Genomic DNA, 144,179 nt, shown 5'->3' on the forward strand with positions numbered 1-144,179 from the left:
TTGGAAATCAAAATTTCCAGTGCACTTTTTCAGAGTTAAAAGTGATCGGAGGGCTTCTACCCCACCCTATTTTTTCCCCAAATACATCCGATCTAAATTTTGAGACGGCCATTTTATTTAAAACATTTCAAAGATTAAATAACTCTACCAGAGTCAAATAACTATTGTTCATAACCCTCAGCCTCTGGTGCAAAGGCTGTAAGTTATACAAGTTGCCTATTGTTAAGCTTTTTTATCAAGAAAAGAGAGGCATGTTTGATCCTATAAATAAAAAAAGCATGCAGCATTAAGGTCAAACCTTAGGAAAATGTCAAGAAGAATGCCGAACACAATCAAAAAGAATGTATTCCTTTATTGGCTGTGAAAAGGAAATACCAGGAACATATACAATGGCTGATGGTATCAGCCGTCACATAGTTTGGAAAATATTTAGGAGCATCTTCAACTAAATCAAGAGGTACAATGTGCATCCAGTTTTAAAAGACGTTGTATCTGCAATTTGTCGAAAACAGCTAAGGCTATAAACCTGAGGATATGAAGTTAAAACTTTCAGGGCAAGTCGAAGGAATGTTAAAAAAAAAGGCTGGAGTGCAACCAGTCCCCCTCCCATATCCTTTTTAGTTGCAATCTCCTCAAGGACATCTGATCAAAATTTGTTATCTAGATTTACAAAGGTCAAATATTTTCAACACATATGTTTATTACTTAACATCCAAAAGTTCTGATTCATTTGAAAAAAAGAGTAATAAATTAGCTTTAATGGTTTGTTACATCGGATCTTCTTTTTCTTTTGCAAAAATAAAACAAAGCTTTTTCGTGAATACTTTCGACAGGCGTTTATATCATGAATTTAAGAAACAAACAATTTCAACAAGGTTGAACCTGTAAAATTCTAACTTGTGTTTTACCCAATGATATTGCCAAATATTTTTAGAGAAGTGAAAATATGAGTTCAGTGGTTCAGTTGCACGATGGTTCAGTTACACGAGGGTTCAGATGCACGGTGGTTCAGTTACACGGGGGTTTAGTTACATGGGGGTTCAGTTAAATGGGGTTGAGTTGCACGAGGGTTTAGTTAAATGGGGTTCAGTTGCACGGTGGTTCAGTTGCTTGGGGTTCAGTTACACGCACACCGAATAAAAATAAAACTCTTGGAGTGCTGAAAACATTTAATCCGTTTAATGTAACAATTCCTGATAAAGTTAGCTCAACAATTTATTCTGCTTGGGTTAGCCAAGTGATTTTCAGATTGTTACTGTAGCTTGTATATTTTACATTATATGAGAGGAGATACATTATATGAGAGGAGATGCCCCCTCCTCAATACCTCGCTCTTCGCGCTATTTTTTTGGTACTTAAAAAAACTTCTTATTTTAATTTAATGGCCCTTGTGTTTTAAGAGTCTTTATTACAGGATTGGGACAAATTGTCAAACTTTAGTGTAAAGAGTGAGATATTGAGGAGGGGGCATCCCACTAATATACGGAGGAATTGTACTAATATACAATTTTCAGTTTAAATGTTACTCCTAACTTTCAGTTAATTTTTTTTTGTTTAATATCTAATCGATTTACAAATAATGTCTGGACATCCCCCCAGTTCCACCGAAAATTCTCCCTTTGAGATTTTCTCCATCGGAAAATTCCCCATGAAGAATTTATCCATCGGAAAATTCCCCATGGAGAGTTTCTCCCACGGAAAATCCCCACGAACACGAAAACATCCCCCAGACATTTCCAAATCCTTCGCAAATTTCCCCGGAACATCTCCACATGCAAAAATTGAGTCCTCAAAGAGAAAGTAAAGAAAATAAAAATAATTTCATATAGGAATTCTGGTAAATTCCCTCGCGTGAAGTTAAAAAATTCATCCTCGGAAACCTCCCTCCTCACAGAAACTCTCCTTGTGGAAAATCATTCCCTCTCATGGCAAATTCCCTTTTCCCAAAAAATTTCTGCATACTTCCCTATTGGGAAAATAGGGAATATTACATATAAATACTGTATGTAAACAATGGGGAATTTCATAATTTACAGCCGTTTCCCCAGGGGCTGAGGATTGGTGGCTAGTTGCCCTCGAATCTTTTGGGTCACTTAAGAAGAGTACTAGAACTTTTAATTTCCGTTGGAATGGCTTCCCTGCCATTCTTCTAGGACCATTAGTTCAATAAGATCACCCCTAAGTAAAAAAAAAAAAAAAAAAAAAAAAAAAAAAAAAAAAAAAAAAATAGAGACATCCGTAATCTTTCCTCTATTAAAAAAAAATCTACATTTTTGCAGATGGGAGCTTGAAACCCCTTCAGTACGGTTCTCTGATACGATAAATATGACGGCGTGACTTTCATTAAGATTCTTTGCCTATTTTGGGATGTTCTTCTCCTTTTCTAAAATCAGGCTAATTTTTCAGCTTTCGATAGCTAACATTAAACTTAATTGAACATTAATTCCGTTTTTTATTGTTTCGGTTACTATTCAACCGAGTCACTCTTTACTTATACTTCGTTACGACGAACTGTTTAAAAAGAACTTTGAATTCTAAATTTGTAGAAATAGCTCTCTATCGACGATTACCTAGTTCAACTTACACTATTACTAGTCCACAGGGAGCCAGGTGATACGAGAAGCTTTTATTTTGGTCGACATGAGCTCTAAGACCTATGAACATTAGTGATAGAGGCTGTTCAATGTAAGTGCATTTAGAAATTAATGGTGCAGAACAAGCCGTTTGCTTCGATGAGTAACCAAGCGTTTAAAAAAGAAAAACATTGGATCAATCTCCGGCTATGTAGTCTTAGATCTGGAGACACTAAAATAGTTTTGCTATGATCACGGTCAGTTTCACCAATCTCCTCTTACATACTATGTGAATTAATATACCAATAGAGGTGCGACCAGATGACGGAGATCCATTTGGTTGAATCGTTTTTATTTTCTAGATCATTTCCAAAGGAATCTGGTAGGAATGAGAAAAAATAACGGATTTATTTATACAACTTGGCTTCAAAGTATTTTTTTTTTTAACTAAAAATAAGAACAGCAAACAATTTGGTAGAAAATCCCTTCCAAATTACTCTAAAGCAATCCCCCGCCCCCCAGGAAAATTAAAAAATATTGATTTTGAAAATACCCACCTTAGATTTGATGGCCCCTCCTAAATAAAACTGATATCCCCCCGCCGTGAACTTCTTTTTCCATGGTGTGTGATTGATATTTAATCAGCATTCCAAATGAAAATTATCAGACTGGTTTGACTGGGAGCCATGATGTTTATCATTTTGTTCAAAAAACGGTTTTTTAAGAATTTCAGTTTGGAAAATTCTTAAGACTTTGAATATTTCCTACTTGTTTTATACCCTCTATTGTTTGACTCATGGCCGATGTAGGAAATGTTCCAACCACCTCCTCCGTCAAATTTTGGCTGTGGCCATTAACAGTTGCAATAAGCAAAGACAACACTGCCTTTCCACAACAAAATATAATACAACAAGAAATTATTTTAAGACAGTGAAATTTAGACGAAACTAAATGAATTATTTGGTTTTATGTCTATCCCAAAAAAAAATAAATAAATATAAAATTAAATTTACAACAGAGTATGTGAAAATAAAAACTAAAACCAACAACAAAACTCTGAACATCATTACTTAAAGCAAGTTCAGCCAGGACTGAGAAAAGCAAAAATCAGGAGCTTGCATTCTTAATGCAAGTCTTGCTTTTTTGGCAGCTAACCTTATGGGTCTTTTTGATGTAGGTTTATTGGAATTAATTATTGGTTTTGGGATATAATATGTTAGATCCTTTTTAATTAAACTTGTTGAGTGATCTTTTAAACAACTGTTTAAAGAATTATTATTATTTAACTCAAGTTAAATAAAATTGTTTCTATAAATAAAAATTTTATCTGAATGAATTGCCTTGTTTCTTGTTTTTAGTTTTAATTTTCAGGTGTTTTGTAAGTTTAATTTTACATTTATTTATTTATTTTGCTGAAGATGGCTCTTAGATACGGAGCCAAAATATTCATTTACTTTCGTCTAGATTTCACTGTCTTAAAATAATTCCTCGTTGCTTGTCCTTTTGTTGTTTATATAATAATTACAATGATCTGGATACAAGCTCAGGGAGAAATAACCAGGTTTATCTTTCTCCAAATTGGCAGGCACTAAGATGATCTAAACGGTGTCAAGACCGAAAGACGCCCCTTCACACGATTTATAATAGAAATAAATAGGAAAGAACAAATAATGAAATTTGATTATTGAATATAAACAGATTTCCAGGTTAATACACTTCTAAGCTGAAGAACTACAATCTAAGTGTGGAAACAACGTCTAAGTCACCCGACAAATAAAAGAAAAAAATAGTATAAGTAGACCAACATAAACAATAAACATACATAAATAATGACTAAATTGTATCCGTTTGAATTAAAACACTTATGCTTACGATTTCACACAAAATAATTAAGCTTTTGAGCAAAATACGGTATCTAAGTGCTAAAATTTACAGTGGCGTATAAATGTTATCGTGAAAGACCGAAATTAGAGAATGTCGACTTTCACTGGTGAATATCCAAAATTGATTTTTCTCCTTGGATTTAGTCAGCTTAGCCAGTCTGGTTTTTCAGTTTTATGCAAGGTTTGATGATGAAAGGTTAGGCTTTTAACCCATGTCTGAGATTTATAACCTAATTTAACCTAACCTATCTTTTACCATCAAACCTTGCATTAGACTGACAAAGCTGACTGAACCCAAGCAGAGAAAAAGGAATTTCAGACCTTCACCGGTGAATGTCGACATTTACCAGATTTTTGTCTTTCACCGTAACATATTCACAAAAAGGATTCTCCAAAATCAAGTGGGGAGGGGCAAATTTTTGATTTTTTATCTCGACACTAAAAATACCACACAAAGGCCATTTTCAGTGAAAATAGCCCCCCCCCCCAAAAAAAGCTTCAAAATTTAGGTAGAGGTGGGACATGCGCTCCCCCCCCCCATTTGGTGCGACTGAAAAATTATAATAACAAAAGATATTTATGCGTGTTTTAACAGAGAACGCGGATCATAGCTGGGAAGTTTCTATTGGTGTATAACGCAGAGGAGGTGATGGGGATTTTCAAAAGGACATCAGACACTTGCTTTAAAGCGGAATTTATTGCGTTCATTGCTCAAAACCTTCATAAATAATGATTGAACTACCTCCGTTTGAATTAAAAAACTTGTGCTTACGATGTCACAAAAGAATTACGGCATATGAACAAAGTACGGTATTTCAGTCCTAAAAATTACAATGAAATAAATTCAGAGGGGGGAGGGGAGGGGCAAAACGTATCCTCCAAAATGAAGGAGGGAGGTACATTTTTTTTTCAATTTTGACACTGAAAATACCAAAAAGGCCTTTTTCAGTGAAAATAACCCATAAAAGAAGAGCTTTTTAAAACTTATGTAGAGGGGGGCATAACCTCATTTATGAGGTTATGAAAATGACTGAAAAGTTATAAGAACAGGATACATTTATGCGGGTATTGACAAAGAGCGATGATCATTGCTGGGAAGTTTCTAGTGGTGGATTTTTCAGAGGAGGCTAGGGGAATTTACAAATGGACATAAAACCCTTGCTTTATAGTGGAACAGCCCAGCTTTTTAGAACTGATGCATTTGTTAAAACCTTTTCGTTCTGGCTGAAAAAATTGAACAGTAAGAGGTTCTTAATAAATTATAAATGTTTTAGAAATTACTCTATCAACTTCATAGAAGACATTTCTATAAGCCCAAAATGCGTCAATGATGCAGAAAAAAAATACTTGCATGATAACGCTGCTGTGCGACCCAAGAGCATGGCATTTTTCATTAGACACTACAATAATTATACAAATTAGTTTACTTTATTTGAATATTAAACAGAGTTGGTAAATTAAAAAGAATTAAAATTTGACTATTTAAATTAACTTACTTTACTGTTAAGAATTTCATAAGAATATTAGATTGTGTAAAAAAAAAAAAATATATATATAGATTTATATACATATACAAGGGAAACTGATCAACTGTTTTTATTTTTTATTCCACTTTCTGTTGAACTTGTTTTGTTCCCATTTTTTTTCGCGGAAAAGGAGGTTAAGGTACAAAACCATATTAAAAAAAAGAGCGCAGGATGCGAAATCGCTGATAATAGGTCAAAGATGGCCTATTCCACAAATCCTCCTTTTTGAAAGTATTTTTACTTTTTTTTGAAAAGCCTAATTATACAAGAACAAAAATCGAATATTACAGAGAAACTTAAAAAAGACACTGAGTTATTTTTGTAATTAAAAAATTGCTCTCTCTGAAGAAGTTTGGTAAAAAAAAAAAAAAAAAAAAAAAAAAAAAAAAAAAAAAAAAAAAAAAAAAGTACCATTTAAGTCAATTTTCCAGTTTTTGTACTAAATTTCCAAAAAAGTTTTTAGTATTTTCTGTTTCTTCCTGACGGTCACCATTAATTCAATTATATATTAAAATTTGCGTAAACATTTATCATAAGACGTAGGACTGTAATAAGCTGCAGTTACAGAAAGGCCTGAGGAGTGTCATTTTTTTCAGTTGTCATGCAAAGAATTATAACCAATAAAACAGACAAAAAACATTTAGAAGCGCCTTTAAGAGGGACTTCATTTTTTTTATACTGTGGGTTGATTTCGATATGATAATTGTTGTAATTAAAAGTATATAAACTTTCATTGACGCGGCAAATCTGTTTACAGAAAAATAATAACAAGACTTCGAATACAACATACCTCGGTTGAAAAAAAAGATATGAATTTAAAAACTGAAAGTGTTTTCTCAGGGCTCCAGCAATTGCTGTAGTGGGAGCTCTACTTAAGTCGAGAGTAGAAAAACGAATCTTGAAAAATACTGAAAAGAAGGCTATTTGTAGACCGACTAAAAATTCTGAAGGCAATGATAAAAAACAAAACCAAAGGACAACGTTAAGGCAAATCTGTTTTTAACCTTAACCTCATAGAAGTTCGATAGTCTACCAATGGTGGTTCTGGCCACTCTTGCGCCCAGGGCAAGATCTTGATTAGCACCCATTCCTATCTCCCCAAAATTTTCCAAATTAAAAAAAATTACATTTGTCAAACGATTTTTTAATCTATTTAAATCTCACCGTTCTTACTTTATATGAGAAAAGATATGAGAAAAATAAAAATTGAGGATTGATTTTGCTTATACTCACTGCCAACTGCGCCCTTTACTTTATTTTAATAAAATTAAAAAAACTCAAGATGATTATAAATGTTAGGTTATTTATTCGAAATTTGGCAACTCTAAAATTTCTTCATCCTGAGCAATGCCCCCCCCCCCCCAAAAAAAAATCCTCTGCCGTCTACCCATTCAGCAGAAAATACAAGTTTTGTTTTTCATACTTTAACCTAAGAAAAACCAGTTAAAATTTTCAAACAGCTAATTACCATTTTCATTAACGATTGTTGGCAACGCACCAGTTGCTGGCCACAAGAAAACATTTTCTGGCCACAAGGCCACAAGAAAAAAAAATGATGGTTGCCAATCATAAAGAAAGGCTGAAAAACATATCAACAATTTGCAGATCGACTAGATTTCCTAAGACAATGATTTCACGAGAGAAAACTGCTTTTCAAGGTAAAATCTGTTTTAGAATCTAATGGAAGTTCGAAAGATCACCCATTTACCAAAACAACATAAGTCTTGATTTTGTCATTTTAACCCAAGATCAACCAGTTAAATCATCATACAACTATTTACCATTTTCGCCAACGATTATTAATGATTATTAATTAATTTAACGACTATTAATTAATTAATAAAATGATTATTAATTAATTAAAAGAACCAGTTGGTGGTCACAAAACACAATTATTGATAAACAATTACCAACAAAAGCAAACTGATGATAAACATCACCACGAAGAAAGACTCCAAGGAAAACATCCCATGAAAGAATCGGACTTGACAAGCATTTTATCGACATTAACACGTTTTCTTCTTACTTTCTTGACCTAATTTATTTCGTTACATAAATTGCTCTTGTTTAGCATTTGATTCTGATGAACAAGCATTCTCATGGAAAAGTGAGTTCTAATTGATACAATTTCGTCAATATTTTAAAATTACAAATGCTTTACCTTCATTAAAACATGATCCTTGCCCTTTATCACTTTATAGGCATATCATAAAAAATTAATACAAGGTAAATTTTAATTTGGCACTATATATTTCCTAGAGTTCCAAACTTTTTTTCGAAAAGAAAAATAAAATAAATAAATAACGAAGTGACAACAAAAAAACTAATAATTGCTAAAAAAAAGAGAAAATGAAAGTAATAAATAATTGGATTTAGACAGTTTACACTGAACACTTAGAACATTCTACCTACGTGGATACAATAAAGGTTTGTGGACTTTCCTTCTGCTTTTCATAGAAGTACCCTTCAATATGGTAAAAGTAAAGGATACAACACTTGACTTAATAGTCCGTACCGGGTGCTGATCTCCGTTTCATGGCCTTTCAGCCAGGAAGTGCAATGGGGGGCTGGGGGCTAGCCACCAGTGATTTCACACACCCTTCCTGTTTACCTTCTCAAATTTCTTCGGATACTCATTTAACAGCTGGATCAACTCTGGCCGAGCTTATAGAGACACAATATTGACCCCCATTCCAAACCAAATAACCAGCTACGCCAGGACTCGAACCCATGCCCTCACAGACAAAAGGATTTCTTGTTAATTAAGAAGATGAGAGAACTCTGATAGATGAATTAGACTGTACCAACGGTTGTAAATTGACGTTTTGTACCATCTTAAGAAATGACTGAGCCACGCTATTTCCTTATATATATTATTAATCACTTCATTTATTTCTTTTCCTTCTTATTTGTTTGATTATGAGTGTGAATATAAGTCGTTTTTTTGGAGAGGGTGAGCAGCATCATAAAGTTCGACTTCAGGCGGTTGATTGCTTATTCCAATGAAAACTCTAATTATTATTAAACAAAAAGCTCCACTGATTATTTCCGGAAAGAAGCATTTGTTAATCTAATACTTAGTGGGACCCTGCTCTCAAGAGACTACTTTCCAGGTCGACCCGTGGATTTGTCACCCAAGTAAACACGGATAAAATAAAGGAAGTTGAAGTGGTTTCAAAGATGGAGCACTCAAGATAACTACCATGATGAAAGAAAATTTCATATTCCGAATTTCCATATTTCAGAAATTACACATTCTGAATTATTAGTTAAATTTGACTATGTTTCGCTGGAGCAAAGAAGGCTGAATCTGAATCTGAATTTTGAAAACAATTTCCTAGATACCAATAAACACCGTGACATCTTTCTCTCAGATTTTATTCCCAAGCGATCTCCAAGGATGACGCGGGGCCAGTCCCAGAGCTGACAGAGATATACGCGAAACATACGGAATGAAAGACCTTCTGTCCTGAGTTTCGAGCACGAGTGCCTTTAATAAATTTTTAATAACAGTTTATTATATTAATAAATTTATTTTATTAATTTAATAAATTGTTATTTTATTACATTAAACAATTTATTAAATTAACAAAATTCAATAAATTGTTAGTATCTTTGCTTTCTTCTTTACCTATCTATTATATTGACTAATGATATGTTTTTATGACGCAAATTGTAATTTGACAATAGCCTTGGAAGTGGTTTTATTGAAATAAAATGACTTGATTTGAAAGAAAAAAAAAGAAAAAAGAAAAAGAAGATAGGTCAACATGGTTTGGAATTACTGAAAGTAATCCGTTTTTCACATAAAATTATAAATGTTCTGTGGTCCTCGCTTCTCCAGCTATGGACAACAAGACGCAAAAGAAGTAATTGACGGCTATATTGATTAGGTTTGATCTAAATAAAGTTTAATAAATTCGGATGGTCAGAGACCGAATTAGATTAAACAAAGCAGGTAGAAAAAGGTGAATGCATTTTCTTTGTAATCTTAATTTTCTAAAGTTATAATTAAATGTTGAAATAACAAATTTTTTTTTTTTTTTTTAAGCAGTAAAAAAAATTCTCACGCAATATTTTCACGTGAAATTGAACAGAAACCTTGTTATTAGTTTTGACCGTTGTATCGCCCAAATACTTACATAATTATTTACATTAATGCCTTGCGGATTCTGCTCATAAAATTTTATGACTAGATTCTCTTTTGTTTCCCGACAGCAATATACTGTTTTTTTTTGTTTTTTTTTTCATACAAAAGGCTCCATAAGCCGATTCTAAACCATAAGCCTAAGACAAACTATTCTAGAGTTTAGCAACAATGCACAGCAAAACTATGTATATATATATATATATATATATATATATATATATATATATATATATATATATATATATATATAAATGTTTAATGTTCCAGTGATTTCATAAACAAAACCTGTAAAAACTACAGATGAGCACAAGCAATTGAATACTTACGCATATAGTTAAGGACAAAATTGCTAGTTCTGCAATCTCTACTAGCTAAATGGAATTTGCTCATCCTATTTGTTTTGTGTCATATGTGTTTTAGCTAGTACAAATGAAATACTTTTAAATGTCTACAGCGTGTTATAAATAGAATGCAAATATTTATAATTACAATTGGATACTTTTCCCTTGTGTTATTTAAGTGAGACAGCCAATAATTTCCAAAAACAGCCTATTTACACTTAGATATACATCACTATTAGTTCACTAGTAAGCACAAATAGTGAACTATTCACACAGTGAACATAGTTCAAATTCATTTCATAGTTCTTAAGTTATTCGTAAAATCTCTAGGTCTATTATTGCAACATATAAGCCAAAGATTTGGTACACTGGAATGCACAGCCTATTTTATTTTCATTCTTCAGGATGCTCTGGGCAACTACGATTGACTTCAAACCATTTGTCGATACACCTAAAAAATAAATATACAGACGCCTTCTTTGTATATATATATATATATATATATATATATATATATATATATATATATATATATATATATATATATATATATATATATATATATATATGAGAGAGAGAGAGAGAAGTTTTAATTTGCACCAACAATGATTGCTCAATGGCTAATTTTATGTGGTACAGTAACACGCATCATTATACACTATTATACATTGCTTTTTAAAAGTGCACGAAAGAGTTCTGGTAGCAATTTGTTCGAGCACACACAACCGCAAGTCTTAGCTTCTGTCTCGTAAGACTCTTTGTCTGGGCTTCTAGGGGTAAAACGTTATGGTTAGCAAGGGTTAGACGGTAGCAATTGCCAAACCTCAGGGTAAGGATACCTAACCGAAGTACTAGACTTTGGAGTTCAGGGGCTGCAAAGGCATCGTGGTGAGAAATGTCTTTACTACTCAGGACGATCCTGGTTGCCTGTCGTTGGACTGACTCAGTTTCAGCATTAAATCAGCGGTCTTAATACTGATGGGCCCAAGACAGGACATGGGTATTCAAGGACGGGGCATTCACATCACAGGTATGCCTGAAGAAGACTATGGACGTTGCACCCGAAGGGCCACATTTTTGAAAGAGTTTGCAAAAATGCGGTAGCTTTAAGAGTCGCATTATAAATAAGACAGTATAATGCAATTAGAAATTAAAGGTAAGAGAAGCAACGTACAAAGAAAGACATCTCTGCTCTAGAAAAATATTTTAATGATATAATCCGCAAACACCTAGAAGTATTGAAAGATTGTAGAGAGGTAAAAACAGACCCAGAGCAAATTAACAGTTTCTCTAAATCAATAAATCCGACTGCTCCACTCCCACTACAGCGCAATTTACCTTTTTTTCCCAAATGCATCCGATAAAAATTTTGAGATAGCCATTTTGTTAAAAATAGTTCAACGATTACCTAACAAAATCTCCGGTGTCGACACAATCCCCACAGGCCCGGGGGCAGGCGTTGTAAGTTATGTCCTGGGGACATATATGAATCTTATCGAAGAAATGATCGTATAGAACTCAGAGACGGCTCATTTGGTTTGAAATTGAAAGTTCTAGTTAACTTTTTAAGATTCGAAAGATATCAGAGGGTAACCAGCCCCCCCACGCCCTGTTTTTCCCACATGCATCCGATAAAAATTTTGAGATAGCCATTTTGTTGAAAATAGTTCAAAGATAATATAAAAAAAACTACGGTATCGACCCCCCCCAGGGCCCGGAGGCAGGCGTTGTAAGTTATGCCCTGGGGGCGTATATGGTTCTTATGGAAGGGATACTAGTATAAACTTCAAAGAGGGCTCATTTGATTGGAAATTGAAATTTCTAGTTCACTTTTTAAGAGTCAAAAGAGATCGGAGGGCACCTAGCCCCTCCCCTCCACGCATTTTTTTCCTCAAACCCATCCGATAAGAACTTTGAAATAGCCATTTTTCAAGAAAATAGTTCAAAGACCATATAACGAAAATTCCAGGGTCGACACAGCCCCCCCCCCCGGGCCCAAGAAAAGGCGTTGTGAGTTATTCTCTGGGGGAATATATGTTTCTTATGGAAGGGCTGCTCTTAAAACCTTCAGAGAGGGCTCTTTTGATTGGAAATTGAAAGTTCTAGTTCAATTTTTGAGGATCAAAAGAGATTGGAGGACAACTAGCCCCCACGCCCCTTTTCCTCCAAATGCATCCGGTAAAAGTTTTGAGATTGCCATTTTGTTAAAAAATTGTTCAAACGCCAGATAACAAAAGTTCAGGTGTCGACACAACCCCCCAGGGCCCGGGGGCAGGCGTTGCAAGTTATGCCCTGGGGCATATATGTTTCTTATGAAAGGGATGTTAGTATACACTTCAGAGAGGGCTCATTTGTTTGAAAATTCAAAGTTCGAGTTAAATTTTTAAGAGTCAAAAGAGATCGGAAGGGCAACTAGCCCCACCACCACGCCCTTCTTTCCGCAAACCCGTGTGATAGAAGTTCTGAGATAGCCATTTTTTTTTTAAATAGTTCAACAAAAACTCCGGTGTCGACACAACCCCCCAGGGCCCGGGGGGTAGGCATTGTAAGTTATGTCCTGGGGCCGTATATGGTTCTTATGAAAGGAATGCTCGAATAAACGTCAGATAGGGCTCATTTGAATACAAATTTAAAGTTCTAGTTCAATGTTTGAGAGTTAAAAGATATCGGAGGGCAACTAGCCCCACCCCACGCCCTTTTTCCAAAACCCATCCGCTACAAATTTTGAGATATGCATTTTTTTAAAAACTGTTCAAGAATTAGATAACAAAACTCCGGTGTCGACATAACCCCCCAGGGCCCGGGAAGTAGGCATTGTAAGTTATGCCCTGGGTGCATATATAGTTCTTATAGAAGGGATACTAGTATAAACTTCAGAGAAGGCTCATTTGATTGAAAATGGGAAGTTTTAGTTCACTTTTAAAAAGTTAAAAGAGATCGAAGGGCAATAACCCCCCCCCCCACGCCCTTTTCCCACCAAACATCGGATAAAAATTTTGAGATAGCCATTTTGTTAAAAAGAGTTCAAACATCAGACAATAAAAACTTCGAGGTGGACACGAACCCATGATTTTACTTTGACATCGTTACTTTGATATTAGTTTTGATACTTTGATGAACATTTGATTTTGAAAAAGAAAGTTTGATCTTGAAATAAAATATTTTATAAGATTGGAAACTTTTTGCAATCAAGAACGAACAAAAATTAATTAAAAAAAAAATTTCCTAAAAAGATGTTTTTCAAAGAAACGTAAATATCCTTTTAAACTTAACATCAACAGATACAAATACATGTTAAAATTCAAACTAAACACGACCGGAAATTACTATTAAAGAATAAATGAAAACCAAAACGAACAGAAATTTAATAAACAATCATAGCAAAAAAAAATAATACAACAAATAATAATATAAATGAATAAATAAATCTTAAAGCAAGTAATGATTAAATTGAATGTGCAAATCAAGCTTAAAACGGAAAAATATTTTGCTATTGAAACATAAATGAAATACAAGACGATTAGAAATAAATAAAGAATCAATGCAAACAAACATGCAATCGGTACAAATGTATGTGAATAAATAAAACTTAAAATGAGTTAAACTTAAATTAAATAATCATATCAAGCTTAAAATAAACAAAAATCCCTAAAAGCAAGAGTTTGGTTATTGCCTCCTTCTCTCACTGTAAAAGTCTAAAACCTACTGCGTCATGGCGCTTTAGTGTCTTGAACAGTCTTGGAAAGTATAAACAAAATTAAATTGAATATTCGATATATAATGATATTATTTTTTTAAAGATCCATCTGTTCAAGATCTTATTTCACTATTATTTTATTTTCATTTTCAATGCTTTAAGAACTGAAAAAAAAAATATTTGTCATGTAATTCGTTTTCAGTGAAGCGCTAATGACGCAGTACGCTTTAGGTTTTTACAGTTAAGGAACGGGACAATTTTAGGGATCTTTAACAATTTTAGAAAGAACTAATAAATTAAATTCAATTTAAGTTTTACTCGTTTTAATATTTATTTATTCATTTACATTAGTATCTAGTCTTTAATTTCTGTTCGTTTTGGGTTTCATTTATACTTCAATAGCAAAATATTTTTTTTTTCGTTTTAAGCTTGATTTGCATGTTCTATTTCAGCATTGCTCGCTTTAAGATCTATTTATTCATTTATATTATTACTTGTTGTATGTTTTTTTGCTATGATTGTTTATCAAATTTCTGTCCGTTTTGGTTTTCATTTATTCTTTATTAGTAATTTCTGGTCGTTTTGAGTTTGAATTTTAACAGGTATTTTTATCTGCTGATCATAATTTTAAATTGACCTTTACTTTTCTGTGAAAAAACTCTTTTTCGAAAAGTTTTTTTTTTAATTAATCCCACAATAAATTCAACTGAATGATCCAGTGGTGTCCGTCTCCATACTGGTATCCGAGATTGTGTTAGGCCCCTAACCTTGGGAGTCATAAATAACAAATAAAAACTTTGTGCATTTCCTAGGTCAACGAACGTTTAGTAATCAAAATCCCCAAAATCACGCGGAAATTTAGTCAGAATTCAGAAACGAATTCCACGTTAGACTTTAAGACTTCAAAGAGAATGTTATACGATTCAGTTTGTTTTCTTTCCCTTCCTCTTTAAACGTAGACGAGGTCCCAGAGGATCTGCAAATGGAGGGCATTGATTTGTAATACACGACAGACCTAAAGAAGTTTTACAGTGTCTGCTACAATTCTGTCACAACTACTTTCCCAAAGATAGATACTCAGGCAGTCAAAAATATGCACTTCGTTTTGCAGCACTTCTCGGTAGCACTTACATATGTGAACAAGTATTTTCCAGGATAAAACATGTGAAGTGCGCTATGAGAAAGCAAATCAGATACAGTCACCTCCAGAGTTCGCTTCGAGTTGCTGCAACATCAATCAAAGCAGATATCGGACCCCTTGTTCGTGAGAAGCGTTGCCAAGTGTCCCATTGACAGGTGAAAAACCAATTATTACAACACAACAATTTTATTTATATTTTAAACAAAAATTTATATTAAACATAAAAGGGTTAACAATACTTTTATATTGTTCAATTTAGATTTTAGAACTAGATTATGCATGAAAAAACATAAATTTCTTTAATTTAATTTTTAAAATAACATGCCAAATGCATGATCAATAGGCCTATTCTAACAAAAACAACATAATTGAATTATCTTTAGATCCTATTTAATAAATGCAAAACTAGAATCATGTGGCCCGAAAATAATGAGAATGGCCCTTTTTCCCAAAAACGGTTGCCCACATTTGTGTTAGAGGGTGTGAGTAAATTGAGTACCATTGGGTATGGTATATGGCGGGTAATATTTTAGACGTTATGCATCATTATTTTTCGAAAAATGCAACCAATGTAAAAGGAATTATTATAAGACAAACGAAACTGTTGAAACATTTTTCAAATATCCAAAATTCCTACGAAAAAGCACAGAAGAAGGAAAAGTATACAATCTAGGAAGGTATACAAGAAAATACTATATTATGAAGCAATTTTTGTTTTCTTCAAACATCAAATTTTTCTCAGAGAGCAAAAGCGTAAGAACTTTTTTTTTTTTTTCAAGAATTCCTTGGCAAAAAGTGTAAGAAGAAACACCTCATATAATCTAGCAGGCTAGATAAGACAATATAACTCTAGGGAGTTTTTTCTACCCCAAAGCTAAAAATTTTTCCTTTGTACAGGATAGTAAGATAATGCTTTCAAATATGAATTCAACTTGCAAAATAAATGCTCTACGATTGCAATCTTCATTAATGATACAAGCGTTATCTATAGTAAACATCAAATTCCCAGGAAACAAATGACTTTATTTTTTCTCTGTTAGCTTTGTGAGCTCTACTGCCAATCCTCAACAACGCACATATTTGGTATTGATTGAGAACAACGTAGATGGGATAAATACTCAAGCTTTAGTATATACAAATAGAGAAAGGCGTTATTCAAGCAAATTTCCTTAAAAAGAGCTATTATTTTTGAAGAAAATAGAATTCCCATAAGGTCTGCTCAATATTATAGAAATACATGATATTACTTGAAGCGAAAATGTTTTTTTCTATACGTTTGGTTCCAAGAAATAGATTTATAGTAATGTTCTAGAAATAATCCTACAATTCATATTAATACTATTAATTTAAGCGCAGCTACTATAAATGGGACTAGCGAGGTAAAATACTTGGGTATTATTGTGGATAAAAAATTGCATACTTAAAACCTATTGGCGTAACGTATCTTCAAAAACATATAAGAATTTCGGCAAGGTTCCAAGAGTGTATCTATTCTTATACTTAAGATACTTCATTCTTCTTTTATTCATTCTTATCTATCTTAGAACATCTTTATTTGGGTATCTTGCTTCCCAACTTTTTATAAACCTTTATAAAAAAATGAGAAATTTTAAAGTTATTTTTCAGGTATCTTCATCCTCACTCCTAAATCAATTCATAAATTGCTCTAGTGTCAAAGCTTCACAACACAGTGAAATCTAGGTGAATTTTAAACATGTGGGTAGCCCTCCAATTGCTATTAATAAAACCTCTGGATGAATACGAACCATGCAGATCGAAGAGTACGGAATAGCCCTCCAACTATTATTAAGAAAGTTCAAACATCTGGATGAATACAAACCATGCAGGCCGAAGAGTTCGGAGTAACCCTCCAATTGCTATAAAGAAAGTTTACACAGGTGAATTAATACAAACCATGCAGATCGAGGAGTACGCAGTAGCCCTCCAATTGCTATTAAGAAAGTTCAAACATAGGGATGAATACAACCCATGCAGATCGAAGAGTACGGAATAACCCTCCAACTGCTATTAAGAAAGTTTAAACATCTGAATGAATACAAACCATGCAGATCGAAGAGTACAGAATAGCCATCCAACTGCTATTAAGAAAGTTCAAACATCTGGATGAATACAAACCAGGCAGATCGAACCCTCCAATTGCTATTACGAAAATTCAAACAAGCGAATTATTACAAAACATGCAGATCGAAGAGCATGGAATAGCCCTCCAATTGCTATTAAGAAAGTTCAAACATCTGGATGAATACAAACCAGGCAGATCGAACCCTCCAATTGCTATTACGAAATTTCAAACAAGCGAATGATTACAAAACATGCAGATCGAAGAGTATGGAATAGCCCTCCAATTGCTATTAAGAAAGTTCAAACATCTGGATGAATACAAACCATGTAGATCGAAGAGTACGGAGTATCCCTCAAATTGCTATTTAGAACTTCAGAAATATGGATGAATACAAAACATAGAGATCGATGAGCATAGAGTAGCCCTCCAATTGCTATTAAGAAAGTTCAAACATCTGGATGAATACAAGTCATGCAGATCGAAGAGTACAGTATAGCCCTCCAACTGTTATTAAGAAAGTTCAAACATCTTGATGAATACGAAACAGGCAGATCGAACCCTCCAATTGCTATTAAGAAAGTTCAGACAAGCGGATGAGTACAAAAAATAAAGATCGAAGAGTACAGAACATCCCTCCAATTGCTATTAAGAAAGTTCAAACATCTGGATGAATACAAGCCATGCCGATCGAAGATTGCGGAATAGCTCTCCAACTGCAATTAAGAAAGTTCAAACATCTGAATGAATACAAACCATGCAGATCGAAGAGTACGGAGTAACCCTCCAATTGCTATTAAGAAAGTTCAGACAAGCGGATGAGTACAAAAAATGCAGATCGAAGAGTACAGAATATCCCTCCAATTGCTATTAAGAAAGTTCAAACATCTGGATGAATACAAGCCATGCAGATCGAAGATTGCGGAATAGCTCTCCAACTGCAATTAAGAAAGTTCAAACATCTGAATGAATACAAACCATGCAGATCGAAGAGTACGGAGTAACCCTCTAATTGCTATTAAGAAAGTTCAGACAAGCGGATGAGTACAAAAAATGCAGATCGAAGAGTACAGAATATCCCTCCAATTGCTATTAAGAAAGTTCAAACATCTGGATGAATACAAGTCATGCAGATCGAAGAGTACAGTATAGCCCTCCAACTGTTATTAAGAAAGTTCAAACATCTTGATGAATACGAAACAGGCAGATCGAACCCTCCAATTGCTATTAAGAAAGTTCAGACAAGCGGATGAGTACAAAAAATGCAGATCGAAGAGTACGGAATAACCCTCCAACTGCTATTAAGAAAGTTTAAACATCTGAATGAATACAAACCATGCAGATCGAAGAGTACGGAATAGCACTCCAACTGCTATTAAGAAAGTTCAAACATCTGGATGAATACAAACCAGGCAGATCGAACCCTCCAATTGCTATTACGAAAGTTCAAACAAGCGAATGATTACAAAACATGCAGATCGAAGAGTATGGAATAGCCCTCCAATTGCTATTAAGAAAGTTCAAACATCTGGATGAATACAAACCATGTAGATCCAAGAGTACGGAGTATCCCTCAAATCTGCTATTTAGAACTTCAGAAATATGGATGAATACAAAACATAGAGATCGATGAGCATAGAGTAGCCCTCCAATTGCTATTAAGAAAGTTCAAACATCTGGATGAATACAAGTCATGCAGATCGAAGAGTAGAGTATAGCCCTCCAGCTGTTATTAAGAAAGTTCAAACATCTTGATGAATACGAACCAGGAAGATCGAACCCTCCAATTGCTATTAAGAAAGTTCAGACAAGCGGATGAGTACAAAAAATGCAGATCGAAGAGTACAGAATATCCCTCCAATTGCTATTAAGAAAGTTCAAACTTCTGGATGAATACAAGCCATGCAGATCGAAGATTGCGGAATAGCTCTCCAACTGCAATTAAGAAAGTTCAAACATCTGAATGAATACAAACCATGCAGATCGAAGAGTACGGAGTAACCCTCCAATTGCTATTAAGAAAGTTCAGACAAGCGGATGAGTACAAAAAATGCAGATCGAAGAGTACAGAATATCCCTCCAATTGCTATTAAGAAAGTTCAAACATCTGGATGAATACAAGCCATGCAGATCGAAGATTGCGATATAGCTCTCCAACTGCAATTAAGAAAGTTCAAACACCTGAATGAATACAAACCATGCAGATCGAAGAGTACGGAGTAACCCTCCAATTGCTATTAAGAAAGTTCAGACAAGCGGATGAGTACAAAAAAATGCAGATCGTAGAGTACAGAATATCCCTCCAAGTGCTATTAAGAAAGTTCAAACATCTGGATGAATACAAGCCATGCAGATCGAAGATTGCGGAATAGCTCTCCAACTGCAATTAAGAAAGTTCAAACATCTGAATGAATACAAACCATGCAGATCGAAGAGTACGGAGTAACCCTCTAATTGCTATTAAGAAAGTTCAGACAAGCGGATGAGTACAAAAAATGCAGGTCGAAGAGTACAGAATATCCCTCCAATTGCTATTAAGAAAGTTCAAACATCTGGATGAATACAAGTCATGCAGATCGAAGAGTACAGTATAGCCCTCCAACTGTTATTAAGAAAGTTCAAACATCTTGATGAATACGAACCAGGCAGATCGAACCCTCCAATTGCTATTAACAAAGTTCAGACAAGCGGATGAGTACAAAAAATGCAGATCGAAGAGTACAGAATATCCCTCCAATTGCTATTAAGAAAGTTCAAACATCTGGATGAATACAAGCCATGCAGATCGAAGATTTCAGAATAGCTCTCCAACTGCAATTAAGAAAGTTCAATCATCTGAATGAATACAAACCATGCAGATCGAAGAGTACGGAGTAACCCTCCAATTGCTATTAAGAAAGTTCAGACAAGCGGATGAGTACAAAAAATGCAGATCGAAGAGTACAGAATATCCATCCAATTGCTATTAAGAAAGTTCAAACATCTGGATGAATACAAGCCATGCAGATCGAAGATTGCGGAATAGCTCTCCAACTGCAATTAAGAAAGTTCAAACATCTGAATGAATACAAACTATGCAGATCGAAGAGTACGGAGTAACCCTCTAATTGTTATTAAGAAAGTTCAGACAAGCGGATGAGTACAAAAAATGCAGATCGAAGAGTACAGCATATCCCTCCAATTGCTATTAAGAAAGTTCAAACATCTGGATGAATACAAACCATGCAGATCGAAGAGTACGGAGTATCCCTCAAATTGCTATTAAGAACTTCAGAAATATGGATGAATACAAAACATAGAGATCGATGAGCATAGAGTAGCCCTCCAATTGCTATTAAGAAAGTTCAAACATCTGGATGAATACAAGTCATGCAGAACGAAGAGTACAGTATAGCCCTCCAACTGTTATTAAGAAAGTTCAAACATCTTGATGAATACGAACCATTCAGATCGAAGAGTACGGAGTATCCCTCAAATTGCTATTAAGAACTTCAGAAATATGGATGAATACAAAACATGGAGATCGATGAGCATAGAGTAGCCCTCCAATTGCTATTAAGAAAGTTCAAACATCTGGATGAATACAAGTCATGCAGATCGAAGAGTACAGTATAGCCCTCCAACTGTTATTAAGAAAGTTCAAACATCTTGATGAATACGAACCAGGAAGATCGAACCCTCCAATTGCTATTAAGAAAGTTCAGACAAGCGGATGAGTACAAAAAATGCAGATCGAAGAGTACAGAATATCCCTCCAATTGCTATTAAGAAAGTTCAAACATCTGGATGAATACAAGCCATGCAGATCGGAGATTGCGGAATAGCTCTCCAACTGCAATTAAGAAAGTTCAAACATCTGAATGAATACAAACCATGCAGATCGAAGAGTACGGAGTAACCCTCCAATTGCTATTAAGAAAGTTCAGACAAGCGGATGAGCACAAAAAATGCAGATCGAAGAGTACAGAATATCCCTCCAATTGCTATTAAGAAAGTTCAAACATCTGGATGAATACAAACCATGCAGATCGGAGATTGCGGAATAGCTCTCCAACTGCAATTAAGAAAGTTCAAACATCTGAATGAATACAAACCATGCAGATCGAAGAGTATGGAGTAACCCTCCAATTGCTATTAAGAAAGTTCAAACATCTGGATGAATACAAGCCATGCAGATCGAAGATTGCGGAATAGCTCTCCAACTGCAATTAAGAAAGTTCAAACATCTGAATGAATACAAACCATGCAGATCGAAGAGTACGGAGTAACCCTCCAATTACTATTAAGAAAGTTCAGACAAGCGGATGAGTACAAGCCATGCAGATAGAAAAGTACGGAATAACCCTCCAACTGCTATTAATAAAGTTCAAACATCTGAATGAATACAAACCAGGCAGATCGAAGAGTGCGCAGTAGGCCTCCAATTGCTATGAAGAAAGTTCAAACATCTGGATGAATACAAAACATACAGATCGGAGATTGCGGAATAGCTCTCCAACTGCAATTAAGAAAGTTCAAACATCTGAATGAATACAAACCATGCAGATCGAAGAGTACGGAGTAACCGTCCAATTACTATTAAGAAAGTTCAGACAAGCGGATGAGTACAAGCCATGCAGATCGAAAAGTACGGAATAACCCTCCAACTGCTATTAATAAAGTTCAAACATCTGAATGAATACAAACCAGGCAGATCGAAGAGTACGCAGTAGGCCTCCAATTGCTATGAAGAAAGTTCAAACATCTGGATGAATACAAAACATACAGATCGAAGAGTACGAAATAGCCCTTCAATTATTATTCAGAAAGTTCAAACATCTGGATGAAATCAAACCATGCAGATCGAAGAGTACGGAATAGCCCTCCAATCAGAAATGAGGATGAATACAAAACAAGTAGATCGAAGAGCACGTGGTATTCCTCCAATTGCTACTATGAAAGTTCAAACATGTGGATGAACACAAAAAATGTGGGTTCAGAAATATAGAATAACCCTCCAATTGCATTTGAGAAAGTTCAAACTTGTGGATGCATGTCCTTCATCTGGTATTATCAATAATATCAGATTTCTGACAAAGCGTAAGTTTAATCGTGAATTAACAACTCACAAGATGATACTTATTTAAAGAGCGTTGATAGTTTCGTGATAGTCCAGCGAAATTGTGAAAATTTTCGGCACCAATTGAGATTTTTATCAAACATGGTTGCATTATTATAAAAATGAATTTAAAGATACGAATCCTGCGAAAGAAAAGTTTTTAGAAGAAAAACTCGATGTCAAAATACAAAAAAAACTACCGATAAGTGTGAATTTCGGTTCTGCAAAACTGGTCTGCAAAGGCTGGTCCTAGAGTATCTCAGAATTTAACTCTGGTGTTCCAAATGGTTTCATCCTATATTATCCATCAAAATCAATTTTATCCAGGGCAAATTATCCCCGTTTTAAAAAGTGAAAAAAAAATCCTTATTCGTCTTCATCATAATGCTCGAATACCGTTTCTTTTTCAACTTATAAGTTATTTGAATCACTTATTATTCAAGTAATAAGAAAAAAGTATTTGTTCCGGATCCCGAGTTTGGGTAACAGCAAAGTTGAAGTAGAAAAAAAAAATCCATTTTTTTGCCCTTAAGAATGTCCTATAAGATGTTGAAAAATGAGGTAGCTTTCTAATACAGTACCATCTAGATGTAGGCCGTATTTATGACTCCTCTATTATTGGGACCACTATTTTCCACTATTCTATCAAAGGCAAGTTTAAGAGGTACTAATCCAAAATATTAGATGTTTTCCATATATGTATCATAAAAAACAACAACTGGTAAAACAAGAGGGAATTTATCTAAGACAGTAAAATTTTTTTAAACCTTAAATGAACATTTCGGTTCTATATCCAAGAGCCGTCGTCAGCAAAGCACATATATGAATAAAATAAGACTTACAATTTTAATTTTATTCTTATATAGACTTTTTTCAGGACCGCTCTTCAATATAGAGCCGAAATATTCATTTAAGGTTTAAATAAATGAATATTTAGATATATGTATCGTTATCTTAGAGCAAAATGGAAAACGGTAATCTATTTATTCAATACTTACAGGTTTTAAACTAGGTGCGCTGACCTCACCAGTCTTTCTGAACAATTTAGTGATTAATGCACAGTCTACTCGTCTTTTCAAGGGACTTGACCTGTCTTTATTTACCTTTACTGATGACACACTGAATTTAACTTGCTCGCTTTCGTCAACTGAAGTTACTTTTAGCGACAGGATAAGCAGTAAAATGAGATAGTGCTGATGTTTATAAAACGATTATGATAGGCTTTAATTATCGAGGTGAATGCAATAGTGTGTTCCTGTGAAATGACGATATTGAACTTCCTGAATGTCTTATTTAGCTAAGGTTGCCTATTGGTAGAAATATTATGTTTAACATTTTGATGTTTTTATTGGGCAATGAAAGTAATTATTATTATTATTATCAATGAAACAGCTCAGTATCGAGCACTGTACTAAAAAGATCCGCGAAGCTTATGCATCTCTGGCCACTACAACAGTCGAGCTGAATACGACTCATCGAGCCAAGCTTTTCAAAGTATTTGCTAGTTCCCAAATAATTGGCCTCTCTTCTCTGTGGCACGTTTTGTCAGGTCAAAAAAGCTGCAAATTCGTAGAGTTTTCTTTAAGTTCGCGAAGCATCTACAGTGTTCACCTCCTCGAACCCGGAACATATTTCTTTATAGAAATTATAGTACAGCAGATGCCAGAGTTGTCATTGACAAGCGTGTTGCAGCATGAAACTGCGGATTCGCTCCTCCATGGGCGTCTATAATTCAGTATTGGATATTTTATGTATTGCTTGTTATTGTCAGTGTCTTCTTGTTCCTTTTTTTCATATTTGTATACTAAATCAAGGGTTTCGGTCCTGCTTGTTTTGATGGGTGATAAGAAAAATTAATTGATTTAAAAATTCTTTCAACAAATTCTTTTCTGCTAGCTTCCGTCACTGTAGTTTCAGAGAGTCTTTTCTAATTCAACATAAATGTAAAGTTTAAATCCCCCCCCCCAAAAAAAAAAAATCATTAGGAAATTTGGACCGTAAAATCCTTGCGAGAGCACAACGTCTTAAGAAAAAAAAACATGTTAAATGAGCAAATAAATAAGAAGGCCTTACGTTTTATGATAAATGCAAAGGCATGGAAGACGCGCAATAGTCTCACCCTCTTCCATTTCCTCAAAGCATATGATACACTCATCCTTCTTCTCAGTCAAAACGTCCTCTGCAAAGAGAATTCCAATAATTAAAACAAATGTAATAGTAAATAAATATAGAGGCAAACATTCCTCTCTCCGGATTTCTTGGACTAGTTTTGATCTAGATTTGTGAAAATAATGATACTCATCACGATTTATGCTAGAATAAGGTCCAAAGAAAGTATTTTAATTTCTTTAACATTAATGATAAGGTACAGAACAACTAGGTGATTTTGTCGCGAATTATCTACTGATGATAATTGACAGTATATATTTATAAGAGCGTATAATACGATACAATGTTTTGTAAGACTTGAAAACCAAATAAAACAGGGTTTCAAATTAAGAAAAGAAACTCCAGCTGTTTTCCTTGATATGATAGCTGCCTTTGATAGATTAGATATTCCTAGTCTGATGGTAAAATTAAAAACTTAAATTCCCAAGTGCTGGAATGGATTGAATATTTCCTTACACAAAGAGAAATAGAAATAGGTTTATGAATAGCCACCTCTGTTTTTTTTTGTAGCCCAATAAAGAACAGACCTCCTCCAAGGAGGGGTCCTAAGCCCTTTATTATTTTTATTATACAGTAGTATATAAGATAAATGATCTGGAGATTATAATGGGATATAAGTAATACGCACAAGCTGATGTTATAGCAGTTGCAGCCTCCTCTCGTGATTAAATAAAATAAACAAGTTTTTTTTAACTGAAAGTAAGGAACGACGTTAAAACTTAAAACGAACAGAAAGTATCCCGTGTATGAAAGGGGCTGTCCCCCCCCCCTCAACGCTTCGCTCTTTACGCTAAAGTTTTTTATTGTTTAAAAAAATAAGAGTCGTGAGAAAGTCAAACTTTAGCGTAAAGAGCGAGGCGTTGAGGAGGGGACAGCCCCTTTCATATACGGAATAATTTCTGTTCGTTTTAAGTTTTAACGTCGTTCCTTACTTTCAGTTAAAAAAACTTGTTTTTTTTATTTAATTTTTGAACGTTTTTGAATTGATGAACCTTTTGATTTTGGCTCATCGTTCATGAATAATTAAAACAAAATTTGCATATTAATTTTACTTTTATTTGGTTAAATGGCTTTCTCGAAATTTGTTTAATTTTGTTTACGAACGTTTTTATTAGTAATATATATATGTAACTTACGAATTAACTTACCTAACGAACTTCTATATTCATATATTTTTAATACGTATATTAGGGGGCTCGTCTATTGTTCAATACCTCGCTCTTTAAGCTTAAGTTCGAATTTTGTTCCAATTCTTTAAAAATGACCCCTTAATCACAAAGGCCGTCATTTAGAACAAATAGTTCTTATGCAAGTACTAAAAAATCTTTGGCTTAAAGAGCGAGGTACTGACTAGGGGGTGAACCCAATCATACAAGTAATATTTTCTGTTCGTTTTAAGTTTTGATATTACTCCTTATTTTCAGTTGGAAAACTTGTTTTTTTCATATTTAATTTCTGATCTTTTTTTAAAATAATGCTGGGAAATCCGGCGCCACCTTCATAGCAATGTCCCTTCCCCCATGAAAATTCCTTCATGGAAAGATCCTCCAACATAACCTCCAACCCACCCACCTCCCTACTACCAGAAAAAATCTCCCTGAAAACGTCTGTATACTTCCTAATAACCAATACTATATGTTAACATTGGGCTAAGTTCATAACTTTCAGCCATCCCCCTGGGGACTTCGGGGGATTTAGTTATCCTAAAGGACATATTTATCATATTTTTAACCATGCTGAACAAAATGGCTATCTCAAAAGTTGGATCAGATTATTTTTGGGAAAAATGACTGTAGGAGGGGGCTTAGTTGACCTGCATTTTTTTGGTCGCCTCTAAAGAACCCTAGAGATTCTAATTCCTAATCCAGAGGGCCTTCCTACAATATTTTCGGACAGCTGAATTATTGTGTCCACTTCTGGGAATAACACAACCTAAAACTTCAACCCTCCAACACCTAAAAACGCATCCGGGATATTTATTATGGAAAAAAAAATGCAAAATTCCACATTTTTGTAGGTAGGAGCTTGAAACCTCTACATTAGGGTTCTCTGATACGCTGAATATGATGGTGTGATTTTCATCAAGGTTCTATAGCTTTTAGGGGGTCTTTCCCCCTTTTTCTGAAAATCAGCCAAATTGTCTCAGGCGCATAACATTTGACGGGTTGGACTAAACTTGATGAAAGTTATATATTTGAAATCAGCATTTAAATCTGATTCTTTTGATGTAGCTATTGGTATCAAAACCCGTTTTCTAGAGTTTCGGTTACCATTGAGCCGGGTCGCTCCTTACTTACAGTTCGTTACCACGAACTGTTTGATGGGGATGCCTTTAGGCAATAATCCAAAAAGCTTTGGATTACTTACAAAATTGGACATTAGAAAATTATATGTCATTCTCAACGGAGAAGCCAGTAAGTGTTCCATTCTCAAGGATAAATAGATTGAAAGGTCGACACGTGCCATTATGTCACTGGCAATATTGGGTATTAAGCAGGAAGAAAACTTCTGTTATCTATGCGTTTTACTGGATTCAAACATGCTATGAACAGACCACATTGATTACCTCGTTGGTAACCTGAAGAGTAAGGCTATTTACATCAATGGAATCTCCCTTTCTAAAGAGGAGTGTTATATTTTTGTGCATCATAACTGATTGGAGAAGCAATCACCAGCAAACTGGACTGTGTTATCATTTTTCTCACAGAGAAACAAGTAAACTAAACATATAGAAACTCAGCACAGCTTCTTCTTTTTTCAAATTCTCCAACGAGCCCTGGGCTGGTTAAAAACAACCCCCATCCCAGCTATTTATTGTCATCTTCACTACATCTCAAAGCCCGATACTTTCATAAAAATTTTGATCAGCTAACGACATCACATACAAAGAATGGATTGATACACGGAACTAAGAACTTTATTCGAATTCAGCCCTTCGCAGCTAGCGATTGAAATTTTTGAAATAGATATCTTATCTCTAGTTTAGACAGCGGTTTGCACTTACAGTTTATTAATATTCTCGTCTGGTGATTGACGCTGGCCTACCACGCCAAGTCCTGACCCTAAATAGAGATAAATCATTTCAAATTTTAACCGAGTCAGTACATTAAATTAATTTTAGAAGACAGGAATGATGAAGAAGGAGCGGTAAATCTAAAAATAGAGTGATATAGACAGACTACAGAATGGACTGAATTTACCCACATATACACTCCCGGATCAAAGTCAGAAATTCGTACAGACTGCGCTTTTGTTGCCCTTTTAACTCATATATCACATGGTTTTAAACTGACTGGCAATCTTGATATTTTTCAGAGGATATGATTGCTATTTATCAAACGTTTTTGTATATTATGTTGAACAGTAGAATGTGCATATCTTTATTATGTTATGACTCTCTGTCAATGATAAACTATTTGGCTGTGAGACAAAAAGTTGCCAAAGAAATTGCAGTAAAGATTGAAAAGATAGTAGACGGGTTGCTACAAGGTAGATTTAAACTTCAGTTGACTTGGGAATCGGGGCACACCGGTATACCTGGAAATGAGGCAGCTGACGAAATGGCAAAATGGGTAAGCAGTAGAGGTGAAGTGTTAAATGGAAAATTATCTATGAATCAATATATTTAGGGTTATGAGGCTCATTCTTTAAAAGAACAGAAAGACGATCTTACAAGAGGCTTTATAAATACAATCCTGGATCTGTATGATCCATTTAAGCCTCCCTCATTGGACTTGATTCACAATGCAACAACAATATTTCGAATCAGGTCTGCCCATGCAAAAGTCAATGCTTTACTTTTTGAGTAGAATATGGCTGATCCCCAAATTGTAGTAAATGAAATGTATATGAAGATGTCGGCCATGATGTAACGTCATAAAAAAAAACATGATGCCCAGCGTGAAACGATCGGCTCCACATGGGCTCGCAAGATATCTGTGTCCACAATAGGAATCTTCACTAGAATTAAAAACTATATGATGTGTTGCAATAATTTTGTCTAAGTTGTAATGATTGTAACTGTTTCAGTAATGAATATGTGATCTGATATAAGAAATTAAACTAGTGGAGAAAACAGTTGACAGCCAAGATTTTAGATAAGAACCCTTGAAGCAAAACCTATAAAGCAGAAAGTAGACGTCGTCTATGAAAGCTACCTTTTTAACATCAAACAAGCCATTTGGCTGAATCGTACAGTATCTTAATTTGTGATAAATATCCACTGTTTGTGGATAAGATTGATACGCCCGCAACGGAGCTAGTTTATACTCCAAAAACGTCAAAATCGACGACAACAACTACAAGACAGTCTAAGGCGTCTCAACGTATTAGATGTAAATGGTGACGCTAAGTAAAAGCGTAGATATAAAATAGCTTAAAAACTCTAAAAATCTAGAATATATTCAAAATGAAGGACTACAACTCAAAATTTCCTTTAAGATGTTATATTCGGAATTTAAATGCCATAGAGCAATACCTATACACAAAGTGCACTTGGACGCTTCTATACATTTACCATAATTCCAAAAAAGAATACCTATACCAATAGCAGATCCAGGATTTTTGTTCGGGGGGGGGGGGGGGGGTACTAATTTTCGACTCGGTTTTCGACTAATTTTTTCTAAGGTTTTACTAATTTTCGACTCGGTCAAAAAATTTCGGGGGGGGGGGTCAAACCGGTTAACCCCCCCAGGATTTGGAATTGACCTATACAAACAAGAGTACATGAAAGAGGCAGCTACGAGCACCCCTTCATCATAATGTATTTGAAGGATTAATAACAAAAAGTCAGAAAGAAATAGTATAAGAATGTATTTTCGGCCATCAGACACTCCCACCTCCCTTTCAACTTATTGTCAAAACAATTGCAACAGCATATAGACCCAATCCTTGGGATGCTTGAGCAAACCGTCGAAATTTATATACTTATAGTGTATATACGTGTTGTGTGGTACACTACAAAAATGTGCAAAAGTTAATAATATGAAAAATAAGAAGTACCTTTAGATGCAATGTCAAATATTATATGTCGAAAAAGCACAAATTAAGTCTGACATTTTAAGATGTTTTAGCTTTATTTGTCTGCTTCTTAAGACAAATTATTTTTTAGTGTAACCAGATTTTAATTATTATAACCAGAGCTGTACCCATGACTAGGATTGGAGAGGGGAGTATACTATGGAAATGGCCTTTCAATACATTTTGAAAATCTTTAAATGAAAAAAACTGAACGTTTTTATACGATTTTTTAAACCTTGGAAATAATACCCAGAATACGCACCCCCCCATTACAACCTTAACCACTAAAAACGATGGAAAAGATTTACTGGAAAACCAAATAAATATATAACCGTTTTTAAATTACAAGTGAAAACCAAATTTGCTGCAAAATCCCTCAAAATCTCCTCCCGTTTTTAAATTACAAGTGAAAACCAAATTTTCTGCAAAACCCCTCTTGTACTATTCAGCATTTTTGCAAGGAGAAACCACTTAATGTCAATCAAATTAAGTTGGTGTCATCAAACTCATATATATATATATATATATATATATATATATATATATATATATATATATATATATATATATATATATATATATATATATATATATATATATATATATATATATATATATATATATATATATATATATATATATATATATATATATATATATATATATATATATATATATATATATATATATATATATATATATATATATATATATATATCCCATTTCAACTGCTTCAACAAGGTTCGCCTGTTCCCGATAATGAGAAGCAGATACTCCTGAACAATTACTGTGCAGAAATTACACATGCCCTACGCTGTGCCGAAAAGGCTACAATTCCGACACGAAAAGTTCGAATCGGAAGTGAAAATCCAAAGTGGTCTCAGAATGTACAGTTGTCCGAGTCTTGTAGTCGATCTAAATTCTGGTATACACTATGGAACGATTGCGGGCGCCCTCGTCAAGGTGTCTTGAATGATATCAGGCTATATACTAAGCGAAAGTTCGCCAAGACCCTTGCTAAACACCGAACCGACTTAATGGACCAGAATTGCAAAGTGCTTGAAGGTGACCCAAATGCAGTCTGGAAGTATATTAAAAAGAAAAGGGGTCCGAAATCTCGCAAAGAAGAAATTTTGCCAAGGGAAAGTGATTGGAATAAATATTTCACCGCCGAATTCTCACCGCCGAACAAGGCTCTCGAGAAAGAGTTCGAAAAAGAGCTCGACTCCCTCCTAGCGTCAAATGAACGAAGTGTCGGGTTCGTTGTTACTGTCTCTAGTATCCGTCATATGCTATCTAAACTGAAAAAGAAGTATTCTCGAGGTGATGATAATATTTGTGGAATGCATCTGGCTATTGGGGGTGATAATGTGTTAAATGATCTTTAACTGTGGTCTTGTCCCCGATGTTTTCTGTGTTGGCGTCGTTACACCAGTTCCCAAAAAAGGGAATGATCCCAGGAACTGTTCATCATACCGCCCGATAACTGTTGCGCCGGTATTCTGCAAACTCATGGAAATGCTTGTTTTTGGTGACCTAAGTGAAGCATGTTATACTCCCGATTCGCAATTCGGGTTTAAGAGTGGTACTAGTCGCGAGCATGTTCATTCGTTGATAGCTAATCTTTTGCTCAGGGCTCACGATAATAATGATACACTTGTTCAAGAAAGCCACGATGTGCGTAGAGCATTCGACTCCGGTATCCACGCACATATACTTAGTTCTGCTTGTAAACGCGGAGTTGACCGTTCGGTTGTCGTTGTATGGAGGAGCATGTATAGGAGACTGAGAATGAAGATTAAAGTCCCCACTCATCGCGGTATGATGGTATCCACCGTAGTTATACCTGTCCATAAAGGTATCCGGCAAGGCTCCATTACTTCCCCTCCTCTATACAACAACAGTATTATCGTCCCTCAAGAATCTGCCAAAACGTGCTGCATATATCTAGGTATAGACGTGTCGCTCATCAATTACGCTGATGATATACTTAACGTAAGTAGGTCTGTTTCAAGGGTTGAGGATAACTACAATATATTGAGTGATGAATATGCTAAGATGGGGCTAGCTTTTAATGCTGCCAAAATTGAAGTAGTTGTTTTTCGTCGCAATGCGAAAGATTCGACCTCGATTAGCGTGCTCCAAGGCGATACTGCGGTGAGCTCAAAGCCATCTCTCACTTAACTTGTACTGCCGATCACTTCAGATCTGCGGTTTACTCGTGAAGCACTGGTTGAGCATTTTTAAGAAAAGGCACGCAAAACATACGGACTACTTCTACCCTGCAAACGTATGTATAACCGCCGTATACTCGGAAGGCTCTATTCCGTGTTCGTTATCCCGCATGTTCTGTCACTCTCGCCGTTTTGGTCTCTTTTCACCGAAACAGATAAGCGCTCAGTCCGTCGGGTTTACTATAAGTATGCAAAGTATCTTTTAAGTGTTCCGCCATGGGAGAGAAACTCAAAAGTTTCGAAAAATTACAGCGTTGTGGACCCGACTACTGCAGCTACTGAGCGAATCGTTCGATTTCGGCGTTCGCTCAATCCTGATCATGATATGTACCGAGCTATCGTAGGCTAGTGTGAATAAGAGTTTAGTATGCTGTATATAGATTGTTATTGAAGTCTTGTTGTTTCTCTTATTGCGTTTTCTTTTTTCTCTTTTTTTCTTTTTTTTTCAATACTCCGTTGTGTAACCTTGTGTTATTTATGATGGGAAATAAAAACCATTTATTCATTCATTCATTCATTCATTCATTCATATATATATATATATATATATATATATATATATATATATATATATATATATATATATATATATATATATATATATATATATAACCAAAAAACAGGGTTTTTCCACAAGAAAAAAATAACGAGTTTAAAACCTAAAACGAACAAAAAATTAGGGGGTAAACGCCAGCCACCTGAAAACTTATCATTATCATACTTTCATTTGAAAAAGACTTTAATCTCTAATCGGTTTCTCGATCACTCCGGAAATGCCCCCTTCCGTAATTTTTTTTCCGGAAATCCAAACACGCGGAAAAAGAGCCCCGGATTATTCCTTCTGAATATCTCCAGATACAAAATTGAGTTGACAAAGATAATGTAAGGCAATTAACAAGAATTTCGTATAGGATTTCTGTCAATCCCCCCAGAGTTAAATTTCCCTAAAACTTCCCCCCACCCCACGGAAATTTCCCTCTCCAAGAAAGATTCTCCCAATGGAAATCAACACCAAGAACAAAATACCCCCCCCCCCCCAATAAATATCTCTATACTTCCCAATAACAAATACTATAAGTAAACAATGGGCAAATCATAGGTTATAGGCCTCTCCCCACGGACTGTGGGAGGTTATTTTATCCCTAAATGCTGATCAGATAGCTTTGGGAAATAAATGGGCGAGGGAGGGGGGCCAGTTGTCATCCAATTTTTTTTTGTCACCTAAAAAGGGCACTAGAACTTTTAATTTGCGTTCGAATGCGCCCTCCCCCGATCTTCTAGGATCATTATTTCAATACGATAACCCTGGGGAAAAAATAATAAAATAAAGTAAACACGCATCCCTGATCTGTCTTCTGGCAAAAATAGCAAAATTCCACATTTTTGTATATAGAAGATTGGAACTTCTAAAGTAAGGTTCTCGAGTACGCAAGAGAGTAACAAGATCGTATCAGGGGGGAGGGTTAGGAGGTTTGACCCCCCCCTGAAATATTTGTCCGACTCGTAAAAACACAACAAAAATGAATATAAACCGATTTTTGATACGTTTTTTGAAGTTTTTTTTTGTAAACCCCGCCCCCGAAAAAATCCTAAATACATTCTTGAGTAGTAGTAGTGTTTAGGTTTCGTTTCTTCACTCACAGTAATTACTGTTAATTCTCTACTTTATTGGCATATTTTTTTTTACATGTTAATAGCAGCTAATATTCATTCATAGTATAAACGTGGTAAGAATAGTCGTGATAGGAATAATCCTGGTCAGAAAAGTCCTGGTAGAAAGATTCGTATTGAGAAAAGTCGGGAATGGCACAGTAATGAAAACAAGTTTTCGTGATACGAGAATTCGCGAATGGTAGCCGTGCTAAGAGCGGTTGCGGTGAGAGGTACCTTACCAAAAAGTCAGGGTAGGAACAGCCTACAAAGGAAAAGGAAGTAGTGCTGGTCGGAGTAGTAGAAGAAGGAGCAGTAGTACCAGGTTAGCCAGGCTGGGAGTAGCCGAGGTTGAAGTGTCATATTAGGAGTAGTAGTAGGGCTGGATGCTTTCTTTAAGGCTAAATTTTCTTAAATCTAAAACTCTATTTTAACTTATACAATTAATCTAATTAATTCAATTTATATCGCGTGACTAACTTTTAGTCATGTAAGACAATTCCCTAATGAGTCTCTGAATTATAATGTAAAAATTTTTATCATTATAATTTATAAATTAAAATTATAATTATATTTATAAAATATATATAATTTAATTATATATATATATATATATATATATATATATATATATATATATATATATATATATATATATATTTACTATAATTATATTTATAAAATATAATTATTATATATTATAAATTATAATGTCAGGATTCAGAGGAAGAGGGAGAAGCTAAGAGTGGCTCGAACCTCAAAGTCGCTATTTGGAACCTCCAATCATCCACAAGAAAATCATTTATAATTGTGGCTTAAACAAGGGGTAACGTGATCACCTCTATACTAAATTGTTCCCAAGTCTCAATAGACTATTTTCATAACTTAGAGCCCTTGCCCTCAAAGCTGCACGCAAAATTTCTTTTCTGGACATGTTTTTTTCTACTCCTTGGTTAGAATTACCATCTTGAAGTATGGAGCTACTTGGGCCACAATAGGACCAGAAAGAATGCAGAATGGATAGTTAGATGTCTTCTGATCCAGTTCACCACATAAAAAGGGGACTAGATCTTGGAATTTGCAACCTCATAGACCTTCTCCTACGGGAACTTTAATTTTATTTACTATTTGATCTTTCCTAACTTTCGACAAGCTATCAGAAACAAACTGAAATTCAATATATACATAAAAAGTTTTGAAATGAAAGTTGAAGCTTCTTGTAGTTCTTTAATTATTTGGATAAACAAATTCATGATCGCCATGCAATTCCAGGTCCCACAGCGACTGAAAAGAGTCCTGGATTGTGTATTGCCAAGTAGAGATCAGCCCTACTCTGATACCACAGGGTTAACATTAAAACTGAACAAAAATAGAGCATATTTCCATTTATGCAAGGGTTGCCGCCAATTTAAACCCCCCCACTCTTTACGCTAAAATATGACTTTTTTATTTCAACATTTGAAGAATTCAAGTTCTAACACAAGAGCAACATGATGAACTGCTTATCTTTTTTATTTTTTGATCACAGTTCTTCCGGAATAAAAATGTTCATCTACAAGCAGTTGTTTAAAACAATAAAATTAGGGATAATTTGGTCCCAGCTATGCTTATCTTAGACAATAACGTTTTCACTAAACATTAGGTCCCTCCTCAACACCTCGCTCTTTACACTAAACTTTGAATTTAGTACGAATTCTTTAAAAACGACTCCTGAAACACAAGGTTCGTTTAATTTGAACAATAAGAACCTTTTTATAAAGTCCTAAAAAACTGTAGCATAAAGAGCGAGGTGTTAAGGAGAAGGTGACTCCCCCCCCCTCATATTTATAATAATTTATGTTCGTTTTAATGTTGTGTCTTACTTTCATTTGAAAAACTTGTCTTTTTAATTGATCTTGTAGAACACGAGATCGAATTTCGAAATGACCATTTTATTAAGTTGATTAGTTTTTTTTTTTTTTTTTTTTTTTATATATATACAACGAAGCATACAAGTAGAGTAAAAAAATGGACAAAGACCCAAATCAGAGTGGCTGAAAAAAATTGTATCCAAGTGGCGACGGGCCACTCTGGAGACGACTAACGGCGCTGACGTCTGGTTCCCTCTACGCTGGCGATGCTGCCAAGCAAGAGCTTTAAGTCAAAGTAAGTCAATTAAGTCAAGTGGTATTTATACATCATATAGGTTTCTAGGTATAATCCATTCATTATGAAGCTACACTCAGATCGGTCGTGTTCTACCATTGGCAAGATATGACTTTCAACAGTTCCCTGTTGTGTTGCCCGAAAATGGACACAAAAGAGTTTTTGAGTGCAAAGACAGTGGTAAAATTTTTTCAGGTCTAAACCTTCTTCACACGTTTTTCACCACCTCCTAAAGAAAACTTACTCGTTTTTTTTAATATTTCAAGATAAATACTACGACAATATTTGCCACATTGTCTCAATCAGAAAGAGAGAAACAATTCAAAATCAACGTACTCGGTCGAGGTCTTCGGCCCCACGTTTGCCACTCAATTACTTTTACTATCTCTCTTGGCTTTTTCTACAAATAGCCATGACTTGATACCTACTACAAAATACTTGATTTCAATTCAAAATCAATGGACTCACTTTCTTCCGGATCTGAATTATCAATTTTCACTTATCATTTGCCGTCAACTCTTTGTGAAGTTGTAGCTGCTACTGTGGCTATGATAACAAAAAGTTACAAATTATCAGTCTTAAATTTGTTTCTATCTATTTTTTCTAAAAAAAAAAAAAGTGTGAGAAGGGGACTGGCTGCCCTCCCCCCTCTTTTGACTCTTAAAAAGGGCACCATGACTTTCAACTTCTAATCGAATGAGCCCCCTCCGAAGTTTATACGACCACCCTTTCCATTGAAGTAGCTTTGGAAAGAAATACTCATACAACGAGAGTAACACTAGAGATTGTCTTAAAATTTTTTTAAATGTGGCCAATCACAACTGTTGCTTCTTTGTTTATGTTAACGAGGACCCTTTCAAAGAAAGGGCACAATTCACCCTTAGATATGTTAATTAAACCATATTTTATATATATATATATATATATATATATATATATATATATATATATATATATATATATATATATATATATATATATATATATATATATATATATATATATATACTGCCAAATTTTGTCGTTTGGTTTCTGATTCTATTGACAAGGGTCGCTTTTCCTTGCTGCTTGTTACCACGAACGATTTGTTAAACAATTTTTTCCGCTTTCGACAGTATTCGACACATCATCGATCTTAAAAGTTTTTAATTTTTCCTATCTCTTTCGAATTCACACATTTTAGGGACTACCTATTCATATAACCCTGTCGAGTTTGGCGGATCTCTTTAAAATACCACTTTTGCAGTCATATATTTGAAAAATAAAGTATCGCTTAAAGTTACCAAGTCAGATAGATTTTAAAGCAAGAGGTATTCAGGAAATAATATTTCACTCTCCATATAGGGAACTTTGGGAATATTCCGCTAGACCAACTTGAAGTATCATTAATATTCACGAGGAAGGGAACTCCCATCAGTATGTTGCGCAATAAGGGAAGTTTCATTTTTCTTAAAATGAGTTTTTTGCCGTTTCTGATTATGATAATTAAGCTGATATTACATCTTGGAAAATAAATTATGTTGAAGAGATGATCTTAAATCTAATATTCAGCTAATTTGACTGTTAATAATGGCTGTTAATAATTTTCTATTTCTCGTCCTCCCCCTTCTCTCACTTTCTTTTTCTTCCTCCATTTTTGCTTTCAAGACACGGCAGAAACAACTTTGTCAGCTTCATCTCTTTTAATTCAGGACATGGACTTTTCATGCACATTGACACAAGTATATTTTACAAGTATCTTCAGTCGAGAAAGGAAAGTGTAACGCATTAAAAAAAGAAACCAAAGAGTATGAATATTTTATGGAATTGGAAGCTGGCGCTAGTGTCGACAAAAAAGCTATCAACGCCATCTAGAGCTTGGTGACACTTAGTATTCATTTCCGTGTAAAAATAAGAACATTTAATTTAATTATTGCAATTGGTAAAATTAGGGTACCAATAAGTATCTGATCTGTTTTCCTCACAGAAAATGATTACAGAGCTTGAAGAAATGCCGAGTGTCGCCGCATGCTAGATGGCGTCGATAGTTTTTCTGTCAACACTAAAACCAGTTCCCACTCTTGTAAGTTACCCATATTCTTTGAAAGAGACGAAAACCATTGAATATCTGAAAAAATAAGTTGCCGGATATGGAGTGCATTAAATGATCTATATCGATCAGTTTAAGATTTTTAGGCAAAAAAAAAAAAAAAAAAAAAAAAAAAAAAAAAAAAACAGAACTTGCTATTCGTTCGTAAAAAAAAACGAAATGTCACAAATCTTTCTAAATCCCACAGCCAGATTTTTAAAAATACCGTTGTCCTTATTCCGAAGTCCTTCATGAGAGATATGTGCTTTGAATTAACAACACAACATAAAGAAATCAAACATGGCAAATTATATTCCAATTTACATTTTATTTTGAAATAATATCGGTAAGTACCTTGCGTTAGAGAAGTGGAAGCAACCGTGCCTCTCAAACGTAGGTCTTGAGGTTGAATCCCGCGCGGTGCAAGAAATAATGTAATGAGTTCCAATAATTACTTTTTTAATATATAATGATATATAATTAATAGATAAAAGACTGATTTTTTGCCCTTTGATTAAAAGGGTACTCATTATAAACAAACAAGCAAAAATTGGGGTTGGTCACGTTTTTTAATTTTTTGACTTTTGTCCCCCTTAACTTTTCCTTACTTTTGAGGCGACGCTCTAGCGTTGCTTACAGTAGATGCATAGGCCACAACGTATGATTTTTTTTTTCACAGCCGCTACAAATGGGAAGGGGGATCATATAAACATCAGAGGGAGTTTATTGGAAAATTTGATATGAAAATTGAAAATACTACTGCCCTTTTTTAGAGTCAAAGGGGATCGGAGGGCAACCAGCCGCCCTCCCACAATCATTTTAGAAAGAAATAGAAAGCATAGAAAGAAAAAATTTGAGACTGACACTATTTAACTTTATTTTTTATCATAGCCATAGCAGCAGCTAAAACATCGTAAAGGATAGACGACATATGATAAGTGAAAATGGAGAATTCATATTCGAGAAAGCGTAAAGTTGTCTCTGTGTTTCTGATTGAGATAATGTAGCAAATGTTGCCGTTTATTTTGAGATATTTTAAAAAGGAAACAAATTTATTGGTTTTTAGGAGGGGGTGAAAAAGTCTGAAAAAGGGTTCGATCAGAAAACATTTTGCCACTTTCTTTATATTCAAAAACCCTTTTGTGTTGGTTTTCAAACGCCATAACAGGGAGCAGTTGAAAGCCGTATTTTGCCAAGGGTAGAATTCGACTGCCCTGAGTGTAGCATCATAACGAAGAGATTATGTAGAATGTGTGATTTCTGAATACCGCTCTAGGACAAATTTAGTTTCTTTCTTCAGCATTCTAATTTGGGTACTTGTAACCTCTTCTCTTTTTACTCTGATTGTATGCTTGGTTCCATAAAAAACAATTTAACAAACTTAATAAAATGTTCATCCGAAATTCGATCTGGTGTTCTACACGGTCTTTTGGTGAATGGCGATATCACCGAGGCATTTTTTCAGAAATAAATAAAGCTGGTGAATCAAGTATTTTATTGTTAGATAAAATAAATAGAAACTTTTATATAGGTATATAATTAAATTGGCGTTTTTTAAATATAAGTAAAAAACATTGTTAAAATTATAACACGCAGGAGTAATCAAATATGTATGAAGGACTACTTTACTCCTCGATTCCGCTCTTTCGGCAAAAGTGAGCACAATTCCAAATGCTTTAATGTTAATCATTTGTGAATCATAGTGCTAGGTTTAGTTAAATTTGCTTTTAACAATTTTATCTTTAAAATGTTTTGAATAGGACTTCGTAAATAATATATTTGCTCAACAACTGGTTATGTTTGTTGCGCTCGAAAATGCTTTCAGGAAAGTATTAGTTCATCATTAGAATTTATGTTAACGCTGAACGTTGTGCTACCGAGCTAACCTTGAACTAAAAACGCTATTGTCTAATATAAACACAACTGCAACCAAATTATCCCTAATATTATTGTTTAAAACAAATGCATGTGGGTGAGCTCTTTTATTCTAGAAGCACTGTGATAAAAAAAAAGAAAAAAAGAAAAAAGCTGAACATTTCATCGTGTTGCACTTGTGTTAGTTCATAAATTCTTCAATTGTTGAGATAAGAAAAAAGGCCAACTTCAGAGTGAAGAGTGAGAAAGTAAAAGGGGGTGACGGCCGTTGCATATATATTATCTTTTATCTGTCTTGAAGTTCACCCTACAGTAGCAGAGAGGGGTTGATCTCTGCGCTTAGCTTTCATTTCAAAATACCGGCTATAATTGGGACAAAAAATCTTCTTTTGGGTATTGCTCGAGTCCTGATGAAGCTATCTAAACGCTCTAAAGACCAACCGATAGCCTAAACATTCTAGTTTCTCCAGAAATTTTAACCAATTTTTAGCGCTGTTGATTTTTTTGAAACTTGCAAAAGTCGAAAGTCAGTCAATTTGTCCCAGTTATTGCGATACCCTCCATAACTGGGACATAATTATGGGTAAACTGGGACATAATGTTATCTCAAGGGTAGGCGCATATTTTCTTACTTTTTCACTGAACTTTCGAATATAAGCATATAAAAGTAAGCAATATTCAAAAACGTCATAAAACTACGGCGATATTCAGTTAGATATTTCTTAAAAGACGTCGCTGAAAGACTCTTTTGGTGGAGTTCACTCAAATCTCCCTGAAAAGAGAATTGCTTGGCACCTCTGTCTGTTCCTCCTAATGCAACTAAGATCTCAGCTTAAGAACTTCGCAGCTTTTCTGTCCTACAGATGTCTCTTCAGTCCAGACAAATTTTCGCCCTCCATTAAGTTTTTTCATGTCCTACATGGTAATTTCTTCCCGTACTTCTTCGGTTACTTATTCTACAATGTAACACAATCTGGTTTTGGATCGGAGCTTGACTAGCACAAAATCACAAATACTAATTGACAAGTCTTCATCTTCTTTGTTGCTTCCAACATGGAGCAATTCATCAGAACTGTCACCGTGTTCAACAGACGACACCTCACTAGGTTCTGAGTCTTGCCCGAGATCCAGTGTCTTTTAACTTTTTTCCCCTTTTTCTTGATTTCTTGTATCTTCACTTTCTTTGAATCCCCATTGTTTTTTTTTGTATTTACTTTCCTTTTTTTTCATCTTGCTCCCTAGCTGCTCCTTTGATTATCTCTTTCACGGGCGTGCTTGTGAGGATTGAGCTGCTGCCTCTTTTCTTTCCTTTGTTTGTTGTTTTTCTAAGACCTGCCTTACGAAGAGGCTCATCTTTTTCTGGAGGAAGGACTGCTATCTTCGAATAATCAGAAACATCACAAGTGGTCTCGTCTTCCTTCTCTTCAAAATCCGTGATTTCTGGTGCCGACCGGTCAGTTAATATAAATATATATATATATATATATATATATATATATATATATATATATATATATTATATATATATATATATATATATATATATATATATAGATATAGGGGCGTAAATATACATCTTGTCATAACTGGGACACAATGAGACTGTGCTAGACATGATGTCCCAGTTATCACTAAATCAGTTGTCCCAGTACTCCCTGGTGACAAAGTTTTTGGATTTATTTCCTTTTCTCGAAGATAGCGCTAGTAAACTTACAAACTCTTAGCACCTTCTAAGCCTTGATGAATACACTATCACCTCAAAACAGTATGGATTTTCTATCTTCAGGAGTTCAGGAATGGCCAAGCATTGAACATTTTGAAAAAAATTGCCAAGTAACCATAAAAACTTACTTTTTCAAACTTGTTGAAAAAAACTTTCAGTCATCTTTACCAAACTTCAATCACATGAGGGCTAATACATGACAGTTCTCCAGTTGCATTTTCAGATTTTTTACGGAACATTAAGACACTTAAAAGTTGAACGTCCCAAGTATAGCCAGTCGCTAGGGAATCAGTCTAACCGTTCACGGCTTTAGGCATCCGTGAATAAGTTCTAAGGCGAGAGAGGAAGTTAGGAAAATTTTTGGAGGCGCCTACCTCACCTGCCCAGAGTCTCAGGCAGGTGACCCAAAACTTGAAAAAGTGGAAATTTGCTCAGATTGCTGAACTGAGCTGAGGCAATGAATATATACTATTGGGAAAGTGATAGGAGACGCTGGGCATCCGTGAGCAAGTGGTAAATTGAGAGAGAAAGTTGGGACAATATTTGGGGGTACCCACCCGTCCAGAGTCTCGGGAAGTGACTCAAAATTTTGAAAAATTTGTGAAAAATTGAAATTTTTTCAGAACGTGGGGCTGAGCTTAGGCAACGAATAGGTACTGTTTGGAAGATAAAGATGGGTTTAAACGATTCTTTAACTTTTGCGTTTTTGCCAAATGACTGTTGGTATTGCTTTTAAAGGTAGACTACTTCTTATTTCCCATATTATTCTGTTTCGTACATTTTTATAGGGTACCACAATACCTCTTTGATTCAAAATGGGTTTTAAAGGAACAGTCCAATAAACTATTTTCCCAATTGACATCTATTTCGAAATAGTATTGTTTTTTTTTAACCTAAACAAAATAGTAATTTGTAGTTCCAATTTCTCTTGAAATTTTGAAACAGTTTTGGTAATCATCTCAGATATGTGAAAAATATCACACACGATTCATAGATGTGGCAACGACTAAATGGTACTGGCAACTTCTTTAACAGATTAATAGCTACTGAGGGGGGGGGGGACTAAATATGTTAATTGTAATATAAGCTTGCTTTCTGCGGATCGTGAGCCGATTCCAGTTAAACAATCGTCAAAATCCGATTCGTTAATCATGACACCGACAAAATTGAGTAGGCGTAGTCCGCCTTCAGCGTCGAAAAAAAAAATATGAAAAAAAACCTCAAAGGAAAAAGAAAATAATAAAATCAAGTTGAACAGAATCAAGTTTAAAACAAAGAACGAATAAAAGAAAGAAAAAATGGGTATTTTTCTTTTTTGGCTTTCCAGGGGGTGAGTCAATTATATCTGGTTTTAGTCGGGAAGTAACTGTTTGCAGTAATTGTATGTTTTATTTGTTTTAGTCTATTTTCTCTTTGTTATTACTTCTTCGTTTTCCCTTTTTTGATTTGTTTTAGTTTAAAAAATTATTAACGAGGTATGTTGGATGTTACTTTTAAGGATCCCTAGTCTTTGGTTTTCTATGATCAGGGGGGGGGTGTAATGGTCCAAAATTCAAAACTAAATGAACATAGCTAATGTATTTCACGTAGGTCACATAAATACAACAATTAAATTCAGAACACATCTTGGCATCCACTAAATATTGCCATTGACTCCCTTCCCTCAATAACCCATAATACATAGGAATCAATCTATATAAACGGTCCCAAAATAAGCATAAACGTATTCGGTAAAATTTTTACTCAAATAGACAAGTAAGATGAAAAAGTGAAGAGTGACCGATGGTGACCGTTCTATTCTAGTGACCGTTCTATTTCTAGTTGTGAGAAAAAAGAACTCTCAGAGGCATTGCGTCAGATTAACAAGATCAATGTCTTTTCGTGTGTTATGGGAGGGGAAATGTACTTGTGAGAAAACTAGTTTCTTCTTTTTTTTGAAGATTTCAAATACATAACTAGTAAAGTATCAGTAAAATCTTAACGGGGATCTATTCATAGCAAAAACCCTACCCAACAGAACAGGGTTCCTAACAACTGCACCCCTCCCGAAACAGCGTCCCTTGCTGGAGGGTGCAATATAATTCAGTTTAGGGTTAAAGCATTTCTCCTTCGTCAAATATAGGGATTGGGTATCTTTAAAGGCAAAAATATTCGTGATGGTATTGTGTTTGAACATTTCGTCTTAATTTACGCCATTATTCGTCCCCTTTGCGAGTCTTTGGTGTTCAGATTCTTTTTAGACGGAAACAGAGATAGAAACGTAAGAAGGAAAACAAAGTTTCGAAAGTATATATGTTGTAGAGCAACATATCAGGGGGGGGGGGGCTGGAAATTGCAAAGAGCTGTATTGTAAAGTTTATTTAAAAAATTACACATATTTTTTTTTAAATTGAGCCCACTGACGCTCTCAACAGTTTGATAAATTTCGTTCATTGAAATATAGTCTTTGAGGAACTGATTACAACTTTACTAGTCAATTACACGACTTCATTGTTTAATGTAAAAACGAAATGCTGCAATTACCTGCAAACTCATTTTCAATTATTTAGACCGTTGAGGGAGGGTTTAAGGAAGCTCATCAATGTTTTGTGCATCATGTAAAATCTTTATTTAAATAGATACACTTCTCGAGTACCAATTCATTTTATATATACACTAGCTCACCCGCCGTGCCTTGCTGCAATTTCAGAAAAGAAATTCAAGGAAAACCCCCCTGGACAATTCACCCCTCCCCAGAAAACTCCCATGGCTGTCATTCGCTGCTGCGATAAAAAGACAATAAATTCAAAAATCTGAAAATGCGTTTTTACATTGCTTAAAATATCATTGACTGAAAAGTATTGAATTTTTTTCTTGGTTAGTAGTTAAGCTTTACAATTTAAACAAAGAAAACAAAGAACAAAGAAACAAAGAAAAGAAAGAAAAGAAAGAAGCAAATAATGGTGAAATTGACAAATTTATTTAAAAAAAATTAGGTGTTTTGAAAAAGAGAAACAAATGTGCTCCAATTAGAAAAATGAATTTAGCTCATTGGACTGGTAATCAGATTTCTCTAATACCCATTTTAAGATTCAAAGTGATCGGAGGGGCGGGTACCCCCCCCCCCCCCCAAACACACACCTATTATTTTCCTGAAATGCATCGGCTATAAATTTTGAGATGGTCATTTCTTATCGTAGAAATTTGAGACGGCCAATTGAAAGGACCTTTTTTAACAGTCAAAAGTGATTGGAGGGCAAACCCCCCCCCCTCCCACACATCCATCTATTCTCAAAACACATTTTATCAAAATTTTGAGATACCCATTTTGTTCAGCGTAGTTGAAAGGTCTGGAAATCATGTCTTTAAGAATGACACCCCCCCCCCGACAGCCCTCGCCGCAAGGGATGTAAGGTATGTCTCGACGGCATATAAGGTTTTCTATGGAAAGGGTGGTCATATAAACTCCAGAGAAGGCTCATTGGATTCGATATCAGATGTTCTAGTTCCTTTTTAAGAGTCAAAGTGATCGGGACCAGCCCCCTCTCCCCTATGGTGTATTTTCCTTAAATGCATCCGATAAAAATTTTGAGATAGCCATTTGCTCCAAAATCGTCCAAAGATCATATAAACAGAAACTACAATAAATAGCCGAGTCGAACTCAAACCGAGCAAAAATTAACATTAGTACGGCTAATAACCCCCATGCCCTCTGAAGACCAGAACACAATTTACGCTTTACTGAAAACAAAACATGTTTTAAATGTTTTCGCTTTTTTACTCTTAAAATAAAAATTATCAAAACTTTAAGTGATAAATATCAGTATATGTCAATTAAACTGACAATCCACGGTCATTCGTTTTTTTTCTTTCAGTAAAACGCAAATTATGTTCTGGTCTTGAGAAGGCATGGGGGTTATCAGCCGTACTAATGTTAATTTTTGCTTGTTTTGAGTTCGACTTGGCTATTTGATACAATTTCTGTTCAATTTTAGGCTATTATAATTATTGAGGGATATTTGTGTTAGTTTTACGTTTAGATTGTCTCGCGATTTTATTTCCGCATATTCTTGGCTAAGCAGGGCTGTTCAATTAATTTTGAAAAACTTGCTCTGTGGTGAAAGTTTTTTTTAAAGAAATAAACTAAAATAAACAAAACATACAATTACTGCAAACACTTTCCTTTCGACTAAAACCAGATACAACTGACTCACCCCCTTGGAAGCAAAAAATCGAAATTAATCATTTTTTTCTTTCAGTTAATCGTTCTTTGTTTCTGTTTAACTTGATTTTATTTATCGTTTTTTTTATTTTAGTTTTACTTTTTTTTCTCCTTTTTCTTCTCTCGGAGCTGAAGACGGACTACGGCTACTCAATATCTATTCAAAGTATGTTAAATTTTTCTTGCTGCACTTTCACTAATTCTGTCATTGTCAGGATTAACAAATTAGATCTTGACGATCATCCAAACTCTTTGTTAAACCAATATCAGCTTGTTGGAACCCTTGGTCCCAGTTTTGTCAGATAAATGTCCCTCCCAGATTCATTTCTTTGGGCCACTTAATTATTTTCCTTCTTTAAGTAATAAATATTAATTTTCCTATTATTTTCTTTGACGCCATTTTGGGTCCTTTTAACTGCGTACGTGCTTAAAAGACCACGAGAGAAAAATTGCGCAGTTAGGGAGATTGGCCAGTAAATTAGTAGTCCTGGGATTGGCTGGAGAGAGTCTTTACCACCCCTAATACCCCCACCACATGCTGCGGCTAGCGGGCTGAGAAGAAAAAGTCCATTTTTTAGTTAGTTCTTTTTGTAACGCGTGACTGTGAATATAGTAAACCTTTTCTATGTCCTCTTTTTGACTTTTCACCTTAGGTCGAAAATAAAGGATTAATTAGAAAATCTAATCAGTAGACTTTGGGTTTAAATGTGGCCATAGACCATCCGATCACTTTAGTATAAAAGAACCGTTGGAGTAACCACGAAAATCCCACTAATTTGGGGCCCAAGAGGGATCGTCCCCCTCCAGTAAGTGGCATAGCAACTCTTTGCGCCATTTTTGCCTTTAAAAGTGGTGACCCCGCACAATAAACCTCTAATACAGCTCATGATCGGTAGATACACAACTTACATTATTATCTTTCACCTATTTTGCTAGTATAAGAAAGAAATTCGTACGAGCTCCATTTCATATTTTTATTAAAACATAATTTCCAATGCTTTCAATTTATTTGGATTGCCTCCCTCCCTTATCTGTAGCGGGTGCCATATAGTCGTTGTTACATGTAAGAATCATATCTGGTATATTTCACACATCTGAAATACTTACCAAAACCGTTTCAAAATTTCAAAAAAGATAGGAATTACGCATTACTACAAAAAGAATCTAAGATTTTAGAACAGACTTAAAATAGATTTATAATAGAATACGGTATTTGTTGAGTATGAAAAGAGATACCACTTCCATATAGACACCAATTAACAACTGTTTTTCATGTGACAGTTCCTTTAAAAAGCCGTAGTTGAATTTTTCGGTTAATACGGATCGTTGTTTGGTTTTACCTAGAAAAGCAGCTACTTTATTCAAAATCGATTTTGCAGTGCGTTTTGACTTCAAAAATTTACGATATATGCAGTGACCGATGATGACTAGATACAATACAACCTCAAAATTAGCTCTTTTGCATTGTGTTAGAAATAAAACGGACATTATGGATAGGACCATGAATGCTCAATTTTTAGTTTTGAAAATAGACTATTAATCAGACTTCACGTTTCAGATACAACTGCAATACTTAGAAGAACTTCATAACCTTTGACGTACTGCAAAATTACTGAACAGTCAAGTAGTGTAGGTATATGCAGTCCGAGAGGAAAGTCCCTCCTGGATCCCTGTATGCACTACTAGGGGTCAGTACCCCATATGCTAGTATGCAGTCCGAGAGTTCAGTGCCCCCTGGATTCTAGTATGTAGAGGAAGCGAACAGTACTCCCACAAAAATTATCGTTACAAGCGCACACATATCCTAACATTCCGAGCGCACACATCTGGTCTTATCTTAACTTCCACTATCATAAGGAGAATTCTTGGAATTGCCTTTATTTTACGGTGAAAGGGGCCTTTGAATACAAGCGGCCAGGCGCAGAGTCCCCATTACGTGATCATTGATATAAAAGTTTAATGGTGTGTTACCTAATATCTCAGTTCTACATAGACACTTGATTAGTTTATATTATTTCAAGTTGGAAAAAACATTAAAATATTTTAAAAATGAGTTGTTTTGTACTATTACAGCTTGAAAGAGTTGACAGTGATGCTATGAAGACAAGATCTCCCAACGTAGCAGTTGAAATTAAAAAGGATTGCCGACTAATATTTAAGTGGAATGAGATGTTTGGTACATATGTTATATCATTGAGTAAATTTAAGTCGGAAGAACAATTAGGTTACGCCGGAAAAGTGAATATAATACATATATCAAGATTAAAACATGGGTTGAATGTAATCATGAAGCACATTGAGGAAAATGGACTGACTCACCTCATTAGAAAAGAGTGAAAATGAACTCTTTTTATTACATTTCTGACAATAAAAATATTTTATAATGATTTTTTTTTGGTTAGATATTTTAGTTGATTGTTTACACCTCTCTCTATAGAACCAATAGGCGTTGAGAGGGTACACAAAGTAGAAACTTGCAAATGTTAGTTTAGTCTATAATCGGCAGTGGGAGCGTCAAGAACAAAAATGATGGGTTTGAGAAACCGAAAATCTTACGGAATCTTGTAACATTGGAAAAGTGTTTGAATCTAAATGATCAATTTCAGATTTTAACTGTTTAAAAGAAAATATTCTCTGAAAAAATGCCTGAAATTATCATGGAAAATAATTCTTCATCTTTGGACTCTTGTATGAGGCTTTTATTTTGTGCTCAAAATGCATTTACTCAGTTTATTGATGCATTAATTGAAACAAAACAAAATGACTTTGTTGTTTTGCTTTTAACCACTACCCAGAAATTCGTTTATGACGACCATTTTATTAGACAACAAGAAATAAGTCGAATAAGTTTGGTGACGTCACTCGATTACTCCTCCTCCTCCTAGAAGATATTCCTTTTATTGATCGCGAGCCAGTTTCTTTCTGGCAGTGATACAGTCAACATTGCAAAAATGTTTTACACATGTTCACTATGTTTATATACATTGGTGTTGCTGGCCGTCGTGTGAGAACTGCACAACTGTTGATGACTATAATGAAAAGTATAGATTATGGAATCCTTGTCAATTGCACAGAGGATATACTGTACAAATTAGGGATTGTAATTCCCGTCTTGAAGAGGTTTGTGACTCTCAACATAAAGGATATCTATGTTCCAATTGTCACTACGATAAGTGTGATCAATGGGAAAATACATACCCTGGTAAGTTTGGAAAAAAACCCAAGCGTGATTTAAGTTTATTTTTAAGGGATTGGTATCGTCGTGGATTTAAATTGTTTTGGGAATAAGAATTTTGAGCAGGTTTCAATTGTAAAAACATCAAGAGTGTATGGTTTCTACGTCATCGTTGCGAGGACAATGGCATCTATGATTATAAACCTCCTGATTTTTATTTGGCTGTTAGAGATAGTATTCTTCCTATGAGAACATCGTGTCCAACATTATTTCAAATAGTCAGATGGAAACATGTGAATTTTACAATATGAATCATAATAGCATCATTGACTTCACAAAGAGATTTAATAAAAATGAAGTTACATTATATTGTGGAAAATGTGACCCTAACTTTGCACGCCAGGATCAGTAAAAGATGAATCCCATCAGTACAAAAGACTGTTTTACAGTACATATATATATTTTATTAATAAACTGAAAGAAATCTTTTGAGGTGAAAAGTAACAAAACAGCACACTGAAAAAAAAACTTTTAAGGTGAAACGTAGCAAAACAGAAGACACTTTGGAAAAAAACTTCTAAGGTGAAACATAATAAAACAAAATACACTGAAAAAAAACTTCTAAGGTGAAGCATAACCAACAGAAGGCACGTTAGAAAAAAACTTCTAAGGTGAAACATAACAAAACAGAACAAACTTTGCAAAAAAAAATTTTGAGCTGAAAAGTAATAAAACAGAAGAGACTGAAAAAAAAATTTTTAATGTAAAACGTGACAAAACAGAGGACACTGAAAAAAAACTTCTAAGGTGAAACATAACAAAACAGAAGACATATTGGAAAAAAAATTAAGGTGAAACTTAACAAAACAAAAAAAAAATCGAAAAAAAACTTTTACGGTGGAACGTAACAAAACAGAAGAGACTGAAAAAAAAACAAAAACTTTCAAAGTGAAACGTAACAAAACAGAAGAAAAACCTTGCCCAGTGTTTTTAAATCTTGTGTGGTATATTCAAATCTTGTCTGAAATTATCAAACACCTTACATTGCAGCATTAATGTCTTACATGATATTACAGAATCTTGCTAGGTATTACAAAATCTTGTCTTGCATTATCAAAGTCTTGCAAGATATTACAAGTATCCTCTCTGATATTACCTAAGTCTTACAAGTTATTAACAAACTAATGCAAGGTATTATCAACATGTTCTCAAGTGTTTCCAAATCTTGTGGGGTATAATCAAAATCTTGTCTGAAAGTATCAAACACCTTACATACAGTATTAATAAAATACATGATATTACCAAATCTTGCTAGGTATTAGAAAATCTTGTCTTGCATTATTAGAGTCTTTTGCAAGATATTATTAGTATCCTCTCTGATATTACCTGAGTCTTGCAAGTTATTGACAATATCGTGTATGGTATTATCAAAATCATGCCAAGTGTTTCCAAATCTTGTGTGGCATAATCAAAATCTCGTCAGAGATTATCAAACACATAACATTGCAGTATTAATGTCTTTAATGATTTTACCCAAGCTTGCTAGGTGTTAAAAAAATCTTGTCTTGCATTATCAAAGTCTTGCATGACATTATGAATACCTTCTGTGATACTACCTAATTCATGCAAGTTATTAACAAAATCATGCATGATATCATCAAAATATAGCCAAGTGTTTCCAAATCTTGTACGGTATAATCAAAATCTTGTCTGAAATTATCAAACATCTTACATTGCAGTATTAATGTCTTACATGATATTACCAAATTTTGCTAGGTATTACAAAATCTTGTCTTTGCATTATCAAAGTCTTGCAAGATATTTTGAGTATCCTCTATAGTATTACCTAAGTTTTGCAAGTTACTAACCAAATTATACATGGTATTATCAGAACATTCTCAAGTGCTTCCAAATCTTGTGCGGTATAATCAAAATCTTGTCTGAAATTAACAAACACCTTACATTGCAGTATTTATGTCTTACATGATATTACCAAATCTTGCTAGGTACTACAAAATCTTGCCTTGCATTATCAAATTCTTGCAAGATATTATGGGTTTCCTCTTTGCTATTAGTTATGTCAGGGCAGTTATTAACAAAATCATGCATGGACAAAAATTTGATAATACAAAGACTCGATTTTGTAATATCTAGCAAGATTTAGATGTCAGACATTAATATTGCAATGTAAGCTGTTTGATAATTTCAGACAATATTTTGATTATATCGCACAAGATTTGGAAACACTTGGCCAGATTTTGTTAATATCATGCATGATTTTATTAATAACTTGCAAGACTTAGGTAATACCAGAGAGGATACTCATAATTTCTTGCTAGGCTTTGATAATATAAGACAAAATTTTTTATACCTAGCAAGCTGTGGTAATATCATAAAAGACATTAATAAAGCAATGTAAGGTGTTTGATAATTTCAGACAAAACATCGATTATACCACACAAGACTTCGAACAACTTGGCAAGATTTTGATAATACCATGCATGATTTGGTTAATAACTTGCATGACTTAGGTAATATCAGAGAGGATATTCATAATATATTGCAAGACTTTGATAATACAAGACAAGATTTTGTAATACTTAGTCAGATTGGGTAAAATCATCTAAGACATTAATACTGTAAGGTGTTTGATAATTTCAGACAAGATTTTGATAATATCATGCATGATTTTGTTAATAATTTTCAAGATTTAGGTAATATCAGAGAGGATACTCATAGTATCTTGCAGCAAGACTCTGATATCCCTAGCAAGATTTGGTAATATCATGTAAAATATTAATACTGCAATGTAAGGTGTTTGATAACTTCAGACAAGATTTTGATTATACGACAAAAGATTTGGAAACACTTGCCGAGATTTGTCTTCTGTTTTATTATGTTTCACCTTAGAAGTTTTTTTCAGTGTCTTCTGTTTTGTTACGTTTAAAATCAAAAGATTTTTTCAGTGTCTTCTGTTTTGCTACGTTTAACCTTAAAAGTTTTTTTTTGTTTTTTTTTTCAGTGTTTTCTGTTTTGTTATATTTCACCTTAAAAGATTTTTATTTCAATGTGTCTTCTGTTTTGTTTTGTTTCACCTTAGAATTTTTTTTTAGTGTCTTCTGTTTTGTTACGTTTCACCTTAAACAGATTTTTTTTTAAAGTTTCTTCTGTTCTGTTACGTTTCACCTTACAAGTTTTTTTTTCCAGTTTCTTCTGTTTTGTAAGGTTTCACCTCTAAAGTTTTTTTCAGTGCCTTCTGTTTTGTTACGTTTCACCTTAGAATTTTTTTTTAGTGTCTTCTATTTTGTTACGTTTCATCTTAAAAGATTTTTTTTCGAAGTATTCTGTTTTGTTACGTTTCACCTTACAAGTTTTTTTTATTTTCGAAGTGTCTTGTGTTTTGTTATGTTTCACCTTATTTTTTTTTCAGTGTCTTCAGTTTTGTTACGTTTCAACCCAAAAGATTTTTTATCAGTTTATTAATAAAATATATATCTGTACCGTAAAAAAGTCTTTTTGTCTTCATCGTTTAGATTTCTTCTTCTTCTTCTTCGTCATTTAGGTCGTCGTCGACAACAATTAGTGGTGGCAAATCATTGGGATTCAACTTGTACTGATCCTGACCGTGAAAGTTAGGGTTACATTGTCCACAATATAATGTAACTTCATTTTTATTAAATATCTTTGTGAAGTCCATACTATTACGATTCATATACTATTACACTATTATGATTCATTTGTAAAATTCACCTGTTTCTAACTGACTATTTGAAGTAATGTCGCACACGATATTCTCATATGAAAAATCACTTTCTGTAACAGCCAAATAAAAATCATTAGGTTTATAATCATAACTACCATTGTCCTTACACGATGACGCAGAAACCATACTCTCTTGCTTTTTTACAATTGAAACGTGCTCCAAATTCTTCTTCCCAGTCCCTTAGAAATAAACTGAAGTGGCGTTTGAGGTTTTTTCTAATCATAACAGACCAGGGAAGTATTTTCTCATTGATAACACTTATCACAGTGACAATTGAAACATGAATACTCTTTATGGTGAGAGTCAAAAACCTCTTCCAAAACAGTAATTACAATCCTTAATTTGTAAAGCATATCCTCTATGCAATTTACATGGATTTCATAATCTACACTTTTCATTACAGTCATCGACTGTAGTGCAATTATCACATTACAACCAGCTGCCCAATCTAAATAAACATAGTGAACACATGTAGAACATTTTTGAAATGTTGACTGTCTCACTGCCAGAAAGAAACTGACTCATGATCAATAAAAGGAATGTTTTCTAGGAGGAAGAGGAGTAATCGAGTGACGTCACAAAACTTATTTGACTTATTTCTTTTTGTCTTACAAAATGGCCGTCTTAAACGAATTTCTAGGACGAGGTTAAGAGCAAAACCCCAATATCATTTTGTTTTGTTTCAATTGATGCATCAATAACCAGAGTAATGCATTTGGACCACAACGTAAAAGCCTCATACAATAGTCCAAAGATGGAGAATCATTTTCCATTATTAATTTCAAGCATTTTTTCAGAGAATATTTTCTTTTGTACAGTTAAGATCTGAAACCGATCATTTAGATTCAAACACTTTTTAAATGTTAAAAGATTCCGCAAGATTTTCTGTTTCTCAAACCCATCCATTTTCGTTCTTGACGCTCCCACTACCGATTATAGACTAAACTAACATTTGCAAGTTTCTACTTTGTGTACACTCTCATTACCTATTGGTCCCACTAGAGAGGTGTAAACAATCAGCTAAAATATCTAACCAAAAAAAAATCATTATAAAATATTTTTATTGTCAGAAATGTAATAAAAAGAAAACATTTTCACTCTTTTCTAATGAGGTGAGTCAGTCCATTTTCCTCAATGTGCTTCATGATTGCATTCAAATAATGTTGTAGTCTCTATATATGCACTATATTCACGTTTGCGGCAAAACATAATTGTTCTTCCGACTTAAATTTACTCAATGATATAACATATCTACCAAACATCTCATCCCAATCAAATGTTAGTTGACAATCCTTTCCAATTTCAACTGGTGCATTGGGAACTCTTGTATTCATAACATCACTGTCAACTCCTTCAAGCTGCAATAGTGTAAAACCACTCATTTTTAAAATATTTGAGTCTTTTTTCCAACTTCAAACAATGTAAACTAATCAAGTGTCCATGTAGAACTGAGATATTAAATAACACACCCTCAAACTTTTATATCAATGTTCTCGTGATGGGTACTCTGCGCCTGGCCACTTGTATTCAAAGACCCTTTTCACCAAAAAATAAAGCAATTCCAAGAATTCTCCTTATCATAGCGGTAGTTGAGATAAGACCAGATGTGTGCACTCGGAATGTTAGGATATGTGTGCGCCTGTAATGATAGGTTTTTGTGGGAATACTGACCACTTCTCCTGCATAGATGGATCCAGGAGGTACAGTCCTCTTGGACTGCATAATAGCAGAGGGCGTACTGGCCTCTTGTAGTGCATACTGGGATCCAAGGAGGACTGGTCTCTCGGATAGCATACACCTATACTACTCAGTCAGTTGAAAACATCGGGTGTACACAACATGATAAAGCTGAACAGGGTCCGGAAGCAAACAAAAATATTAAAAAACTATGCTAGAGCTATTACTAACAGCTAATTGTAGCACCAAGCCACCTTGCATATTTATAATATTTACAACTTAAAGGACAAATATGCATAGAATTAAATGTGTATAGCGTTGAAGTGTTTGCCTATTTGGCTTGAGGCAAATGAAAGGTAAGCCGTCCTCAAATAGGGGTGTGAAATCGTTATAACAAAGGTTTTAAAGAAAGTGGGAACTTCATGTGAGAGACAAGGAGTGAAGCTCTGAATAGAGGAAGGACGAAGGAGGAGCTTGAACGGCTGCCTTGGCTTCATGAGACTTTTACACTGTGATCAGTTGTTAGTAGAAATGTAGCAATATTGTGACAGACTGAGTTTGAAGAAAATTTTCACTAATTAAAAAAAAAAAAATCACAATTTTCTTTGGCAGCATTGGTTTATTTCAAGGTAGGTAGCTATAGTAGTGGTAAAAATGTAATAATAGAATCAAAAATTTAAAAAGAATTATTTCCTCACCATTATATATGAGCCTAGGCTTCGTCAGACATATCACAAGATGGCATTCTAAATCATCTGGAGGCACAGACCGTGAGCAAACAGGACATTTTAAACCTGTAAAATCAAATAGTAAAATCAAAATAGTAACATCAAATAGTGAAATTTAACGTAGATAATTTCGGAGCCTACACTTCCTTTCCATGATAATAAGTAAAAGTTCAAATAAGAATAAAATCCTTTTAATAGACAGTGTTTCACAAAGAGTGATAGAAATTCCCAAAAATACCAGATACTTATGCGGCGGCCGTCATCAGTAGTAAAACTAAACTAGAATAACTTTAAACAATAGTTTATGTACAAAATCAAATAAAACTACATATTGTTTAATCCTCTAATTCTTTTCAAAGCAAAGGCGGAAGCTAGCCTTTTTTACCTTCTTGAATTCGATTCATTAGCGTTCAGTGATATAACACTCTGATAGAGATCAACTACATTGGGTGAATTGAACTTTACTCTGTCAGATTTTAATAAATTATCGTATTTTAATAAGAATTCGGCTTTAAATTAGAATCTTCGGCTTTAAAGCAAGATTCTAAGTCTGAAGATTTTATTAGTTAAATAAAGAAATTTTAGATAGTCAAAACAAATAAGGAAACTTTAGATGGGAAACCCTTCAGATGTACGCCTTGTGGACGCGTTCTCGATTGTAAAGGGTGAACTGGTATCATGCACTAAAGTAGTCGACAGGGCGTCATGTATAGGGGCGTTTGTGGGAGGAGACACTCCTCCCACAAACTTTTCAGCCAGCCGAATACAAATTTTTAGTTGATAAAATAGGGATTTTACTGACTCAATTTTCTTTATTATTGGGGCAAATGGGTTGATCGAGATATATGTCGTAAACCAAAGAATAAAAGATCATTCTCAGCCGATAAGAACGAAAAACGAGGTAATTTTAGTAGCAATAGCACGCAAATTAGTCGAAAATCCATTACTCAGCCCCCGATCCCGATATTTTGGCCAGAGATAACTGCTGGTCGGTACCAGACCAAGTCCTGGGGAATTGAATGCTCGTATTTTTTAGTCCCGTAAGTCTTAACCCCCTAAATACACGAAAAGAGAATTAAAATAAATAAAAAAATGTAAAAATGAAATGTAAAAAGGTTTTGGAAAATAGGCAGAATATTCTAAAATTCCTTCTTTTCTTCGTTATTTTTATTTGTCATACTTTCTCTTCGGCTGCTCAATTTTGTATTAGGGGAAAATTCTCGATAGATACACCATACATTCAGCCTAGGTTTTGGAATATAGGCAGAATATTCTATAATTTCTTCTTTTCTTCGTTATTTTTATTTGTCATACTTTCTCTTTGGCTGCTCAATTTTGCAATCGGGGAAAATTCTCTACGAGAGGGGGGATTTTTTGGGATGATTTTCCCAGGGGTGAGTATTTTTCGAGGAGGAATTTTTCACGGGTATTTTAGGAGAATACGCCTAGCACCATTTACATACAGCATCCAAAAGGTTGCTATGGCTTAACTGCAAAACTATCATAGGCTACGCAACGATTAGAGCTTCAAGCCATTAATACATCACGGGGGGCAAGAATGTAATAACAGAGGAAAATAAGGAGGTACCGTAGGTACGAATGGGAGGGGAAGGGTACTACTGGAGGTGCTTTAGGGAGGAATAAAGTTGTACACTTGCGACAGACAATAAACCGCACAATGGTGCCCTTTATCGCCTAGCTGTCAGTCTATGTATCTACAATGTTGAACAAAAACGAACCATGTAATAATCTTCGAACTCGCAAGCTTCGAATCCTCTCAAGATCCGGAACAAATAACGGCCTCCCAACAAAATGAGGCAGCAGTCTCTGATTTGAATGCGTCAATCCATTGCATGAGTGACTCCCACCTGATTCTTCTTCTTCTGAAGGTCCTGCTATCCTTTGAGTATTACTACTACTACCTTGATCAGATTGATTAACACACGAACTTATTACTACACCCATATCAACACTTTCGATAATGACATGATAGTGTATTCACATACTGTCCGAGAAAAACAAAATAAGGCTTCCCTTCTAGACCATAATATAATAGATTACTTCACTGAGTCCAACGGTCACAGTTAATATTAAGGAGCAAAGAAGAATCCTTAGCCAACAAAGAAATGGAATTTGGAAATGAAAACCCAAGGAATGATGTCCTCCTTACTATAAAAATTAATCGTAACGGCAATATTAGTGGAAAATTCGTTTCTTTGACATTAATGGAACGCAGCTAGGCCTTTCCAAATCTAAATAGATCTCTGATATACAATCTTCTATCTGGGTTAAAAGCCTTTTGATTGGTGCAGGTTGGTTCAAATGAATAAATCTATTTTATATTTTTACATAGATTTAAAAATTTTCTACGTTAATAGTTATTTCCCAAGTTGGTTTAGAGCAAAGTTTCCACTTTTCACTTATTTTCAACTTTCACGCTATGCAACGTTATATTTTTATCCAATTTCAACTTAGTAAACGGCTCTACACTTATCCAAATCAATCTTCACTCATCCACACTTTAAGCAGGCCGAGTCAGATAAGTTGCCTTTCGCTTGAGTTACGTCGGGATCGAAATTATCAAACGTAAGCCAGCTCAATAGGGTGAGAAACTGAAAGCAAGTCCATAAACTAATTCTTAGTGTCAAATAGGTAATCCTTTGACAACTGGAACACACACTATCTAAAGCTTCATTTCCATACGGACGATGTTCCCATAGGCAACTAAATATTTCCAGAGAATAAAGTGTATTGATGCATCACTTCGGTTTCACAGGAAAAAAAACTAAAGAAAGCCACTAACAAGAGAATGACAGAACCAGAGGTTTAGAATAGTGCATTTGAAATAATAACAGGAGATCTTTCCGCGCAGCTCGATTTCCTTGGGAAAATTCCCACAAAGAAAGCAGGCGCTATAACTAGTTCTCTTAAAAAAGAGGAAATTAACACAAAAGAGGGAATCTTAAACTTGCTTACGTGTGCGCAAACTCAGTTTCGATAAACATAAAGGTGTTTGTTTAGCTTTGTCGGGCTAAGACAAGAGGCAAGCAAAAACAAACATATCCAAATGTAGGACACAGTCATAAGCCGAATTAAACAAATATTCGCAACGAGTTTCAAGGTAACAGGTTCTATAATAATCTACCTCTGCGTCTCATAATAGTTATAAAAGAGCCTTTTCCCAAATTGGCCCCCCCCCCAAACCATACGAAAGTTAACCAGACCTGTTATAGTATGAGGCAACGCTTAAGAGTTATCTTTTGTTTTTGCCGTTTTTTCCCACAGTATAAAATGGGGTGATCACAGCAACTTAGAAAGAGACTTGTTAAATAAAAACTTTAAGTTCTAGTGCGCCTTTTAAGAGTCAAAAGTAATTGGACAACCAGCCCTCCTTCCACACCCTTTGTTGCAACCCGGCCCCAAGCCCCCCCCCCCCCCAAGAAATTTGATCTCAATTTTGAGATAATTATTTTTGTCAAAATAGTCAAAAAGACCAAAAACAAGTCATCGGGGACGACATGACTCCCAAAGCCCCTGAGGCAAGAGCCACAAATTACAAAAATTGTCAATGCTTATAACTCGGTTTATAGTAGAAAAAGGAGGTCATGTTTAATATTGGGTGTTCTATTGTCTCAAATGTTTGAAAGATCGTTCTATCGGCCAAGAGGTTCCCATATTCCGTTGGTAGAGGGGGCTAGGGGTCCTAGAAATGGGCCCAACAGCTGTTTGTCCCTAATCACGTTAAAACTTACAGCTGTGAGTCCTTGGGCTAAGAGGAACCTGATCTACGAAAAAAGCTGTATGGGGCCACAGCCCCATACAGTTGAACCAGAAAACACAGGGGGAACCAGAAAAACTGGTTCCCCCTAATTCGACACCCAACCAGGGCCAACAAGTTTTTTTTTCTGAATGGCTTGAAACTTCAAACCATAAGTACGTTGGCTGAGTGGACCCTAATGTACAAAAATAATTTTAGATTTTGAACTTAGGCCCCCAAAAGTGGGGCTCTAAAAAGGGCTAAAGTGGCTTTTCCGATCGGCTGGAAACTTACATCTTTATGTCTTCTGGTCTTGGACCTTGCAGGAACAAAATTTTAACGTAACATCTGGATTTCACATAGTAAGTGATGCGGAAAACACCTAGTCCTGCTGTAAGCAAAGGGGCGTCAATCCAAAAGAAAAGTTAAAAAAAAATACATCACCCCGAGAATGGAAGAGAGAAAAATGTTGGGCAAAATAACATTTTGCCTCAGATTAAAATAAAACCTATAGCCGAGATTCCCTGAGCCAAGGGGAGCCTAAAGAAAAAATAGGGGTATGGTCTCCCCCAAAAAGTTACGATCCAAAAATAGACAAGAAACTTTAAGGGGTTGTTAGCTCGGCTAAGGAGACCATAAATTTCTCTTTAGAGGAGAGAGGATGTTAGGGTTCAGAAATTGGTAAAAAATCATGTTTTTCCACATTAGTTTCATCAGCTCAAAACTTGTTTCTTTCAATCCCTGGGCCGAAAGTGCCCCATTCGCAAAAAAGTTAGAAAACAAATATTGGTTCCTGCAAAATAATTGCCAAAACCCTTTATTCCGAACGGCTGTTAAACTGCACGCGAAGTTGCTAGGACAAGGGGACCGTAATGCATGAAAAACTAGATTAAAGGCAGGGCGGACCCAATATAATAGGGTAGATTTTTCCTTTTAGGTCGACTTAGAAATCGTACTTGAAATTCCTTGAGTAAAGGGTTAAAGGTATCCCAGTTCGCACACAAACTTAATGCAAAGAATATTGGCTCGCCTGAAAGTCGGGCCAATGTATTCTTTTTTATGAACAGATTGGTGTCTTCGGGCCAACTGGCATCTACTGTACAAGAATATGCAGCAACTGGCACCTAATGTACAAGGCTCATGAGCAGACAATTTTTTTTTTCCTTCTGATTAGCTTGAAACTGTCAAGCATCGTACTTTTAGTTACGGAAAAAATCAGCGATCTGGGACAAAATTGCCATATAAATCATTTTTACACCATTTTGTAGAGAAAAAAATTCTGTACAACATACCCAAAGCCCCCAAGAATTCCCTTGGCGGAACAGGATGAAAAACGGGGGGAAAGGGGAAAATCCATGACCAGTAGTTTTTGATGCTGAGAATAGCATTCCTGATGCTCTTGGGTCCAATTGGGTCCAAGAGAAAATTTCAAGCACATGCTACCACCTAATGAAAGCTTTAACTTAAGCATTAGACAGATTTTACTGATCATAAAGATAAGACAGTTTTGTTTCTATAATTATCAATGAGAACTTTCGGAAGAAAGTGAAGGTTCAAAACATGTAGACAAAGTCAGTAAGGGGTTTTTCCTTTACCTAATTTTGCAGCGACATCTAGCGACATGAGGTGAAACAAATACAATGCTTTTGGCAGATGATACTAAGATTCTTTGTCATTAAGACGATAATTTGCATTTTACTATGAGATGGCTAATGGACTAACGCCCAAGACACATTACAGTCACACTTGTGGCTAAACCCAATGTCTCGGATACGAATACAACGTCAGACTAAGGAACTAGTTTTTGAAATTCGCACTAGCCCATCCCTTCAAGGCTTTCTCTAAAGCGGCGCTCACACGCAGGTCGCAGAGTACTTTAAGTCCACTTTACGACCGTTCGTAAGGTTTAAAGTACATTCCCGTACTGATTTAAAGTGGTCGTTAAGGGTGTAAAGTGAATTGAAATTTTAATCAAAATTTGGAGCTTTCGCTATAGCTCAGGCTGTTTTCAAATGTTTTATGCTGTGAGGCAGAGCAGAAATAGAAGGAATTAATTTGTGTTTCTTGGAAAGTGCGACGTGTCATACTTAAGACGCTGGCTGTACAGTTCCTAAATTTTATTTTTACGTATGAACGAGCAGTAAATCGTACAACTTAATGTACTTTGCTTCCTCACTCGACGTCCTATGTCTGAGCACCGCTTAATTGGTCAAAATTCCTAACTGCGCCTCCTGGCTTGAGGCTGATTAGAGGTGTCGAGTTCACAAATCTAATGGACAGATTCGCTTTGTGGGTTGTTTTCGCGTCCGAAACAGGGCTTAGGTTATGGTTTAGCCGCAAGTGTGACTACAATGTGGCTCGTGCAAAAAACTCCTCTTTCTAGCCTAATAAATTTTTGTTTGCTTTTTTCATATGACACCCTATTCAGGGAGGAAGAAGATGAACGTTGCAAGCTCTGCAGCCGCAGAATCCGTACTTGTGGCGAAAGTGTCTCAAATAAAGGAGCTCTTCGGATCAACGAGGCCAGTGTGCAACGGGGTGAACAGATAGCAGTTGACGACGGTGAAATAGTACAAAGCCAGTGCAGAAAAGACAACTGCCGTCCAACATCCATAGCTTGTCTCTTAAAAAGAAAGAATAACGATTCCGGTGATACTGAAGTTTCTCTAAACATATCCACTAGATCTAGTCAAGACGCATACGATGTGAAGTCAAACTGTATGTTTTGCAATACTAAGCTAGTCCTTGCGTCTGAGACGAAAAATGACGAGTGCCAAAAAGTGACCACAATTTAAGTGAAAAAATCAATTCTTTCTGTGATTTTAGCAAAAATGACGATTGGGATAACGCTGTCCGCGGCAGGCTGAATTCTATAAGCTCGGATTTGCATGCAGCTGATGCAGTGTATCATAAGACATGCTACTCTAACTTCAAAACTCTAAGAGAGATTCCATAGCGGTACTCTAGTGCAAATGATCCGGTGAACACTGCTTGAAGGCCACAGGAGAGTGCAAATCGAGATGCAGTCATTAAAGCTGTTAATTATTTTGAAGTACTCGAAGATGAACAGTTTATAGTGAAAGATATAGCAGAAAAGATGAGGCTTTTTCTTGGACCAGACCAGTCGCCGTACACCAGAAAGCATATAAAACGACTTCTTAATGAAACCTACGGCGATAGCATTGTTATAACTGACATAGGCCGACAGATTGGTGTTGTGACTTTCCAAAACAGCACACGAGATCCTTCGTGATTTTTACAGAACTCCTCAGCCGAGTAAAGAAGACTAGCGGAAGTTCATGATAGCAACAGAGGCCAAAGTAATTAAGTATGACATTAAGTTGATGCAGTGTAGAGACTCTGACTACCCGAGCCTGAGCAGTGTAGAAGAAAAGTAAAAAGTTGTGAATTTCTTACCACCATCTCTGAGGCTCTGTCTTTCTCTGCTAATCGCGGGATCAGACAAGGACCTACTGGTAGGTTCAATCGGTCAAGGAATAATGCAGGCTTTCCGTCCCCAATCTTTGCTCGCTCGTTTACAAGTATAACTTGGAGTTCAGCAACACCACCAATCTGGTTCACGTTTGCTCATCGATCAGCTGAATAGGCTAGGTTTTTCTTTCGTACTCTGAAGTGCTTTGATTCGAGCTTTCTGCCGCAGTAATTCGTGGTACGGAATTTCCAGGAATGACTTCTGGAACTTTCGTCCAGTTCATTGGCGACAACGTCGACCACAACATTTGCACTATCGACGGAAAAGGTACTTTCCACGGGATGGGCATGCTAGCTGCTGCCACACCAAGGCTACCCAAATTTCCAATTATAATCCCGAGAACAGTTTTAAACCTTGAAGTACTCCAGCCGGTTGGACAAGTGCCTTTCTTCTTCTACAACAGAAGCTAACAGGAGAACAGTCTTGTGTAAAAACCCATCTCGACCATCACCTTCGACGACAAAATCGATGGCATTGACCTACTATGGCATGCAAGCTGGATACATGACACGAAACGGTCGGATGGATTGGATTTGTGAAAGCAATTCACCATGGGTCATACAAAGGCACTTCGTCGATTGTTTTTCTGCCTATGATCAACTAAAATCCCTCCAATCTTTCTTGCGTAAACACGACCTTAGTTTTATCTCTAATAAAGCACACCAGCAAGTAATGGTACCAGTTGTGACTTTCGATCAACCTTTGTACATGAAAGCGGTGAACATCATAAATGCTAGGCCTGCTGATAGTCCTCTCCAGGCAGCAGTTCCAATGATCGGTGGTCTCCATTGCCGTATTAGCTTTCTTGGAGCGATCGGGCACTTGATGACGGATACAGGAATAAAAGAAGTGCTCGAATGCTTATATACCGGTAACACTATTAAGCATATTCTTAGCGGTAAGGCTGTTTCAAGAGCTTATAGATTCAGCATTGCAGATCACTCTCATTTGCAAATCGTATGGTTTCGACTGCACAGATGACCTACGAGCGAGTCATTAAGACTTTGCACAAGCTTCGGCAATATGTATGGCTCTACTGAATGAGGAAGTAACCCTCGAAGACGCATCCAACGCAGACATAGTTTGTCGAATCCAAACGCGAATGATGGAGTTTCAAGACACGCTGCACAACAACAGGACTGCAAAAATATGGCTTCAGTATTCAGAAATGTCCGGAGTGCTTAAGAAGGCCATCAAGGTTGAACGGACCGGAAACTGGGTGCAGTATCTTCAAGCACTCTCTGAGATGCTCCCTTACTTTGCAGCTGCAGGCCACAACCTGTATAAGAAGTCGGTAAGAATATTTCTTCACCAAATGGAAGAGCTGAAAGAAAGTAACCAGAAGCTGTATAAAGACGTCACGGATGGGATGTTTGTCATTCAAAGAAGCGATAGATTTTGGACTGGCACTATCCCGACTTAGAAATTGAGCAAGTACTGATGAGGTCGCTGAAAGAAAACGGGGGACTCCCGAGAGGAAATGGAATGAGTGAGACGCAAAGGTTGATCTGCACAATGTCAATGCCAGTATGAGCTAAACTAATGAACTTATGCAGTCACTCATCGGCGTCGAGTACGTGTCATTTGACCAGCACGTTTGCGCAAGACCAGCTCAGATAGAAAGAGATAGCTACAGCGGGAGGGAATATGGAAAAAAAACTCTCAGATTCGAACTCTCAGGCTATCCTACTGCCCTTTTCGAATCGTCAAGCCGGCCGCGACAGCTAGATAAAGCGGAGCGGACGGATTTGCAACAGTTACGTTTCATTCGTGCCACAGAAGTATTTAAATGCTTCCATCGTCTTTGATGGCTACACTTCAGGTCCGTCTACCAAAGATGTCAGCCAGGTTAGACGAACGAAATTCCAGTGTCCGACCGTCGATTTCATACTGAGTATGAAGCTGCGAGGGAAGAAAGAGGACTTCCTGCGGAATCCCAACAATAAGCAAAACATTATTCGAGCTATCTGCAAGAAGCTTGTCCAAGCCGGCCTCACTGTCCTTCATGCAGAGAGAGATGCGGACGTTCTGATTGCATTGACAGGTGCTGATGCGGGCAAGGAAAAGGTAACCGCAGTAGTCGGGAGAGACACTGATTTATTAATCCCCCCCTCCATCCCCTGCCTCCGGAAGCCAGGGGTCTCTACTTCGAAATCAGTACCAAGTCAAGAGCACTGTCAACTAAATACTGGCACATCAACTTTATCAAAAGATCGCTGGGACAGGTTTGTCACTATATTCTTGTTGGCCATGCTGTTCATGGTTGCGACACGACGTCCTGTTTGTTTGGTATAAGAAAGCAGGCTGTTCTGTCATCCCTGAAAAGCCATGAAGAATTTAGGAATAACTGTGAAGTATTCCTTAATCAGCGCTCTACGAAGGAAGAAGTCCAGCAAAAATCTTTTGCTGTGTTTCTACAAGGCTAAGAAAGGGAGGGTCTCAACTAAGCTAGGTACAGGGTTTTACTTGAAAAACTGAACAGCTTCAACTTTTATGAACCCAGAGAGACTTCCACCAACTCCATCGGCTGCGAAATTTCATTCTTATAGAATCTTCTTTCAGGTAATGGAATGGCGTAATACTGCTTCAGAGCTCGACCCAAAAGACTAGAGTTGGCGATTACGTGACGGACGCCTCCCTCCGATCATGACAGACATCCGTTCTGATCGGCCTCATCTGCTAAATGTGATTCGTTGCAGCTGCACGTCTTCCAACTGCGACAGTTTACGCTGTAGTTGCCCAAAAATGGATTGCCTTGCACACTTGCATGCAAAGACTGCCAAGGGTTTGCGTGTTCCAATAAAGATGTTTTTATTGATAAGGATGAAGAAGACGATGTTTACTACAAATCCTTCATCTTTTAGTTCAAACAAAACCGTAATACTTTTGGTGTCATTACCGAAGTTACCTGATTTGTTCCGTTTTTTACATTTAGTTTTGTCTTATGTTTCTATTATATAGTCGATGTAAATCTACCAACGTACCCCGAAGGCCCGATGCATTGTCTCCCCTACGGTAAAAACACTGCACAAAAGCAAGATACAAATTTAGTACCATGTTTTTTTTAATCATCGAGTCAAAAAACCTTGGGGGCAACATTATGACCAGCCATATCGCACGACTCTCAAGGATACTGTTTTCCCTCTCCCATGGGGGAAATCAAACCAAGACGGGGAAATCAAACCAAGTCCAGTGATAAAGCAATAAAAAAAAATTTTCGATTTCTCCGCGCAGAAAAAGAGCAGACGTGAAGTTCGAGCACACAATAAATCTGGCCCTGAATTTTGACAATTTTCTCCCTTTTCCCCTGTTGCGTCCAGGGAATTTTCGGAGACTTTTGATATGCCGTACATAAATTTTTTTCTCTACAAGACAGTGCAAAAATCTTTTATATTGCAATTTTGTCCCAGATTTTCGTACATTTACTGGACTATTAGGCTAAGGCCGGAGTTATTTAAACTTTTTCGCCTATCATGTAACATTCTGAGCCACAACTCAGTTACTGTGGCCGGTCTTGCATCGCTCCACTACCACTGATGAGACTCAGATACTCAAAGTGCTTGCCTTCGAGCTATGATACTACTCATAGCTGTGGACTTTTGCCACTCCAATAGCAATGTAGATTAACTTTTTGGTCATATATAAATGATGTTGGAAACTTATGAATATTGATAGTGTTCATGACCGTTGCACAATATCCAAATGCACTCATTAATTTAGACAATATCTTAGCCATCGTTGGCAGCTCCCTTCACGCTCCACGAGAAATGTAAATTGCCGTAAGCAAGTTCGTCTTTTGAATTTGAACGATTTCAGGGAAAATTTTAATTGATTCCCCCTTCTTGTGGGGCGCAAAGCCGTAATTCCAAAAATGGCCGATGTCCTTCAGTCAATATAATGAATCGTCCCTTTTGGTGAAAAAATATAAAGGCTTTTCCGTTTCACAAGTCCACAAAAGTATCGTTAAAAACTGCGGATGAAGTGAATATCTGCACGGCTGTGTCTTTTCAATGCCTTTTTCAGGCGAAGTGGGCGGAGTGCCTTCCCAGTAAATAAGAGCGTTTCGATTGCCAGGTTCGACTTCAAACGGTTCGAGGTAACGAACCGTAAGTAAGGAGCGACCCGGTTCAATAGTAACCAAAACTCCAAAAAGCAGAACTTTGATTCCAATAGACATGTCAAAGGAATCGTCTTATTATGCTGATTCTAAATATATAAGTTTCATTAAATTTAGTCTTACCAATTAAAAGCTAAGTACGAGTCAGGAAAAATCTGCCTAATTTTTGAAAAAGGAGGAAACACCCCATAAAAGTCATAGAATCTCAATGAAAATTCCATCAACAGATTTACCATATCAGAAAATCTTGCTGCAAAGGTTTCAAGCTCCTATATGCAAAAATGTGGAATTTTGTATTTTTTGCAAGAAAAAAGATCACGAATGCGTGTTTATTTGGTGCTGTTTTTTTTTGTTCTTTTTTTCAGGGGTGATCGTATCGACTCATTGGGCCTAGAAAATCGTGAGATGGCTCATTCGAACAGAAACCAAAAGTTCTAGTGCCCTTTTTAAGTGACCAAAAAGATTGGAGGGTAACTCGACGCCCTCTCCCACCCCTTTTGCCCAAAATCCTCAGATCAAAATCTTGAGCTAGCTATTTTGTTCATCATATTTCAAAGGCCCAATAACCATGCCTTTGGATATAACATGACCCCCCCCCCCCAAGACAAACACACAGCCCCAGGGGAAAGGCCTTTTAGTTATAAAATTTGTCCATTGTTTACGCATAGTATTTGCTATAGGGAAGTAAGCATACATTTTCGGGTGGGAAGGGGACGAATTTTAGGCTGAGGGGTTTTCCACGGGGGAAGTTTCCAGGAGGCGAACTTGTCAGGGGAAATTATATACTGGGGGTTTGCCAGAATTCATATATAAAATTCTTTTTATATGTCTCGCTTTCCCTTTTCCGTCTCAATTTTACGCGTGGAATTATTAAGGGTAATTGACCGGGGTCTATTTTCCCCGCGATTGATTAGTCTAGTGGATGTTTCCGAGGGGAGGAGTTTTCCGTGGAGGTGGGGCCAGATTTCCTGGAATTATTAAAAAAATGATCAGAAATAAAAACAAACAAGTTTTTTTTTTCAACTGAAAGTAAGGAGAAACATTAAAACTTAAAACGACCAGAAATTATTACTTTGGCTATATGAAGGGGGTTGCCCCCTCCTCAACATATCGCTATTTACGCTACAGTTCAAATTTGTTCCAAATTCTTTATGAACGACTCCTGAAACACAAGGCTCGTTTAATTAGAATAATAAGAAGCTTTTTAAAGAAAAACTAAAAAACTTTAGGGTAACGAGCAATGTGCTGAGGAGGGGTGAACCTCCATCATATACGTAATAATTTCTATTTGTTTTAAGACTTCCAATGAGCCTTGAAACTGAGGTTGAAACTGAAGCTGACCAAAAGTGAAAAAGCAGTTGGCCAGCTTTGCTTGAAAAAGCCATGACGAAGTCACAGCTTATATCTGCTTAAAAACAATAAAGATAAATCACTAATCAATATTAGAGATTAGTTCCATCATTACTGCATTAGTTACAAAAATCATCAGGTATTACGTCGACTATTTAGGGCAAAAATCAATACAAACGAAATAGCAGTTATAAATACCACCAATTAGTCTCCATCCGAAAAGTCTCTAGAAGCTAATCTTTAACTGATTCCTTTAGGATCCTCTTCTGTCAGGTACCATTTATAGAAAGCGTTATGAAGAGCTAATGAAATGGCCCTTGCATATACAGAGGCTAAAGGCTGATGCACGAGTAGCTTCGTCTGCGTCAAAGAGATATCCAAGTGATTCCTGAGCTTGGTTTTTATGTTGGCCAACTCTGCACTTACCTCTCTACATTTATAGTAGAGCAGAATAGTGCACATCGATGAAGGATAAACTTAGATAACTCAAGAAATCTCAATTTGCTCTTAACACCTGTGATGTAAAGAAAACCATCCAAATGCACTGAAGGTGCCATACTTTCAGATCCTAAGGAAATTTTTCGTTTATTTCAGAAGCACATTCTGATACCATTTGCCTCTGATTCCACTTCGTTAGGGCATTTCTGCAACTCAGTACGACTCCTTACAAGAACTTGACCAAACCGTAGCAACAGGAAAACTATTGCAACATCTGGACCATCCAAGATAATGTCTGGGATCAGAAATATTAGCTATTTCAAAGTCTTGGGTAAAGGCTACCTTTACTCTAATTTCTTACACATATTTCTTTTTTTATATATAACCAATTGAGGTTAATATCTGCCCGTTACCTTATTTATTCCTCCAATCTGTTTACACCAGTTATGCATGATTAGCTACAAAGTTACGTATAAACAGGGCCAAGAGAGCTTCAATGAAGATACAAAATTTTGAAAAAAAGTTTCTTGAGTTGTAACGTCAGAAAGAAGGCGTAAAATTTTCCTGTATTCTTCCTATAGTCTGACACTCGACACAATATATCATGTGAATGCTCAAATGTGACTTGTTATTGAAATATCCTTTAGAGTAGCTTTGCTTAAATAAAAGCTATAAATCACCCAACGGTGCAAAAATAACGCAAGTTTAAAGGTAAGGTACCTTGAATTTACTAATGATGCAAAATTGAACTTATTCCTGAATCTAAGTCCCATGTCTTAACTACTAAAAAAAAAAACAAACTAATATGGTATTTCAGACAGAATTTGTATTTAAAGAACTCAAATATAATTCATAATAAAACAAATTTGAAACAATTTACTTGAAACTAATTTAAAAATATATAATGAAATTAATAATAAACAAAATTGAAACTAATTATCGGTCTAAAAAACCCGAAGATGAGCATGAAATTTATTTTGTCTCTGATATGCTTGAGACCCGGGCTGTGGAGTCGGTTATAAGTTATAACCAACTTCAACTCCGACTCTAGACACTTTCAAAATACCGAGTCCAATGCCGACTCCTTTCAGTTCAAATTTACTAAAACTCCAACTCCTACTCAACTGCCCTGTTTTAAAGCTTCATCTAACTAGATTTTAAGTTATAACCGACTCCAGACAGTTTCAATATACGGACTCCAACTCTGACTCCAAAGCCCTGCTAGAGACTCGCAGCCGGGTGCACCTCAATGAAGACAAAGCATTATGAAATTTAGTTGTATTGATATGTGACACCTGACATTGGGCCGGCATATTTTGTTTTCTACGATTGACCTGAACTTATAGGACATATGGGAAGGGACAAGAGAACCTCATTGAAGAAGAAAACAATGTGTCAGATTGATTTATTAGGCTAAAAAGAGGCATAATTTTTTTTGTCTTCAATCGGCTTGCAAAAGACTGTGCATATACACTGGGCAAAACAAATTTAAGAGAAAATAGTGTTAAAGAAAAAAAATAGATTGTATCGACTAATAACAGCCCCAAATGTGCAAAAAATTACTTTTTCCGATCTACATGAGGGGTTAGAAGACTGGATCAAGGGGACTTTAATGAGGCCAAAAATTTCGACAGAAAAATTTCGCTGTATTAATTTTTAGGTCGAAGGAATCGATTTTTTATTTCGCTGATACATTAAAACACTTCAGGGCATATAGTTGGTACAAAAGAATTTCGAGCTTATTGATTACAAATACAAGGCTAATACTGCAGTACGGAAGTCCAAAATGAAAAGACGTTAATCCATTCGTTAAAAATGGCTTTTCACTTTCTTTCAAAATTTGCATAAGAACTTCCAAGCTCGGTGATCAGAATCTGAGGCTAATGTACCGACATAAAAGTCGAGAACCAAAAGATGAAAGTATATTTTTCAAAAGCTAATTGAGTATAAAGTTGAAGCTGTTATTGCGCTATTGAAGTACCAAATCAAAAGACAAATGACACTCGGTAAAACGCACAAACGGAGTTGGATCTTCACAAAAGTTGGTACTGTATATGAGCGTTTATGAACTTGCTGATAACAAATGAGGAAAATAATTCAGTATAGGAGCCAAAATCTAACATTTTAAAGTAAATATTCCACAAATGGTACACAACTTACGCCTTATTAAAATAAGAGGTTTGGTTTTTAAAACAAGGGTTTTGAACCTGCATAATTAGAGCGTGGAAAATGGGAGCTTTGACAGGTACCCAAAGCCCCGACCACCACCTTCACAAACGTAAGCATATTATATCTCTTTCGACAAATAATATATCAAGGATTATTTAAAGAACGGTGTTAAAACATTAACTGCTAACCATCAAGATTGAGAAATGACTGTCAAAACACCGATAAGCACATAGATTTTCAATTCTCTGATATTACAAGGCTTGAGGTGGTGAAAGTTTCCTCTCCAGCACCCCCCTTGCACCTAGACTTCACACAAATAAACATAGTTTATCTATTTATAACCCTTATTATTCAGGAACTATCTAGGAAATGTTCATAAATGATAAAATGTTACTCAAAAACACCTTCTAAGATTACGACACGAGATTCCTATTGAATGAATGAATTTTATTAATAAACTGTCTTACAATTAACAGAAAAAGACAGAGCACGAACTAGAAAAGAAAGAAAAAGCAAAAACTGGCAAGAAAAACAAATACAAACAGAAAGAACTACATAATAACACAACTATTTGAGAAGGTGGGCCCACTCGTGATCCAGGAGCTCGAGTTTTTTCACGTAATTCTGAATTACCTCCTCCACGGCACTCAGAGGCTCAACAATTCCATATTTCACAGCAATATGGCGGTTTCTAACAAAAGGCGGAACTTGAAGAAGATATCGGGCATACTTGAAAAATACCGACCTTATGTCTTTCTTGTTTCGTGCACTCAGGAGCTTCCAAAAAGGAGACAGGTACAAGACATGAGGCAAAGCTACTGCATTATGAAGACGAGCCAAATATTTACGGCTTGAATTGCGACGGCTAGTGACAACACCCGCATAGGCAATGCGCACTTTTTTTTATAAAGGTGCTCAATAAGCAAAGACTGGGTCTCTCGAAGATTACGACCAATCGGCAGGCCAAGGTACGTAATGTGACTAGACGGTGTTACGGTAATTCCACCAACCCTGATTGTAGCATTATCTTCAGGGCAATTAAAAAACAAAACAGCAGACTTTTCTACATTAAACTGCAAACCAATATCAGCATAACATTTTTCAAGACGCGAGAAATTATTTTCTAATGAAGAAAGCAACCGAGACAAATTTAAAAGATCATCTGCAAAACCCAGAAGTGACAAGTCAATATGCTTGCAAATATAACTCGGAGAGATAACCTGTTGTGCATCATTAACACTGTTATTATACAAAGTAGGAGACGTTATAGCCCCTTGCTTAATTCCCTTATATACTGATATCTCCCCACTAAGGTTACAATTTTGCAAACAAACCCGTTACTTGAAGTTCCTAGGTAGGGCAAATAGTCATCTAAAAATCGAATAACAAACGCATTGATGACACGGCTAACAAACACTATGGGCATAAAATCCTGTGAGAAAGGTTATCCAGGCCTCACACTGATATCACCTCAAAATTTGGTGCGAAATACATACATCAAGTAATATCTTAGCAAGAAGATAAAGTACATGAGGTCACCCAAGACCTTTTTGAAAACCCAACTGGTTTTGAAGCATCTCAAAATTATAATAGATCTCATTAAACAAAACAATTTCGAATACTGTACAAAATACCGAAGATATCCTTACTGCCAATACGAAGAAGGCTATTCGGCTGGCTTCCCCTTCTTTAATATTGGTATAACCATACCCAGACTAAAGCAACTCGGGACTATCCCTTGTGTCAAAATCATCTGAAACAGGAGGGCAATATGATGGTAAAGAACATAACCTCCTAAAGAAATATGTAGAGCACAAATACTATCGCAGCCTTTTGAGTATACCTTTTTGAGCTTTTTAACGGCCTGGCAAATTGTGGCCGGTGACACTGAGAAATCGTCGAAGGTGTCGGTAAGCATAGAAGTCAGCTCATTCTCGTAATTAGACTGCAGAACTGGATCAGGCGCTTTGAACTTGGACTCAAAGTAAGCACCCCACTAATCAGCAGAAATATTAGACGTAGGCTTGGCTTCTTGAGGCTTAGACCGAAGCGACCAAATAAGGTTCGGATTCTTACTGAGCTTTTTCACAAAATTTTTTTTGAGGGTTGCACGGTGGGCATCTAACGCTTTATTGAACTTTCGTTTAGTATGGATTCGAATCTCGTTCACTAGTCCACTTCGTGGCGTCCCGCTATCATGCCAAACTATCAGCCATAGCTTCGCCAACACACAAGCCGCCGCTATCTCCAGATTTCTAGACCACCCTTTCAATTGTGATCTATTACGGATATGCTTCACAGGAACTGCTACACTCTCCGCGATCCTCAGAGCATGCGGTATTTCTGCAAAGTACATGTTTATCTGCAGACGTATTTCACTTTCACTGCAATACGAGTTTGCATTTCTCTGCAGCAGATGGAAGGAACTTTTATTTTACTCAGGAAATCCCCAGAAGTAGCCGCAAAGAGATCATTCGACACTTGTTTCCAGTCACTTTATACTCTCCATTGGGATTTGCACGGACCCGACAACTTTGGACAGTCCAGTGTTATTGACGATGACAAAGGCAAATGGTCAGAGTAAGAACCATCAGCTGCAACTTTTACTTCGTCACTCACCGGAAAGTTCGTTAACACATGGTCAAGATTTGAGACGGTGTTGGCAACACTGATAAAAGTGTAAGCTTTGTCCTTATCAACGACACTAAACTGATCAGGAAGGGAGCCTATAACGATTTGAGTCCTTTCAAATTCGGTATTAAGTAGGTCACAGTTGAAGTCCCCTATCAATAGAACTTTTGTATTCCCAGGAATTTGAGCCTTCACGAGACGGCTTAACTGAGTACATGCACCCGTGAACTTGCTGTCCGAGAGGCTATATCTATAATTAGTAGGAAGATATACGTTTATTATCACAGTATCGCGAACTTTAACAGCGAGGAAGTGTTTACTTGATGCTAAAAGTTCAGCCTGAAGAGACTTTCTCACCAAAGTGGCTAAACCACCAGATGGCCGACCTCTGGATTTTACACGTTCAGCTGGCCGAATAAAACACTGGAGTGAACTTGAGAACTTGAGCAGGTTAGTATCGGCCTCGGAAAGCAGGTGCTCTTGTATACAAATTACTTCATTTGTTAGGCTCATAGTATCAAGCAGAACTGTTTTGTCAAGTGCTTTCCCATTTATATTCCAAGACAGAATATTACACATTTTGGGAGCGTGATCCATCTTTCAAGTTTTTTCTGTTATCAGGACAGGCATAGTGATAATATGTGTGCCTAGTCGAATTGCAATTCAGGCACGAAGTAGGATTTTGACAAGGGTTCTCAGGGGAGCTTGTGTGGCCAGTTTCTCCACAGCGGCTACAAGTTTCAACTTCCTTACAGTCCACCGCTATGTGCCCCACATGAGGACACCGATAACACCTTCGAGGCAAAAAGCGGAATTCTTCTAGACGGAATAGTTCGAAACCAATTTTAATCGGGTTTGTTAAGGCAGCGGACAAAGTACTTTTAGAGGGTTAATACATTTTAAACGCTTGCGATTTGCCACACTTGATTGCTTTTTCAGAGTCTTTTGATAGATTTTTCAGAAGATCCTCCGTCATGTTGCTGGGGAGACGTTTCACTATGCCGATGAGCTGGGAATTAACAAGTCGATCGTCAATTTTATGGCTAATTTTGAGGGCAGCCGAGACTTTCTTGGCGGTCTGCTTTGAAGACACGGACAGTTGCCATTCTTTATTTCTCCGCCTGCATCCGCTAATGTTATATCACCCGGTGCCAAGCTTGTTATAAAGTCCTGACGCTTTCCCGGATCGTCTAACTCAGGAGGTATATTTTTCACGACAACCGAGAATAGCTGTTTTTCCATGCTTTGTGTTTTAGATACTGACGAGGAGGCTGTAACCCGATTCTTGGAATCAGCAGTAATTTTCCGTTCATTGTTCAGAGTACCTAACTTGCGGGAAAACTGTTGCACCTCACTGGCAATTTTTCTTCTCATTTCGTTCACTTGGGTAGTAATACAGACTACTATTTCATCACCACAAGTTGGAACAGACGCCGATTTGAGAATAATGAAAGTTGGAAGCTCTTTACCGTCCTTTGCACAGCGCCATATGGCTTTTCTGGAATCTGTCAAGTTATCGCAGTCTTCTTTGCATTGGCATAATCGTTCTTCACATCCAAGTTCAGCCACATATTAATTCCATAGAAGTGTTTTGGATTCCATAATAATCGCACGATAAAAATACTCTTTTCCTAAGTTAACGAACATATGAGTCTTAATACCCTTCGTCATACATCTATATACGTAGTTCAAAACTTAGTTCAATAACAGCATAGTTTTCATTTCATTAATTTGGATTAAGTCCATAATGTATTTACCAATTTCTTTGATAATTAATAATATTGAAATCTAGGCAGATCTTTAATGGTTGAACTATGTATTGAATGTTTTTTGGGTGGTTGCCTTGCAGGACCCGTCCGTGACGCGTTCAAGGCTGTCTACCTTGTCCCCACAATTTAAGGGGCGAAGCAAGTGGGTCCCCCGGCTCTTGCTCACAACCCTTCACCCCCCTCTGCTCATTTTTCTGTCCCCACCTCAATTGAAGCGTAAATGCCTCTAAATATCAGATGTCCTATTTATTTAAAATCACACTGCTTGATGGCTAACATCCAATATTATCAGTAAAAAAAATTCCAATTCATACCAGTTTTACAAAATATAAATATATGTTCATAATCTTGGTTAGTACATTAAGCCATGGTTTTTTCATAGGTCAGGAATTATAATCCTTTGACAAATATTGTAAAATCCAGTGGATTCACTGGGATTATAATTCACTGAAAAAGCTTATCGGTTGATAATATCCAATTTATGACAGATACATTCACTATGAACTCTGAATTTGTGGGCTTGTGGCTTTGTTGATTGTGGGCTTTGATTTGTTCCAAAACTTGTATTTAAGAATTTCTGAGCCTGCTTATTAAGGATATAGGCAAATAGAATTTAAATAATTTGAGTAAAAATTTCAAAAAGGGTTGATTTAGTATACCTAATTGAAATCAAACTCCTGCAAGGTCTTTTCAATCATTGATTTTCATTTGATTCTAATGAGTTATAAGTCCCAAAGCCAGGAACAACTTACTTAAGTCGTATTCATTCCGATGGGACGTTGTGGGGCCGCTCCTTTCAAAATTTTAAACACCAGAACTCGATACGCTGCTCCGACTGCTCCGTGCAGGATAGTTGGATAATATGCTGCAGGTCAAAATTATCAATCCATTTTTGAGATGTCTTCCCTGTGATTAACACCCTTCAACTGTCACTGCAAGTGAGATCTTAGGTACATGAACAGCGTATTTGACGTGCCCGAACCAGCTCAGTTGCTTTGTTTAGAATCAAGTTTGGCGACTTTTGTCTTTTTCTAACTTTTTCTTTTCTGACACGGTCAATGCCTCTGACCTTCGCTATTCGGATGCGAAAAGGATGTGCTCAATTTCAGCTTTTACTGTCCATGAATAACACCCATACTGAGCAGTGGGTATGATCAGGCTGTAGAAAAGGTGAAGTTTCATGTGATTAATGTTCTTAAATTTTATACAATCCCGAACCAGAACTTGCAATAAAGACGGCGTTTAATGTCAGGAGTGCGGCAAATACCAGCCATTAGAAGATTGCCGAGGTACAGAAAGTGCCACCATCAAACTTTTTATCTGACTGGCTGAAACATTATATAGGGGAGGGCGTCCTCTCTCCCCCATACGTGACACCCCTGCCAACAACTATGTAAATGATACCAGTTCAGCCTTTGTGATCGATAACAGACCCACTAGGCATACATCAGAAGGTTTTCTCGTCTCAACACTTTCAGGGGCATTTATATATATATTTAATTTAAATAAAAAAGAGTCAAATTCTTAGTCAGAACAAAGCAAACTTAAAATGGACAGAGCCCCAATTCCAGATAAACAAGCAAAAATTTAAAGAAGTTCGAAAAGTCATCAAGACCTGCTCATAAAAAAGCATCGGCTAGAAAAGGGCCAAGTTAGAGATTTTTGTTGTGAGTTTTTTTGTTTTGTGTTGTGAGTTTTGTTTAGAGTGTTTGACTTGAGCACATCATTTTTCGTTGCTTGGCTTCAAATACGTAATTTGAAACAACTTGAATTCATATGGTGGATTTTGGGCTAGTTTGTGATTTTGGGGATTTTTGAGGAAGGTGATTGTTTCATATTATGCTGGAAATGGTTTTTTATTATGTATTGGTTTCATTTTTTCCTCCTCTGTTTTTTTTTTCCTGGCCATAGAGCCTGCAAAGTTGAAGTGTTTTTATTGTGAATCTACTGATTGATTGTACACGAAAAGGTTTAGTCTGAATTACCTTTACTTACTTTACTATGCAATCATCTAGAAAAAATACGCAACCATGTGGCATCACTTCCTCTGGAACTGAGGGGCTCAGTATAAAATGTTTTGATACTTTTATATCAATTGGTAATTTAAGAATGTTTACTCGATAATAACTTTGTCCTCCATGGGGCAAAACAGTAGTGTGGTGCCACAAAATGTCAGAAAACTTCTTTTTCACGATGCACAATCTTATTGGCAACTTTGAAAGGGATCGATAAGTTTTAATTTCCGTTGAATGAGCCCTCTCCCGATCTTCTAGGACCATCGGTTCGATGTTCCCTGGGGGAAAAAAATCCTTAATCTTTCTTCTAAAAAAAACACAAGAAAAAACATTTTGTAGACATAAGCTTTAAACCTCCTCAATAGGGTTCTCTAATATGATGAATCAAATGGAGCGATGTTCATCAGAATCACTTGCCTTTTTGGGGATGTTTTCGCTGTTGTCGAAACATCAGGCAAACTTTCTCATGCTCGTAGCATTTAACATGTAACATTAAACTTAAAACAATTCGAAGAAGCATTGAACTTCGATTCTTTTGATGTATCAATCGTCATCAAAATTCCTTTATTTAGAGTTTTGGTTACTATTGGCGCAAGTCAATCCTTGCTTACAGTTTGTAACCACAAATTGTTTGATTCTACATCATATATTTTACATGTATTTTGGAATATAGGCAGAATAATCCAGAATCCCTTCTTTTCTCTATTATTTCTATTTTTCTCAATTCCCCTTTGTCTGCTCAATTTTACATATAGTAATTTCCCGGGGGAGCGGGGGGGGGCAAAACCCTGGATCCCATAAGTTCCAAATCAAAGCACGTTAAAAGAATTTTCATAAATAGTATGTTTTTTACAAAAGCACATATTTATTAGGTTGTTGTCTGGCTAATGTTGCAAAATAGAAGTCCAAAATCAAAACAAACTAAGCATTTAATTCCCAAATGACGTTGAATTTTCAATAAATTAGTTCATTAGATCGTCGTCATGTAGCTCTAAAGTCATGAAACTCAGCGACTGCGCGTTATCATAGAATGCTGCTTTCTGTCCAGTCCTAGTTGTGGGACTGACAGAAAGTATTATCTGTATTGGTTAATTTGGCCAATGCAAATGAAGTTTTTTAATTGGTAATTTTTCAAACAGTACTTTTTAACTTTACTATTTCAATAGAATTATTTTTAAATGCACACCCCCAGATTTTACAAAAACCTAACTCGGAGGATTATTGCCCAAGAACTAAGAAACTTTTTGTGTTGTCTGATAACTTATTCAAATTTCACTTAAAACTTAAGCTTTAGTTTTGAGTTCAACAAAAAAAAAGATTCTAAATATTTCAACAATCAACGCATATTAAATATCTCTCAATAAAATAAAAAAACAGAAACTCGATTTAACCAAGGTTTAAAAAAAATGATTTTTAATGAAAAATAAAGCGCACTACCAAAGATCTAAGTAAATTAGAATAATTTCATATCATAAATCAAGCTTCAACCAAACAGACATTATTATGAATAAATAAATGAGACCTAAAACAAATAGTAATAAAATGAAAAAAAAAATACCATAAACGTGAGTTTAGTTGTCACTCTCTCAAAATCCAAAAAGGCTAGAGTTTCATTTCCACTTCATCAAAAATTATATATTTTGAAATCAAATATTTTATTATATATTTACATTATATGTTTTTATATTATACATTAATGTATTACTTTTATTATATATTATTATATATATATTTTATTCGTATCATTACCGGAACTTGTAAATCTTCAGAAAATAAACACTTTCCTAGAATAAATGCATCAGTGGTGATCATTTTAGTCTGAGTGTTTTGAAAGGAAACTCATTTTTGCAACAGCATTATTATTTTTTTTTTTTTTTTTTATTCTTTTTAGCTCCATTTCACCCAATAGAAAAAGAATTTAAAGCTAAACGAAAATTGTAAGAGAAACTAAATCTAAATCAGGAATCCTTCGAATCAACATCAGGGGGAGGAGAAATACATTGTTTGAAATATATTATAGCGGTGGTATATACTGATAGGTCTTACCAGGGTAACTCCATCTTCCTTGTGATAACCTTGTCCTTCTAATTTGATCCAAGCCAATGGTTTGTAGTGCCATTTCACTGATTGCATCCATATCATCGTCAGAGCTACTACTTGAAGAACCCCAAGGTCGCCACCGTGTCTTTCGTTGCGCGTCTTCTCCAGATTGGTTTTGTGAGTTCGATGGGCGATCGTTTTCTAGACTCTGAACAGTTCGCAGGGGATTACGCCTACTAGATTCACCTGTAGATAGAACAGTATTACCAATGAAAAACCTGATCTTCATCAAGTTTAAAGTTTTAGAATCTAAAGTTTCTAAAATTAAAGAAACTTTAATTTTAAACTTTTAAATTTTAATTTTTAAACTTTAGAAACTAAGTTTCTAAAGAATCTAAAATTAAAGTTTTTCTTTACAAACAAAAGGAGCCAAGCTAACCCTTTTAATTTTTTTATATGTTTTTTTAATTAATTTTTTTATATGTTTCCAATTACGTTTAAATCCATGAAAATCTATTTATCAGAAACAAAATGATTACTTGATTATTTCTATCTAGCTGAAAAATCAATCCCCCTTCCAAACCAAACAAGAAAAATACTCCGTTCGACGGTAATTGCGGTAATTAAAAAAGCAGTATGAGACTTTTTTTCAAATTGATATTGAAAGCAAACATAGTAAAAATGAAACCTGACTCTTTAAATTGGTTCAGTGGAAATTCACTCAAAAATATACCGTCTTAAAAACTGAGAAAAACTCGAGAGCCCAATTTTTAATGAAAAAGACTACCATATACCCTTGTGCAATTTTAGTAATTAGCGGACACTAAATTTGAAAATAAGAAACGTGTGTGACATATCAGAAGAAAATGCGCGAGAAAAAAAAATTATATATAATCAGGGAACTCTAGTAAGTGAAACTTTCCTGATTACTTTAGCAAAGGAGAAAAACTACCACTAATGGATAGTAAACTGGTTGAAAAAAAAAAAAAAAAACAGCAAAAAAATACAGTTATTGAATGAGTAAAATCCTTTTATCAAATAGAAATTGAAAAGAAATTCAGATACCATTGAATAACTGAGAAATTTAGCTATACACTGATACGCTATTATCACAATTATTCAAGATTATAAACTTGAACTTATTATTTAATTGACTCACTATAAGAACATCTTTTTAGAAAGACCAATTATCCTATTTGCTATATCTATTCATTCATAGATCAATGGAATCCTTTTTTTTGTTATGATTCCGAAAATATCACACTTTTTAAAGTTATTTCATCATGTTCAAATTCAATTTTTTGCCAAGGGAAAAACCCCAATCAGACACGATGGATTAAAATATTATTTTCCATTGAAAGATCACCCCGTCATCTTTAACAGGATGTCTAACGCCCACATTGTTGGGCGTCAGACTTGCTACGTAAAGAGGAAAAGCATTGTCAAAATACCAAAATAGTTAGCGCTTATTTTGTCCACTTTTCAAAGTCGCAACAAAGAAGAAATTTTGCACAAGGCTAAAAATCTTAATCATTTTTAACAGCCAAAAGAAAAATTGTAGAAAATCCCAGTTTTCAGCTATGAATAGACCTAAGAGGAAGCTAGGGGGGGGGTGTTTTATGTCCCTGGTATTTTAAAATGAGGTCCCTCACTCAATTGGTCCAATCTGTTTCTTGTATCTTTTTTTGGCTCTCACTATGCTTAGATAATTCGTTTTTTTTCAAAATAAGTTACATCTTTTTCTTTACTTCCAGAAAAATTGCTAATTGGCACTTTTGATACCAACAAGTTGTTATTGCCTTCCTAAATTGTTTTTGTATATACAAGAAAAAGGCAAAAAAATCATGCAAAAAGGACGAGTCGTTAATGACAGCACAAATTCTGAAATTTTCAATTTTTCCGCTTTCATGTTCAGCTTTTGTCTTGTAATACGATGCCCTTTAAATTACCCAATCTGATGTGTCAAAAGTTGATGTAAATGATCGTTTTCATAAAATCTAGATCCGTAGACAAACCAATGATGCTGATACTAAAACATATTATCTGAGAACACTCATAGATTACCGTCTAAAATGGCGTATTTTAAATATGAGTTACAGCAATCTCAAGCAACGGTGCCGCTACATGATTTTTCAGAATTGGGCGGACTGAAACGAAAACTTTTCAATAATTTTGAAAAGACTATAGAGTTAGATTTTCTCAAAGGGCCTGTATTTACAGGTGATTTAAAGCATTAACAGACGGTAAAGAATCAATAGAACAGGATCCTTGTAGTGGAAGGCCTTCGATTACAAACAATTAAAAGAACATCATCAGAATTCAGTGTCTTCTCCGACTTGATCATCGTTTGAGATATAGAATGATTGAAGAATAATTCGGATTAATTTATACAACTGTTCGTAAGGATTTGATTAATAATTAGAGATTACAAAATGGTTCAAAAATTTTTTGTCGCAAGACCAAAAGACAAAAAGACAGACAGGTGTCCCATTTCTTCAGAGCATACTAAATGACCATCTTACTTGAAACGGTTCATTACTGACTACGAACCTAGGAATTGATGACGACGGAGAAACAAAGCACCTGCGCCAAGAATGGCCCATTTGAGGCTTACTAAGGCTAGTGACGGAAGAACAACCAAGGCAAAATATCAAAACATGTTTATTTATTTCTTAGATAGCCACGAATCGTTCACGCAGAGATTGTACCTCAGTACCTGACACTAGACCAATACTTCTATAGAGAAATCTTTAATATTCCTCAAAAAGGGCCATGCGTATAAGACAAAATATTGAGAAAGCCTGGGTGTTAGATTATTATAATGCGCCTTGCCAAAGAGCCATTTTAATTAATCAGTTTTTGGCAACCAAAAATGTTTCCGTAGTTGCCCCATATCCTTATTCGTCCAACTTGAGCCCCTATGACTTTTTCTCTTTACATAATTAAAACTCAAATCAAAATACAACATTTTCGGGAAAAAAAAACAAATGTCTATGATAAGGCCAACTAGAGGCTATAACAGGCTCTCAGTTCCAAAACTGCCATGAACAATGGAAACATCGAATTACCAAAAAAAGATAATGTGAAAGAATCGTCAGAACAAAGGTTCGGAGAGACAAGCTAGCCTGCACCGACGACATCGATGTAATAGTCAAAACCCCGGATGACGTACAACCGGTAACTAGCGATGTCATCGATGCAACTAGCTCTCTCAAAATTATAATAAATACCTATTAGACAAAGATTTTCCGTAGCTTACAAAAGCAGAATGATGGAATAAAACCAGACCTGACACTTAACGAAGAAAGTATTCAATGGGTCGACGAGTTCCCCTAACTTGGTAGTCTGATCAAACGTCACTTAAAAGACATAAAAAAGCGTCTTGCCTTTGCGAGTTCCAGCTTCAAAGTCTTCATGCCCGTATTGCGTTTCAAGGATTTTTCCCTATGACTTAGGACACAACTTTTTGATGCATTGATCACCCCAATCGCAATTTACTCATGTAAAACTTGGACGCTGAAGGTGGATGAGCAGCGTCGATTCCCAGTTATTGCAACCAAATGTCTCCGCCGAATCACCAGAATAAATTACCTCAATAGAATCCCCTATGCTGAACTCCTCCATATGCCTTGAAATCCAAAAACGATTACCACGAAGATCCAGCTCCAGCAACTTCGCTGGTTGTGTCAGGTCCAACGGATGAGTCAGAGTCATCTTCCAAAATCATTCTTGAATGCCAACTTCATGGTTCTCACCCTCGTAGTTGTCCCCCAAAGAGGGTGAAGGAGAACTTCACGCCTCACCATCTCTCGGACATTCTTCATCTAGCAGAATAGCGCGAGGCATACAGAAGGCAGACCCACGCCATTACAAAAAAAGAGGCCCCAAGACGACCTTCAAGGAAGAACGGGACTTAAGTCATGTAAGTCAAGTCAAGTTGTGGTAAGCTGACCAATTAAGATAGAAATTGATTTAATTTGAAATAAGAAATTTTTAGGACACAAAATGAAATTATGAGGTTTTGAAAATACACTTTACTAAGATAAGAGTTTGAAAATTAACCTAACAAATTACCACAGGTCTTAGAAAATCTGGATATATCCGGCATTCAAGAATTGAGAAATAAGCACATCTTGGCTTATGCACAGGTGTGCCCCATGAAGGCGCGGTGGACCTTAAGGTATAAAAGACAAATTTTACTGTATCTATCAACTTTTTATATTATTATTCTCGGGTGACCTCAGGTCTGTTTTACTTAGGATTGCTTTGGAAATCGTAAGTGTCTTAACCATCTTATAGTCATATGATGATGACGATTTATTTATAACCCACTTACAATGGAAAAATAGTGGAGTAATAAAGAAAAAAAAAGAAGAAAGAAAGATTCACTACAAAAATGACAAACAAATAACAAATAAACAAATATGACAAATAAACAAAATATCAAACAGCACTAAGCAGCCGAATGAGGCGATGATGAGGGCCCAGCCTTAAGCACGCATAATATCAGTAGCACCAAATCGAGTGATTATTTTTTCTATTACGATAAAAACGTGGCAAATAAAGAAGAAACTTGCTATACCGGTTCTATCTTTGTTGTTCTTTATATTCTGTCAGACAAATAGTCCCGGTCGCATATACATAGCCAAACCCTTGTATCGTTGTTTGTTGAGTTAAATAAAAGTAATCAGATCCATACCAAGCCTCTCTATAACATTATTTGAGCTTCTCATCTATGCCCAGTAGATATGCCTAGTATAATTAGTCAGGCCAACCCCTAAGTGGAACGCTAACCTAGTATTAATCACTTTAGGACCGTACCCCACACCCCCTCTAGGAACCAGCCCAACACCACTTTACTTAATCTGGTGGCAGCGGAGGGATGCAGTAACACGACGTTACTACAAAGTCATTTTAAATTCAACAACTTAGTAGTTAATCAGTCTCATTTGTTTATCGACATAATTTCAAAATGCATAATATTTTCTTAAAAGAAACCTTGAAGTCTAGCTCTTCCTAAAATGTGTTCAAAATTTTAAAGAAAACCCGATAGTAGATAATGCTAACAAATAATTATTATTTTTACAATATAAATGTGGAAAAATTACGGTACTTGTTGTGAACTTCATGACATTTTTTCTTATCAATAGGTTCAAATCTATTTAAGTAAGTCCTTCTTCCATCCTCCTCCTAAAAAAAATCGAGTCTGGGCCATTAAGATCATTTTAGGGTGTTATAGAATGTCTGTGCTTATAGAGAAATTTATTTTTGTTTGGGAGTAAAATAGTACAATAAAAAAACAAGGTAAGGCTTTGAACATTAAAGGTAGAGTGATTTTCTTTTTTTCCAAAATGAACAAGTCAACAGCTATTTTAGTATCTTTATTCCCTGGGAATCTACAAAAAAATAAATTAGCGCTTAAAAAGCAAATATTTCAATTGCATTGCATTGTATGTTTTTTTTTGTTAATCTCACCTCCTCTCTTCTCAGTGGCATAACTTTTAAAATGCAGAAACTACTTTGAAAACATTATAATATTTTAGGTGTCACCACCACATTATATTTTATATTAATTAGCAGCCGAGAGGGTGGTCTTTGCATAATTGTACCTTTAGCTTTATAAATTTTCTTAACCATTAAAATAAAATGCTCTCCCGCAGAGAGGACGTCCTCCCGCCATAGGAAATCCCGGCTTACGGTGGCCGTCTTCTAAAACAAAACCTCATCATTTTCCATTTATGCGAAAAAAACACTATTAAATAAAAATTTATATTAATTTTACTACAAAAAAATATATATAAAAAAAAACCTGCCTTTGTAATCTCATTCCAGCTTATTTTTACAAAACATAAAATAAATACTATAATTTACAAAAACAAATGAGCTGAAATGACCACAATAACCCTTTCTCTTATTTCACCTTACAGGCAACATTGTTACTCCCTCATACACAGAGTTATTCAAAACTATCTCTCTATACCCAAAAACTACATCCTCAGTTCACTTTCTCACTCCCTTTTATCATACACAATATTTGCAATTAACCTAAAAATCAAAATCAGAGAAATAATCACTCCACTCTTCACTTATTTTCAATAATTCGCTTTTCTTCACAACAAAACTCCTAAAACCTTCCAAACACATCGCTTTTTTCTCTTTCTTCCAATTCAAACACAGTGACACTCATTTCCAATAATATACCATCGAATTTTTCTTTTTCATCTCTAACTCCAAATTTATGTCCAATTTCACCAGCTTCTTCTTTTCTTCATCACTTTTGAAACTTAATTTCGTATCTTTCGCTTGAATCAAAAACTAACTGCAGAATTCCTTTATTATTATTAGACTCGAAGGACTCGTGGTCTAAGACATCTTCACAAACCCAAAGGTACTTTTTATCCATTTTATCAAAAAGGCCATTTTGTGGTTTTAGGGTATAAATAAAAGATAGCGCTAGATGCAATAGAGCACAGCGTCAATTGTTTTCAAAGATAAGCTTTAAACAGAGCATAATTTAAGGTACCTGACAAATGTTCCAAATAATTTTGCTCTTGTCAAACAAATTTATGGAAGTGCTTATTGTGGTGAATACTTCACAAGCGCAGCGAAAGTGTTTTCACGAGACCTTCAGAGTCAGAGGGGGATACGGATGCAGATAGATGAAGCATATCTGATTACATAATACATAGTTGGAAAAAAGTTTGATGTTTAGATGAAGAGGGTGCGATAAATTCGGGTTTGTAATTTACGGCAAAAAATACGCATTTAGGCTAATAAGTTTTTATTTCATTGGTAGTCTTTAGTTTGAACTTTCATTTTGAATCCAAAATCACAAGCACAATTGTTTTTAGCCCCAATGAAATGGTTTTCAAACATAACAATCCCAGATTAACAGTGATTCCGCTAGAACGCCATCTATATAATCATGATTGAGTCATGATTAATTTCCCGAACGAGTAACACCTTGGGCGCTCCGTGCCGTGCGGTGGTTATAGCTGAAAAGTGAAATAGCTTGTGTGATTAAAGTTTTGAATTGATGAAAGAGAGTTTTTGTTGTGTGATTATTCCTTTGGACTGGAGAATTGCATGGAGTAATTGAGGATTACGACAGTGAAGACGACGAAGTTTATGTAATCTGGCATAAATTATTTTAGTCATTACAAGCAGAGCCTATTGACTACCGTCGTTGGAAAAGGTGGTTGCCATGCCAAGCGGCTAAAAGCACTGCACCCTAGCAACATCTTGAATAAAAAATCGTTGCCAGCTGAGGCAAGACTTATTCATCTGTTCATTTTTTCTTACTACTTATTCATGGAACGAAATAAAAGAAACCGTAAAGAAGTCTCATTTGGAGAGGATCAAAATGAATAGTCGTCATCTTCACCTAAGGATGGAGAGACTTTGTCAATTTCGACACTGGCTCGGAGCTTTTCTGAACCTGGGGTTCAATCGCTAGAGGAAGCTCAATCTGGCCAATCGCAACAGTTTTCTGCAATCAAAACCCATGTCGCGTCTACTGAAAGTGAAATAATAAATGTAAAATCACAGATTAGTGTTGTTAAATCTGAGTCAACGTTTCTCCGTGAAGAAAATAATCAGTTGAAGAATCGGTTAACGCATTGCGAGTATAGAATGAATGGGAAAAATATAGTGGTTTGGAATGTACCTTGCGATGATAAAGAGGACGCAAAAGCAATTTTGAAAACTGTTTGTGAAGAAGGACAAGGTGTAAACGAGACTCCAGAATTTGCTGTTACAGAAGTGAATAAAGAGCGTAGATATTTTAAAGTTACTGTTCGGTCTAAAGAAGAAAAAATAACAATTCTGAAACAGAGTAAGAAACTTAAAGGAAAGACTGTTTGCGGTCATGAAGATATTTATCTTAGTGATGATGCTCCGACGGCAGTGAGAGACGTTAGAAAACGGTTGCTTGAAAAAAGGTCAAAGCTCGCTGATTGTGGTATTCAAGCATAGGTAACAAAATGGATTCCACCTCTCCTTTGTTTTGATCGGCCAAACGGCCTGCGTGTTTCTTTCTCCGTGAATGACGTGATTCCTGAATTGTCAGTGCTGATAAATCCTCTTGTTGTGTCTATGCAATGCTAAGCTTTATCTAAATTATTTTAGTTTAACATGATTTTAAGTTATTTAGTTTTGGGTTATTTTAAGTTATTATTCTGTGTTTTTTTTTATAGGAAGTAATGTCGTCTCGTGTTTTTCTTTTTTCTTCAAAAGGATGTTGTGGATGGAAAAAAAATTAAAAATATAATGAGAAAAAAACAATAATAGTGTACAATTTGTTGTGCGGTGCGGAGCGTACCGATTGTGCTTCGAGTTCTTATGAATTGGTCTTGGCTTTCAATGATACTTGGCCTGGGAACAGTAGTAGCGTGTTTTGGATTTTATGAAGATATTTATGTTTCTTTTTTTTCTTTAGGTTTTAAGTGTGGAAGCGATGATACTAAATCAGCGAATGATGAAAATGATAAATGTAATTTAACAAAACCTTTTCCTTCTCATATCCATCATAAAATGATTTTCGATAATGGTTAATTCAGAGTGGAACAGGTTGAAAGGGCTGGAGAATGATTCACTCAGGGTTGAAGATATTGGGGGTGGGGTGTTCCATCGTGAATTTGATAGTAATGGTATTGGTGAGAAATTTTTGCAACCCGTTATAAGTTCCTTCATGATTTGAATAATGATTATGACCCGAATGATTTTTCTGTTTTTCATTTAAATTGCCAAGCTATTAGTATTTCATTTCAGTACCTGGAGGAAGTTCTGCAGACTCAAGGTTTACAAGTTTTGGCTCTGACTGAGACATGGTTGAAGTCTCATACGTCATCTCTATTAGATGTTCCTTATTACCAACTGGTTTAAAAAAATAGAGAATTGCACCAACATGGAGGTTTAGCGGCATATATTAAGAGCGATCTGGATATCTTGCCGATGCCTTCCCTTACTAAACATAAGGAAAAGGTGTTTGAGTCAATGGTTGTGCAAGTATCTAAGCTTAATTTTAAATGTGTTCTTACTATGATTTATCAACCTCCGTCTAGTAGTCTCGTAGAATTTCTGAGTCTGTTAGAAGAGCAACTGGACCTGTTGAGTGGATCAAAACAGCCGTGTTTTGGGTGTGGTGACTTCAACATTGATTTGAAAAAGTCTACATTCTAGTCAGAGAGTTAAGGAGTTTCTGGATATGATGCTTAGCTACGGGCTGAAGCCTACTATGAACATCTGTACAAGAGTCACTGAGAATTCTGCGTCAATATTGGTTAACATATTTGTGAATACTGAATATAAGTCACCTGCTGTTGTGGTAAATAGTGTTTCAGATCATTTTTGAGTAACGATAACAGTGCCGCAAATCCTACAGTCGAATAAGGGACATCGTTGTAGCATCATTAGGCCTATTATTGATTCTGAGGTTGTTGCCCGTTTTAAACTGAAAGTTGATAAGACTGAATTCAATTTTCTACAAGAGGAATATTATATCAATCGGAAATTTGATACATGGTACACCACATTAACAGGTTTACTTCAGAAGTGTGTTAAACCTAAGAAAGTTTACAGATATCAATCAACAAAGAAACCATGGATTACTAAGAGTCTACTCTTAAGTAGAGAAGACGAAACCATTTATATAAGGATTTGATAAAGAATAAAGGGACGACTACCAAGGATGATTATAAAGCATATAATTATAAAGCTAAACTGTCTCCTTCGGAAAGCAAAAGCGGATTATTTTGCTCTCAAGTTTGAAGAATCAGAGGGAAATCCAGGCAAGACTTGGAAACTTATCAAGTCTGTAATGAACCCTAGTCGGCCTCCCTCGGAGCTTCCAGATACTGTGAATTACCAGGTTTGAACCCCCTCCCGAAATCTTTTTCCTACTCTTAGAACTGAGAAAATGCATATAACTAAACTTTTGATCCATTTTTTAAAGTGTTTTTGTACCCCCCCCCCCCCCGGAAAAATAACCCTCCCCCCAAAAAAATCCTGGATACGCCCTTGCTAGTAGAGCTATTAGGTCCTAGGTTAATACTATTAAAGCTGCAAAATACAGACACAAATAAAGAAAATTAAAGACATATGTGAAGAAAGTTGAGTCTAGACTGATACTACTCGAGTTACAAACACAATTGAAGAAACGGTTAAAAATATTCATACCAACATTCAACACCGAGTGTGCTTTCATTTTCCCGCTCTGCACAACTTTCCAGATACTGAAATTACTCAAAAACGATGAATCACTTCCCGATGATGTACTCGGTGAACTTCCAACACCATCCTCAGCAACAACATTAATTGAACTAGTTGGATTATCACCATTGCGTAAGACATCGTCCGTATGTGACGTAGAACTAGATCTTAATCGAATACATCCAGAATTTTCTCCTTTCCCGGGGCCTGGAGATGGGAGACTTTTTGAAAGTGATGAAGAATCTGATGAAGCCGTGGAAATATTTTGAATATGCGGCACGTTAACAGTTTTCGTACCAGGTCTGCTTTCACAAGTATTTCTCTCTGGACTATGCGAAGGTGTACTCGTATGCGCCCCCATTCTGAAAATATATTTATGTATATATTACTACGTAAGAGACATGTATTGATTTACCAAATTAATTGACCTTAGTGTTTCAATGTTGTATGATCAAAAAATAACTAGCTGCACACAAGTCACAAGCTTTATTTTCCTACAAGAGAGTCAAAAAAAAGAGAAAAAAAGAAAAATATCTGCGAGAGTAAAGGCTGAGGCGATTGGGATGACAGAATTCGTAGTGCGATACTAGACAAGTCATCAACGAACTTATAAAGATTCAGTCGACTTCTTAAGGTCCATTAAAATTCAAAAAGATAAGAATTTGTCCAAGCTACGTTCTCTGAGGTGCGAAGCAAAACATTTTGAGGTATGACAAAACCTGATCATTTTGCATTGTCGCCGACCCGTTAAGAAGCTAGCTTAGCTATTATCAGGTTCACCTTCAGGTTCATTTATTTTTCTCTTTTACCTACATTACATACTAAATATACAGATATCTGGCAGAGTCAAGCTCGTTATGCACAAAACAAAAATAAAAGGGAAACAAATTGATATTCGATCAAAACGAAAGATATGACAAACAGAAATAAATCAAACAGTTCGTGGAAACTAACGTAAAGTAAGAAGCAGTTCGGTCCAATGGTAACTGAAACTCTAAAAAACGAAATTTTGATAACAATAGATACATTAAGAGAATTAGCTTTTTATCCTGAATCCAAACATATAAAATTCGTTCATTTTCATGTTACGAGCCTCAGAAAATTTGCGTGATTTTTGAGAAGGGGGATCACCCTCATAAAATTCCAGGGATCTTAATGAAAATCGCACCATTACATTCAAGGTATCAGAGAATTCAATTGTAGAGGTTTCAAGCTCCCACCTACAAAACTGTGGAATTTTGTTTTGCCAGAAGAAAGATCACGGATACTTTTTTCTTCTCAAGGGGTGATCGTATCAAACCATTCGTCCTAGAAAATCATGAGAGTTCTCAAACAAACAGACATCAAAAGTTCTAGTGTCCTTTTTATGTGACCCAAAGGAATGGAGGACAACTAGCCCCCATCCCACACTCCTTTTTCCCAAAATCATCCGATCAAAAATTTTGAGATAACCATTTTGTCAAGCAGAGTTGAATTGCCCAATAACTATGCCTCTGAGTATGACATGACCTCCCACAGCCTCTGGGGAAAGGGCTGTAAGTTAGGAAATGCCTATTTTTTACGTTTAGTATTCGTTTTTGGGTTAAATAGACATTTTTTGGAGGGGGGGGGACTTCCCAAGGATGGGGAAGGGGAAATTTGACACAGGAGGATATCTTAATGGAAATTTGTTTTGGTGGGCGGGGGGGGGGGAGATTTTTCAGGGAGGATGGGGATTTCTCGGCATTATTTGAAAAACGATCAAAAATAAATCAAATAACAAGTTTCTCAATTGAAAGTAAGGAGCAACAACAAAACTTAAAACAAACAGAAAGTATTCCATATATAAGGGGTGCTTCCCCCTCCTCAATCCCTCATTCTTTACGCCAAAGTTTCACTTTTTGGTCCTTTAAAGTATCTCAGTGTTGTTCATTCCTCTTTTTTCTGTAGTGTGTAGTCTTTTCTATGTCTATTTATTTATTCCATTTGTGGTCTCGTACTGTTATTCGAATGAGAAATTAAAAAAAAAAAAAAAAAAAAAAAAAAAAAAAGGAAAAAAAAAAAAAAAAAGGGCTCAACTAGAAAAGTTGTTCTTATAACTAGAAGGAGATTTTTCTTAATGGACAAAGAGACAGAAGAGTTTTACTCAAGTAACTCAATAAATTGAATGTGGGTGCTGCAAAACTAAAAAAAAACAAGTCTCAAACACGGTGAAATAGATGGCACCAGTTGCACAATAAACCGTCCCCAAGTCAAACTCTAAGCAGCAAATGTCATAACAAGTAGATAGTCAGAGTATCAGTACAATAGGCAGCAATTCAATTTCGATAGGTAGTTTCAAGCTAGTATATAATCACTGAATTTCCTGCAAAACCAGCTATTACATGAATGTTTAAAGCCAGAATAATTATCTGAAGTAAACATAGAATCCTGTAAAATGTTTAAAATAAATATTTCCAACCATATTCACAAATTCAAAAAAAAAATCAGAAATTCAAATTAAAATATCATTTAAATACCTAGCAAACAAAATTAGCAGAAAAACGCAGCTTATCGGTTTTGACTATGAGGAAAAATAAACGAGTTTTACTATATTATTATTTCGTAATTGCTAGATTTATTTGATAACAAAATTCTTAGTTAAGCGCAGCAAAATAAGATGTTCTAAATGAAGGTTTCAAACAACTACGCATTAAGGCATTTTGTGTAAAAGACGCACGAGAGTATGCCAAACTTGCACACGGCAGTTTATTCCTGAGTGGATAAAGGCTTCCTTACCCCTGAGTATGTGACTGAGACAAGGCCGAAGACACAGAAGGAAAAGTGAAAGTACCCTCTGAGGTCAGGTCGAAGGACTAAAGACAAAAAACCGTGAAATGATTTATTTTTCTAACCTTTAGGGGCACAGACCAGGAGAATACCCTGAAGTGGAGGTTTTAAGCCCATATCAGTAGCATCCCCATAATACATTTAAAGTCACAGATTGGAAATTACCATGGGATTTTAAAATAACCTTTTCAAGTGCACGCCCTGTTTCCAGCTGGCAAGATTCCCATGCCCTCCCGGGATTCCAGGTGTTATGACACTATCTTGTTTCATTAATAGAAGGATCACAGCCGACAAGATTCCCATGACACACCCATCACTGCCTTCTAGAAGTCAGATAGAGAATTAGCATAGAATTTCCAAAAGTAAGATAGGGAATCGGCATGGGATTTCCATGAGCCGGATAGGGAATTAGCACAGAATTTTAAAGAGTCACATAGGGGGTGTAAAAGTGAAGCTACTAGTCCCTCAAGACGTCACACCTGTGCAATGTGGTCCCATGTTTCTACCGGTCAGCTGGCGAGATTCCCATGCATCCTTCTGCTTTCTACAAGCCAGTACCTACCGAACACAAACGGTCATGGCTTCAAGCAGTCCCTGTTTCTAGCAGTACTTGTTTCTAGCGATCAACTGGCAAGATTCCCACGATACACCCCTGCTTTCTACCGGCCAGTACCCACGGAATACAAGCGGTTCCGCGACACCATGTTTCCGTGACCAGGTGACAAAATCTTATTCCACTATTAGAAGGAATATAGCTGGCAATACTCCCGACACTCCCATGCTTTCTACCGGCCAGTACCCCCGGGATACAACCGGTCCCTGTTTCTACCAATCCCAGTTTCTACCGGTCCCTGGATTCTGCAACAACCGGGGATTCCCGTGACCAGGTGTAATAGAGGATGACGCCATTGTGTGTGACTTAATAGATTTATTTAGATTGAGGTAATCATATATGGATTTATTGGGAATCAAATAATGACAGAAAACATCTTACACAATGACAGCGCACATCTTACGTAATGAAGGGCGCACAAGTTTCTGTAATGATAGCGTGCACGTGGGTGCTACGTAATGACAGCGCGCATATTACGTAATGGCAGCGCACATATCACTGTCAAAATACTTTTTTAGATTTTATTTTTCGTCGGAACGTTCAAAGCGTTTTATTCTTTCTTTCAAGGCGTTTTTTATTCTTTAGTTCTTTTTCCTCGGTAGGACTCGAAAGATCAATTTCAATCCATCCAATTGAACAACGGTCGAAGCGCCAGGACCAGCAGACTATTACCAGTATTCTGTCCTGGTTAATATATTCTAGAAATAAACTATTGCACGCGATGGGATTTCCCATGTTTCACTTACTAGAATGAGGTGTTGTGTGCACTTGCGATAATTGGCATGCACACGGAGAATATCTATTTCCAGAAATTGCGTTTGCTCTTAATTTTATTTTAGTATTAAAGGCAAAAGGGGACTACAAGATGCTTAAATTTTGTAAACGCTTAGGTATTGAAGACTTGTTCTAAATAATAAAACTTAAAAACACAGACCTTTGTAAATAAAATTTATATTAATTAAAATAAAGAAAATGCAGTCAAAAAACATGACAAACAAAAACATAAAATGTGAAAAAGCTTATAAGGAATAAAGTATAACAAAAAAAGAACCATGCATTAAAGAAAAATACATCCTAGCAATCATTTTCAGACGGACAAGGTCGATTATAGATGCAAATTTAAGTCATATTGAGGTATTTCTGAGAGCCAATAACGGAAGCGCCACGTTTTCATTGAGCTAAACTTATGAATATTCACCCACCTTGACATTTCGCAAGTCAAACCTTTCATGATGCTCCACAAAACACCCCCACAACACCATGGTATTACGCGGCTATCCTCCGTGGCATCTACGTGGCCGCCACTATCACCCCTACGACATTTTCAACCTTTTTCTCTCAAAAATAAATTTTGTAAACTAAAAAATGACCATTATTTTTAATTGAAACGCGGAAGCTTGCCATTTCATTGCTAGATTGTGATGTTCCATACTATTTCCAAGCCCATGACACTGAATGGTTGATACACGGCAGCCTCTAGAAGGCATTATTGCATGTGACATTTTTAGGGGAGGCATTTTTCAAGCAAAAACATTCACTTACACAAGAATTAATCATTTAAACTTAATGAAAAAAAAACGCCATTAGAGTTTCTTCCGATGAATCCTAAGAATTGAGACCAGCGTGGCACAATATAGAACCCCCGACAACACCCTCGGGAGGGGGGGGGGGGTAAGTTATCACACATATGGATTTTTCAATTTTTTCCTTTCAAAAATAACTTTTTTTAAACTATAATTACTAATGTTTTTAATTGGACAGCGGAAACTTGCCATTCCATTACTAGATTGTGATGTTCCATGCTAATTCCGAGCCTGTTACACTAAATGGTTGACACACGACAGCCTCTAGCAAGCATTATCGCGCATGACATTTTTCGGCGGGAATTTTCCAGAAAAACATCAAAACGCATAGAGGGGAAATCCTATTTCGAGAAATTGTTGTTTCCAAGGCAAATTCTGAAAATACCGTGTTTTCAAGACACGACTACGCAACGAAAAAAAAACAACACATATGTGAATGGAAGAAAGGTATGGGTCCTAGCAGGCAATTCAAGGGAGGAAGGGTTGATACTAGTGGTAAATTTTTAGGTATTATTGAGATTTTTCAAAGAGCCCTTAACGAAAATACAGCGTTTCTTTGAGTTAATGTTAGATTTTCAGCCCCTTCCACGTAAAAAATTCTTGTAACACCTCCACCTTAACGTTTTAGCTGTAGAATATGTTACTCCATGCAATTCACGCCACAACGACATTATTTGACTGCCCCTCTGACATCACACCATCACCTCCAAGATGTTTTTCAGACATTTCTTGTTAAAAATTATGTCTCAATCCGGTGATTCAAGTATTCGGAAGCCAAGCCTATCATAATAACCTCCAAAATACTCCACGCCACCGTAGTATTACACACCTGCCCATCCGTCATATACGTGGCACCGCCCCTCATCACCGCTAGGACATTTTAAACCTTTTCCCTCCGAAAAATAATCCTAAGAACCTAAACTAAATACTGTTTTTACTTGAACAGTGGAACTTGGCATTTCATTGCCAGAACGTGATACTGCAAGCAATTAACACTACATAGCCACACTATTACTGGTCTGCAAACCCTCTGACGCCCCATTCATAATTCCTATGACATTTTGAGACGTTTCACGTTAAAAATTATACATTCAATCCGATGCTTCAGGTTTTCACAAACCAGGCCTATCACAACGCTCCCCAAAACACTCCACAACACCATGGCATTACGAGGCTTGTAAATTTAAGCCCTATTAGGAGGTAGTTACCCCAGTTGATGCTTTCAAATTACATTTTGAAAATATATCGTTTGAAACGTAAGATTCAGGATCTTTTTCTTCTGTTTCGTTGTGTCGTGGCTTATCTTGTCTGTGTTATCTCTGTTGATGTTTTCAATGTGCATTTTGGAAGATTTTTCGTTTGAAACGTATGACTCAGGATGTTTTTACAGTGTTGGGTCTCACTTTATCTTGACTGTGTTACCCCAGTTGATGTTTCAAAGTGTATTTCGGAAGTTTCTCCTTTGAAACATATGAATCAAGATGTTTTTTGTAGTGTTGTGTCGCGGTTTATCTTGTCCGAGTTACCTCTCTTCATGTTTTCAAAGTGCATTTTAGAAAAATTTTCCTTTGAACCGTATAACTCAGAATGTTTTTTGAAGTATTGTGTTGTGGTTTATCTTGTCAGTGTTACCTCTATTGAATATGGAGTTAAGCAGGGTTTTGTTCTATCCCCCTTTATATGGATTAGTTTGATCGACATTGTCTTAAGTAGCACAGGAAAGGCAATGGGAGACCACAGAATCAAATGGGGAGAAAAAACTCTCATGGACTTAGATAATGCTGACGATTTAAGCATCCTAAATGAAGGCGTGAGCAAAATAAATTAATTTTTGGAGGTTTTGCGAGTTCAGGGTGCTACAATAGGTTTGAAAATTAATGTTAAGAAGACTAAGTAACGCAGGCTAGGAATAAGTGAAGATGAAAAGATGACGCTGGGTAATAAAAAGATTGATCAGGTGGGCAGCTTCACTTACCTTGGTGGCAATATTAGTAAAATGGTAGATAGTTTCGGAGACCACACTGCCTTTCCATGATGATAAAATGAAAGGTCAAAATAGGGATAAAATCCTTTTTAATAGACAGTTTATAGAAATTCCCAAAAAATACCAGATATTTCGGTCACATATACAGTGACTGTCATCAGTAGTAAAACTAAACTAAAACAATTAAAAAAAAAACTTTAAATACGAAATCAAATAAAACTACATATTGTTTAATTCTCTAATTATTTTTAAAGCAAAGGTGGAAGCTAGCCTCTATGACCTTTTTGGATTCGGTTCATTAGCGTTCAATGACATAACATTTGGACAGAAGTCAACTACATTGGGTAAATTGAACTTTATTCTGTCATATTTTAATAAATTATCATAGATTCAGCACAAATTCACCTGTGTCCCGGTTCAAAGCAATATTCTTGATTTTCATGATTTTCAAGATTCTCTTTATATCAAGATCTTCACGAAAATTTTGCTTTAAACCCCAATCCCTAGAAATCAAAGACATTCTCAAACAAAATAAAAGGTCTGGAAAAATTAAAAATATGTTCTGAAAGGGCTGAAGTAAAATCTTCAGACTTAGAATCTTGCTTTAAAGCCCAAGAAATAGAATCTTTATGCTGTAATAATCTCATTTTCAAATTTCGGTTAGTACGTCCCACATTTGAGCTTCCGCAAGTACATGGGATCTGATAAACCGCACTTTGTTGACCCAAAGAAGTTAGATCCTTCCCAGAATTCAGAAAACTACCCGAAGTATTATGTTCAAGCTACCCTTAGACCACAACTCTGTGAAATTTTTTTTAGTTTTTCACTTACCATATGTACCCAGGCTAAGTGAAAAACTTAACACAATTTTACAGAGTCTTAGTCTTATGTTTCAAACAAAAAGGTTCCAAAATGCACTTTGAAAACATTAACAAAGGTAACACTGACAAGATAAACCACGGAACAACACAACAAAAATGTCCCACGTCAAATGTTTTAAACGAGAAAACTTACCAAAATGCACTTTGAAAGCATCAAGAGATGTAACACTTACACGATAAACCATGAGACAACACCACAAAAACATCCTAAGTCATAGGTTTCAAACGAGAAAACTTCCAAAATGCACTTTGAAAAATCAACAGAGATAACATAGACAGGATAAACCATAACACAACGCTATAAAAAAAATATCCTGAGTCATATGTTTCAAAAAAAAACTTCCAAAATGCACCCTGAAAACATCAAGAGAGGTAGCACAGATAAGAACACCATGACACAACACTACAAAAACATTCCGAGTCATACGGTTCATACGAAAAAACTTCCAAAATGCCCTTTGAAACATCAGCAGATTTAACACTGACAAGATAAACCACAACATAACACTCTAAAAATATCTTGAGTCATACGTTTCAAACAAAAAACTTCCAAATTGCAGTTTGAACCATCAACAGCGGTTGGATTAACACGATAAAGCACGACATAACACTATAAACATATCCTAAATCATACGTTTCAAACGGAAAAACTTCCAAAATGTACTTTGAAAACATCAACAGATGTAGAAGTGACAAGATAAACCACAACACAACACTCCAAAAATATCTTGAGTCCCACGGTTTAAACTAATCAACTTCCAAAATGCACTTTGAAAGATCAGCAGATTTAACACTGACAAGATAAACCACAACATAACACTAAAAATATCTTGAGTCACACGTTTCAAACAAAAAACTTCCAAAATGCACTTTGAAACATCAACAGAGGTTACACAGACAAGAAAAACCACAACACAACATTATAAAAACATTCTGAGTTATACGGTTCAAAAGGAAAAACTTCCAAAATGTACTTTGAAACATCAACAGATGTAGAAGTGACAAGATAAACCACAGCACAACACTCCAAAAATATCTTGAGTCACACGGTTTAAACTAATCAACTTCCAAAATGCACTTTGAAAGATCAACAGATTTAACATTGACAAGTTAAACCGCAACACGACACTCCAAAACTATCTTCAGTCATAAGTTTCAAACGAAAAACTTCGAAAATGCATCTTGAACACATAAACAGAGGAAACACAGACAAGATAAACCACAACACAACACTATAAAAACATCCCGAGTCATACGTTTAAAACGAGAAAAATCCAAAATGCACATTGAACACATGAAGAGAGGTAACATTAACAAGATAAATCACTACACACCACTATTTGAATCATACGTTTCAAACTAAAAACTTCCAAAATGCACTTTAAACATCAACTGGGGTAACCCTGACAAGACAAAGCATGACAAAACACCGTACAAACATCCTGAGTCATACGTTTTAAAACGAGAAACTTCCAAAATGCTCCTTGAAAACATTAACAGAGGTAACACAGACAAGATAAACCACGACACAACACAACAAAAAAATATCCTGAATCTTACGTTTCAAACGAGAAACTTCCAATGTGAAGTTTGAAAGCATTAACTGGGGCTAACACAGACAAGATAAACCATGACACAATACTATAAAAACATCCTGAGTCACACGTTTCAAACAAAAAAAAATTCTAAAATACACTTTGAAGACATCAAGAAAGGTAACATAGACAAGATAACCACAATACAACAGTATAAAAAACATCCTGAGTCACACTTTTCAAACAAGAAAACTTCCAAAATGCGCTTTGAAACATCAACTGGGGTAAAACACGCATGATAAAAAACAACACAACACTACAACAACAAAATTCCTAGGTCATATATTTCAAACGAAAAACTTCTAAATTGCACTTCGAAAGCATCAAGAGACAAAACACTGACAAGAAAACCCTCGACACAATACTATAAAAACATTGTCAGTCATATCTTTCAAAAGAAAAACTTCTAAAATGCACTTTTAAACATCAACAGAGGTAAGACAGACAAGATAAACCACGGCACAATACTACAAAAACATCCTGGGTCACATATTTCAAACAAGAAAATTTCCAAAATGTACTCTGGAAAACATTAACAGAGATAGCACTGATAAAATAAACCTAAACACAACACTACCAAAAAATATCCTAAGTTATACGTTTAAAACGAAAAAACTTCCAAAATGCACTTTGAAAACATCAAGAGAGGTAACACTGACAAGATAAATCACGACAAAACACTACATAAGCCATTCTTAGTCATATATTTCAAACAAAATAACTACCAAAACGCACATTGAAAGCAACAAGGCAAGTAACACTGAGATGATAAACCACGAAATAACACTACAAAAAACATTATGAGTCATACGTTTCAAACGGAAAAAACTTCCACAATGCACTTTGAAACATCAACTGAGGTAGCACAGACATGATAAACCAGCACACGACATTACAAAAATATCCTAAGAAATACGTTTCAAACAAAAAAACTTCCAAAATGTTCTTTGAAAGCATCAAGAGATGTAACACTGACAAGATAAACCACGACGAAACACTATAAAATGTCCTAAGTCATAGGTTTCAAAGGAAAAAAACTTCCAAAATGGACTTTGAAACAGCAACAGAGGTAACATAGACAACATAACCCATAACACAACACTATAAAAACATCCTGAGTCATACGTTTCAAACGAAAAAAACTTCCAAAATTCACTTTTGAAAACATCAAGAGAGGTAACACAGACAAGATACACGACAACAACGCACTATAAAACATTCTGAGTCATATGTTTCAAACAAAAAAACATGTCTGAAAAATGTCTTTGAGGTGATGATGTGATGTCTGTGATGGTGATGATGGTAATGATTTGAGGTGATGATGCGGAATTACCTGCTAGGACCCATGCTTTTCTTCTATTGACACATGATTTTGTTTTTCCAGTTGCACAGTCTTGTCTCAAAAACACTGTATTTTCAGAATTTCCCTAATTACATATTTGCCTTGGAAACAATAATTTCTTGAAATAGAATTTCCCCTCTGCATGTTTTAGTATTTTTGCTGGAAAAATACCACCAGAAAAGTGGCATATTTGGGATAATCCTTGCTAGAGGCTGTCGTGTGTCAACCATTCAGTGTCACAGGCTCAGAATTACCATGGAACATCGCAATCTAGCAATGAAATGGCAAGTTTCCGTTGTCCAATTAAAAACAATGGTCATTTTTAGGTTTACAAAATTTATTTTTGAGAGAAAAAGGTTGAAAATGTCCTAGGGGTGATAACGGAGGTTACGAGGATGCCATGGAGGATAGCTACGTAATACCATGGTGTTGCAGGGTTTTTGTGTGGAGCATCATGAAAGGTTTGGCTTGCGAAATATCAAGGTGGGTAAATATTCATAAGCTTAGCTCGTTGAAAACGTGGCGCTTTCGTTAATAGCTCTCAGAAATACCTCAATATAGCCTAAGTTTACATCTAACATAAATCTTGCCCGTCTGAAAATGACAGCTAGGATGTATTTTTCTTTAATGCATGGTTCTTTTTGGTTATACATTATTCTTTATAAGCTTTTTTACGTTTATTTTTTTTTTGTCATGTTTTTTTACTTTTTTTCTTTGTTTTAATTAATAGAAATTTTATTTACAAAGGTCTGTGTTTTTGAAAGATTTATTGTTTAGGATGAGTCTTCAATACCTAAACGTTTACACAGTTTAAGCATATTGTAGTCCCCTTTTGCCTTTACTACTAAAAATACCTTAAGAGCAAGCACAATTTCTGGAAATAGATCATTCTCCACCTGCATGCCAATTTTTGCAGGTGCACAAAACACCTCATTCTTGTTAGTGGAACATGGGAAATTCCCTCACGCGCAATTGGTTATATCTAGAATATATTAACTAGGACAGAATACTGTGAACTATTAAGTCACACACGATGGCGTCATCCTCTTTTACACCTGGTCATGGGAATACCCGGGTGTTGCAGAATCCAGGGACCGGTAGAAACAGGGACCAGTTGTATTCCGGGAGTACAGGCCGGTTGAAAGCAGGGGCGTGTCATGGGAATTTTGCCATCTGTGTTCCTTGTGATGGTGAAACAAGATCGCGTCACCTGGTCACGGAAACATGGCGCCGCGGGACCGCTAAAACAGGGACCGGTTGAAACCGGGGACCGTTTGTATTCCGGGATATCCATGACTGCTTGCATTTGGGGTGTAATGGCCGTTAGAAAGCAGGGGGATGTCATGGGAATCTTGCCAGCTGATTGGTAGAAACAAGGGACCGCATTGCACAGGTGCGATGTCTTGAGGGACTAGTAGCTCAACTTATGCACCCATTACTCCACTTATGCACCCTTTATATCCCATGCTAATTCCCTATCTGACATCTGGAAATCCTATGCTAATTCCCTATTTGACATCTGGAAAGCAGTGAGGGGTGTGTCATGGGAATCTTACCATCTGTGTTCGTTCTAATATTGAAACAAAATTGCGTCACAACACCTGGAATCCCGGGAGGGCATGAGAATCTTGCCAGCTGGAAACAGGGCGTGCGCTTGAAACAGGGCACATTAAAAATCCCATGTTAATTTTCTATCTGTCACTTTAAATGTATTATGGCGATACTACTCATATCTATGAAAATAGCCTATATCCCTCTTAAATAAGAAAAAAAATGGTGCCTCAGCAAGGTGTCAAAATTCTGCCATTCCGTACAGCCAAAAGAAAATTTTGAACACAATTGAGCAAAAACTCATTTCAGCTGGAACTCTCATTGGTTTAGAACTACACAAAAGTTTATTATAGACCCTCTCGGCTTCACAGGTGACACTACCACGTGATAACGCATTCATCCTTAACCATAAATGCATTGCATACAAAATGAATTGCTATCATATACAATTAAATTAAGAAAATGAAGTTTTTGCATGAAAAGTAAAGACAATTTTAACCTTTATTCGTTTTTAATTGCTATGTCTGCTAAAAAGTTTCATCAATAACAATAACTAATAATTGCAGTAGAAACCTGGTTTCATTCATCTTGGTACAGTAGTGTAAGATTTCATGGTAGGCTAATCTACTTATTCGGCAAATTTTTGTCTTCAAGAACATCAGCAATTGGGTGCAATCAGGTTATTAGGCGAACGAAGTTTTCAACTAGTAAAATCAACATCAATACCGCTCTTTCCAGATTTTTTTTTTTTTTAAGTGGCAGTGTGATTTATAAGGCGTAACAATGAATAACTTTCAGGTGTAATAGTGAATAGCTTTTTGCAGTGCCTCAGAGGACGAAACCCAAACGTATGGTTTTCAATAATAACAACCTAGTTAAAGATGACTGGTGTAGTTTTGGCAAGAGTAGCCATAAAATGAGTATGGGCTTCTAAATTGCCATGTCAGCCTCAGATCTGTAATTAACAATTTCAAAAATTAGTAGATACTAACTTTGATCAAAGTCAAACACCATTTGTGAAAAATATCTTTAAAGTGTTTTGATTTTAACCTGTATATTACAAATATTAGCCTTGCATTTATGATCAACAATCTCAAAAAAAACTTTTAAATATTAAGTTTACAAGAAATCAAACAACATTATTAAAAATATAATTAGTGTTTTTGGATCAACTACAGTCTAACTACAACCTTAATGATTTTGGGTGATCAAAATTTAACAACTAAAACTATAGTGAAAATTTAGTGAAAATTAGTGAACATTTTAGAAAAAGCAGGGGAAAAAAATCAACAAACTTCAAATAATAAAGCAATCCTAATATTTCGACTTCACGTCCGGAAGCCTTTAAAAGCGAAAAAAATGTATTAAGCGAAATTAAACAAAACTTACGAAGAAAAGGAAAACAAAAAACAAGATTGAAAGTTACATTTAAGCAGTGGAAAAAGCAGTGAAAAAAAAAGAATCAACAAGCTTTAGATAATAATCAATCCTAATATTTCGACTTCACGTCCAGAAGCCTTTAGAAGCAAAAAAAATTTTTTTTTTGTTCATAAAGACTTCCGGACGCGAAGTTGAAATATTCAAATTTCTTTATTATTAGAAGTTTGCTGCTTATTTTGTCCACTTTTTTTAATGTTATACCCATTTTCATTATATTTTGATTTGACCAATTTTGTAAATGGAAAGCATTTGTAGTCTAAGAAATTACTTTTGTATGATCAACATTTGATAATTTAGGACCATTCACAAAATAATACCTAATTGATTATAAGTAAAAAAAGGTATAGCATTCCTGTGTACACAAAATTAGAGGTGGAGAGGAGGCATTGAAATGGAATAGTCTCAAGGACTTGGGCCTGCTAAAGGGGCAAAACACTACCTGAAAATTCAAAACCAATAAGCTCAGAAAATCCCTAAAACCAGTTTTGAGGGAAATCAAACACCATTTGTAAAAACATGTATTTAATAAGTTTTTTTTACTTCTAATTTACAATAAAAGCCACATATTTGTAATAAAAAGTCCAGATACACTTAAATACAAACATTTAGAAGGAAATTAAATCCCTTTGGGAAATATACACTGAGTGCGTTTTGATTTAAGAGGCATATTACGATGTTATTGATTTTTAATTGTTATCATTTAATAAAGATTCAACTTAGGGCCCTCTGATAATAAGATCGAAAATCCCTGTATGACTCTTTTAGAACTAAACTTTAAAAAAAACTGTATCCACAAAAGAAGTTTTTCAAAAAAAATACGGTAAAGAGCTACAAATAAACTGAAGATGATCAAAAATAAAGCTAATAGTTTTTTAAGTATAAAATGACCTTAAGTCACTATCAATCAATAAATGAAGCCCCAAAGAAACAGATATTAAAATAAATAACCAAATCAAACTTAAAATGAGCAGAAACTACCGCAAAAAGGAGTAAGGATAACGCCCCCTGTGCCTTCTAAAGATCAGAACATAATTTGCACTTTACTGGCCTGCTTACAAATAGTGCGTTTTGATTTAGTTCAACATTTTCCTAGACATTCCCTGAAAGTACTACCTTAATATCCTTAGCCTCAATAGTAGTAATAATAGTAGCAGTAGGGCTAGTAGCAATAGTATTTATAGCATCATTATGCATATAGTAGCTTTTGGTTAGTTCAACAACCCCCTCAACATGCCCTGAAAGTTTCCACTCAATACTTCAAGGTGCTCCTGTAACAAGTTGGGAAAATCAAAATTTCCACTTTCCCAATAAAATTTCAAGCAAATCTTTATTCAGGCTGTAAAGTGTCCAGAGGCATTGAAAAATAGCAAGTTGCACTCTGAAAAATTGTTGCCCCCTAAAATAATTCTACAACTTATAATTTCCAGTCAAATGATCCATTGTCTGCTTTGCCCAGAGGAAGAAGAAAAAAACAATAATACATAGGAGATAATCAAAACTTATCATAAAATTCGTTCTGGAACAAATGGACTAAATTTTCTTGCATTCTCATATAAGTTTTCTAATTCAAATGGTTCAATCCCCCTGTCCCCTCTTTGCAGGCATTGTAATATGAATAATGAAACAATTGACCATTGCCTATTTGAATGTAATATGCTGACGCCTGCACAACATACCTTGCTTTGTAATCTGTTAAAATGCTTCGAACACCACAAAATCTCACAATCAGCCAAGAGCCTAGCCAACTATACCTGCACACAGAGCATAGAAATCGAAATCTATCATCTCATAGTTGAACTCCTAGAGTCAAAAGATCTACTGAAAGATATCTGAAAATATCTAATAAATATGAGGCAATCAAGCCAGTAGCTCTGTAGCCCACAGATTGAAGCAAAAGTAAAAGGGCTAAATAGTATTACTGAAAAGCTCGTCTGCCGTTAAATAGAAGAAGAAAGAAGAAGATAATCACTTTTTACTACATCAATGCTGTTACATGGATTAAGATCATTTGTAAGCAACTGTGTGGTTAAGGAATTATAATAAAGAATTTTCCCCCATTGTATCGTGTGGGGATTGAACCTGAGACCCCCTAAATTGCAGGTATGGCTTCTTCCACTACACCGCTACAAGGGTTTGTAAGCATCAATTAAGTGAGTTGACTAATTTGAAGATTCATTCATGCCCAGTAGCTCATAGTTGTGCAAAAACTACTGAGGTATAGATGAGTGGGGTTGGGGCAATTGGTTAAAAAAAAAACACTTCCAATTACCAACTGGCTATATTAATTATGCTCTAAAATGCTTTGAAAAAAAGAAGTTTAAACTTTAGTATGAAGTAAGGGAGGTTAAGGGATCAGCGACTACTCCTCCTTCTCATACATATCTGATATTTGTATTTATTGTATGTTTGAATGTTGCTCTTTACTTTTAGTTGCAAAAAATTTCAAAGGTAAAAAATTTAATATTTGAAAGCACTTAAAACAACTTGAAGTAAATATTTTCCATGGAAGCTTTTAGAACTTTGCTATTGTTATCAAAAGAGGCAAAACAAAGACATTGGTTTATTAGACTCAGATTTTCAGACTACTTATCAAGTGGTCTTTTTCTGTGGGCCAATGGCCACCCTATAATATATACTTCAGTGATTCAGAATGACAATGCTATTCCTGCAATACAATTTTATGAAAGAAATGCATGTACTTTGACTTTGGACAACCAATCTATACCAGCCTATGCATTATCCTTTAGGTTGATTAAATATATCAATTGCTTTCATGTACAGGCATAATAAAACTTGATTACATCACTTTAACAAAAAAAAGTAAAAATAAAGTGGTACTGGTTATTATTAGAAGAAATAATCAGAAAGTACTGGGAGTCTTGACACTTAGAATTTTAAATTCTAGCCCCAGGAGACTGAGCTTTGTTTGGTGAAAAGAATAACATTTTTTTAAAAATAACTTTAATTTCATTTTAGTTGCTGTAGAAAGTAAAATTACTACTACTACTACTAACAACTCACGGCAGCATCAAGCCGCCTGAGGCCAGGACAGCTACGCACGTTCCTCTTTGTCCCAGTATATTCAAAACCTCCCTCTTAACACCCTCCCAGGAAGTTCCCATTTCCTTTAAATTTTTCTTTATGACATCATCCCACCCCAACCATGGTCAACCTGCTTTCCCTTTAGCCCTAGATGATTGACCAAAAAGAACAATCTGTCATCCTTCACCAACAGAACATACCCTAGCCATCTCAACCTTTCTCTCATTATAGCCCTAGAAAGCACAATTCAACCGCTCTTTTCATAGAGCCTACTGTTTGAAATACAGTCAGTCAGCTAGTTACCTAGAACAATCTGTAGGCAATTTCTCTGGAAAACATCTAGCAAATCATCATCCACTTTTGGAGCACCCATGCTTCAGAGCCACATTTGACTACTATTATCACTGTAACTTCCATTATTTGAATCTTGGTTTGCAAACTTATCTTCCAATTCTTCAAAACTTTTTTTAACTGAGAAAAAACACCATGAGCCTTGGCCATTCTCCTTTAAACATCTTCCCTGCTTCCGCCATCTTTACTAATAATACTACCAAGATAAGTGAAGCTGTCCACCTGATCAATCTTTTTGTTACCCAAAGTTACCTTTTCATCTTCATTTATTCCTAGCCTTAGTGACTTAGTCTTCTTAACATTAACATTTAAACCTAATCAAGCACCCCAAACTCACAAAACCTCTAAAACTTCATTTATTTTGCCCACATCTAGGATGCTTAGATCATCAGCATAGTCTAAGTCCAGGAGACTTTTTCCATCTCCATTTGATTCCGTGGTCACCCATTGCCTTTGCTGTGCTCCTTAAGACAAATTCCATCAAACTGATGCATATAAAGGGGGATAAAGCAAACCCTGCTTAACTCCTGATTTAATACAATACCAGCTGCTAACCTAATTTTCTACAGTAACTGCAGCAGTGATATTCTCATACATAGCACTAATCACTTTTTAATGTATTTGTCTGGTATACCATACAAGGATAGGACCTTTCCTAAAGCTCTTTTATCTACAGAATCAAATGCTTGCTCATAATGTATAAAACTGAGGACCAAAGGTGTTTGATAAGTAAGGTACTTCTTAGTGATTAACCTAAGAGTGAAAATTTGGTTGACACATCCTCTACCTTTTCTAAAACCACACAAAGCATGGAAACAACTGATTTTTCAACAAACAAGTGACGCTTTGAAACTCCTCCTACTTATGCTCAAGGTTTTAAACTTTCATGGGTATCTAATTTGAGTCAGCAGACAATTTATGAAAAATATTAACAGGGCTGGGAGGAGAAACGAATTTTCCCAGTCATGACCCATCTAGATACTTTTTAACAGCAGAATGTGGCATTGTGACAATAAAGTCCAAAAAGTTGCTCACAGTGCGTAACTTTTTTGGACTTTATTACATTCGTCTACAAGACTTACAAACCTATAACTGGGCTTGGAGTATTTCTATATATAAGTTCTAGGAATTTTCATCAATTTGCGGTTGTTAGTTTAATCACTGTAAATTTTTATTTGGTTTTCTTATTTGTTTTAATAACACTAAACTAGACTTCAGGTTCAGTATTAACAAATATTTAGAAGTAGCTAAGACCACAATGGATAGCTTCTATCATTAATCTGAAAACATTCTCTCTATCAACAACCTTTTTTCTTCTTTCAGGAATTTAATAAACACTTGAAAGTTGTTTTTTTTATTATTTGATATTGTTTATAATTTTTTTTCTAAGTCTATTGTGCAGTGTTATTTTTCTTTTTTTCGAAAACCATTGCCTTGTTTGGTTCATTTGAGTGATTGTGCAACTTGTTTTTACTTATCTTTATGCTCCTGAATTTTGAGGGAAACAAAACAATTGCTGGCCTTTTGGTTTGGTTTTAAGTTCTAATCTATTTGTTTCTCATTTATTGTGAATTTGATATTGGATATTGTTAGTTGGAAAAGTTGAGCAGGGATTTTAGCTCATTTTCCAATCTTTTCCTAATGTTTATATAAAGAAAAGAAAATATTTTCTGACAAGGAGTTTTTTCTAAGAAACAAAGAGGAAAGGCAAAGAGGCTAAGCCCTAAAATGAGGATAAAGAAAACCATCCATTAAAATTCAAACTAAAATGAACAGAAATTAGTAGGGATGAATAAATAAAACCCAAAACAAACATGGATAATCACATCAAACATAAAATTAATAATAGATCCCGCAAAAGAAGGATCCAGAAACTTTTAGAAAAGCCAATGAATAATCAAGGCAAACTTAAGAAAAAAAAACCTACCACAAACAAAAAATAGAACAACCATCACCACCCCCTAAACCCTCTAAAGACCAGAGTGTTATGTGCTTTACTGAGAACAATTTGTGTTTTGAGCACTGGGTTATGTTTTGTTTGTTCTAACATCAACAATATAACATCAAAATGAATTCACAATGCTAATCAGGGTTTTAAATAAGAGCCTCCTCAGCCATGGGATTAACCAAACCCTCCCTGAAGCCTACTACAAGGTAAGAGTGTCAAACTAAATAATCCAAACTAAAATGAACAGAAATTAGTATGAATAAATAAATGAAACCTAAAACAAACATGGATAATCACATGAAACATAAAGTTAATAACAGATCACCACCCCCTAAAGCCTCTAAAGACCAGAGTGTTATGTGCTTTACTGAGAACAATTTGTGTTTTGAGCATTGGATTATGTTTTCATTTGTTCTAACATCAACAATATAACATCAAAAATTCACAATGCTAATCCGGGTCCAAAAATAAGAGCTCCTGCAAACATTGGGTTAACCCAACCCTCCCTGAATCCTACCACAATGTTAGAGTGTCAATAGGACTTTACTAGAAACTACATGAACTGTGAACACTATGGTTTTCATTTGTCAAAACATCAACACAAAATCAAGTCACTATCATATTCAAGATTACAGGAAAGAAAAAGAATTCTTAGAATAATTAATTTGTGACTTCCAATTTAATTTTACTAATTAAGAAAAGTAACATTTCTATCAAAACTTTTCAATTTGATTCTATTACATGCAAAACATGCAGAAATTTGATACCTAAATAAAACTTTTTAATGAACATGGTATTTTTTTAAGCAATCTGCTTAGTTTGTTGAAGCAATATATTGAATTGGTGTATTTATATTCATGTTATGTTACCTGAAATCTTCTATTTCTCTATTTCCTATTTCTGAATTTTCTATATGCTCAAAATACATACTAAAAGAAAGTAAGAATAAAGCTTACTGCACACTAAACTAATGAAACCAGACTAATTATTAAAATATGGTGATATTTGTACCTGGAAGTCTTGGCGATTTTTTTTTTTTTTTATGATGAAAAAGAAATAATTTAAGATATTTCTTGTTTTCATTAAAGCAAAAAGAATTCTTTGGCCTTGAGAGGGTTTAGGGGTGTGGTAGCCCTACTCTAAATTGCGGTAAGTTGTGTCCTCTTTAAGTTTGAATTGATTACTTTAACTTCTATTCACCTTACTATTCATCTACTGATCCATAGGAGAATCTATTAATTTTGCATTTGAAGTTATTATCTATTTTATTTATTGTTTTTTTTTTTCAATTCAATTTGTTCTTCCATAGTAATTTCTTTTTGCTTTAAGTTTAGATTAGCCTATCATATGACTTATTTCTCATCGTTTTTAACTTCAACGGCTCTTGAAGCTTAAAAAGTCATGGCTTGTGACTTTTCTTTGAGAACTTCTCTTTAGGAAATATTTTTTTAAATTCAATTTCTGTTTCACTTACTCTGACATTTTAGTTTCGGGAATCCACTTGGTTTTTACAGCTTTTTTTTATTTGCAGTTAAAATACTAGATTCCAATAAAAAAATTTGACAAAATGTGTGTGTTCAATCAAAACTTTTGATCAGCAGTATGATTGTGCAGTAGCTTGTTAAAGTACCTTGTTACTTTGGTACCTTGTACAGTACCTTGGTACAGTAGCTTGTTAAAGGACACCAAAATAAAAGCATTTTTGCCCCTGGACCCAGTTTTGGTCTGTCAATACCTGAAAACTTTTTTTTTATTATTAACTCTAAAGCTTTTAGGGCAGTACCACACTTTTGTCAGTGTTGTCACATTGAACCATGAAAATAAATAAGCAAAATAAATTAGTTATATTTGTGAATGCTTTTATCATTTATTATTCAAACATTTACAATATATTGATTTCCTAAGATGCCTTCAAAGGAAAGCCACACCTTCTGAAGCTATTAGGCACCACATATTTTTTGCTGATGTTTGACTCACATCTGTAATTTTTGTATGCCTGCTAATACTAAAACTGCATATGGGGGTCTTTTTGTTAAAAAATTGAATTTCTGGTTCTCCATAATTTATTATATATATGATTGCAAAAGCTTCCTTTTAACCAATTCAAACAATCAAATTTCACTTTCCTAGCCCTTAGTAATTTGACAATATTTTGACTTAAAACTTTTCAACAGACAAGGAGGGGGATTTTTATTTGTGTAGATTAAATGTTTTCTGTTTTCTGTTTTTTCTACAGGGCTGAAGCCAATTTCTGTTTTCTACAGGGCTGAAGCCATCCTGTACACACCCTTTGATCTGTTTTGTTGGTACTGTTGTTTTCTTTTTAATAAATGCATATCAAGGTCATTTATAAAAAAGGGGACCTGCCCTGAAATTTTCAAGGAGATCAGCTAAACAAAAAAATATACATATGCTAAGATTCAATAAAAAAAAAAAGCATGTGAAAGTTTTATGCGAATCAAAGAAAATAATATATGGGGTGTTAAGAATCAATACACACTAGGGGCGGATCCGAATTTTTTTAGGAGGGGGGGGGCAAACTAGGTTTGATCCAATAAAAAAATCTTAGGGAAGGAGGGCACAAAACAGGTTGATCTGATAAAAACTTGCATTAGGAGCAAGTTTAGTTCACGCAAACTTGAGTTAATTAAGTAAATCATACTAATTTAGACTATGCTAGGGGGGGGGGCCTGGATCCACCACTGATACACACAAACTTTAAAAGAAATTCCCTTTGTGTATCCTCAGTAAGTTAAGCACATTGGAGACAAAACATATTTGGGCCTATTTAAAGTGCCAAAAATCAATGCACACATTTTTGCTTCATCTGTTACTTACAGTTAGCACTGGATATTAGATTTTTTTTTCACAGTTTATGCCATTGTCTATAATTATGGTTGTAATGTTAATGGAAATAAGTGCTTAAAGTACCAAGAACAATGAAAATGAAATCTCATTATATGCATTAGCTATTTGGGAACTTACATGATTCTATACATCCTGTGAGATTAGGGAAAAACACTATTTAGACTTCTGTGGAAATAACCTGTTTGCAGTTCTACATTTATGCTGGGGTTGGTAGTAATTGCCCCCAAATGAAAACGAAAAGGATAGTGAACAATCAATCAAACAAGCTAGTTGCATGTGGTGCCAAATAGGTTAAGAAAGCCTAGCCTTTCCCTTGAAGGATGTAGCTGTCTTTGGGACACAGTGGCCTGCTAGTGTTTGAAATTTAATTATAAGAAATGCTTTAAAATTCAATAAACAAGTTTTTTTTCAAGGTCCTGGGAGGCATTTCTGACAAAATGTGGTGCCTGTAAAAATTTGTAACTTCAAAACGAGCAAAAGAAAAAGCTTAGAAAATTGCCATTTCCAAGTGTGAAATCCAGATCTGTCTTGGAGGCAAAATTTTTTTTTTTTTTTTATGTTATTGGTACTTTAAGTCTTTTGTTTGAGCATGAGCAAGAGAGGCCCTCTTTTTTAGATGGTCAGACCATTTTTGAGAACTGGTTGTAGTTTTCCTAACCAGAAGAAACTCAAAAAGACTGTGGAGTCCTTTGGTAAAACTGCTAAAGAGTTAGGCTTAAGAAAGACAACAGTACCATGTATGATGCTGTAAAGCACACAAAGAAACATCTTTGTGAAAGTGAAACTGAAGGAACTAAAACAGCCCAGGCAGAAAAATTAGCAGCCTCAGAGGCAATTGAGATTCCTATGAACAGTGTTTACTGAAAAACAAAAGAAAGAGCTCAGCAACTACCTTCAGCAATATAGCTTAATGAACCAATGTCTGATGCCAAAGGCCATTATAAAGTTGGATTATAATTGGGCATTGATGTTGTCTATTGTTCTGCCCCAAAAATTCGATAAATAAGAAATGGCTGGCTTGATAAGACAGAGACAAAGATGAGACACCAGAAAACTCCAGTCAAGCAAGAACAGCAGAATCTAATGCTGCAGTTATCAAACAATTTTTTGAAGACTTCAATTCACTTTATGTTCATAATCAATTTGGACAAACTAGAATGTGGAACTGTGATGAAACGAGACTTTCTACTGTTGTACAAGCCCATTGTGCTGTTGCCAAGAAAGGAAGAAAACAGGTTCAACAAACTGTGTCAGCTGCAAATGCAAGAAAGTCACCTTGCTGTGTTTTGTAGGTGCAAGTCGACAGACAATTCCCCCACTGTATGTCCTTCCTTATGTTAAAACACCCCTGAAAGGATGTTTCAATACAGCCACCCTGGATGTGTTAGCCTTGCCTATACAAGTGGTTGGATGACAGAAGACAACTTTTACTTGTCTATTCAACATTTTCAGAAGCAAGTCAATGCAACTTTTTAAAATCCTGTCCTATTGCTGCTTGAGAATTGCTCATGAAAGCCATGTTTCAATTCAAACTATGAATTTTTGCTTAGAAAAAGAGATACAGCTTCTCACACTACCAGCCCATTGTTCACACTGCCTCTACCCACTGGATACATCAACTTAGTCCTTTGAAACCTGCTGTCAAAGAATCTTATGATTCTTTGCATCAATAAAATCTTGGCCAAAGAATGTATGTTGTGGAAATCGCACAACTTTCAAAAGCACAATTTATTCAAAAGATGAGTCCTCAGGACATAACTGCAGGGTTTGTTAAGAAAGGTATATAGCCATTTAACCCAGATGTATTTTCTGAGTCAGATTTTCTCCCAGCATCTGTAACTGGCAGGGCTGAGCTGTAAGAGAAACTGTAGGCTATAAGACCAGCATACAAGGAAGTGGCTAAAATTCAGTCACCTGAAATGGTGAGACCATACCAAAAATCTACAATTTGTACATCAGTTGGGGTGCTAGCAAACATGGCAGGACCAGAATCCTTAGAGATACTCCAGATAAAATGAGCTTAAAGCACAAATTTAAAGAAAAGTTTTGAAGAAACCAAAGCTCCCATTAAATAATTAAATAAAAAAAACAAGTTTCTTTTAACTGGAAGAAAGGAGCTACATTAAAACAAACAGAAATTATTCTGCATATAAAAGGGGCTGTCTCCTCCTCAATGCCTTGCTCTTTACCCTAAAGTTTCACTCTTTCTGACAACTATACTTTTCAAAGCAACAAAAAACTTAAGCATAAAGAGCAGGGCACTGAGGAACAGACAGCCCATTTCACATATGGAATAACTGATGTTTGTTTTAAGTTTTAATGTCACTCCTTACTTTCAGGTAAAAAAAAAATATTTGGTTTTTAATCTTTTTTAAATAATGCTGGGAAATCTGGTGCTTTCTTCATAGCAATCTCCCTTTGACCTTGAAAACTTCCCCTGTGACCCTCCCCCACTACCAGAAAAAAATCCCTTTGTAAATGTCTGTATACTTCTCAATAACCAAAACCATATGTAGGCCTAAACAGTGCGCATAAGTTCATAACTTGGAGCCATTCCCCCTGGGACTGTGGGGGATTAAGCCATCCTCAAAGACATAGTTATTACATTTTTTGATCATGCTGAACAAAATGGCTATCTCAAAATTTTGATTTGGTGACTTTGGGGAAAAAATTAGCATGGGAGGGGGCATAGTTGCCCTCAATTTTTTTTGTTCACTTAAAAAGAGCATTAAAACTTTAATTTCTGTTCAAATGAGCCCCCTGTGATATTCTACAACCACTGGGTTGATATGATCACCCCTGGGGGAAAAAACAACAAAAAAACATGCATCCATGATCTTTCTTCTGGCAAAAATACAAGATACCTCATTTTTGCAGATAGGAGCTTGAGTGGGGTTCTCTGATATGCTAAATCTGATAGTGGGATTTTCATTAAGGTTCTATAATTTTTAGGGGGCATTTTCTCCTTTTTTCAAAAATAAGGCAAATTTTCTTAGGCAGGTTTTGATGGGTAAGATTAAACTTGATGAAATGTATGTATATATATTTGAAATCAGCATAAAAATCTGATTCCTTTGATGTATCTATTGGTATCAAAATTCCATTTTTTAGAGTGTTGTTTACTATTGAGCCAGGACACTCTTTATGCTTCATTTAAGTAGAACCTGTTTCTCTGATACTCAATCCTACTGAAATATCACAAAATATGATGAAAATATAATACTTTATTAACAAAATTATAGAAACTATAGAAGAAACTTATAAAATTCAGGCTGCCCAGGATATATTGATGGCATTAAGAACTGCATTTACAGGATGAAGTTTATACATAAAATTTAATTGCCTCTTTTTCAATCCTAAGCAAATGCTAAATTTCATTTTGACATCCATCAGCAGGCACTATTCACTATCAATACAGATTGCAAACTAAATGAATTTCATAAATGGTCATAAAAATCAGTTTTAATTAGGTTCTACTTAAATGAATCAATTGAGTATAGGCAGTATAATACATAAGTACCATCTCAAAGTTTCAAGCAAATTGAAATATTAAAGTTTCAAAGTTTCAAAGCAAATAGCCAATATTACATGTTTCTAATGCGTTTATTGATTTTTGATTTTGTCATTTTTGATTCAACTTATGGCTAAACCAGTTTTAACAAGACTGATGCTAACACAGGCCATATCTAAAATAAGAGAAAAAGGTATCATCTTTGAGGCTCTGTGAAGGGCTTGAAATTGAAATTTGCAATAGAAACAAATGTCACATTTGGTTCAGGATGAAATTCTGATTCTAGGGATAGGCCTAAGTTTGTTTCTTAGTTTAGGAATAGGCTACTCTGTTAATCAAAATATTTACTGGAGAGTCCATGCACCTAAGGTATATTTTAGGTTGTGGATTGATTCCTGAAATCATCTTTTACCTAAAATAACTACTCTCTAAGAGAGTTAGAAACCCCTAAATTCTAGAACTAGGCCTAGATACAAAAGCCTCAGTCCTAACTTCTGTGTTAATCCAACATATCAAAGAAAATTTACACAGGAAGCCATTTTCTACCTAAATATTTTGGTAAATTTTACCAAATCATATTATTGAGTTTCAAATAAAGTGAATATACCATTCCATGTCTTTTTTTATGCTGATTATGAATATAGGCCTAACAATCATTTCTATTGGAAATGACTTTTTGCCCCCCCCCCCTATGTATGTCGATTCAGGATACATATTTGACATATGGGGGTGGGGGTTAGGTGAGGGGGGGGGACTGAAACTCATTTCCAATAGAAATGGTTATTATATTTGTAATCAGCATAAAAAAAGGCATTGAATGGTGTATTCACTTTATTCCTAACTCAATAATATGATTTGGTAAAAACTTACCAATATTTTGGTTTGACCAGGCCAAATTGCCTAGCTTGTGCCATATTTAAAAATTTGTAGGATACACTAGGTTTATCAATAGTTTTCCAATAAAACAATGTTTCTCACCATGAATTGAGGAGTAAAACTCACAAGATTGTAGGCTTAACTTAGGCTATCTAAGACAGGTCTATCTTTAAGCCACAAATAGGCTAGCCTATCTAAAAGAACTTTGAAATAGGCTAGCCTGCCTAGTTAAATTTTCCGGTTTGAAAAACCTTTCAGATAGTCTGCATATTTAGCTTTAACATTAATTGTAAAGATTATGCACAGTAAAATAAATATACAGGACCTAGACCTCTATAACACTTAACTCAAATTTTTTTCCTTAGTGCTTACATGTTATACTTTTTCTTCTAACGAATCTGACGTACGATTTACGATAATCCAGGGTTACGTATTCAACAAAATTAGTGATACCAGCCATGGTCGCTAAAAAGTATTTCCATGACAGATAAGTGCTAACTCCCGATAAATTTGCCGTTTGTGGGGCTCGACATAGCACGTTGAGTACACCTTATTTGAGCACCGTAGTTTTTCTTTTGCCTATCATAGAATTCAGAGTAATTTTTTGTTTCTCTTTAGGTGGATTTTCTACGCCTGTTTTGGTTCAAGTACTCCAAAAAGTATTAAAATATAAGTTTTAAATACTCGACCAAAATTGTATTTAATTATCGAATTGTGAACTTAAGTTGCACTTAGTACGGGAGTATATGGCTCGAAAGCTTTTCTTCCTGGTAAATGATCTTGTCTGGAAAAAAACTAATTAGTTCCGGTAAAGAAACTAAGACAGAGTCGAGTTTTGTTCCATACACCACAAATCAGCTTAACCCAAATTAAAAATTTTGCAGTGTACAAAACACAACAAATTGGATATGCGTTCATTATACTAACATAAACTTTCTAAAAATTATGCCAGTATTCACTTTCACGGCGGGTGAGCACGACAAGTGAAAAAACAAGTAGAGTATAGCCAGTTGTTATCTGAAATAGGTTTTTTTTTACCTTTTCTCAGATATTTTCATCTTTACGTCACCCGTCTAGTTACCTTATTACGCGTTGTTCACATTGATGTAATAAGAGAAATGTAGAAAAAGAATCTCAGTTCTATTTTCCCCAATGTATCACCAATCGAATTGCTTATTTGATTGTGTCAACCATGGACTTTCGCAGTGAAGGGGGGATATTTCCCCATTGAAATTGGGGATATAAATTAATTATGAGGAAACCAAATGAAATTGATCATAATAAGGAAAAACCGTGGATGCATAATTGTAAATAAAGTAAATGTGTTTGGGTCATTGGGTGACTGCTTAGCAATTGGTGTTAGCCCTTAATAGTGGGAAATAAGTTATAATTTGTGACTAAACGACCACTTTCCAGTTTTCCACAAATATTTCTGCTATTTGGTTTGGCTAGAGTAAAAAAAAAAATCAAATCGTTCATGGGAAGGATTTCTAAGTAAAAATTAATCCTTATCAACAAAAAAACACAAGAGGATTCAAGAATAGAAACTATCGTTCTGATTAATTTTAATGGTAAAAGTTTGTTTTGAAAAAAAATTGGTTCGTTGTTCTGATTAGTTTTTTTTTAACTTTTCAAGCCAAATTACAAAGTTTGCAATTCTGAAGAACACCTGTAAGCATTATAGTTTTAAGAGAGTAAGCTCAACGAAAGAAAAGCCGAGTAAACCATCAGAGCAAAGCAAACGAAATACCAACTGCAAAAAAATAAAAATGAAACAGCACAACGTTAGAAATAGACCCCCCAAAAAATATTAGAATTTCACTTAAGATCCTAGCATAGTCTCAAATTTTAACAAAATACACTTAGCCGCCATGACTTGGCTTAGCCGTTTAAATCTTTGAAAACCTTTTATTTATTGTCTCCAATTGCCTTCAAGTGGCTCATTGAACTCATAATCTATTTGAATGACCTTTATTTTGTGCCTATCTACCTTAGTTCTGCCCAAGAATGGATGATAGACTATGTGTCAACAAAAGAAATTACATCATTTTCATACAATTCTGAAACTGGCTCATGCCAGCTGTGCCTCTCACTCAGCTTAACTGTCTTGGTGTTTTTTTTCAATCTTTTCTCTGAAGTTTTTCATCGCAATCTACCAAGTTGATTTTAATTCAAATATCAATGGATTCTATGTCTATCTACCTTAGTTCTGCCTTAAGATAAATAGACGATAGACTATCTATCAACAAGCAAAATGATATCATTTTTATACAATTCTGGAAAAGTCTTATGCCTGCTTTGCCTCTCACTTAGACTATTTGTCTTGGCTTTTTCTCCAACCAAAAGAAAATGTTTGCATCTTAACGCTGCTTCTTCTAGTCATACTCCTACTACTGCTACTAAAATTACTACTTCTACTACCGAAACTGAAAACAAACAGTTGACCGTGGATTATCAGTTTAATATACTTCCACTTTACTAAAAAATAAGGAAAATGAATTTTTAGTTTAATATACATATACTGATACTTATTCCTTAAGGTTTCAATAATTTTTTGTTTATTACAGTCAAAACGTGAAAACATTTAAAAAATATTTTTTGTTTTAGTAAAGGACAAATTACATTCTAGTGTTGATAAGGCATGGGGCTTGTCAACCCTAATCATTTAAATTTTTGCTCGTTTTGAGTTTGACTCGGTAATTTATTGTAATTTCTGTTCGTTTTGGGTTTCGTTTATTTATTGATGGCGATTTGCGGTAGTTTTACATTTGGAAGATCATTTGACTTTAATTCTGCTCGTTTTTGGTTTAATGGAAATTAATTCATAATATAATAGAAATGGTCATTCTACGTCATCAACGTTCAAAAATAACCAAATACAGGTTCTGCAAAAACCAAAGTACATTTGCAAAAACTGTGTCCCTGTGAATGTTATATCGATCGATTTATATATCCTATCCTTTTCTTGTATCCACACAAACGTAACAAAAAGGTCATTTTAGTGTTTCGACTACGATTAAAAATCATGCCCCTCCTTTACCCCAACCTTTTCAGAGCTTCCCTCTTTACCCCTTTGAAGAAATTTCAATTTCCTCTGAATCCTTTCTCATGACTTCTTATAAAAGCCAAATGGCGTCTAAAACCATGAGAGATAATTTTTTGTTTATAAATCAATTATAGTTTAAGTACAGATAATCTATAGATAGTTTAAAGTTTTAAATACGTTGAACGATCCTGGAAGCGATCGGCTAAAAAATTGGCCACCATAACCTCAGGAAAATTTTGTAAATCTGCGAAAAAAAAACCAACAAATGAGGATGTAATATCGCAAAAATGTATTGAAACTAAATAGAACCAAATAAGAAACCAAAAAAAGATAGTTTTATCGGATATTTCCTGACATCAAAAACTGGACAAAAAAGACAAACGTTAGGGTGTCAAACATTGGATAATTACTTTGCGTCAAACGTCAAAGGTTGGAGCCTCAAATCGTTTTAAGCTGAATTATCTGAAACTCACTTGATTGCATAATATTACTTCTACTACTACTGCTACTACTACTAAAACTACTACTCCTACTCCTACTACAGTTACTACTACTACCACCACTACTCCTACTATTACTACTACCGCTACTACTACTACTACTACTACTACTACTACCGTCACTACTACTACTACTACTACTACCACTACTACTACTACTACTACTACTACTACTACTGCTGCTACTACAAATTCAGTGTTGCATTAAAGCAGCTGAGGCCCTCACAGCTAGGCACGTTCCTCTTCCTTCCCAATATATTCAAAGCCCTTCTCTTTACACCCTCCGGAAAATATCTATTTCCATTGCATCTTTCCTTACTAAATTCTCCTCCTATTCAGGGACAACTTGCTTTCAGTTTGACCGTAAAAGATGGGCCAATAAGGATAATATTTCACAATCTGACATCCTTCATCCGCAGAACATATCCTAGCCACCTTAACCTTTCTCTTATTATAGCCCTCAAAAATGAGATTGAACGAAATTTTCGGTAGAGCTTGCTGTTTGAGATACATTATGTCCGATGGGTAATCAAACCTATCCATAGGCAATTTCTATAGAAAATATCTTGCAAATTTCATCTGCTATTCAAAGCGCCCATGCTTCAAAACCATATTTGAGCACTTTCACCACTGTAGCTTCCAATATTCTAATCTTGGTCTGCAGACTTATCTTCCTATTAATACAAACTTTTTTAAAATGTGAAAAAACATCCTGAGCCTTGGCTATTCTATTTTTAACATTTTCACTGCACCCACCGTCTTTAATAATAACTAATAAAAAAAACTTTCAGAAAAAGAAGTTTTCTCAAGAAAAGTAAAGGCTATATTAAACTTAAGATTAGAGCAGATGGGAACCTACAATAACTCAAACTCAAAACGACCAGAAGTTACTATTAAAGAACAAATAAAACCCAAAAGGAACAAAAATTAAATAAACAATAATATCAGAAAAACATATAACAGGTACTAATATAACGTAGATAATTTTTATGGAAATTTTATTTTATCGTACTAATATAAATGAATAAATATATCTTAAAACGAGTAAAGCTCAAGTTGAATATGAAAATCAAGCTTAAAACAAACAAAAATGTTTTGCTATTGAAGTATAAATGAAACCCAAAACAAACAGAAATTAAATAATTAATCATAGCAAACAAACATATAATAGTTATTAATTTAAACGAGTCAATAAATCTTAAAACAAGGGAAACTTAAATTAAACATGTAAATCAAGCTTGAAACAAACAAAAATCAGAGTTTGGGTTTTGCCTCCTTCTCTAACTGTAAAATTCTGAAACCTACTGCATCATTGGCACTTCACAAGAAATTATTTGTGTTTTTAACAGTCCTGGAAAGTATAAATAAAATCAACTGAATGATTGATATATAATGCTATTATTTTGTGAAAGATCATCAGTTTAAAATTTTATTTCACTGTAGTTTTATTTTCATTTTCAATGCTGAAATAACTGAAAAAGAAAACATTTGGAATGTAATTCATTTTTTAAGTTAAGCACCAATGACGTAGCAGACTTTATACGTCTACAGTTAGGAAAGGGGGCAGTATTCAAACTCTTGATTGTAGTGAAGCTATATTTGTCTTGAACAATCTTGGAAAGAACTAATAAAGTTCAACTGAGTATTTAATATATAGCGATATTAATTGCTGAAGCTAATCATTTCAAAATTAAAAATTGTTGTAATTTTTATGTTTATTTTTAATATTGTAATAAGTAAAAAAAAAAATATATTTGTAACATAATTTGTTGTCAGTAAAGAGCCAATGATGCAGTAGGTTTCACACTCTTACAGTGAGAGAAGGAGGCGAAACCCAAACTCTTGTGTGTAGACAAATTTAGATTGTTTTGTATATTAAATTTGATATTAACTCGTTTTAAGATTTGCTTACTTATTTATATTCGTGCCTATATTATATGTTTGTTTGCTATGATTGTTTATTTAATTTCTGTTCGTTTTGGGTTTCATTTATGCTTCAGTAGAAAAATATTTTTGTTCTTTAACCCTGATTTGCATACTTAGTTTGAGTTTTGCTCGTTTTAATATTTATTTATTTATTTAAATTACTAACTGTTTTGTGTATTTTTGGCATGATTATTTTATTTCTGTTCGTTTTGGATTTAATTTATTCTGTAATATTAACTGCTGGTCGCTTTCAGTTTGAGTTATTGTAAGTTTCTATTTCTTCTGATCTTAAGTTAAATATGACCTTTACTGTTCTTAGGAAATTTCCTTTCCGGAAAGTTTTTTTAAAATTAATTTCTGCTCGTTTTTTATTGCCAAAGTTTTAAGTGTTTTGAAATTCTCTATTTCAAATTGATTTTCTTATTTAGAAAATAAATCAACAGCTTAGGCAAGAACTAATAAAATTAAACTGAATATTTGATATACAATGAAATGAATTGCTGAAAGCTCACCAGCTCAAGATTTTGTTTAACTCATGGCTGGAGTTAAAGCTTTGACGCTTCTAGGCCCAAGCGCTTTTGCTGCTCCGTTTTTGCAAGATTTTCCTGGGAAATCCCCGCCTATAAGGTTTATATTGAAGATATGGTTGCATGAATTTCGTAGGGAACACAAATGATTGGAAATCGAAAGTTCTAGTTCCCTTTTAAAAGTCAAAAGTGATTCTATGGCAACTAGCCTTCCCCCACCTAACCCCAAGGCCACAAGTCTCTAATGTTTTTATTTTTTCCCAGAGGCACTTCATATGGAAGCGATGGTTCCATATGACTATTTTAAACAAACTGGCAATCAATTAATCTTAAAAGATATAAACCTTATATGCCCCCAGGGCAAAACTTACAACCCTTTCTCCTTTGGGTGGTAGGGGAGTCTCCTCCTCAAAAACAAAATTTCTATCTGGAAATCAACTCAGCTGAATAAAATGGCTAACTCAAACTTTTCATTGGATGTATTTGGGGAACTGGTTGGCGTGGAAGTGGTGATAGTTGCCTTCCAATCTCTATCGACCCTTAAAAAGGGCACTAAAACTGTCCATTTCGAATCGAATGAGCCCCTTTTGAAGTTCCTACGACGACCCTTTCCATATGAAGTGTCTCTGGGGAAAAAAATAATAATAATAAACATTGGAGCCGTATGGCTTTTGCTATAGGCAACGCTATACCGTTGCCTCTCATATACCTTATCCTAGTTAGAAGGAAGACTCAGTTTCACTATTGATTAACTAAAAAAACTTTTTCCACAAAATAAGTTTTTCAAAGAAAAGTAAAGAACTCCATTCAACCAAAAATGAGCAACAATAGAATATAATGATCTACCAAGCGTCTACCACAGATCAGCAATGATAAGTAAATGAAACCCAAAGCGAACAGGAATTACAATAAATAACCGAGTCAAACTCAAAATGAGCAAACATCATCACGACTAGGGCTGAAAACACCCGTGTCCTCCCAAGGCCAGAATATAATTCGCATTTTTACTGAAACAAATAGAAATGAGTGTGCATTGTCAGTTTAATATATATATATATATATATATATATATATATATATATATATATATATATATATATATATATATATATATATATATATATATATATATATATATATATATATATATATATATATATATATATATATATATATATACTATATATATATATATATATTTATATATATACATATATATATATATATATATATATATATATATATATATATATATATATATATATATATATATATATATATATATATATATATATATATATATATATATATATATATATATATATATATATATATATATATATTATATATATATATATATATATATATATATATATATATATATATATATATATATATATATATATATATATATATATATATATATATATATATATATATATATATATATATATATATATATATATATATATATATATATATATATATATATATATATATATATATATATATATATATATAGATAATTTCGGAGACCACACTGCCTTTCCATGACGATAAATAAAAGTTCAAATAGGGATAAAATCCTTTTAATAGACAGTGATGATAGAAATTCACAAAAATACCAGATATTTCGGTCACATATACAGTGACTGTCATCAGTAGTAAAACTGATGTTTACTACTGATTTACTACTGATGTTTTTACTGCTGATGACGGTCACTGTATATGTGACCGAAATATCTGGTATTTTTGTGAATTTCTATCATCACTGTCTATTAAAAGGATTTTATCCCTATTTGAACTTTTTATTTATATATATATATATATATATTAATGTTTATTCCTTAATATGTTAATAATGTTTGATTTATTAAAGTTATAAAAGTGAAAACATTTAGAATTTTTTTTTTTCAGTAAAGTGGAAATTATATTCTGGCCTTGGGAAGACATACGAATTTTGAGCCATACTCATGGTAATTTCTGCTCGTTTTCAGTTTGACTCGGTTATTTGTTGTAATTTCTGTTCATTTTGGTTTTCATTTATTTATCAATTTACTCATTTGTGGTCCAATGGAGTTCTTTACTTATCTTTGAAAAACTTATCTTGTGGAAATTTTTTTTTTAGTTGATTTCTGTTGGCCTTATTTTGAAACTTAAATAAAAAAACAAGTTTTTTCAACTGAAAGTAAGGGCAACACTAAAACTTAAAACGATCAGATATTATTACGTATATGAGGGGGTTCGCCCCCCTAGTCAATACCTCACTCTTTACGCTAAAGTTCGAATTTTGATCAAATCACAAATCCCTGAATCACAAAAGCTGTTTAAATTAGAATAGATAGCTCTTTTGAAAATACTAAAAAAAAAAACTTTAGCCTAAAGAGCTAGGTATTGACTATAGGGGTAAACCCCTCATATACGTAATTATTTCTGTTCGTTTTCAGTTTTAATGTTGCTCCTTACTTTCAGTTGAAAAACTTTGTTTTTTTATTTAATTTCTGATCGTTTTTTAAAAAATGCTGGGAAATCCGGCACTCCCTTCATAGAAATCCCTTCCCCCAAGGAAACATCCTCTATGGAAATTTTCTCCCAATCAATCCCCTCCTCCGACCCCCCTCTTCACCCTGAAATATCCCTCCTGAAAACGTCTGTATGCTTCCCAATAACCAAAATTATATGTAAACATTGGGCAATGTTCATAACTTGCAGCCCTTCCCCCGGGAGCTGTTAGGGACTAAGTTATCCTTAAAGATATATTTACTAAATTTTCGACTATGCTGAATAAAATGGCTATCTCAAAATTTTGATTGGGTTACTGGGAAAAAATTAGCGTGGGGAGGGGCCAGGTCGCCCTCCATTTTTTTGGTCATTTAAAAAGGGCACTAGAACTTTTAATTTCCATTTGAATGAGCCCTTTCACGATATCTTAGGACTGCTGGATCGATGCGATGACCCCTGAAAAAAAAACGCCTCCGTAATCTTTCTTCTGGCAACAAATGTAAAATTTCACATTTTTGTAGATAGGAGCTTGAAACATCTGCAGCCTGGTTTTCTGTTACGCTGAATCTGATGGTTTGAGTTTCATTAAGAATCTATCACTTTTAGGGGGTGTATCCCCTTTTTCAAAAATAAGGCAAATTTTTCAGGCTAGTAACTTTTGATGGGTTACACTAAATTTGATGAAACTTATATATATGCAATAAGCATAAGAATCCGATTCTTTTTATGTATCTACTGGTATCAAAATTTAGTCTTTTAGTTTCGGTTACTATTGAGCTGAGTCGCTCCTTACTTACACTTCGTTAACACGAACTGTTTGATAGTCTTTTCAGGGAAAAAGAAAATTATTGTTTAAATCTTTTGGTTTTTCTTTAAGAATTTCTAGCTTGGCCTGCTATTTGTATGCTGGAGAAACTTTTTCAACAAATTTTTAACAGCATATACCCTTTTAAAATTCTGGACAAAGATGGCAGTGTTTTATATAGTCTTATACTTTCTCTAGTTGACCTGAAAAATAAAACTTAATGCAGTTCGCAAAAAATCTATCTTTCAACTACGTTGAACAAAATGAATATCTCAAACTTTTTATTGGATGTGTTTGGGCAAATAGTGGGCGTGAGAGGGGGGTTAGTTGTTCTTCAATCACTTTTGGCTATTTGAAATGGCTCTAGCCCTTTCAATTTCTAATGGAATGAACCCTTATTGAAGTTTCTATGACAACTCCTTCCATAAAAATCTCAGATGCCCCCAGGGCATAACTTACAAACCTTGCCCTGAGGGCTGTGGGGTGGTTGTCATCCTCAAAGACCTAATTTACAAAGATTTCAATTACGTTGAAAAAACAAGCTATCTCAAAATTTTGATTGTATGTGTTTGGGGAAATGGTAGGCGTGAGTGGGGGGTTAATTGCCCTCCAATTACTTTCTGCTATTGAAAGGGCACTAACCCTTTCAATTTCCAATCGAATAAGCCCTTTTTGAAGTTTCTATAACAACGGTTCCTATAAACACCTTATATGCCCTCAGGGCATAATTTACAACCCTTGCCCTGACGGCTGTGGGGGGTCTCATCCTTAATGACCTAGTTTCCAAAACTGTCAACTATGTTGAACAAAATGGCTATCTAAATATTTTGATTGGATATCTTTGGAGAAAAGGTGGGTGAGAGAGGGGAGTTATTTTCTCTCCAATTAATTTCGACTATTAAAAAGAGAACTAGCCCTTTGCATTTCAAATCGAATGACCCCTTTTTGAAGTTTCTACGACAAAGCCTTCAATAAAAACCTTATATTCACCCAAGGCATAAATTATAAACCTTGACCTGAAGACTGTGGGGGAAGTGTCCTGCTCAAAGATATAATTTCCAGAACTTTCAACTACATTGAACAAAATGGCTATCTCAAAATTTGGAATCGGATGTGTTTGCGGAGATGGTGGGTGTGGAAAGGGTGTTAGTTGCCTTATAATCTCTTTCTACTATCAAAAAGGACACTAGCCATTTCAATTTCTATTCGAATGAACCCTTCTTGAATTTTCTACGACGACACTTTCTATGAAAACTTCATATACCCCCAGAGCATAACTTATACCCCTTGCCCTGAGGAATGGGGGGGAGGGCTTGTAATTCTCAAAGACCTAATTTTAAGAACTTTCAAATACGTTGAATAAATTGGATAACTAAGAATTTTGATTGGATGTGTTTGGGGAAAAGGTGGGCGTGAGAGGGGGTTAGTTGCCCTCAAATCACTTTCGACAATTAAAAAGGGCACTAGCCCTTTGAATTTCCAATTGAATGAGTCTTTTTTGAAGTTACTGGGACAACGCTTTCTATAAAAATCTTATATACCCCCAGGATATAACTTACAACCCTTGTCCTGAGGGTTGTGGGGGAATGTCCTCCTCAAAAACATAATTTCAATCTGGAAATCATTTACGCTGAAAAAATGGCCATCTCAAAATCTTGATTTGATTTTTTTGGGGAAATAGGGGACGTGGATGGGATGTTAGTTGCCTTCCAATCCCTTTCGACTATTAAAAAGGGCACAAGCCACTCCAATGACCAATCGAGTGAGCCCTTTTTGAAGTTTCAACGACAACTCCTTCGATACGAAGTGCCCTGGTCCAAAATCAAAAAGAAAAAAAATGTGTATTTTGCCAACATTGTTCTGAACTTAGGCAGAGCTATTGGGCTGCATATGAAAAGGACTATCTCAAAATTTGTATTGAATTCCCATCCCGGGAAAATAAGACTTTCGTGTGTGGGTTGGGGGGGGGGGGTACCTCTGATCACTTTGACTCTGACAGCTGTAGGGGGGTATATTCCGCTCATACATAATCTCCTGACTCTTCAACTACGATAAAAATTTTTTTTTCTAAATTGTGATTGGAAGTGATAAGGAAAATGATGAGCTTGGAGGGGGTGGTTGCTCTCAAGTTACTTTGACTCTTAAAAAGGGCACTACAACTTTCATTTCCATATCGAAGATCCCCTCCTGGAGTTTATACGATCATTAATTCCATAAAATCCTTATATGTCATCATGTCATAACTTACAACCCAATTCCCAGGATAGAAAAGCAACTATGATCAACCTAACTTCTCTTTTTGGCTTTGGTTGCTATAATACACAAGTACCAAGCGAGGAGTGTAGCTAATATAAAATATTGTTTATTCTCGAAGTATGCATAAAGTAGAAACAAATAAAGTCGTATAGATTTTAGGTAATGATACGAAAGCCCTTAGTCATCCATGCCCCAACCTCCAAGTGCGCCAATACCCCCTCCCCAAACTTTTTGGCCCCATATCCCCATTTTTGTATACTTTTTTTGAAGTATAATTTCTTTGGAACTTTTATTTTTCAATTTTGATATTTTTCTAACAAAGAAATTTTTTTCGACTTTTTTTACATGTCTTAAAATGACACGAATTTATTTTTAAGACAAAGAATATTTAACATTTTCTAAATATAAAATAAGAATAATATAGATACGTTAGTCGTGGTTTTTACTATTAGAAAAATAATGTTTGTAATAACACTTTTCTTTTTTTTACTTAGAATTTTTTTTTACAGAAATTTTTAAAATATTTTATGTCTCAAAATGACATGAAATATATATAAGAAACAAAATCACATTTGAAATTTTTGAAATACGAAATGAGGATGATATAAATATGTTACTAGTGACTTTTACTATTTGAAAAATAATGTTTGTAGTAGTACTTTTATTTTTTTTTTGACTGATTTTTTTTATTTGGAAATCATTCAAATTTTATTTTATTTATTTTTATATTCGTTTTTACCAATGGTACTTCATGGCTGCTCATCGACACTATCTAGTTTGTTTTATGTATTCAATCGGTGTTTTTTAAATTGGAAGTATAAACACTTACATAATATTTTTTTTTTCAAAGTGAAGATAAAATATTCGAATAATGTATGTACACATGATAAAACCATCGTTGCGTTGAATACTGTTAAGGAGAAATATCTGAACTATGAAACAAGCATTGGTGGGGATCTCATATGAAAATGTGTTTGTGAGTTGTCATGACTGTGACGAGCTAAATTCCTTTCCAGTACCCAAAAACTTCCATCGTGCAAATGGTGGATATGCAAAAGTTGTTCAAAATTTATAATCAATAGAGTTAAACCTTTTAGTCATTAGAAAAATGCACGGAATAAACCGTGTTAAATTTATTTCATCCGTTAAAACTTTATAATCAACAGAGTTAAACATTTTAGTCCTTTGAAGAATTCAAGGAAAAAAACCGTTTGAAATATCAATCATCTGTTCAAACTTTATAAACAACAGCATTAAACCTTTTAGTCTTTAGAAAAATACAAGGAATAGACCGTGTCAAACTTAATTAAACTGTTCAATCTTTGTAAACAACCGAATTAAAGATATTCATTCTTTGGAAAATTCACTAAATAACCCATGTCAAATTTAATCCTTCAGTTCAAACCTTATAATCAACAGAGTTAAACCTTTTAGTCATTAGAAAAATTCAAGGAATAAACCGTGTCAAACTCAATTTATCAGTTGAACGTTTATAATCAAAAGAGTCAAAGGTATTCATCCTTAGGAAAATTCACTGTATAAAGCATGTCAAATTTAATACATCACTTAAAACTTTATACTCAATAGATTTGAACCTTTTAGTCATTAAAAAAAATTCAAGGTAAAGCTTTTTAAATTTAATTCATCTATTCAAACTTTATAATCAACATGTTAAACTTTTTAGTCCTTAGCAAAATTCAAGGAATAAACCGTGTCAAATTTAATTTATCAGTTACAACTTTTTAATTAAAAGTTTGAGCCTATTAATTCTTGGAAAATTCACTAAATAAACCATGCCAAATTTAATTAATCGTTAAAACTTAGCATCAAAAGAGTTAAAGCTATTCATTCTTGGATAATTCGATGAATTAGCCACGCCAAATTTAATTCATCACTTCAAACTTTATACTGAACACAGTTAAACCTTTTAGTTCTTAGAAAAATGCAAGGAAAAAACCGTGTCAAATTTAATTCCTCTGTTCATTCTTTGTAATCAAGAGAGTTAAAACTATTCATTCTAGGGATAATTAACTGAATAAACCACGTTAAATTTGATTTACATCTTAAAACTTCATAATCCATAGATTTAAATCTTATAGTCCTTTGGAGAATTCTTGGAATAAACCGTTCCAAATTTAATTCATCTGTTCAAACCTTATTATCAACAGGGTTAAAACTATTTATTCTTGGGAAAATTCACTGAATAAACCACGTCGAATTTAATTCTTCTTTTTCAACCCTATAATCAACAGAGTTAAGCCTTTTAGTCCTTTGGGATAATTCATGGAATGATTCATGGAATATTTTATATTCAACAGAAATATAAAATATATAAATAAAGGTCCTTCTAAAGGACCTTTTAGTCCTTTAGAAAATTCATGGTATAAACCTTGTCAAATTTGATTCATCTCTTCGAACTTTATAATCAACCGAGTTAAATCTATTCAATCTTGAGAAAATTCAAAGAATAATTTGACGTGAATAAGCCACGTCAAACTTAGTTCATCTGTTCAAACTTGATAATAAACAGAGTAAAACCTTTTAGTACTTTGGAAAATTCATGGAATAAACCTTGTCAAAACGAATTCATCAACAGAGTAAAATCAACGTAATCAACAGAGTTAAAACAAAAGAATAAGCCATGTCAAATTTAATTCATCAGTTCAGTCTTTGTAACCAACAAAGTTAAAACTATCCATTTTTAGAAAAACTCACTGAATAATCTACATTAAATATTTGTTATCTCTTTAAAATTTATACTAATAGCTTTAAACCTTTTAGGCTTTAGGAGAATTCAAGGAAAAAAACGTTTCAAATATCATTCATCGTTTCAAACATGATAAACAACTGCTTTGAACCTTTTAGTCCGTAGGAAAATTCAAGGAATAGATCATGTCAAATTTAGTTCACCGGTTTAAACTTTGCAATCAAAAAAGTTAAAACTATTCATTATAACACTAGTGCATAGAGTTAACACTATTCATTACAATGTTCAAACATTGTAATCAAAGAGTTAAAGATAATGACTTTTAGGTAAGTAACATCTGTAAACCATGCCAAAATTAATCCACATGCTCTAAACATGAAATTAACAAAGTTAGATCGGTAAGTTACTAAGAAAATTTGCTGAACAAACCTAGACAAATTGAGATCCCCTGCTACAACTTCACAATTAACAGAGTCGAAACCTGTTACTCATGGAAAAATTCATTGTGTAGGTTGCACTGGATGTCTTTCACTACTTCAAACCATGCACTCAATAGAGATTAACCTTGCATTCAAGTTGAAAATTCAAGAGATAGACCGTGTCAAATTTACTTCGCTTACTCTAAACTCAAAATCAACCGATCTAGACCGTTAAGTTCATTTGAAGAATATAATGAATAGAACCGTGTCAAATCTTGAGCCTAAGCTATAACTTTATACTTAAAAGATATCGGACTATCTTCTTCGGGGGAAGCCGACCTAATAAGTCACTTTCTTTGCCTGCTACCAGTTAAAAACCCTTGATCAAGGAAGTTAAACACTCTCAGTGCTAAAAGTAATTTTAGGAATGAACCGCGTTAAGCAAAATTCATATGTTCAGAGGTTATATCCTGCAAATTTATAACTATCTGTTGTGAGAAAAATTCAACGGATAAACATTATTAAATATAGTTCATCTGTTAGAATCTCATACTCAAAAGATTGCAGACCTGACATTCCTGGATAAAATCCCTAAGTAAGTTACGACAAATTTAATTTATATCCTCAAAACTTACACTAAACAGAACTGAAATCTTTTAGTCCAGAGGAAAATGCAAGGAATAAATCGTGTCATATTTAATTCATCTATTTAAATTTTATAATCAACATAGTTAAACCATAGTTAAAATTTAATTCATCAGTTTAAACTTTGCAATCAACACAGTTAAAGCTATTCAATCTTGAGAAAATTCACTGAATAAGTCATGTCAAATTTAATTCATCACTTCAAACCTTATAATCAACACAGTTAAATGTTCTAGTTCTTAGGAGAATTCAAGGAAAAAACCGTGTCTAATTTATTTCATCTATTCAAACTGTAATTCCAAATTTTGCTTAAAACCTTATACTCAACAGAGATAAAACTTTTTGTGCTTAGGGTAATCCAAGAACTAGACCATATCAAGACTTGATAACATGTTCAATGTTTGTTACCTATCAAGTTATAGATATTTATTCTTGGGAAAAACAAAACTTTCAGTACTTTGGAAAATTGAAGGAAAAAACATTTCAAATATTATTCATCTTTTCAAACTTAATTTTAAACATAGTTAAACCTTCTGGTCTTATATTAAATACTACGGATACATCGTGTAAAATTCAGGTCATCTAGTTCAATTTTTTTAATCAAACAAGATAAATACATTCATTATTTGGAAAATTCGTTGAATAAACAACTTTATATTTAATCCTTCAGTTCAAAATTTATACTCAAGATAGTTAAAGCCTTTAAGTCTTTAGAAAAATTCAATGAATAAAAATTGTCAAATTTAATTCATCAGTTCAAACATTGTAACAAAAACAGTTAAGATATTCATTCTTTGCAAAATTCTATGAATAAACCATGTCAAATTTAACTCATCACTTCAAAGTTTATTTAAAAAATAAACCTTTTAGTTAGACCTTTTAGTGCTTAGGAAAATTTAAAGAATAAACCACGTCAAATTTATGACATCTCTTCAATCTTTGTAATAAACAAAGTTAAAGATATTCATTCTTGGGGAATATTCACTGAATAAACCAAGTCAAATTTAATTCTTTAATTCAAACTTTATAATAAACAGTGTTAAAGCTATTCGTTCTGGGGAGTATTCACTGAATAAACAAAATCAAATTTAATTCTTCAATTAAAACCTTATAATCAACAGAGTTTAAGCTATTCATTCAAGGAAAAAATTCAAGGAAAAAACCGTTTTAAATATAATTTTTTTTTATTGGTCTTACCTTGTCTTTGCCGACTCAATTCAACATGTAGATACACTCTTTGGGAAATTCTTTTGCGTTAATGGAATTGCTTGGAAGATTTCTTCATGAAGAAGGGATCATCTGCAGGAGAAACTCTTGATGGGGAAATTTTACCAAGGAAGCAACTTTCAAGTGTGGACGAAAGGTTTCGGTAATAATCTGAAAGCATATTCAAATTTTGAGACTACGCAGCATGAGTGTGTAGTCTCAAATTTTTTAAAATAATCATTACAATAAAAATAGTTAAAAGGTCAGATAAGAAAAGCCTCCGTGTCGACGCAGCTCTCCAGGGGCCAAAGGCAGGCCTTGTAAGTAATGCTTTGGGAGCATATATAGTTCTTACGGAAGGGATGCTCGTATAAACTTTGGAGAGGGTTCATTTGATTGGAAATTGAATGTTCTTGTCACTTTTTAAATGTCAAAAGAGATCGGAAGGTAACTAGCCACCCTCCCTTCCGCGCCCTAAATGAATCAGATAAAAATTTTGAGATTGAGATTTTGTTAAAAATAGTTCAAAGTTCAGATAACAAAAACTCCGTTGTCAACACAGCCCCAAGGGCCCGGGGTAGGCGTTGTAAGTTATGCTCTGGGGGCATATATGGTTGTTATGGAAGGATTACTCGTATAACCCACGGAGGGCTCATTTGATTGGAAATTAGAAGTTTTAGTCAAAAGTGATCGGACGACAGATAGTTTCCCCCAACACTGTATTTATTTTTTTCTCAGAGGCACTTCATATAGAAAGGGTCTTCGTATAAACTTCAAAGGGGGCTCATTAGATTAGAAATTGAGAGTTCTAGTTCCCTTATTAAGACTCAAAAGTGATCGGGGGGGCAACTATCCCTCCCCCCTGATCAAAGCCCTTTTTCCCCGAATACATCTGATAAAAAATTTGAGGTAGCCATTTTGTTAAAAATAGTTCAAAGATCATATAAAAAAAACTTCTTTACATATGGTCATTTCGCGGAAAATAGCTCAAAGGTCAGATAAGAAAAACTCCTGTGCCGACGCAATCCCCCCTCCCCGGGCCTAGGGCAGGCGTTGTAAGTTTTGCTCTGGGGGCATAGGTGGTTCAAAGTATGCTCGTATAAACTTTAGAGAGGGCTCATTTGATTGGAAATTGAAAGTTCTAGTTCATTTTTAAAGAGTCAAAAGATATTGGAGGGCAACTACCATCCCCCCCCTCCCTCCATGATCTTTGTCTTTAAACCCAGCCGACACAAAATTGGAGATAGCCATTTTCTTAAAATAGTTCAATGATCATATCATGAAAACTCTGGGGTCGACACAACCCCCCAGGGCCCGGAGGCAGACGTTGTAAGTAATACTCTGGGTATATATAGTTCTTATGGAAGGGATTCTCAAATAAACTTCGGAGAGAGCTCATATGATTAGAAATTGAAAGTTCTCGTTTATTTTTTAAGAGTCAAAAGAGATCGGAAGGCAACTAGCCCCCCCCCCTCTCCACGTCCAAATTTTCTAAAACTAATCCGATAAAAACTTTGAGAGAGCCATTTTTTCAAATGGTTCAAAGATCATGTAACGACAACTCCGAGGTCGACACAATCCTTCAGGGTCCGGTGTAAGCGTTGTAAGTCCTGTCTGGAGGGCATATACAGCTGTTGTGGAAGGGATGCTCCTATAAAATTCAGAGAGAGCTAATTTGATTGGAAATTGAAAATTCTAGTTCAGTTTCTAAGTGTCAAAAGGGATCAGAGGGCAACTCAGTCCACCACGCCCCTTCTCCCCTGAATGCATCCTTTAAAATTTTTGAAAAAGCCATTTTGTTAAAAATAGTTCGAAGGTCAGATAAAGAAAAACTCCAGTGTCGACACAACCACCCAGGGCATAGGGGTAGGCGTTGTAAGTTATGCCCCTGGGGGGCATTTATGGTTCTTATGGAAGGGATGATCGTATAAATTTCAAAGAAGGCTGATTTGAATGGAAATTTGAAGTTCTAGTTCAATTTATAAGAGTCGAAAGGGATCGGAGGGGTCTAGTACCGACAATGTGTGCTCCCTTTTCATTAGATTCTTTGGATATTATTGAGTGCCAGGGCGAATCTACTATCTATTATTTCAACTATTATGCAAGGGTTCCGAAACACCACAGCCATTTCGTTTCTACCAGATTTCTACTTCTCTTGAAGAATCATAGGCAGCGCGCTAGCACTGCCTAAGTAAAGAACGATGTGGGCACAATGTATTATTTTTTGTTCCTCCATACTCGGGCACTTCGTATCGAAGGAGTTGTCGTAGATACTCTGAAGAGGGCTCATTCGATCGGAAATTAGAGTGGCTAGTGGCTTTTTTAATATTCAAGAGTGATTGGAGGGCAACAAGCCTCCCCCCACGCCAGTCAGTTCTCCAAACACGTCCAATCAAAAATTTGAGATAGCCATTTTGTTCAGTGTAGTTGATTTCCAGATAGAAAATATGTTTTTGAGGAGGACACTCCCCCATAACCCTCAGGGCAAGGGTTTTATGTTATACCCTGGGGGCATATAAGGTTTTTATAGAAGGCGTGGTCATAGAAACTTCAAAAGAGGCTCATTCATTTGGAAATTCAAAGTCCTAGTACCCTTTCTAATAGTCAAAAGTGATTGGAGGGCAACTAACCTTCCCAAAGCCCATCATTCCCCCAAACACATTCAATCAAAATTTTGAGATAGCCATTTGGTTCAGTGTAGTTGATTTCCAGATAGAAAATATGTTTTTGAGGAGGACACTCTCTCACAACCCTCAGAGCAAGGGTTTTAAGTTATGCCTTGGGGGAATATAAGGTTTTTAAAGAAGGCGTTGTCGTAGAAACTTCAAAAAAAAAGCTCATTCGATTTAAAATACAAAGAGCTAGTGCCCTTTTTAATAGTCAAAAGTGATTGGAGGGCAACTAGCCCCCCCCACGCCCATCATTTCTCCAAGCACACCCAATAAAAATGTTGAGATAGCCAATTTGTTCAGCGTAGTTGATTTCCAGATAGAAAACATATCTTTGAGGAGGACACTCCCCCATAACCCTCAGGGCAAGAATTATCAGTTACGCCTGGGGGCATATATGGTTTTTATTGAAATATTTGTCGTAGAAACTTGAAAAAGGGCTCATTCGATTTAAAATTCAAAGGTTTAATACCCTTTTTAATATTCAAAAGTGATTTGAGGACAACAACCCCCTCTCTCGCACCCACCTTTTCCCTAAACACATCCAATCAAAATTTTTAGATAGCCATTTTATTCAACATAGTTGAAAATTTTGGAAATTAGGTCTTTAAGGATGACAACCCCTCCCCCACAGTCCTCAGGGCAAGCTTTGTAAGTTATGCCCTGGGGGGTATATAAATTTTTTATTGAAAGCTTTGTCGTAGAAACTTCAAAAGGGCTCATTCAATTGGAAATTGAAAGGGCTAGTGCCTTTTTTAATAGTTGAAAGTGATTAGATAACGACTAACGCCCCTCTCATGCCCACCATTTTCCCAAACACATCCAAATAATATTTTGAGATATCCATTTTGTTTAACGTAGTTGAACGTTTTGGAAATTAGGTCTTTTAGGATGATAACCCCCTCAGAGCCCTAAGTGCAAGGGTTGTAAGTTATGCCCTGAGGGCATATAAGGTTTATATAGAAAAGTGTTGCATAAATCATAGGCAGCGTGATCGCGCTGTCTAGGTAAATAACGGGGACACTCGAAAACCAGACAAGAAGCGGGGACTAAGTAAAGAGGAGGACACTCCCCCACAGTCCTCAGGGCAAGGGTTTTAAGTTATGCCCTGGGGGCATATAAGAACGATGTTGGCACAATGTATTATTTTTTTTTAGAAACTTCGAAAAGCGCTCATTCAATTGGAAATTGGAGTGACTTGTGCCCTTTTTAATGCTCGGAAGTGATTGGAAGTTGACTAACACCCCTTCCATACCCACTATTTTCCAAAATCCAATCAAAATTTTTAGATAGCGATTTTGTTCAGCGTAGTTTATTTTCAGATAGAAATTCTGTTTTTGAGGACAGTCCCTCTTAGGGCAAGCCCTTAGGGCAGGGGTTGTATGTTATGCCCTGGGGGCATATAAGGTTTCTTAATGAAGGCTTTGTCGTAGAAACTTTAAAAAGGTTCAGTCTATTGAAAATTCAAAGGGCTAGCACCTTTTTAAATAGTCGAAAGTGATTAGAGGGCAACTAACCCACCTTTACCCCAAACATATCTTTGAGATAGCCATTGTATTCAACGTAGTTTTAAGTTCTGGAAATTAGGTCTTTGAGGATGAACCCCCCCCCACAGTCCTCGGGGAAAGGGTTATAAATTATGCCCAGGGGCATATAAGGTTTTTTTTATAAAGCGTTATCGTAAAAACTTCAAAAAGGGCTCATTCGATTGGAAATTGAAATGGCTAGTGCCCTTTTTAATAGTTGAAAGTGATTGGAAAGCAACTACCACCCCTTCCACGCCCACCATTTCCCCAAAAGCATCCAAGAGAGATTTTGAGATAGCTATTTTGTTCCACGCAATTCAAAATTCAGGAAATTATACCTTTGAGCAGGACACTCTCCCAGACAGTCTTCAGGACAAGGGTTAGAACTTATGCCCTGGGGTTATATAAGGTTTTTATTGAAATCTCTGTCGTAGAAACCTGAAACAGGGCTCATTCAATTGGAAATTCAAAGGGCTAGTGCCCTTTTTAATAGTCGAAAGTGATTTGAAGGCAACTAACCCCCCTCTCACGCCCGTCTTTTCTCCAAAAACATCCAATCGATATTTTAGATAACCATTTTGTTTAGCGTAGTTTATTTCCAGATAGAAAATATGTTTTAGAGAAGGATACTCCCCCACAACCCTCAGTGCAAGGGTTTTAAGTTATGCCCTGGGGGCATATAAGGTTTTTATGGAAGTTGTTGTCGTAGAAACTTCAAAACAGGCTCATTCGATTGGAAAAAGGGCTAGTGCCCTTTTTAATAGTCGAAAGTGATTTGAAGGCAACTAAACCCCCTCTCACGTCCATCTTTTCTCCAAACACATCTCATCAATCATAGGTAGCGCGATAGCGCTGCCTAAGTAAAGAACGATGTGGGCACAATGTGTTTTTTTTTCTCCGTACCCGGGCATTTCGTATCGAAGGTGTTTTCGTAGAAACTTCGAAAAGGACTCATTTGATTGGAAACTGGAGTGGCTAGTGCCCTTTTCAATAGTTGAAGATGATTGGAGGGCAAATAACCCCTTCCCCCTCCGACGTCCATCATTCCCCCAAACACACCCAATCAAAATTTTGAAACTAAACCCTCTCTCACGCCCATCTTTTCTCCAAACACATCCAATCAATCATAGGCAGCGCGCTAGCGCTGCCTAAGTAAAAAACGAAGAGGGCACAATGTGTTTTTTTCCGTACCCGGGCACTTCGTATCGAAGGAGTTGTCGTAGAAATTTCGAAAAGACTCATTCGATTGGAAATTGGAGTGGCTAGTGCCCTTTTCAATAGTCAAAGGTGATTTGAAGGCAAGTAACCCCCCTCTCACGCCCATCTTTTCTCCAAACACATCTAATCGATATTTTAGATAACCATTTTGTTCAGCGTAGTTGATTTCCAGACAGAAAATATGTTTTTGAGGAGGACACTCCCCCAAAAGACTCAGGGCAAGGGTTTTAAGTTTTGCCCTGGGGGCATGTAAGGTTTTTATAGAAGGCGTTGTCGTAGAAACCTCAAAACAGGTTTCTACGACTCATGTACCTCATTGAGGAAAAACCTCAATTCAATTGGAAATTCGAAGGGCTAGTACCCTTTTTAATAGTCAAAAGTGATTGGAGGGCAACTAGCCCCCCACGTCCAAAATTCCCCCAAATACATCCAATCAAAATTTTGAGATAGCCATTTTGTTCAGCGTAGTTGATTTCCATACAGAAAATATGTTTTTGAGGAGGACACTAGTAGAAAGGCCTTACTGACTCCCACGATTACACCACCCCTTCGAATCCCGATCCGGACACTTTTTTTAAAATCTCCCACGATCACACCCCTGCTGCAACCTACAACTTTTTTACATAATTTATGCATGTTTTTTTGTCTGTTCGTTGTCAGTGAGAATGAAAAAACATGATTTTTCTCACTTTGATGGATGTTTTTTTGGTCGGTTATGTGTGTTGATCAATTTATTTGTTGTTTTTCATGGATGTCAACATCAATTTATGGATATTTTATGGTTCGTTGTCAGTGACAATGAAAAAACAGGATTTTTCTCACTTTGATGGATGTTTTATGGTTCATTGTCAGTGAGAATGAAAAAACAGGATTTTTCTCACTTTGATGGATGTTTCAAGGTCGATTTATTTGTTGTTGTTTGTCCAGGTGTAATGACATTGGAGTGATTTACATAATCGAGGGGAATTATTGATTCACGAAAGGGGAATTAAGAAACAAACATGGCTTCTTTGATCTTTAGGCTAACCTAACCTGAGAAATTGATTTACATAATCGGCAGGGAATTATTGATTCACGAAAGGGGAATTAAGAAACAAACATGGCTTCTTTGATTTTTAGGCTAACCTAACCAGAGAAATTGATTTACATAATCGGCGGGGGAATTATTGATTCACGAAAGAGGAATTAAGAAACAAGTATGGCTTCTTTGATCTTAGGTCTGAGGGATGAACGCTCTTTAGGTCAGAGAGAAAAATTCATATTCTATTTTTAAATAGGGCTTCATTGATCTTTAGTGTCAGGAATTAGAAATGACATCACTTGTTATCTTGGAGTTATGCGGGAGTCTAAATAGATAGAAATTCTATTTTTAAATACGGCTTCACTGATCTTTGAGTCGGAGAGATAAATTGATATTCTAACGAAACCTTAATAGTGTAGCTAGGAACATTTATGAGATGAAGAGATTAACGCGGGAAAAGTGTTTCCTAGAAATTTCAAATGTGACAGCGCAGGGATGCTAAAACAATAGGAACACGCAGAAATTACTTTTAGGGGATTATTTGGGCGAAACCGTTTTAAACATTTTAGGGAATTATTTCGGCAAAACAGTTAGTATCATTATAAAAGATGATTTTAGAAGATGTTTTAGAAGAGGTTTTGAGTGTGTCGTTATAAAACACAAGTTCTATTTAAACAGTGTTGTGAGGTCCTCTACCCCAACCCCAAAGGGGCCCGATCCCCCTAACCCGACCCCGAAGGAAGCCCCTGGCCCAATTGCTTAGAGTCTTAGCTTAGAGTTTTTGTTAAAGTTGAAGTTTAGTTTAGTAATAGTTAAGAGTTTAGAGTTTTAGCATAGAGTCTTAGCTTAGAGTTTTAGTTTAGTTTAGTTTTAGTTAAGAGTTTAGAGTTTTTTATCTTAGAGTATTATATTAGAGTTTTTGTTAGAGTTATATTTTATTTTAGTTTTATTTAAGATTTTAGAGTTTTAGCTTAGATTCTTAGCTTAGAGTTTTTGTTAGAGTTATAGTTTAGTTTAGTTTTAGTTAAGAGTTTAGAGTTTTACCATAGAGTCTTAGCTTGGAGTTTTAGTTAGAGTTGAAGTTTAGTTAAGTTTTATTTAAGAGTTTCGAGTTTTAGCTTAGAGTCTTAACTTAAAATTGTCTTTAGAGTTCTAGTTTAGTTTTATTTAAGAGTTTATATTTTTAACTTAGAGTATTAGCTTAGAGTTTTAGTTAGAGTTCTAGTTTAGTTTAGTTATAGCTAAGAATTTAGTATTTTAGCTTAGAGTCATAGCTTAGAGGTTTTAGTTAGAGTTCTAGTTTAGTAAAGTTATAGTTAAGAGTTTAGAGTTTTACCTTAGAGTCATAGCTTAGAGTTTTAGTTAGAGTTCTAGTTCAGTTTAGTTTTCGTTAAGAGTTTTAGCTTAGAGTCTTAGCTTATAGTTTGTGTGAGTTCTAGTTTAGTTTAGTTATAGTTAAGAGTCTCGAGTTTTTAGCTTAGAATCTTAGCTTAGAGTTTCTGTTAGAGTTCTAGTTTAGTTTAATTCTAGTTAAGAGTTTAGAGTTTTAGCTTAGAGTCTTAGCTTATAGTTTGTGTTAGAGTTCTAGTTTAGTTTAGTAATAGTTGAGAGTTTAGAGTTTTAGCTTAGAGTCTTAGCTTAGAGTTTTTGTTAGGGTTCTAGTTAAGTTTTAGTTAAGAGTTTAGAGTTTTACCTTAGAGTCTTAGCTTAGAGTTTTAGTTAGAGTTCTAGTTTAGTTTAGTTATAGCTAAAAATTTAGAGTTTTAGCTTAGAGTCATAGCTTAGAGTTTTAGTTAAAGTTATAGTTTAGTAAAGTTATAGTTAAGAGTTTAGAGTTTTACCTTAGATTCATAGCTTAAAGTTTTTGTTAGAGTTCTGGTTCAGTTTAGATTTAGTTAAGAGTTTAGAGTTTTAGCTTAGAGTCTTAGCTTATAGTTTGTGTTAGAGTTCTAGTTTAGTTATAGTTAAGAGTCTCGAGTTTTTAGCTTAGAGTCTTAGCTTAGAGTTTCTGTTAGAGTTCTAGTTTAGTTTACTTCTAGTTAAGAGTTTAGAGTTTTAGCTTAGAATCTTAGCTTATAGTTTGTGTTAGAGTTTTAGTTTAGTTTAGTAATAGTTAAGAGTTTAGAGTTTTAGCTTAGAGTCTCAGCTTAGAGTTTTTGTTAGAGTTCTAGTTTAGTTTAGTTATAGTTAAGAGTTTGATGTTTTACCTTAGAGACTTAGCTTAGAGTTTTAGTTTAGTTTAGTTTTAGTTAAGAGTTTAGAGTTTTAGCTTAGAGTTTTATCTTAGAGTTTTTATTAGAGTTCTAGTTTAGTTTAGTTTTAGTTAAGAGTTTAGAATTTTTAGCTTAGAGTCTTAGTTTAAACTCTTTTGTTGAAGTTCTAGTTTAGTTTAGAGTTTTAGCTTAGACTTAGAGTTTTAATTAGAGTTCTAGTTTAGTATAGTTTTAGTTAAGAGTTTAAAGTTTTAGATTAGAGTCTTAGCTTAGAGTTTTTGTTAGAGTTCTAGTTTAGTTTAGTTTTAGTTTAGAGTTTAGAATTTTATCTTAGAGTCTTAGATTAGATTTTATTTTATAGTTCTAGTTTAGTGTATTTTTAGTTATGAGTTTTTTGTTTTACCTTATAGTATTAGATTAGAGTTTTAGTTTTGTTTAGTTTTAGTTAAAAGTTTATAGTTTTATCTTAGAGTATCAGCTTAGATTTTTTGTTAGAGTTATAGTTTAGTTTAGTTTTAGTTAAGAGTTTGGTGTTTAACCTTAGAGACTTAGCTTAGAGTTTTAGTTTAGTTTAGTTTTAGTTAAGAGTTTAGACTTTTAGCTTAGAGTCTTATCTTAGGGTTTTTATTAGAGTTCTAGTTTAGTTTAGTTTTAGTTAAGAGTTTAGAGTTTTTAGCTTAGAATCTTAGTTTAGAGTTTTTTGTTGAAGTTCTAGTTTAGTTAAGAGTTTTAGCTTAGACTTAGAGTTTTAATTAGAGTTCCAGTCTAGTTTAGTTTTAGTTAAGAGTTTAGAGATTTTAGCTTAGAGTCTTTGTTTAGTTTTATTTGGAGTTCTAGTTGAGTTTAGTTTTAGTTAATAGTTTAGAGTTTTACCTTAGAGTCTTAGCTTAGAGTTTTAGTTAGAGTTAAAGTTTATTTTAGTTACAGTTAAGAATTTATATTTTTAGCTGAGAGTCATAGCTTAGAGTTTTACTTAAAGTTATAGTTTGGTTAAGTTTTAGTTAAGAGTTTCTATTTTTAGCTGAGTCTTAGCTTAGAGTTTTTGTTAGAGTTCTAGTTTAGTTTAGTTTTAGTTAAGAGTTTAGAATTTTAGCTTAGAGTCTTAGCTTAGTATTTTTGTTAGAGTTCTAGTTTAGTTTAATTTTAGCTAAGAATTTGATGTTTTACCTTTGAGTTTCAGTTAGAGTTCTAGTTTACTTTACTTTTAGTTAAGAGTTTAGTGTTTTACCTTAGAGTCTTAGCTTAGATTTGTTTTTAGAGGTCTCGTTTAGTTTAGTTTTACTTCAGTATCTATTATTTCAACATAGATTCGCGAATTAGAGTTTTTGTTTGAGTTCTATTTTATTTCGGTTATGGTTAAGAGTTTGGTGTTTTTAGATTTGATTTCTTGCTTATAGCTTTTGTTGAAGTTCTATTTTAGTTTAGTTTTATTTAAGATTTCAGAGTCATAGCTTGTAGTCTTAGCTTAGAGTTTTTGTTAGAGTTGAAGTTTAGTTTAGTTATATTTAAGAGTTTAGAGTTTTAGCATAGAGTCTTAGCTTAGAATTTGTGTTAGAGTTCTGGTTTTGTTTAGATATAGTTAAGAGTTTGGAGTTTTACCTTAGAGTCTTAGCTTAGAGTTTTAGTTTAGTTAGAGTTCTAGTTTAGTTTAGATATAGTTAAGCGTTTGGTGTTTTACCTTTCGAGACTTAGCTTAGAGTTTTAGTTTAGTTTAGTTATAGTTAAGAATTTAGAGTTTTTTAGCTTAGAGTCTTAGCATAGAGTTTTTGTTAGAGTTCTAGTCTTGTTTAGTTTTAAATAAGAGTTTAGAGTTTTACCATAGAGTGTTAGCTTAGAGTTCTAGTTAGAGTTGAAGTTTAGTTTAGTTACAGTTAAGAATTTAGAGTTTTAGCTTAGAGTTTTACTTAAAGTTGTAGTTTAGTTAAGTTTTAGTTAAGAGTTTCGAGTTTTAGCTTAGAGTCTTAGCTTAGAGTTTTTTTTAGAGTTCTAGTTTAGTTTATTTTTAGTTAAGAGTTTAGAGTTTTAGCTTAGGGTCATAGCTTAGAGTTTTAGTTAAAGTTATAGTTTAGCAAAGTTATAGTTAAGAGTTTAGTGTTTTTAGCTTAGAGTCTTAGCTTAGAGTTTTAGTTAGAGTTCTAGTTAAGTTTAGTTTTAGTTAAGAGTTTAGAGTTTTAGCTTAGAGTCTTAGATTATAGTTTGTGTTAGAGTTCTAGTTTAGTTTAGTTATAGTTAAGAGTCTCGAGTTTTTAACTTAGAGTCTTAGCTTAGAGTTTCTGTTAGAGTTCTAGTTTAGTTTACTCCTAGTTAAGAGTTTAGAGTTTTATATCTTAGTGTTTTTTTTAGAGTTCTAGTTTAGTTTAGTTTTAGTTAAGAGTTTAGAGTTTTGAGATTAGAGTCTTAGTTTGGAGTTTTTGTTGAAGTTCTAGTTTAGTTTAGAGTTTTAGCTTAGACGGAGAGTTTTAATTAGAGTTCTAGTTTAGTTTAGTTAAGAGTTTATAGTTTTAGCTTATAGTCTTATCTTAGTTTTTTTGTTAGAGTTGAAGTTTAGTTTAGTAATAGTTAAGAGTTTAGAGTTTTAGCTTAGAGTCTCAGCTTAGAGTTTTTGTTAGAGTTCTAGTATAGTTTAGATATAGTTAAACGTTTGGAGTTTTACCTTCGAGACTTAACTTAGAGTTTTAGTTTAGTTTAGTTATAGTTAAGAGTTTAGAGTTTTTTAGCTTAGAGTCTTAGCATAGAGTTTTTGTTAGAGTTCTAGTCAAGTTTAGTTTTAGTTAAGAGTTTAGTGTTTTACCATTGACTCCTAGTTTAGATGTTTATTAAGAGCTAAGGTTTCGTTAAGTATCAGCAAAGAGTTCAAAGTTTTAGCCTATAGTCGTAACTTATAGGTTCAGTTAGATTTAAAGTTTATCATATTTATAGGTAAGTTGCTGTTGTTTTAGATTATATTTATATCTTATAGTTTCATTTTAATTTATTGTTTAGTTTAGTTTTAGTTAAGAGTTTTTAGTTTTAGCTAATAGTACTATCTTATAGTTTTTTTTATAGTTTTAGTTTAGTTTAGTTTTAGTTAAGAGTTTAGAGTTTTAGCTTAGAGTCATAGCTTAGAGTTATAGTTAGAGATGAAGTTTAGTTTAGTTATAGCTAAGAATTTAAAGTTTTTAGCTTAGAGTCTTAGTTTAGAGTTTTTGTTAGAGTTCTTATTTAGTTTAGTTAAGAGTTTAGAGTTTTATCATAGAATCATAGCTTAGAGTTTTTGTTGAATTTGAAGTTTAGTCATAGTTAAGAATTTACAGTTTTTATCCTAGAGTCTTAGCTTAGAGTTTTTGTTGAAGTTCTAGTTTAGTTTAGTTAAGAGTTTAGAGTTCTACCTTAGAGTCTTAGCTTAGAGTTTTACGTAGAGTTGAAGTTAAGACTCTATGGTAAAACTCTAAACTCTTAGCTAAAACTAAATTAAACTAGAACTCTAAATAAAACTAAGCAAAGACTCTAAGCTAAAAACTCTGAACTAAAACTAAACCAAACTATAACTCTAATTGAAACTCTAAGTCTAAGCTAATACTCTAAATTAAAACTAAACTAAACTAGAACTCTAACAATAACTCTAAGCTAAGACTGAGAAAAAAATTTATACTCTTTAGTAAAACTAAACTTCACTAAAACACTAAGCTAAGTCTATAAGCTAAAACTCCAAAATCT

General features: G+C 34.9%; 1 protein-coding gene and 1 pseudogene across 2 annotated transcripts; one reads left to right on the forward strand and one right to left on the reverse strand.

The window, feature by feature from the left end:
• Nucleotides 1–10,409: 10,409 nt before the first annotated feature.
• On the reverse strand, nt 10,410–115,655 carry LOC148947605 (uncharacterized). 2 transcript variants are annotated; one of them, XM_089096165.1, is made up of 6 exons: nt 115,623–115,655; nt 88,872–89,266; nt 78,702–78,941; nt 54,887–54,982; nt 24,563–24,668; nt 10,410–10,924 (listed from the first exon to the last, which is right to left on the reverse strand). In XM_089096165.1, exons 2-6 carry the CDS (start codon nt 89,263–89,265, stop codon nt 10,867–10,869), a joined length of 894 nt encoding a protein of 297 aa, XP_088952291.1. In that variant the 5' UTR covers nt 89,266; nt 115,623–115,655; the 3' UTR covers nt 10,410–10,866. The 2 variants fall into 2 exon arrangements, with proteins under 2 accessions (XP_088952291.1, XP_088952292.1); XM_089096166.1 differs by lacking the exon at nt 115,623–115,655 and adding an exon at nt 115,400–115,509.
• Nucleotides 26,985–31,065, forward strand: LOC148947606 (uncharacterized; annotated as a pseudogene).
• Nucleotides 115,656–144,179: the final 28,524 nt, after the last annotated feature.

Source organism: Artemia sp. Qi Xiang Cuo, chromosome 10, assembly GCF_049724085.1.
Source record: "Artemia sp. Qi Xiang Cuo chromosome 10, ASM4972408v1, whole genome shotgun sequence".
In the NCBI taxonomy this organism is placed as follows: Eukaryota; Metazoa; Arthropoda; class Branchiopoda; order Anostraca; family Artemiidae; genus Artemia; species Artemia sp. Qi Xiang Cuo.

Excerpts from the sequence above, each read along its gene's own strand:
- LOC148947605 (XM_089096165.1), bottom strand. The coding sequence starts at position 89,265 with ATGGGGGCGCATACGAGTACACCTTCGCATAGTCCAGAGAGAAATACT. Across the intron at positions 78,942-88,871 it reads ACACTCGGTGTTGAATGTTG|GTGAATCTAGTAGGCGTAAT; the intron begins GTATGAATATTT and ends TTCTATCTACAG. Across the intron at positions 54,983-78,701 it reads AGGAAGATGGAGTTACCCTG|GTTTAAAATGTCCTGTTTGC; the intron begins GTAAGACCTATC and ends TTGATTTTACAG.